Source organism: Scatophagus argus, chromosome 3 (genome assembly GCF_020382885.2).
Source record: "Scatophagus argus isolate fScaArg1 chromosome 3, fScaArg1.pri, whole genome shotgun sequence".
NCBI classification, from domain to species: domain Eukaryota; kingdom Metazoa; phylum Chordata; class Actinopteri; family Scatophagidae; genus Scatophagus; species Scatophagus argus.
Window position 1 is genome coordinate 18,263,751 of NC_058495.1, and position 112,301 is coordinate 18,376,051.

At 41.9% G+C, this 112,301-nt stretch overlaps 7 protein-coding genes across 15 annotated transcripts; 3 read left to right on the forward strand and 4 right to left on the reverse strand.

Annotated features, from left to right (window-relative positions):
• Window positions 1–4,715: 4,715 nt before the first annotated feature.
• On the reverse strand, window positions 4,716–7,556 carry myl2a (myosin, light chain 2a, regulatory, cardiac, slow). Of its 2 annotated transcripts, XM_046385326.1 has the most exons (8): window positions 7,448–7,556; window positions 6,837–6,929; window positions 6,092–6,167; window positions 5,838–5,942; window positions 5,640–5,718; window positions 5,376–5,424; window positions 4,997–5,111; window positions 4,716–4,904 (listed from the first exon to the last, which is right to left on the reverse strand). In XM_046385326.1, exons 1-7 carry the CDS (start codon window positions 7,448–7,450, stop codon window positions 5,007–5,009), a joined length of 510 nt encoding a protein of 169 aa, XP_046241282.1. In that variant the 5' UTR covers window positions 7,451–7,556; the 3' UTR covers window positions 4,716–4,904; window positions 4,997–5,006. The 2 variants fall into 2 exon arrangements, with proteins under 2 accessions (XP_046241282.1, XP_046241281.1); XM_046385325.1 differs by having other exon boundaries at window positions 4,716–5,111; window positions 7,448–7,550.
• Window positions 7,557–9,506: 1,950 nt separating this feature from the next.
• Window positions 9,507–44,865, reverse strand: cita (citron rho-interacting serine/threonine kinase a). 5 transcript variants are annotated; one of them, XM_046384381.1, is made up of 49 exons: window positions 44,731–44,865; window positions 44,335–44,457; window positions 44,085–44,226; window positions 43,449–43,624; window positions 42,551–42,652; window positions 40,441–40,583; window positions 39,946–40,039; window positions 39,654–39,860; window positions 39,307–39,460; window positions 37,804–37,993; window positions 33,295–33,400; window positions 32,738–32,881; window positions 32,450–32,569; window positions 30,997–31,167; window positions 30,095–30,148; window positions 29,948–30,001; window positions 29,606–29,746; window positions 29,329–29,454; window positions 28,838–28,933; window positions 28,397–28,513; window positions 27,665–27,774; window positions 26,565–26,739; window positions 24,663–24,860; window positions 24,373–24,426; window positions 23,680–23,877; window positions 23,185–23,378; window positions 22,926–23,061; window positions 22,685–22,789; window positions 22,240–22,380; window positions 21,924–22,031; window positions 21,607–21,799; window positions 21,007–21,168; window positions 19,643–19,780; window positions 18,892–19,072; window positions 18,712–18,803; window positions 18,418–18,522; window positions 18,067–18,236; window positions 17,634–17,678; window positions 16,631–16,711; window positions 16,281–16,416; window positions 15,241–15,380; window positions 15,048–15,140; window positions 14,798–14,906; window positions 14,492–14,620; window positions 14,197–14,277; window positions 14,019–14,097; window positions 13,632–13,814; window positions 12,314–12,701; window positions 9,507–11,539 (listed from the first exon to the last, which is right to left on the reverse strand). In XM_046384381.1, the coding sequence occupies exons 2-49, from the start codon at window positions 44,434–44,436 to the stop codon at window positions 11,516–11,518; spliced, it is 6,387 nt and encodes a 2,128-aa protein (XP_046240337.1). In that variant the 5' UTR covers window positions 44,437–44,457; window positions 44,731–44,865; the 3' UTR covers window positions 9,507–11,515. The 5 variants fall into 5 exon arrangements, with proteins under 5 accessions (XP_046240337.1, XP_046240336.1, XP_046240339.1 ...); XM_046384380.1 differs by having other exon boundaries at window positions 29,329–29,457; XM_046384383.1 differs by lacking the exon at window positions 17,634–17,678.
• Window positions 44,866–45,586: 721 nt separating this feature from the next.
• On the reverse strand, window positions 45,587–60,079 carry LOC124056690 (beta-crystallin B3-like). Of its 4 annotated transcripts, none has more exons than XM_046384386.1 (8): window positions 59,784–60,079; window positions 52,323–52,435; window positions 51,227–51,323; window positions 50,880–51,024; window positions 50,611–50,756; window positions 50,328–50,521; window positions 50,125–50,210; window positions 47,904–49,170 (listed from the first exon to the last, which is right to left on the reverse strand). In XM_046384386.1, the coding sequence occupies exons 1-7, from the start codon at window positions 59,832–59,834 to the stop codon at window positions 50,135–50,137; spliced, it is 822 nt and encodes a 273-aa protein (XP_046240342.1). In that variant the 5' UTR covers window positions 59,835–60,079; the 3' UTR covers window positions 47,904–49,170; window positions 50,125–50,134. The 4 variants fall into 4 exon arrangements, with proteins under 4 accessions (XP_046240343.1, XP_046240344.1, XP_046240342.1 ...); XM_046384385.1 differs by lacking the exon at window positions 59,784–60,079 and adding an exon at window positions 55,862–56,646; XM_046384387.1 differs by lacking the exons at window positions 50,125–50,210; window positions 50,328–50,521; window positions 50,611–50,756; ... (2 more) ...; window positions 52,323–52,435; window positions 59,784–60,079 and adding exons at window positions 45,587–46,018; window positions 46,143–46,285; window positions 46,362–46,494; ... (1 more) ...; window positions 46,816–46,897; window positions 49,296–50,104 and having other exon boundaries at window positions 47,264–49,170.
• A 775-nt stretch (window positions 60,080–60,854) lies between these two features.
• Window positions 60,855–67,110, reverse strand: LOC124057134 (histone-lysine N-methyltransferase, H3 lysine-79 specific-like). Its single transcript, XM_046385270.1, has 4 exons — window positions 66,907–67,110; window positions 63,809–64,813; window positions 62,469–63,240; window positions 60,855–61,301 (listed from the first exon to the last, which is right to left on the reverse strand). Exons 2-4 carry the CDS (start codon window positions 64,801–64,803, stop codon window positions 60,855–60,857), a joined length of 2,214 nt encoding a protein of 737 aa, XP_046241226.1. The 5' UTR covers window positions 64,804–64,813; window positions 66,907–67,110.
• Window positions 67,111–68,941: 1,831 nt separating this feature from the next.
• Window positions 68,942–73,416, forward strand: LOC124056692 (protein unc-119 homolog B-like). Its single transcript, XM_046384389.1, has 5 exons — window positions 68,942–69,508; window positions 70,157–70,270; window positions 70,502–70,601; window positions 70,770–70,942; window positions 72,076–73,416. The coding sequence occupies exons 1-5, from the start codon at window positions 69,277–69,279 to the stop codon at window positions 72,186–72,188; spliced, it is 732 nt and encodes a 243-aa protein (XP_046240345.1). The 5' UTR covers window positions 68,942–69,276; the 3' UTR covers window positions 72,189–73,416.
• A 6,671-nt stretch (window positions 73,417–80,087) lies between these two features.
• LOC124056693 (RNA-binding protein Musashi homolog 1-like) lies at window positions 80,088–102,436 on the forward strand. The gene is made up of 14 exons (XM_046384390.1): window positions 80,088–80,250; window positions 80,773–80,813; window positions 81,582–81,663; window positions 81,838–81,922; window positions 91,301–91,342; window positions 91,784–91,876; window positions 97,191–97,239; window positions 97,894–97,976; window positions 98,267–98,384; window positions 99,721–99,801; window positions 100,455–100,511; window positions 101,515–101,571; window positions 101,767–101,921; window positions 102,051–102,436. The coding sequence occupies exons 1-14, from the start codon at window positions 80,186–80,188 to the stop codon at window positions 102,090–102,092; spliced, it is 1,050 nt and encodes a 349-aa protein (XP_046240346.1). The 5' UTR covers window positions 80,088–80,185; the 3' UTR covers window positions 102,093–102,436.
• Window positions 102,437–106,211: 3,775 nt separating this feature from the next.
• On the forward strand, window positions 106,212–108,279 carry LOC124056695 (transmembrane protein 233). The gene is made up of 3 exons (XM_046384393.1): window positions 106,212–106,580; window positions 107,187–107,321; window positions 108,029–108,279. Exons 1-3 carry the CDS (start codon window positions 106,395–106,397, stop codon window positions 108,038–108,040), a joined length of 333 nt encoding a protein of 110 aa, XP_046240349.1. The 5' UTR covers window positions 106,212–106,394; the 3' UTR covers window positions 108,041–108,279.
• The last annotated feature ends 4,022 nt before the right edge of the window (window positions 108,280–112,301 follow it).

The following is a 112,301-nucleotide window of genomic DNA, read 5'->3' on the forward strand; positions in this document are numbered from 1 at the left end:
TCAACATACAAAAGCAAGTAGCCCTCCTGGAGCTGGGAGGAAAGGACTGAGGAGGCACAAGAGTACAAGCTTGGAAAATATCAGTTTCTCATGCTGGCAGGATGGAGGACCTGGAAACTCCCAGTGGGGTTCAACAAGGCAGTGATTTTGGAGAGCGTTGGGAATCCTGAGGGTCAGATGTCCAGCCTGCAAGGAACTGGTTGTGGACATCACCAGGCGGGCAGAGACAACATCCAAGTGGCTCTGGTTTAAGAGGAGTGAGCAACGGTTCAAACGGGTTGGCAGGCAAAGTAGAGGGCAGAGCTAAGTGGTGGGTAAACCTGAGGGACTGTGGGGGGTGATTCAAGACCTATGGCTCAAGTTCAAGGCCACAAGGTCTGAGCCTGATGGCAGGCATGAGCAACACACTGTATACGCTCTGTGAGTTGGTTTAAAAGAGCATATCAGGATGCTAACTGGACTTAAAGTGGCTGTCAAATGGAGCAGAGAGGGAGAATGGACTTTTGCTTCCCTCAGTGAACACACACTCAGTACAAATCAACACTTCTCACAGGAAACTCATCCATTATTTCTCAGTGGTAGATATAGACTTAATGTCACTTAAGAACTGTATTAAATCCCAATATGAACCTCTGTGAGAGAGCATTAATTGCAACCTCAGCACACTGTAAAATGCTTTCACGGATCAATGATTGCTGTAATATTCCTATAATAATCCTACAGGGATTTGTTGAGTGGTGCTCAGCAGTGAAATGGTGACTTTAGTGAAGACTTACATCGGTTTCAATGTATTTAGGCAATTACAACAAAATATCTATGGAAGCTGTCATTTTTTTTTATTTTATTTTATTATTTTTTTTGTGGTTTGCTTTTGAAGAGTTGCTTGAGCTTTCAGATTTATTAGGCCTGTAGAGTTTATTTTTGAAAAGGACATATTGTAGACACCGAGAACAGTGGAGCCCATGTTGATCATTCTGGATGCCCATTTGATTTATTGTATTCCAGCTTTCATTCTCCTAAATGGCCACTAGGGGGTGTTCGTGCATAACCTTACACAGGCTTTCTAGTTTTGCTGTTGTGATATATCTGTTATACTGTTTCACTCAGCTCTGTTGATGCGGTTCTTTTAAAATAATAGCTGAGTTTTTATTGGCTGTCCACTTTTATTTCAACTTGATTTTTTACTCTGGGATTTTAAGGTGTGATATCTAAACATATTACGTATAATATTGATATCATTACACATAGGATCCCAGCACTTCAACAGTAAATAAACCCAAAATCTTTGAGACTGTTTGAAACCAAGAAATGGTGCAGTCAGCAGTTTTAGTACTACAAAAATATTAAGATCAATCTAAGTCAGATTTCCTCCCATGTTAGATTTATTTAGAATTTTACTGCATATTTGGCAAGTGAGTCGTTATCTTCAGAAGTGTTCATGCCAGAGCTTTACATAGTTATTCGCTAAACTACTTATATGAGGAGTTGAGAGTAACCAAGAAATCACTAAGAAATCACCAAGAACAACACTAACACAACATGCACTGAAAGTTGTTTTGCTGATAGATCAAAATGGCAACCGGCATTTGAAAAGATAGGTACAACAATCTGCAGGGAGAAGATGATCGATATAAGCAGCTGGATTTGAATTCACCAATTGGTTTAGCATATGCCACATAAGTAGAAGTAATAGTAATAGTGTTATGTGCAGCAGACAAGGTAGTACTACGTGATGTACTAGTCTGTTCTATATAGACCAACAGACTGCTGTGCTTGCCATTTGATCAGGTACAGAATGGTCAGATATGTGCAGTAGCTGCCTTTAGCATTCAACCAAATCATTTAATGTCATTATTTCCTCAGTTAACAGCATGTTGGTTTGGAAAGGAAATTATGACGATGAAGTTAAAGAGGTTCATTTAACTTATGGAGGCTTGATGCTACAGCAGCCATGAAAGAAAATGTGTCACTTACCATCTGTATATTTACTGAATAAGTTGTAGGTATTGTGTCTCCTTTCCTGTGTTGCTCCAGATAAACCTGGCAGAGAGCAGGATTCAAGGCATGTTGGTTAGCCTCATAGCAAGAGGGTTCCAGGTTCGAATCCCGGTCTTCTATGTGGAGTTTGCATGTTCTCCCTGTGTCTGCGTGAGTTTTCTTTGGGTATCCGGCTTCCTCCTGCAATACCAAAAACATGCACAGTAGGTTATTTGGCTACTCTAAATTGCCCCTATGTGAGAGTGTGTGGTTGTCTGTCTTTGTGTGTTGGCCCTGTGATTCACTGGCGACCAGTCCAGGGTGTACCCCGCCTCTCGCCCGTAGTCAGCTGGGATAGGCTCCAGCTCCCCCGTGACCCTGACGGATGAACAGTATAGAAAATGGATGGATGGAATAATTCACCAAGCTGGAAAACATACTTATTTTCTCTCTTGCCGAGTGTTAGACAGGGAGACTGATACCACTCACATGTCTGACTGAAATGACACAAAGCTGCAACCAAGAGAGGATTTTTAGATCCCCACAGCATGAAGACTGAAAGCACAGGGAGTTATGTCTGTAGGTCACATGTTTATTCAGATCGAACAGAAAAGCATTTTGCTCAGTTCAAACACATCAACGAGCTGCACAACAGAAGCGACTTGTTGAAGACAGAGCTTCAAGAAGTCAGAGCTTAGAGTAAGGATAATTTGTATGCATGTGTTTGTTCAGAGCGAGAGCCAGCTTCATTATGTAGAGGTGAGCCTCACGTAATACAGTGTATACACCATTTCACAGTTTCGAACACACTGTAAATATTATAACTGCAATCCTGGTGTATTTTCTGTCGCAGGGTTTGATAATTATGAAGCTGAAGTTCATAATTACATGTAATCATGGTATAATGCTGGGTAGCTCACAAGCTGTTTCCTAGCAACACGTTTTCAGGTTCAAACCTTGTATCTCCATGATGTTATCTTTTGCTGAGCTAAAGAAGACATGTCTGCTTGCTCGATAAAAATGATTTTCAACATTATCCGATCAACATACAGGGGTTTCATGAGCACAGAGCAGCAGAGAATTTTCTCAAGCCGTTGATTCATCTAAAAATCTGCTAAGCATCAAATGTAAAGAAAACTGAAGCAACATTTGCGGATATACATCTACAGCTTGTTTATCGCTTTTTAATCATCACCTACAGATCAGATTGTGGTTTAGTCTGAGCCTACATCTCCGAGATGATCCTGACAGAATATACCAATGTATGAAGCCTGTGATCAAAAGAATCATTCATTCTGTCATTGTGTTACTTACGGATAGAATTGCAATGAAAACAAATTATTCCCCCCCTTTTTTTTGTTGGGGGGCAATGTGGGGTCCCTGGACCACCAAAATGAAAACCACCATGAGATATGAAAGTAACTCAGTCCCTTCATTTCCAACTTGGTCAGGCTTTGAAAACTCCCTTAATTGAAGCTGTGTGTGTGTTTATAGTTTATACAAAGATTAGATTTGTCAAAGTTGGAGAGGTATAGCAGTCTGGCTGACTCCCTGAAAAAGCAACTGGAGCAACTGAAGACTGTTGCCTTGTCAACGAGATAATGAACGAAGCTGCCGTTACCACCTCTGACAACTTTATACACTTCATTAGTAGGTGAAATAGAATCAATGTACAAGACCCAAAGGATCCAGCATCCCAATGCCAGTGACCACAAAATACCCCAAGAGGTCCTGTGTTCCTTCAGAGCTGTTTAGGCAGCACAAGTGGGACCTTCAAAACACCAAGCATGTGGTTTTAATGCTGCAGCTGTTCTGGTGTACATTTCTCACATTGAAACACCTTTGTCGTCCATCACCTTTTCTCTGCTCCCTTGAGGAGAGTATCAATAACCTGCTGATGCAGGCCAACAGTGTGGAGGATGAGTAGCTGGAATTGCCTCCTCAGAAACTGCTGTTGGCCACCTTTGACTTGCTGCCCGGTACCAAACACCTAACTTTTAATCCTGCAGAGAAACTGTATGACAAGTGGGAACATTTAAGGTCAAAGGGACAACTTTCTCCCAAAGTTCCCCTCCTTCAATGGCCACAGTCTGTTCTGTTAAAACAGGATGCATGATGTGAGCTCAAATGTCAAAGTTGATCCAAGCACTTATCCCTCACCATTCCCTGCGCGTCTTCTCTCCACAATGCAATACTTCAGTCTGGGTCTGACAAGCTGGATCCCCTCCCTTCCCTGCCCCAAAACCTCCTGCTGGAACAACCAGGGATTTTATCACCCTGCCAAGGTCTGGCAAGTGGGGAAGGTGAAGGCGGTAAGGATCACTTGGTGGCCTGTCACCCAAACTGCACAGTATAGCATTACCCTCTTCACATCATCGCAGCACTGAAATAACAACAGGGCTTTGTCTCACTAAAGTCCTCTGTTTCAGTAGCCAAACGCGTTAATACGTACACACAACACACACACATCCTGCTTACACGTTATACACACGTTTTGGATTTAATCTCTTGGGGATAAGGAGGACCACCAACTGCACATCTGCTATTGTCACGGTCTGTCAAGTGGAATTAGCCATTAAAAGATGAGCTGGTCAAGCCGTGTTTTCAGTCGGTGATTTGATGATGCTATAAACATATGAGCACCACTTACGAGAATCTAACCTCTTTTGTTTCATCTCTATACTGTCTTTCCTTGCCGTCCGGATGATATTTTTCTAACATCAGAAGGAGAGGCTGACTACTGTCTTTGAAAACTTTTATTAGATGAACATACGCAGACCTAAGTGGTTTTGAGTGTACAAAATGATAAGGAAAAATAATTTAATTAGTCTCAGATGAATGTGGGAAAATACTGTGGGGGGAAAAAGATGAAAGGCAGAAAGACAGCTCGATATGTTGATGCCGTTGATGCCGTCTGTTTGTGGGGCCTGGAAGAGAAAATTTTGCATTGTTCCTCTTGTGCTCGTGAGTGAGTACTGTATGGAGGCAATGCAGCTAACAAAAAGATGTGCACACACACCACAGTCCATTTACTCCTGATCCTTTTCCTCTCCATGGGTGATGATGTGAACCAGGTTCTTGTAGTCCAGGTTTCCTGCCACATCTGGGGGGAAGGCAGTGAACATCTGCTCCATCTAACAAACAAACAAACAAAAAAAAATCTTTTTTTTTTTTTTTATCAGAGTCACCACATAGTTCAGTGTGCATGAAAATATGTCATGATGATTCAGGAGGGTTTTTATGTTTTTGTATGAAAATGTTTCTGATGTGGATGAGGATGATCGTCATGATGACGTTCATCCTTCAGTCCTTTTTGGACTCACCCCCCCCCCACACACACACACAAAGGATGACAAAGCAATAACAATGATAATTAGTCTAACAGCACTGTGATGTACCTCTTCAGCGGAGAATCGGTCCGCTTGCGTTGTTAGCATCTGTGTCACACTGAAACAGGAAAGAGAGAAAGAATGACGTATGAGATGATGATGATGATGACTGCGGTCACACCAGGAGGAAGTGTGCTCATCATAATGGCTTTCGCTTATTGTGGAGTTGTACATGGATGTGCGATTGCACTCAGACTCAGAGAAAAACTGAGTCATAATTTTCATATTGCAAATTGACGTGCTGTGAGGTCTGGAGTGCGTTTAAGCACTTACTAGTCCTTCCTCAGCACACCTTTCCCCTCAGGGTCGAAGACTTTAAATGCGTTGAGGATCGTCTCCTCTGGATCAGCACCTGGATGCATTAAAACATTCAGTACAGTTCTTCACATACATTTAAACTGATGACTCTATTGCGTGACTGGGATTTAGTTTTCGTGATCAGACGTTCATCTTTAGCTCGTCTGTCTTTACCTTTCAGCTTCTCACCGAACATGGTGAGGAAGACGGTAAAGTTGATTGGGCCCGGAGCCTCTTTGAGCATGTCATCAATCTCTTCCTGTTTCACGTTGAGACGTCCTGTGATGGACATACGACACAAGCGGATTGAATCAGACCGAATTGCTGCACATCCACAAAAATATGGACCTTGAGTCACCATTATTACTCAAAGGCTGCAGCTGAATGCAGCTCATAACATCTTGCGAGGCTGAATGATGTCAACATACCAAGAGCAGCAAAAGTGTCCCTCAGATCATTCTTGTCGATGAAGCCATCTCTGTTCTGGTCCATGATGGTGAAGGCCTGCGGTCAGCACATACAGAACATTTATACATTTATTTGCACTATGAAATTAAAGGCTGATTCCCTTCGTGCTACATACACGGAACATGTTCACAGATAATTTAGAACAGGGTGGGATGAAGCAAAAAAATAAAAAGAAGTGATAGTTGCTAACTGATTTCAACCACATGCTGTCGACCTACGTCTCAGAAAGTTAAAACCCAACCACTGTCACACACTGCTTGGATTCCTTTTCTTTACTTCAGTATTTTGTGCCATCTTTGTAGGTGAACACTCTTAAGTATTTATATCCTGCAAGCCCCCGGGATTTAGCGTGGCATCCAGGGCATGCCCAGCAGTTTATCTGTAGCCTAATCACTGATGACACAGTCTGGATGTCTGGGCACCGTGCACTCTCATACCAGCATACCACAGGCCTCGCTGCTGCCAAGCAAGGGGCAGGAAAATAGACAGGTGGACATACTACAGAGATGAACAATGGAAATGAAAAGACAGAAGAGGACGCAGAGGCAAGAAGAAGCAGAGACTTCTGCATGTGTTGCCGTGCATGACAAGAAAGCACCTGGATCACAACACTCGACATGGTGAGCTAACATGCTAACATTCATAGACATTTCCTCAGCCAAATCAGAAAAATAATAATAATAAAAAAGGTTGAGCAGCTCTCACCTCCTTAAATTCCTGGATCTGAGCCTGCTCAAACATGGAGAACACGTTGGAGTTGGCTCCCTCTGCTGCCCTCTTCTTGGCTTTCTTGGGGGCCTTTTGGCACAGAGAAAGGAGATGAGGCAGACACTGTACGCTGCTTAAAGTAGAGCTAGATTTTATGGCTTAATAAAAGAAAAATGTTGGGCAAATGCTTTTTGAATATAATACTTCATTAAATGTTATGCTTAGAACACCAAAATCTGCAAAAATGAGCCGACTGTCTAAGCCAGTAACTATTTGACATTCATCACGTCAGTCTCCATTACCAAGTCAATAAATTGTGTTGTTGTTTTAGGATGAATTAAATGCAGCCTGTACATGACAATGCATTCAATGTCTGGGGAAAAGTAGGTAAGAATTAAACCTGTGCAACAGCAACCCACAGCCCAAAGATTTTTTTCAGAAATTTTTTATATGATTTTCTTCTTATGAAGCTCATGTTTCATCGCAGAAAATATTGAGAAATATTAGTTTTATTAGTGGCTTTAAATTATATTATTGGACTCATCTGTGCAAAATAAATTTAGCATCCTTAAAGAAAACAAAGGACACACACACACACACAGGCTTACCATGGCTGAGCAGCTGGGAGGTCAGTCCAACAATGATGCCAGTGAACAATGGGGAGACTGAGGGTAGCCTTTTGTAGCTCCAACCCTCAGCTCCACTGGACGATATTTATAAACTATGTCCTCTTTAGGAAGTGACAGGTAAATGATGCTTCCATACAGCACATACAGTATTGCATGCTGGCAAAAAATACACACACACACCCCTCTGTAGTAGCCGATCGCCCTGTGTTGTCATGACTGACATTGGACAAAGAGATTGGAATAACAGGTTTAGAATATCAAGAGCAGACTGAAGGTTAAAGCACTTAATCACTTTAAACTGTCCTCTATCCACAACCATGGTATCAACTCAAAGAAAGTGTTGTATTGTAAGACAGAAGACAGAAGAGAAAATAAAATGTTCTGATTGCTTTTAAAATGTGCAGAATCTCTTTTCATTTTTGTCTAAATGACCTGATTGTTATTGCCACCGCAGATGGAATAAAGTTTTTTATTTTTGACTCCATCCAAAAACTGGGTAAAGGTTGAAGCTGAAATTGTGCCTCTACCTAATGCATTAAATATAATAAATATCACAGACAATATAATAGACAATGTGATGGTAATGGGTGTCCATGTGTAAATTGAATTAATGTACAAATTTTGCAGAAATATAAATTATTGTACATACTGTACTTTGTAGGTAGTTCACAGGTAAAAGTATTTCACCTGTCCAACAGAGGACATGATCTGGATTCTGAGGTTTTAAAGATCTTTGACCCATAGAGGTTTTGAAATCCTGAGCTTTTAAAGCCTGCATCCAAGAGAGTGAAAATATCCACTTTCACCAACAACATCTCTACCATCTGCTTTTGATGTAATATTCTGGTCCGTGTATCAATCATTTCTTGTCCTCACTGGATACAAGACATGATGAGAGAGCGTGAAAATCAGCAGCTCATTAAGTGTAATTTATTGACCTGTCAGAACTGTGTTACCACCAACCTTAGTCACATTTCTCACGTGGTTCTTTAAACGATTGGCGCCGGCTTACCTTTCCCCGACACTGTCACAGTACAGCGAGGCAAAGCACGCAGAGTGCACGCTATTTAAAAGATCTCATTTATTCTTTAAAGGTAAATGTGCTGGCTGACATTCATGCCAACGAAATGTGTGACTGGAACATTCACCGACTTCATTGGCCTCTTGTCTACTGGAGTCTGTAGATGCCAAAAAAAAAAAAAAAAAAAAAAGACCACAGCTCAAATTGCTCATTCATGAAACAAATTAACATGGGGAAAAACACTGATGCTTTAAATTCATAATAAAAAGGGACCAAGGAAGAAGCTGCATTAAAAGGCTGTCTTGCATCTACTTTGCAGGCTCCTCTGGCGTTAGCTTTAAAGAGCTTGTGAAACTAAGCTTAATGTTGTCAACAGCAGAAGGTGTGACATACTCAAGTGCAACACTGCTGACACTGAACACGTCCTTACAATGCGCTACGTCTCTCTGCACCATTAACAAGTCATCCAGTATCACTTGTGGCGCCCAGGTCAAGAAAAGTGACAGTCCGTGAAAATGAGCTGAATGGGCCGGGGTTAGGAGGTGAGGCCATGAGTGGCTGATCTATATAAAGAGAGGCGCTGAAAGCCTCGCCGCGCTCGGTCCACTCACTGTCACATAAGATGCTGTTGATGAACTAACAGCAGATGTCAGTGGTGTCGTCTCACAGCTAGTGTGTACATGAAGGTCAGAATTAGAAGAGTTATTGTTAACCGATAGAGCAAATGCTATTGTTGAATCCTTTTCTCTTACGGCTCCTCTCAGTTTCTGATCCGAGCATCCAGTGCGGCTACCACGACTGGAATGGCGGTCCATCCAGTCTTTGGCTGAGCACAGGGATCAGAAACCTAAAAATAAACTACCCTCTCCTAAGACAATGGACACTGACAAATGGCCGTTTCACAGGCAGCCTCAAGGGTGAGCGGTGAGTAGAGAGCACAAAGGAAAAGTTCTTCAAATGGGACCTTTTTCTCTCCCGTGTTTGCAATATATGATAAAGAAACAACACTTGCTCAAGTAGAAGTGGAAGATGGTTATAATATTTAATATTCTGTGACAAAATCTCTACAGGGAACGCTAATAAAACATTTGTTAGCAGACATCAATATCATATCCAGCGTTATGGCATTATGATTCAGGATCATGTGAAACGAATCAAATGAGAAAGAATAGAAAAATAAAACAGGATGGGGAAACCCTTGTTGAATAGAGTCCTATAAAGACCTGTGCAATCAGTAGCATTGGGTGCTTTTTTTTTTTTTTTTCCAAAAACATTGTGACCAATGAATCGGTTCCATCTCCTGGGCATGAATACATTCAGGAAGATTTTTGCGTCTAAAAACACTCATAGTGGATTCAGGGTTGGAGAAACATCTTCCTATCGGGTGCCCTACTGTTAACAGGCACACTGGGCTGGTTAAAAGTGTGTATGTATTCTAAGAACATGACTAAAAACCACAAAAATATTCTACTTCCACAAATCAAATGATGATGTATAAATAAAATTAGTCAATCAGATTAGCCAAATGCAACTGCAATTGACAACGAACCAAAACATATGGACGAATTTCCGTATCCTTTAAGGTTGGACTGGCCTTGACAAAAAGAAAACGAAGAGATTTATAATCACATGAGTTAACTGTGCAAATAGGTGATTAGTTAAAAAAAAAAAAAAAAGGAGAATTCTATTCACGTGCTTCGTTGGAATAAAAATATAACCCAAATGAGGAAGAAGCAGAAGACAACACTCCGTTTCATTTCAGATATACATATCCATGCCATTTACGAATCAGAAACAGAACAAAGATTATTTTCATCTTCACCTTGAACTATTTTGGGTTATATACAATATAAGGGATAGTGTACAAAAGGAAATGCTCAAGTACGATGATGTAAGCTTCAAAGCTTCCCCCCCGCCCGTCACATAGTTCAGCACTGAGGTTTTGCTTTTGACAGATGGAAGTGCATACACAAGTCAGATCCAGATACAATCACTCACTTGATAAAGAATGTTTGGACATGTTATAAGAATACTCATTGGACATTCAAGAGGACGCATAATCACTTTTTTTTTTCTTTAACAAAAATAGACATGGCTTATCCAGCCTTGAAATTCCTTCTCAATATATATATAAAATTATGTCTTGTCTATTTACAGTCAGATAGCGTTCTGAAGGATTAGAAAGTCCTGCTGAGGATTGTGGGTAGTGCAGTTTTAGTGTCAACCTATCCAAGGGCAGACAATCATTCATGTGTGGTTCTGCGGGGCAGGGAGGGTTCTTTTAGTCAAATTTCATTTAAATTTGCGCCAGGTCACCTGCCACTGTAGCTAATCACAGTCTCAACAGAGGACTGAGGTTTGTAGGGAATGATTGTAATTAGCTGATAATGATTGTGTGTTGACACGTCAGCACAGGGCTGGAGCCAGAAATGATGTAGACTCTCCCGCCCTGATGTGTGGCTACTGTAGACAGAGCAGAGTGTGGAAAAAGGGCCGGATGTATTAATTCTGCTCTAAGTGAACCTCTGCCACTTTCACTAGAGACCAACTTTGTAAATATTTAGATAATGACTTGCAAGATAAAGTTGCTACGGCTGTGCTTATCTATCGCAGTCATCACTGTTAGCTGAAACAAGCAAAATCCACAGTCAAGTCTAACATTGAGATGTTTTTTTTTGAGGAAAAAAAACCTAATTGAATTACTAATCCCTTCTCAGAGTACAGAGCACATAGTCAAATATATCTCAAAAAACCCTGCTCAAAAATTTGGCATTTTGGTTGACCTTTATTGACTTGAGTCAGTTCATTGAGAAAAATAACCTGATTCTAATGACATCTATTTATTTCTCTCGTTCTCTCTCTGTTCTGACAGATACTCTCGTTTTCCTCTGTGGGTTTGTAAAAAAACTGATGTGTGGCAGTGTTTCATCATAAGTGGGTGACATTCTCACTGGTTCTGCTCCCTTCTTTCCCTTTTCCAAAGATGGATTTCTCTGCCCATGCTGGGTATGTAGCTCTGTTGACTCTCAAACAGATGACTGGTCCCATACCTGTAGGACAGAATTAAAAACATAAAGTTGGGTTAAATCAACTACATGCACAAACAAACGGGTAGATTGTCATAATAATCAGAAACTGAAAATCAGATCCTAATCATACAACAGTATAACAAGAAGACAAAGGGTCTACAGCGACATTACCGTGAGCTTAATGCTAACACATAGCTGTTCAGCAGGAAGTATTTATCAGGTTCGTTAGCTTAGTTTAGCCAGTTGGCATGCAAGTAGCACTAATGCAAAGTACATCTGAAGCTGATGAGACTGTCAGTAGTTCTACAAGTATGCAGACAAATTAAAATGTCATTTGATTGTGGTGCTAGATTAAAAAGTCAGAGTCACCGAGGTTATCAAAATTGATCCCCAAGGGGGATACTTGAATATCTGTAGCAAGTTTCACAGCAAATCAGTTCCTATAGTTAGTAAGTATAAGCAAGCCAGCAATGTCAGCCTGCAGCTGGTGTTACAGGAAGAGCAAAGCAACCACCAAAGTCATGCGGGTGACTCATCTAGGCACCACAAATATTCCATGACAATAACATCAAAACATGTCAGTAAAAGATAAAAAATATCAACCTAGTCAACTTTCCTGTAGTGCTAGAGGAAAAGTCAGGAGATCACCATCAAATAATTAGAAATGATCTCCTAGGGACCACAAAAGATTTTACATAATTTCATAGCTACAACCAATACTGGATAGTTCAGTATGGACTGACTGACTGACATTATCATCACTGTAGACTACAAACTACAACATGATCGACAGACCTTGTTAACAGGGTTTATGGGTGTGCGCCCAGAGCCAGTGTGAAGCCTTTGACGCTCTTCGAATCGGCCGGGGGACCTCTCCCTACGAACGTCCATCATCCGGCCGGGAGAGCGGTCCATTCGAGGGTCCGCCATGGCCCTGCCCGGAGAACGCTCTAACCGGGGGTCAGCCATGGCCCTGCCTGGAGACCCCACTATCCGGCTCTCCAGCATCCTGCCGGGAGACTTCTCTCTCTCCAATGGACGGCTGGGGGACTTGTCCCGTCGAAACTCTGTGCGGGCCTCTCTGTAGCGGTGAGGAGTGCCGGGATCTCCGTGAACGAGGGGATTGGCTGCCAGCCTTTTAGAGATGTGCTCATTGTAGGAAGGAGGCCCACGCTTGTTTGGGCTGTTAGGCATAAAGATGGGCAGGAAGCATTGGTCAAATGAAAGGGCATATTGTCTCTGGGGACATGGGCTTTGCTTGGCACCGTCAGGTCGGTCAGCAGATGTGGTGAAGATGGTGGTCTCACCATCAAGCTCAGTTGATAAGCTGTAGCACACGCTTTGACTGGCTTGCGTAACCAGTTTTCAAAATCAGCACAAGTAATACAATTGTAAGAGACCACTCTCAGGACATAAAAGCAGGAAGTCAGTCTTTATTCAGCAATCTCCTTTCTACATTTGGCAGGGGGCATTTTAAAAAGCCATTTTAGTCTAAACAGATATACCTCAGGATTTGTTACAGATAAAAAATGAACTCTTCCTCCTGTAAAGAGCAAAATGATGTTGTTATGCTTCTGTTTTATTACCAAATCAAACATTAAAGCCACAATTTAACCACCACCACCACCACCACCTCCACCTGCAGATGCCAACCGGTGCCCTTTGGTGCCAGCTAGTCCCACTGACCCTTCAACACCACCAGTGCACATGGGACAAAGGTTACTGTACAGTTTCTACATAATAGTGAAACCCCAAAGCCAAAAGATAAGTGAATCAAGAAGTAAAATTCTCAAGTAAACAAACAAAATGTATATCTTTGTCTTATTCTTTAACTGTCAACAATAAATTTCCATGTGTTTTATTTCCCTTCACTGCACAAATGAAGGAAATGCATAACTAACGGTATTTACCAATACGTAAACATATGTCCTAATGATGCCCTAAACTCCTTATTGGAATACTCTTCCTCCTTTTTAAAAATGTAGCTCTTTTTAACCCTGTTTTTTAATCAAACAAATAGAGTTTAACAAATGTTATTCTGAGCATTAGCTAAGTGTAATTTTGTGAATTAGAAGGAGAGTGAGTGAGTGAGTGGGTGTGACCTGCAGCTCACCTGCGTCCAGAGCCATTACGCTGCAGGTCTCCTATACCCTCTTGGCTTTGAACCAGGTTGCCCTTGCAGCAGATGACTCGCAGTTTGTTCTGGTAGGAAGAGGCCAGGTAGATGGCTCCAGAGGAGATGGCTGGGCCAAGGTAGCGTGGGTTTGGGATATCCAGGTGTGCATATGAGTGGGGCCTGGAAAGAAACAGTGACTGAAATGACAGATTCTTGTCCAGGTGGTCACTGAGCTTTGGCAGCAATGGGAAATTGACAGTTCAGTCTATAATATGCAGTTATGTGAAGTAAAGATCCATAATATGATGACTAGAGAAATAAACTAAATTGCCTAAACCATAATTGATGCACTGGTATTGACAAAGGATCAAAATGCAATCTCACCCCAGAGCAGCGTGCCCCACAATTTCAATAACATCCAGAGAGTTGAAGTAGGTCACAAACAGGTAAGGTTCTCTATAAGCTGCAATATCAAAAAATCCACTTAACATCATATCATAAATCATATATTCACCACTGAAGAAGGAAATAAAGCCATTTTGAAAGTCTACTTCACACTAACCGAATGACAGAGGAAGACGACTCCATTTGATATCATCAGTTCTGCTCCTGCGGCCGTATGAATCCACAAACACACCAAACTCTGCAAGGAAAATGACAGGCATCATACAAATCACCCTCTTTGTCAACACTCAGAATGAAGCTGTCAGAAACGTGATGCAGAAAACAATAATAATAATAATAATTATAATTAAAAAAACAAGCAATTAGAACAATTCTGTTAGAACAAAGGCAGATTTTCCCACACAAACAGACTGTACATGTGCAGCCACAGCAACAGTACATAAAAGTCTAACCATGGAAACAGAGCAGGTATTCGTCTTTCTGTGGAGCCGTGGTGACCTGGATGATGGAGATGGGGAAGCTGTGGGAGGATGCGGCGAAGACGGCCGAAGCTAGCGTCACATCGTTTTTATCCAGGAACTCTGTGGAGAGAAATCAGTATGAGTCAGCTCAGCTCGTTCAGGTGTAAAAGCTCAGACTTCACAGTGACAGAAATGCGATTGTGTAGACTTGCTTACAACACCATCTGTTTGACAGAAAACATCATATTTTACAAGTACGGGATTTGTGTGAATAAATCACGGAGGTGGATGACCTACCTTCCAGCACATACTGCTTCATCTCGATCTCATAGAACTTGTTGGTGCCAATAATGATACTGTAGCCAGTGAAGTGGATACAGCTGCAAGGCTCTGAGGTCTCAATCTCCTGCAAATACAAACAAAAGTTCGATACTTTTTTCCAAACCATTTACTCCCTGAAGCAAAACAAAACATCTACTTTGCTACAAAACACTGCCTTTAGTTCATGATGTTATCATTCATCCATCAGTTTTTAAGGCCCACACACCTTTCTGATGCAGAACTTGTTCAGGCTTTCGTTGTGTCGCAAAATGGTAATCTTATTGGGCATAGCAGCACAGATGCAGGTCCCGTTATCGATCTGTAAAGAAACACTGTAATCAGGACAGCAAGCTGCTACACCATCAGTGTCATGTTAAGACTAAATAACAGTCCAACCAGAAGGATTTAACTTAACAGACCTTTCCAGAGGAGAAGAGGTGGCATCCCTTGACTGTCTCAAAGATGAAGGGGTTGAGGTCAGGCTGAGCAGGGAGATGGGACTGCGACAACGATTGTTTCACCTTCTTTATCTCCACCAGACACAAGGCCCTATCCTCTCCTGGATGACATAACAAATACACCACATATAATCAGGAACACAAGCAATCTGCCGTTTACTTCGGTGTATTCACGCACATGATGAAGGGTCGAGGAAATTTATTTGCACAACAAAAGTCTGTAGACTCCTTCATGCTACTAACAGAACATATGATCAGCAGGCAATCAAATTTAAGAGCAGATAGGATAGAACAGCAGATAGGATAACAGAATATTAACAGAGAGCAATATATACAGTTATTTACACATATAAATGTAAACACCCAGGAAATAATTCTGTAGTGCATTTTTTTACAATGAGTGAAAACGGCACCAACAAGATGGTGTAATACGATCAGCATCTTCACATTGTCCATCAACCACGAAGGTGTCTGAGAACCAAAGATTACGATGCAAACACAGATGCATTCATCCAAAGAAAATCTACTGCTCCTAATCCAAACCCTGTGCCTCCTTTTCCAATGCCAGTCAGTCTATTTCCCCAATAGATAACACGTGTTTCAGCAATAAAGCTGAAAAGAAAATAATGAATGAAAAAAAAAGTAGTAAGTCCGAAGGAGCTACCAGCCGCTGCATCTGCAAGACTAAACCATAATACGATCCCATATGTTACAGAACATTTACATGCAAGGATTATCTGGTTTATGCGGACAGCAGAAAAAGCTGAATTTGCCCACTTAGATTCAATTTTCAAAATAACTTAAACACGTAACAATTCTTGGAGCCTGTTGTAGCAGCTGCAAATCTGCAAATTAGTCTACAAATTTCCCCTTTGCAGATCAGGAAAGGATTATCGTATCTTATCTTAAGCAATTGTTTCAGAGGCAAACACAACTAAGTGAACACTGACATGAGAGAACAAAATCACTAAATTGTAATATAATCCTCTACAGTGACTGACCAGTGATCATCAGCAGCTTATCGAGCTCCTTCAGGATCTGGATCTGGAAGACGGAGGTGAGCCCAGGGATGTGGGTCAAAGAGTTCTTAATGACGTTTAGCGCATACAAACCCTCCTCAGAGCCGACCAACACGATCTGAGGGAAAGGATAAGTTAGATCATAAGAGTTTAACGTGTGAAACATGAAGCTGAATGTTTTAGCTATCATAACGACTGACTAACTGGAGCACTCGTGGCTTACTAATTTTAAGTTACTGCAGAGGACGCAGCAAAAGTATGAAAAAAACAAACAAACAAACAAAAAAACTTCATTATGTTCCTGTTGATGGTACAGGGTTTCGTCCATATACCTGGTCGGTGAGTGGCAGAGTGCAGTTGATGTCCAAACGGTCATCACCCTCCAGTTTCAGCAGAGAATTTCCCAGAAGTTTCTATTGAGACAAGAAGCAGAACGAGAGAGAAACATGGAGCAGAAAGAGCAGGCAGGTTAGGCACATCTCCCACAAGTCAGCTGTTTTAGAGCAACAAAAGTTGACCCAGCAAAGATGACGGCCAGCCAACTCAACTCAAACAGGGATTTGTGTTACCTGAGCTCATTCTTCACTATTAATGAATCTCATTGATCTTATTTTATTACTTTGATTTTGTTTAGTATAAATACAATGTTCTAATTTTTTTTTTCATGTTTGAGCTGCTGCAAAAATACTCAAATATTCCTAAAAAGTCAGCATGTTTAAAGCTGTTTAACTGTTTTCTGGGTGGCCACAGAGACATCTGCTTCACAGCAACAAAAACAGTCATCGAATGTAATTCAATTCATAAAGTTCCAGTATTCAAAACTCGGCCTTGTTGGCCCTGCTGTAAGGCAAAAACACTATTCGCAAGGTCATTTATCATAGAATGTAAAAGGAACAGGAAAACAACTTATTCTAAAGCAACAAAACACACACACACCAAAAGCAGAAGCCTGCAGACTGAAGTTAAGCTCAGGTGGCTATCGGACTGTGGTTTGTGTCGCTCATGTTTCACGTGAAAGGGAGTACAACAGTGCATGGCTTTTGCAGAAGCATGCATGAAGTAGCATATGACACCAGGTCAGAGGTGCACAGCAGTGCCTATTCACATCCATGCACTATGTAAGCTTATAAGAGTCTGATAATTTTGAGACCACTGATTGCAGCTGTTTTTCAAAGGGTAGCTCCTTCCACGGGAACATATTCAGTAATTCAGCCTTAGACTGCGCTAACCTGCACTGAACAGCATCTGTGCTGTATGCGTAGATGTGTACAGCTACTGCATGCTCAGCCGATCGGTTGACTGAAGCCCAAGCATTCGTGCAGCTACTTACTGTACCTGAACCAGAGGGGATAGGTTCTTCTGTCTTTTAGCAACACCTGCCTATAATATGATCCACACAACCGAGTTGAATGGAGATACAAACGTACAGTATAACCACATCAACGAAGACGATGACAATACACAAACAGGAGACGTGGATGTAGAGAACATGCAGAGAGAGGGAAAGAAGAGGGAGGGGGAGAAAAAGAAGTGAAGGCACTGGTGGATGTTTAATGGAGGCACTCAATATATTTTACCTAATTTTCACACCAAACGAAATAGCCACCCCTGGATAAAGTTACTATTAGAAATGTGGATATAGGTGAGTATTGTCTTGGGCTGTCTTACTTAGATAGGGGAACACATTTTTTTTTAAACCAATCAGGCCTGATATAAGGAGAAGAGTACAATATATATATAAGCATAATTATACACCAACAATACTTACAGCATCCGCATCCACTTTGTCTCTAGATCCACGACTACCAGCCACCACAGACTCCAGTACAGCCACCCAGCGCTGCTTGTCAGGAAAGCTGGGAGCCATGAAGTAGAGGGACTGGCCTGGCCAGCAGGTGGTGTGAGGATGTGACTCCAGCTTCAGCACATATGGGATGTCTGCATAAACACAAACCTGAAACTGACTGGATGGCAATCTATTAATATTTTGCTGTATTTCTTATACTTTAAATTGTATTTTACATAGATGGGATGTGTGGATCTCATGTAAAGTTTGGGGAGAGTTTACACACTTATGATAAGCTGACGGCAGCAGGATTATTTAATATTGATCTAGTACCTGACTTGGCAGTGTTGATGAGCTCAGAGGCTCCAACAGCTCCATGAACGGTCACTTCACCATCAGGCAGGCAGAGCTCAAACTCCTCCTCAACTTTAACACAATCTAAAAGACAAACACTAGATCAGTATTTTTTTTTTATATTGCTATATTGATCTAAATGATCATATAAAGGGCTGGAATGATTACAAACTGTCTCACTAAGGTATGGATTAGCAATATTTGCTATCAAGTTTTAAAAGTATTTTTATAGCACCACTGAAAATGCAGCCTTTCAGAAAATGAAGCACTGACCTTCTCTGGGCTCAGTATCATAGATGGATACTTTGGTTCCATCGAGCACCACATATTTCCTCTCCCAGCCCTGCTGACCACGTTTGCCGTTTCTGTGTGAGCAAATACACAAAAGCATGTTAAAGCTGTGAAGAAATATATGGCACACGGTCAGTGTGGTAGAAAGTTAAAGATGGTTACCTAGGCTGCTTCATCCACCCCTCCAAGCGAACATGTCCACTGGCCTCTTTGACCTGCAGTGCAGGAGAGTTTGCCTTTTCTCGGCACAAAGCCTCTGAAAAGTGAGTGGCATACTCAGCTGGCAGACCGCAGGTGGCCGGAAGACATGGTGAGCATTTAGGGTGACACAGCGTGTGACACTCTGTAATGAAATTAAAGATTCTAATTATCAAAGTTGACATTAAGAAGGGAGCTGATAAATGTTATAAATCAAGGCCTGCTGCCTTATTTTATATTTTTTTTTCTGTTTTGTTTCGATCTTTCATTTTCATTTTCTTGGTCAGGAAAATTGCAAATTGCAATGTCTCTAAGTAAAAAGAATTTCCCCTCTGGGATAAATAAAGAAATTCTGATTCTGATATTGCTAATGTTAAAAGAGACTTGTGTTTGAAAGAATTTTAGGAGTTATGACAATAGAAATATAAATTCAGCTAACTGTGACCATAATAAGAGGAAGACGATTCTATTTTTTCACATTACCATGCTTTTACACTGCCTCTACACTGTTTTTGTGGGAATATAAAATTGCAAATTTTTCTTTTCTAGGACTCATAATTATAGCCAGAACAAGACACATCTGAAGTGACACTGTGGCAGAGCTTAATATGAAGGCCATTCTACAAGAACTATTTCTAGTGTGCTTGTTAAGGCTGGCCAATAAATGTGTCCCTCTGAAATATCTTCACATTCAGCCACAGTGCAGGATACAAACCCAGACAAGTGGCAGCCTGTCGTCCAAAATGCACAGTGTCCAGGCAGACGGCACACTTGGCAGCCCTCATGTTGAGGCCCACGGTGAAACGATGAGGGATGTTGTGGTGCATTCTCTCTTTCACACGGCGACCAAACTCTGCAACGCAAAAAGGAAAGAAGAGATGTAGGGAGCGCAGTTAGTAAAAGAGAGATAGGACACTCTAATATTTTATTACAGCACTTCACTAATCAGTAAGAGGGGTCCATGACTTTTTTCCAGCAGCATGGGCCAATAGGAGTAATGAATGGATTATTTTTAAGAGCATTTACTGGGCATATGCATATCAATGTTCAAGTATACTCATGTCATGTCAGTCAGAATCAGATTATGCATGCCAATGATCATGGGATGCATTAAAATGTTTCTGGATGAAAAGCTCCCTCTCCAACCACATGTTATCTAAATTATGAGTCCAGGATTGGCAATTTAGATAGCATATTACAACCACCTTGACATTCAAGAACAGAATCTTTGGTCAAGCTACAGTCAGCTCGACGACGAGACAATAAGACAGGTGTACAGTATGTTATGGGCATGTACGTGTACAGTATAACATGCATGTAGATGAGCTCATGCATGTGACAAGACACGCTGTTTTGACTACTAACTTACTTTCAAAGGTGACCCTCCTCTTTTCTGTGAGGAGCAAGAGGAAAGAAACAGAAGGGAAAGAGCGGTCTAACAATAGCTATGTGAAAGTAAAGGAACATGGACAGTAAGGAGCCTGGATCACAAAGCAAGTTACACTCAGTCAGGCTACCGTTATCCATACACGTGTCTCTGATAAAGCAGTGTGTTATTAGGAGATATTTACACATTTTGATATGATCCACCGAAAATATGCAGCAATGATACATGCAGCAAAGATTCAGTTTTCTTGGTGGGTCAACCAAATCAAACAGGGTGATTTAGTTTTCTGATAGCAGAAAGCCTAGATTAAAACCAATGTTACATGGCTAATGCACTATTCTTACTCTGTGAGACAGGCCCAAACAGGATTACAATGTTAGCTGGATAAATGCACAGTAAATAAAACCAGCCCGTGAGCTCCAGGTTTAACTTGTACTGAACACAGTTATCCAACTTCATTCAGCATCCTAATCCTGCTGTATGAGACAGGCCATAGAAAGAACACACACATAAACACACAACATAAACATAAGTGAACAGAGAGTCCATTTGTGCTGACATTGATAGCATAATGGCGAACAACTCCTGGTCTGCAGCTTTAAAACAGGAAATCCTCGGGTTTGAAATTCAGGCTGGTGGACTTACATGTTTGTTTGTTTGTTTGTTTATTAGTCTGTGTGTATGTGACTGACCTTCGGGTGTGGCGGTCTCCTTGCAGCGGGTGGAGGGGTTGAGCAGGCTGCTGGGGTTGGGTTGGTGTTCTGGTGATTTGACAATGGCTGACATGAGGATCTGATGTCGAGCCTGGGCCGGCGTGGACGGAGCCACGTGCTCCTGGGCTTTGAAATGAGCCGCTGAATCAACATAAAAACAAATAACCCAATATTAAATCAATAGCTATTTAACAGGAAATATCTGGCTCCATTACCCAAAAGCTAACAGAATCTGAAATGAATCTCATATCACCTGGACTGTGTAAACGTGTGGGAACAGATAAGAAAGCAGGAACAACACAGGACCTCCAGACCTGACTTAGGTTGTCTTTTCTCATTTCAGATGGCAGAACTGACTTTACAGTGTTTATGAGCTTTGATGACAAATATAATTACCAGAGTTTAAACAACACCTCTGACTCAGAGTCAACTACAATTTAAAAAATCAGTTTATTATGTAAGGTTTTGCCCCTCTGAGTATGAGTATCATCTCATCCTGGGATTCCCAGGAATGCCATAAAATATAAAATCACTCTCACATCTGGTGCAGTAACTGTGCTGCTTAACACTAGTACGTACCCTCTTCTCTGAGGGATCGTAGCTCTATTCTCATCTTTTGCAGAGCCTCTTCCAGCTCTGCACACCTTGAGCGCTCCTTCTCCAAAGCCAGTTTCATGTCACCATATTGCAGGGGAACTGTAGGCTGGGCCTGTGGAGCCAGCGCCCCATTAGTCGTGGTGCCTACGTCTTCCCGACGCCGTCCAAATATACCCTGTGAGGCAAAGCGAGCTGTTACTATTACTATGCAAGAACAATACAGAATGTTCTTTTTTTTTTTAGAAAGTATTTATCAATATCTGATTTGACTGAAAGCGGTCATAAAATGCTTCCCAGACCTTCTTTTTCTTCGTTGGCTGATCCATTTTGGCCTGCAGGAAGTCAATGAGCTTGGTTTGCTGAGAAATGGTCCCCTCCATCTTCACCTTCTCATGTGAGTATACGGCCTGCAGGGAAGAAAACAGATCTTCAGACAAGTAAATAATTCTGAATAGAAATAAAAGAATTCCCTTGGAGAACACCTGAATTAAAATTCATCCCGAGACACCTTGTTACTTGCCGACATCATTCATTCCATTTCAATCCAACTAGGAATTTCTTTTTCCCTAGAGATTGCTGTATGTCATCAAATTGCAAAAGCATTTTATTGAGCACCTGTATATTCTCCAGCTGGTACTCCAGATCGGTCCTCTCAGTCTTAAGCATGTCAGTCTGGTCTAGGGCATCCTGCAGGCCTTGGGTCAGGCGGAATATGTGGCTCTTTTGGAGGTCCATCTGCTGCTGCAGCTTCCCCTGCTGTGGGGACACCACCACATAGATATTTAAATTAGGAAATCAGATTTAAAATAAGCCACATTTCAGAACTATGGCAAATATAATTAACCCAGTTAAGAAGGGATGTGTCTAAACTGACCAAACAGATATCCCAAACAGAAAACCATTTTTAGCCAGCTGTTTACAGACATGCACTTTAAAGAAAAGTACATTTCTTTTAACAGTTGGCATTGTTTCATGTTTGTCCAAGGAGTGACTTATAGGATACAAGTGTGATGATGTGATAGATAGATGTGTGTTCACGCAGTCGCATTTCACTTTCTACCTCTTCCATCAGCCTCTGTTTCAGTTCTCTCTCCGTCTCCAGTTTCTGCTGTAAGCTGCGGGCGTTCATCTCCAGCATGGCATGTTTCTTCTCCAGATCATTGAGCTGTGACCACAGGTGAGCGCTTGTTTAAATCGTCATAACTTAAAGTTGCATGGATTTTCTCTCTCAGAATTAAAAAAAAAGTTATTTGACTTAAGTGGATTATAGTTAGATATAAGGAAGACAAAGTAACACTTACAGTATCAGACAGGCTTTCAGCCTTCAGTCTCTGCTCCTTCAAGGCCTGCTGTAAGGCCAGGATCTCAGCCTTGTGCTCTTTGACTGCCAGTTCCACTGCCTGGCGAGACTCAGTGCTGCGCTGGTCTGCACGCAGCCTGTGAACACCATAATAATAAGTCTTACATATTACTGTATATAGGAAGCAGCACAGAGCGGTCATTCTATAACAGCACAGTGTAAGTGTATTTATGAGAGCTGCTGATTATACCGTATGTTACCTGTTCTGTTTCTCATTGTCCAGCAGTCTCTGCAGGTCTCTGGTGCGTCTCTCTGCTTGGCTTTTTTCATCCTCCAGGGCACCTCTCCAAGCCTCCCACTGCCTCTCCTTCTCCAGCAACTCATCGTTCAGGGACTCCAGCTCCACCACCTGCTCCTCCAGCATGCTGCATGTGGTCTTCAGTGTCTCAATGTTCTGGGAGGATAAACGAAAGAACAGACTGAAGAGAACATCTTTCACAGCTTTTGGGCGAAACCATGTGATTGTTGCCTCACTCTCTCCATTTTCAGCACACAGACTCAGTATTATGAGGCTTTAATGTTCATAACAATCATTGGTCTTTTAAAAACAAGACATTACAGTCTGACATCTAGCTGAGACATAACACAGTGAAAAAATATTGCTGTCTACAACATCTTTAACTTTACACTATATCTAGATGAAGAACCGCAAGTAAATAGTTAATTAAGTACAGGAGCATGTGCATATGGATGACCTGTTTCTGGTTGTTGAGATGCATCTCGCGGTCAGCCACCTCCCTCCTCAACCTGTCCACTTCCTGGCTGAGCTGCAGCTGGTCCTCCCTCTCATCTGATGCTTCATCAAGCTGTTTGGACAGGTAGAAGTTCTGGCGGTTCAACTCTGCATTCTCCTGACTTAGCTGTGTTAGCTGCTCCTCCAGGTCAGTGATCACCTGAGACAACAGACGGGCGGGTAGAAACATTAGCCTGCTTGTGGAAGTGAACTGATACTTTTAGGCTATGGGCACAAAAGTTAGCAGAAGGGAATCATGGCAAGTAATAACACATCTGGACTAATGAAAATGTGCAGCTTTACAGTGAAACTTGTGTTTGTCACTTAGAAAGTAGAGAAGTTATATTTGAGTCAAATATCATGTTTTATTTGAAGGTTGAAGGGTGTGATTTGTTGAACATTGTGCATTAATGTTATCCCTGTCATGCATTAGGGTACAGTAAATGGACCTGTGCAAAAATGTACATGGACTTAAGGGTTTTAGGGCAAAGATGGAAAATTCATTTGAAAGAAAACTGTTCTTTGGTTAGTAGAACATATTGCTACACTCAGCGCTTTGGAGTTGAACATGAATGACTAAATATTTTCAAAGGTCTTGTGAAACATTTTTGAAAACAGTTCTTCTGTTTAAAGCAGAGATTGAGGCAGCACTTACTGAGCAGCTGTCTCTTAAGGCATCAAACTTGCGCTGAATTTCATCCCTGTGATTCTGTGAGAAACAAGTACAATCAACAAAAAAAAAAAACAAAATTCAAACACATCTGACTTCTACATTAAATGAAGAATGGTGTAAGGCTGACAGCATTATTTAAAATAGCTTTCTTTCAGACTGCAAGCACAATACAGAAGGCCAACATCTAAATATATGTGCTCTGAACGTATGTGCACCTGTATTTTAATGAGTGACTGACAGCTCATGTATGTGCTTGCATGTGTTTATCTAACCCTAAGGGCGGTGATCTCCTCCTCAGCCTCAGCGGTGGTCTCCTCCAGCTCAGTTTTTGCTTGCTGCAGCTGGCTCTCCAGGGCGAGACGAGCAGCCTGCAAGCTGCTAATCTGGGACTCGCGCTCCTGCAGGGACAGGGTCAACTCTGACACCTGTCGCTTGATCTCCAGCTTCTCTTCTTCGTGTTCTAGACCCATCTATGGAGAAGCAGGATTAGACTGATTGCTGTGTGTACATCACAGTTTAAGTCAGACCTGAAACAGATTGTATTTTCATTTCATTTTCAACATTTTCATGCTCAGAGTACCAGATGGCAGGCATTTTAGGACATCAGGATGATTCAGAAATTTGAAAAAGTGGTTAAAATCAACCGAGGACTGCTTGAAACCATTTGACCAACATCTCTCTGTTGTGCTAGCATTTTCTGATATGACAGACATGAATCTGAAACTTGACTATATAAACATATAGGCTACTTTCACTTTTATTATGTCAAAGGCAATTTCAAGACTTTTCAGAAACTTTTTTTAATGCCACCAAAAACTAAAGACCAAATAAAAGAACAATGTAAGGCTGAAAAAATAATGAAAATAATATGAGGTAATTTAGGCTGAATGAGCAACCATAAAAAAAGGCCAATAAGAGAATAATTGCCAGGGGACACAAGTTCAACCAGCACATACAGAAATACAGGTGAGAACTCTGCTACTAAGCACATAAAATGGACAGCACAGAGAAACCCAAATGCGCAAAAACAAGACTAGCAATAGGGTTTCACCTATTATTCTTGGTGAGAACTAATTGAGTAATTCAAGACATTTTCAAGCCTTCTAAAGGAACACATGTCCACTGTTCCTGCTGGTAGAGTCTTAGAACAAAGATAAATCACACAAGGTGCATTTAGCTTCTCCAAGGGTTCCGACTACCACAGAGATGGAACAGTAAATCTCATATGAAAGTAGACTATTGTGTGTGGGAGATGACCATGTGTGTGTGTGTGCATGTGTGCACACACAAAGGCCAGCAATTAGTGCCAATCTGCGTATCGAGTCTCAGTGGGGAAGACTGTGTGGAGGTAGAGATATGACATCCAGTCAGCAGGTTGTCCACCAGTAACATCGGCAGACACCACACCAGGGGGGTGAGAGTGCTCAAACAGGAGAGAGGGGTCACTGTGGTTGTGCCAAAACATCCTTTTTATGAAACTGGTTCACACTGGATGCACATGTAGCTAATGGATTTTGAGGTGTATTTCTCAGAGAAGTGGAGCAACATTAGGTAAATTAAAGGTGAGTGTCAAACATGTGAAACAGGCAAAAAACAGCAACAACTTTTCTTAACTTAAATGTATGAGAGTAATCTTGGGAGAACTTTTATATTTTTTATCAAGCTTTCTCAGGGAGGTCAAGCTGCAGATCAGAGCTGATAGAAAAATAACTTCTTGTTCATGCATACTTCTGTAGGGTGGATGCTTGACAACATGTGGGTTTTGACCGCAGCTTCTTCAGTTTAAGGATAAAGTACTAAAAAAATAAATAGTGCTGTCCATACAACTATGCCTTTCTTTATTTTCACATGGTTATATTATACATATTCTCAACTGTCATGCAATGTAACAACATTGTTCCACAGATAACAAATAGGGTCTGTCAGCTCCACTGGACCAACAGATGAAGCATGTGTACAAGCCCAATGGCAATTTCGTAGAGGTGCCATTACAGACCTACACTATTTAATTAGCTGTTTATCTGAAATGGATCTGAGCTCATCAGCTGATCAGCTGCCTTAATCCCTTTTGTGGATAGTATTAATGAAAGGCTACACTGTGTGCTCGTTAAAGTGAATTACTTAATCTCCAGTTAACAGATTCTGAACAGTGTCTCTGCTTCCTGTTGCCTCACCTCCCGCAGCCTACTCTCCAGCTCCAGCAGCCGGGTTCTCTTGGTCTGCTCCTGCTGACTCATTTTCTCCAGGTGCTCCTCCAGTTTGGCGTTCTGGGCCTCCAGCTTGCCTGCTTGAGACTCCAAATAGAACTTTTGCTGCCGTAGCTCTGAAATCATCTCCTCCTGGGCTTTCCTGACAAAAATACACACACACAAACAGACACATATTACATTGTCTGTATAGAAACAGGCTTCTTTAAACATTTTCACTGCATTTATTCAACTTTAACATTGCTGAATAAAGGCTATGAAAACTGCAGCAGTTTGTAGAATAGAAGTTTAAGAAGACCACAAATTAGTAATATGAGCAAACAAACAACCTGATGCACTCACAAAAACCTTGTAAATTCAAGTGACAATGTTTCCATTTTATTAACACAAAGTATGTTAAAATTGTTTTAAAAAGTACATTTGAACTTGCATTATAAGTATTTGTGCAATTTCAGATAAGGAGCAATATTATCATTCATTTGGAGTTGCATTTCAGGCCAGTATTCACTCTCTTTTAACTCTATTTTTGGTCTCTTACCGACTCCTGAGGGGAATATTTAAGCTAGTTAGCTTGTTGCTAACCATGTTTGCTTGCTGTTTGGTGCTGAAAAGGTAAAGTAGAGTGGGTTTTTAAAGCTTTTTTAGCTGAAAACAAATGTATCCTGCTTCTGGAAACCAAATCCTGAGAGCGGTGAGCATGAAATAAAGTTAATTTACAAGTCTGACAGCTGAAACTCAACATGAAACTCTGTGAAGCTGAGGGGAGCTGCAGGCTCAGGTGATAATTCTCTCTTGGTTCATCACTATGCATGATGGGTTCCACAATGTCATGCCATCTTCATATTATCATCTGATTTTGTTGTCATATCATTAATATTAATATTGATTGTAGCCACATTAACCTAAGGGATGGTACACTGTTTGCACACAAAGGAGACAGATCAGCCGCAGTACACAAAGATGTAAGTGTACACTAACGAAGCAATTGGAGGCTCGGGGAGTCAGAGTCAGCGTGGGTAGGGGCTCTCTTAAAAGCGCAGTGTGGGCAGAAGGTCTAGTTAACTCACATATTCTTCTGGGTGTAGATGCTGCTGTTAGCGGCCAGCTTGTTAGCCTCTGACAGCTCAGCGATGCGTTGCTCCAGGTTCTTCATCTTAGAGTCCATCGCATTAATAGTCTGTAGGAAAAGGGAGACAAAAGGACATGGTGGAAATCACATTCAAACAAATCGGCTGTAAGAAAATATTCCCCTGTGATTGATAGCTAAATCCTACAAATAATCATGGAGCACAGCAGCAACGGAATTTTGCGTTGCAGTGAAATCCTATTAGACACCATTAAGGTGTTTCCTGAATTTTCCACTGTCAATGTCAGATGACTGCCTCTAAAAGCTTCTTAAGTGCTTCAATTCTACCATATTAACCAGATTAGGACTTCAGCCCAAGCTTTATAATGCAACATGAAGTATAGTGCAATTTAATCCAGCTGTACATTCCCATACATTTGAACCACTTTGACATCTTGTGGTGTAAGAAACAAAACTGGAGTTTACAAACTTTAACTTACACAGTACACTGGACTTGCATAATATAATTACAGGGGAAATAATCTTAAAATCATACAGCTATATACACTGCTGCTTTTTCTAATGGTGCAAAATAATTCAGTAAAATAAACTATATTAGACAGCAACAATATGCAATACTTTGATTTGATTGAAATATATATATGCACACACACACACACACACACCCAGTGCCTGAGTGGATATAGTTTTTAAAAAGCCTGTGTTTCCTTACAGCTTTCTGTTCACTGATGAGTTTGCAGTTCTCCCTGGACTCCTCCTCCTGCTGGGCCCTTCTGGCCTCGAGGCTCTCCTTGTCAGCCAGGTCTGCCTTCATCTGGGCCTCGAGAACCTTGATCAGACCAAACCAGGAAATATTAGTCTTGCCAATGATGATGATTTGACAAATTCACATTTAGGCTGAAGTTAGCAATTTGTTATGGGAAAATCACATACTGACATGACTGTAAATGTAAAACCTGGTGTGGAAGCAGTAATTAGTGTGGTGTCAAAACATCACTGTAAAACATGTGACAGCTCTGACTTTTATGACACCAATTTAAAATGGCAGGACTGACAAGAAATTAACACACACACACACATAAATATATATATAAAAACATTCTCAGATTTATATATAGTTTTCTCTAGCCTGGACATTTTCAGACTGGCTCACCTTGATCTTGTCTTCATAAAGCCTCTCCTTTTGAACCAGTTGTGTTTCCATTCGCTGGGCTGTAGACTGGGCATCCCTCAGGTTCTCCTCCAGTTCCTGGAGGGAGTAACATTACAAATAGCACTGGAAACATCTAAAACTGTCATCATAAAACCTACATAAATATCAACTACATTAAAATCACAATAAATGAGGAAACTTGCAGTGAAAAGCTGGAAATCCACAAGACGGCTGTAGCGCTGCCTGCTCATGCTGACACTGGTAAAAACTGCAGATATGTTAAAATCTGTGTAAGGACACTGGTTGACCAGTAGCCATGTATGAGGGCGCAGCTAGCAAGGAGCTCTCCAAACAGAAGTGAGTGCAGTGCATATATGTGTGCTCTAAGATAACTGATGAGGATAGACTCAGAGAAGGCTGGGTGAATGGGAGTAGGGGGGCTGAAATTAGGGGTTCAGAGTATTAAAAAGCCTTATCCGAAGCTCTCTCACCAGGATCTTTTCAGCCATCTGCTGGATCTGCTGAGACTTGGTCTGAATGTCATCTTTCAGCTTATTCTCCCGCCGCTCAACCATCTCCAACCTTTTTACCTGGTTCTCCAGGGTCTTCCTGCCTTCCTGCTTACACAACAAAAATAATTACATAAGACTAACTGCACAGAAAAGAGTGACTTGTGTTGGGCTACATTGTAAAACTAACAAGTCAGCCTTTAACAAACAAACAAACAACATATGTGCATGATTTAGCACTGCAAGTTAACTCTGGTACCTCTGTCTCTCTCAGGCGGCGTTTTAAAGTGTCACTAGAGTCGGTTTTGCCTCGCAGGCGCTCCAGGTCTCGTTCCAGCCGCTCTTTGGCCTGCCGGACGTTCTGCAGCAGCTCAGTGGCTTCTGTGCTCGCTTTCACTGCCTGGGGAAGGTCAGGAGGGCAGAGGCTGTTAGTGGATCTCAAGACAAAACTCTTGATATGTCTAGGCAATTACTACCCAAACAGACATTATTAAAAATGTACTTTAGAGAATAAACAGAGAACTACAGCAGGCTACCGAAAACAGAAAAATGACACAAGGGCATACATTAAAAACAGTTTTTGAGACAAAAGTGAATTTACTTTGGACAGTTTGTCCTGGAGTTCCTGGATTTTCACCTGCTGCTCAGAATTGGTCTAAAAAACAAAGCACAGTGGATTCAGTCAAGAAACATCAGGGGAAACTCAGCTGTAAGCTTGTATATAAATTTGAAAAGCCTGATCTGTTACCTTCTCTAGTTTGGAGAGAAGCTCCTCCACCTCAGCTTTGCCCTGCTCTTTAGCCTGAAAAATAATTTGTATATAGCAGATCAATACACAACCTATCCTCTTTCAAGTGGCAGCAATAACAAAGGGACAGGCCTATCAGCCTGCCCAGCATCTGCTCTGGAGTGTCCTTTTAGTCACACGTGTCCAAAACACCTCCAAAAACAGGGAACTGAGGTGGCTTTCAAATCATGTGAGCCAACCATTTCAACTGAGGTTGTCTGGGCCTTTATTCGCACGACTATCAATTGCTAAACTCTTCACATGTAACTGAGAGTATGCTCTATTGTGAATGCAACTCACACTTGAATCAGGCTTAATAATGACTTCCAAGTGCATTGTTCTCACATATTTTAAGATTTTATTTGGACAACAATTACTTTTGAGTGTTGAGAATATAGAAGTCAGTGGCTTTAACTGATTGCACACAAAGACATATGCTATGGTTACCAAAAAAAGCATTTAAGTCCATTAAGTCTAGCATTAGTATTAGTGATTTTATATTCGATAACATTGCATTGATAGTATTTAGCCTTATCAGACACTACAAAACAAACCAAAGAGGAAAGGGTTGTTTCACGTGTATATAGGCTTTGCAGATTGTGTACTTATAAGCTAGAAAAGGGAAAGACTCAAAAGGGAGAGTGATGAAAAACACCAAGACAAATCAACTTCTCTGTGAGCCAACACACAAACGTGGCATGTACATAATTCCACCTAAGGTACTGCAGTATAAATATCCTTACATGCTATACTTCAGGCAACAGATTACTACTTCAGATAAAAAGTGAATCCACACACTTGGCACACACTTGTGCACATTTGCATGTATGTATGACCTCTGAGCGTCTCTGGTGCAAACATACCTTCTGGATTCTCTGCTGGTATTCTACAGCTTTCCTTTTGAGTTCCTCGCTTGTTTGCCTTGAGTCTCGAAGTTCAGCCTCATAGAGGTCGCTGCGGCGTCGGGCAGCTGACAGGTCCTCCTCCAGCTGTCTGATGGTCACCTGCATCTCCTCCAGCTGGGCATGGTACTCCTGAGTCCATACATAGCACATAGGGGTCATGATACAGAAAAATTAACCTGCTTTCTGAATATAAACACAGACTGTTTATATTCACAAACATACAATTAATAGTTAATTGCATATAATTAAGATTTTGAAACCTGCCCAAGGACTTCAGGCAGTAATAATGCACAGAGGACCAGCACATCAAAAAGAATGTATAAGGCAAATACTAATGGAAGACAGGAAACAATGAAAACATGAAAATAGTATTGTGTGTGTCCATGTTTTCATTGTAGAAGTAACAAGCTGTGACATTTTCAGATAATTCCAAAATTATTTAACTTCTTGGTGTTTTCTCAAACAAATCTCCTGTTTTATTTAGGCGTTTTTTTTGTTAAAAGTTTATTAAAAGTGGAGTTTATTTGGCACAGCCTGAACAGAGGAGAGGAGCTCTTAGTACGGGCAACAATTGCTGCCAATGCTATACATGCAAGTACATACTCCACAAATCTGCTGACACTGTCTCATTGTGCCGAGTTCTATAGAACTGCAGTGCACTGCAGCAATAACCATTTATCACCAAATGTGTCAAAATCAAACATAACAACTCAAGGATTACTACTTTAACGCTGTAGTTGGCAACTTAACACAACAGAGACTACAAGAGAGAGGAAAAACAACTGCTTACGTCTATAAAAATGTTTGCAGACACAACATGTTAGACCAATGTGGATAAAGTCTTTGATTCATCACTTCACATCCAGTGAGTCACACGAGGCTACTCGATATGGGTCTCAATGATTGAAGAAGATATGTCCGGCCTGACACGGCCCAGATTTCGTTCGTGTCATATTTCAAAGTTCAAATTTAATATGTGATTTGAATCATAACTGCTGATTAAAAAATTGTAAACACTTTGTTTCGAGCCCTTGGGAGGAGTTTGGGTAAATCTCTTGAGTAACGATCGAAGTCTCTTGCATTTTTGTACCATCCTGCAGGGATGCCATCTGCAGGAATGACCTTTATAAGAGTTGAGGACAAGGGAGTCCTCAGAGGGGAAGCCCTGGATGTGCCACAGGGACACACTGTGAAGAGTATAATCTCCCTGCTGCTTCAGTTATTACTTTATCAGCTATGATTGCATAAAAACGACACTGTGGAAAATAAATCTCTGCATTAAAAAACGACGGATTCATGGATGCAGTACGTAGGCGCTGTTTCCCTTTGACTTCACATTTTTTAGTATAAATGCCTTGAAGTGTTTATAAAAAAACAACAGTGGATGACTTGAATGAGAAATTTCACGTACTTGTTCTTTAATTTCCTGCAGCTTGTTGCTCTGTTCGCGGATGTCGTGCAGCAGCTGCATGGCCTTGTCATCCTCTCTGGAGACCTCCACACGTGCCTCCTCCAAGCTTCGCTTTAGGCTCTGCACACACATATGTCCACATAAACTCAAGGCTGCTGTTCGTTCAAATCAATACTGACTGAACAATACACCAATATTTGAATAATCGTAAACTTACCTAAGAGCATTATTATGTTGAAACATTTCTTTAAATTCTGCACACACACAGACACAGATGTTATGACTCACACTGCACTCAGTAATGTAGGTGGCAAGGTCTTGTTCCAGAATGCTCCTCTGCGTCTCAGATGCCTTCAGCTCCACATCCTTCTGGTGGAGTACTGACTCCAGGTCAGTCATTTTACGCTGGAACCTGGAGATCTCCTGCTCCATCTGGCTCCAACAGAGAAAACAGTAGTTTACTTCCATTGTAACTTCACTGAACCTGGACAACTTACAGCTTCGGTGAAGTGGTGTTTAGAGGTTACTTATCCATCAGTTACAGATTCTGATGATATCTGATTAATCTGACACTACCCCCACCCCTCCAACTGCTTAAAGAAATAAATGCAGCTGTAATGCTGTACACACAACAAGATTAACTGGGCTTCTTGCAAAAGCACCAGAAGCCTGCTTGATCAGTGATTAGCCAGCAAGCCAGAATAAACTCAGGACGTCTGGTAATAAAACCAATATTGGAATCATTTTTTGCTTAGAACAAAGTTCTACAATATGGAAATACACAGTCTTAGTCAACTCTGGCTTGCTTGCTGAGAATGACTCGGAATGACAAGGTACACTCTCACCTTGTGACATTTGTCTTGAGTTTCTTGTAGTTCTCTGCTTTTAAGGTGCAGTTTCTTTTCCATGGAGTTGGTCTTGGCAGGAGAGTTGAGGCCTGCAGACACTGACCTGTGAACAAAAACATTTATAGGGGTTTTCTTAAGTTCTATTTAAGCTTGACACACATACTGCATGTCTCATCTGCATAGCACTTAAAACATGCTAACCATCAAAATAAACATGGTGCACATATTGTTTATTAACATTGTGTATTCATACAAATTTCGATTATGTAAGCATGCATGAATTTGTTAAAATAGGTTTCTACTGTGTAAGGATGCAGAGAACATTCAAAATATTCTAAACCAAACTAAAAAGAGGATAAGTCAAAGTCTCATCATGACATAGAGCAACATCATGTAATGGCAAGCCTTCACAGTATTGTAGCTGTAATTAAGCCGGCTGAAATGCAGACACAACACCCACACATCACAAATGAGCAACAGATACTGAAAGCACTGACGACAGTTTCCTTTTAAAGAAAAGTATTCTGTAGAGTATCTAGTCTTAACAATAAACATACTGACAACAATTAGGATAACATCCAACAGAGCATTTTTGAAGTGAGGAAGAGGTGAGCATATTTTATTCATTGTAGTACATTCGGGACAAAGCATACAACATGAACAAAGCAACAGCATAGCCCTGGGAATATCTGCAGTTTTGCTGACAAAATAAGGTGACAGGAGAATTATGCTTTTGCTTGAGGTTGATCTGCACAGAGCTCTGTAGTGAGTCCGATGCACTCAATTGTGTTGTTTACGTAAGGTAATGTCCTACTTGGTTTGCATTCTTTGGGTTGAATTTAGAGCACAAAGTAAATTTTTACATTTTTCTTGACCAGAGAAAAGACCGAAGCAGAAGTCTCATAAATAAATGAATGGGTCTGTATGAATGAGCTCACAAATACTGCAGAGGGATCTTTAATAAAGTTGACTCAGACTGAGTCACAGTGTTAAAAATAATCACGAAAGCAAGCACTGCTCCCTTTGCCTCTCTGCATTGAGAAACATCCCCCTGAAACACACACGCACAGCGTACGTATATACTGTATGTAGAGTACACAGAACCAAACACACACACGTACACACACACACTTGGCTCATATCATTAACAAACAGCACCACCCCAACCACCTTTTCGCAGGAATCTAAATGAAGAGGCGTTCCAGTTAGCTGAATCTCTTGCCAATTAAAAATTGATGGGAGACATCAAAATTCATTAAGTCTTCCAATTCCTAGTTGAACAGTTTTGGGAAGCTACTGTACAAATAATATGACAGTTTGAATGTCCCCGACTGGGGTTTTAATGCTTTTAGTAGCATGGATTTTCCACTCATCTGCATCATTCTTAAGACTGTCAAAGGCAGTGTGAATTTGAAAACTGAGTATGGAGGATGGATGATTCTCTTCCTCAACTTTCACTATATGATTACTGATTGCTCTGGGGATTATTTTATATGATCAATCGATTCATTGTTAACTCTATAAAATGTAATAAAATAAATAAATAAAAAAATAAAAATTCTCATCACACTTCCAGAGCTCAAAGTGACATATTCAAATTGCTTCTTTAGTCCAACCAAAAGACTCTTCATTTGCTATCATAAATGGCAAATCAATGCAACAAATGCTTAGCTGGAACCAGCAAATGTTTGACATTTTGCTGTCAAAATGACTTGAACAACTGATCAATTATCAACATATGCAGCAACTAATTTTCTTTCAACCAACTAATCATAGCAGTTCCATTCTGAAGGATACATGGGTAATATTTTTACTTTGCAAAATAGAAATGTATTAACAAGAGAAAAAAATAGCAGGCCATTCTTCTCATAACTGAGGAATGTGGCAGCTGTCATGTCTTTGGACTGTGGAGGAAAAATAAATGAGTATCCACTGCAGGCTGCATTATTGAAAAGAATCAAAGAGAGGCTGGGGACTCAGAGAAAGGAGGCAAGTTAAAGGCTTTGCAGCACTCATCAGGCAAACAAAAATAATAGGACACATACACATTCACACAAGCACACACACTAAAGAAAATGTAAAACACATATAATCCTACAGACACAACAAACAAAGTGGGTTTGCAAAGCGAACCCTGTAGAAAGCAGAAAATCACCACTCACTGTAATTTCCAATCTTGTGCTTAAACCAAAGCCAGAGCAGGCAACCTGGCCAAAAAACTAATATCAGAATCTTTTTAACCATGATCACAACCTAAATTGCAACCTCTTTTTTTCCTCTGTAGACTATAGTCAGACTACAGTAATTTATTTTAAGATAACATAACATCAGACGTCATATTTATTTTTCCCTTTGCCAGTCGTACAGCAACGTGACACATTCCACTTGTTCTGAACATGGAGTTTACTTGCCGCAGCTAAGCGTTAATCTCGGGACAGTTTCACATTAAAAATGAGTGTTTCTTCAATGCTATTTGGCAGGCACAACACATCAAGAGGGGCTTTGAGCCATGGACAGGGACTGTGAAAAATAGCTCAGCTCGTTTATTTAATAACTTCAAATGTAAACATCCAACAACTAAAATTCCCCATCAAGTGAAAAGATACAGCAGAAGTTAAAAAGACCAAGTTGTGAAAAGTGAAGGTGATGTGACACCAACAGCTATAAAGTAGATGTTTGTTATCCAGCCACCTGGCTGACAGCTGACACTTATGCAAAACTACACTTGAAATAGCTTGAGAATTTTTCTATTTCCACCATTAAAAGACAACATTACATCCAAGAGGCAAAAGCTAGTCATCTGCTAGTATACTGATAGCTATAACTCATGTTGCAGTGTTTACAATACATCATCCAAGGAAGAGCCATGTGAAGTAATGCCACCAATTAGCATAGCCATCTAGCTGGCTTCATCACTCTATTGGTTTGTTCACACAGTGCAGATATGGGGACTATGAATGTTAATACTCAGCCCATCTAGCAGTATGCATTCATGGTCAGTACTATGTAAAGATATCCTGCTCTTGAGGAAAGTATTAGATTACTGACCAGACAGACTGAAAATCCAACACACAAAAACCAAAGATATGCTCACAATATGTAATTTTCCAAAACACATAAAAATTGACTTAAAATTAGACAAAAAAAGGACTAGATTCTTGAAGAAGCAAAAGTGCAGAAGTTTGCAAGATTAAATTGAAGCCACCTTGCAAAGATGATTTTCTGAGACAAGCTGTTAAGGGCATTTTGTTGTTGAGTTTTTGTAATGGGGGATTAGACAAGTTCACACAGAACAAAAAAAAGAGAATAGCTGGAACCCCCAAAACACATGATCAGCAATTCATTATGCCTGGCTCTGGGTTCATTCAGTTCTCTTTCCTTTTTGGGGTTGTAATGAAGAATGTGTACACGCATATGCATGCACCCACACACAGATCTGACACATTCTATGAGCTCTGAGCTCCTCTTAATAAAATGCAGCAAGGAAAATGACTGGCTTCAGTTAAAAACCACAAGCAGATGACTGACGGTGTAACAGCAAGGGACAGGGGGACAGAAGAGGGAGAAAAAAAAAAATAGGAGATGAGACGGGTAAAGATGGGGGTGGGGACTGGGAAAGAGAGAAAAAAAAATATCACGGTAGTAACCATAGAAATAGATTCTCTCCCCCAATCTGAGCTCTCATCCTTTTCCCTGTCTAATCTGCTAACGCTTTTTCTTCCCTTTCTGTTGCTGCTGCTGTCATGATCCGCAGTCTCCAGGACCATTAACCTGCAAGAGCAATGCCATGGGGCTACGGAAATTAAACCCATCCTCCTGCATTATTATCAGAGGTTAAAAAGCCAAACACCATTAGGAATAATTACAGTCCCAAAACCCATGCTGTAAAAGTCAGAAGCCCATTATGCAGCACAGTAATAGAGAAAGCACAATAACAGCAGCAAGGGTGGGAGTGTGTCTACGTCTGGGGTTCCACCTCTCAGCAAACCTCACTGACACACTCAGCCGCATACCAATCAGCGCCCATAGCAAGATAATGCCAGCTCACATACCCTGGACCATTCATTTGACCCATCTATGCACTGTATCAACTACATGTGACCCCATAGCACAAAATGGGGAATCAGAAGAAGAAGAGAGCACTAGAAAACAGGGAGATCCCTCTCCTCCCTCGTTCCTTGTCTGACACAGCATATGGCCAAACCCATTTTCGTCCTAACAGGCGCAACACTAATGACAGGGACATAACACCAGCTGCCCAGGGCACCACATTAGGTCACCAGAAACAAGGCTACCTGGAATTTGTCGCTGTGTTAAGGAGGAGTCTAACAGCAGAACATCAGCCAATGGTAGCAAGGGGTCTCTAACCACCAAGGTGTGTTAGAGAGGTGTAACACTGCATTACAGGAAAAAGAGGAGTCGTCTTTGAAAAAAAACCAAAAGAAAAACAAAAGAAAAACAAACAAAAAACAGCCAAACAATGCTTGGTAAACAGGTAGCACTTACTCAGTTTTGGCCAATGTTGTCAACGCTCTGCTGAAGAACCAGCCTAGAAAGGGCAGATCCTGGCCTTGAAAGCCCACTGGCAGAGCTCCTTGCTGGGCTGCTGAGGCTGGCCGGGGGGCTGCCTGCTCCGGCTCCTCAAAATTAGAGGTGTCATCTTCGGCGTGCAACGCAGGAACAAAAGGCGGGAGAACTGCAGGAGTAAGGACGAGAGGAGGAAGTAAGAGAGGGAAGGGGGGAAATAAAGGAAGCAGCCACAGACAAAGTAGTAAAAAAAAAAATAAAAATTTGGAAAAAATTAAAAAAAAAACAACAAGGAGAAAGGGGAGAGAAAGGAGGGGAGGAGGAACAGAGCAGAGTGGTGGGAGCCTAGAGTGCGGTAAGTCGCGCGTTGATGCACATGCTGCCTCTGTCCCTCCCTCCCTCCCTCTCTCTCTTTTGTACACACATGCTCACTCGCTCTCCCTCACTGCAGCAGAGGAAGCTAATCAGCTGGAGCCAAAGCTGAAGCATAAAGCTCTATTTATGTCCAATTATCAATAATCCAATTCTGTGTTTCTAATACAAACATTTACATATGTGATCCTCTTTTTTTTATATGGTATTTATTTATTTATTGTATTCGTATTTTATTACTTATAGACAATCAATTAATACAATTCAGAAAAAATAAAAACAATAAATCTTGTCTTCAACACACACAGGCACAAAAAGCTTCTGCATTTCAAATACTGTATCATAGTCTGCTGATAATCATGAGGATTTTGAATAAACAACTAGATTAATTCATATTCAGCGTTGACAGGAATATTGTAACTGGAAAACAGCTCAGAGGAATTGACCGGCATAGTAATGTGTGATAATGGTTTCTGAATCATAAAAAGGAGGGTTTATTCATGTGAGGACACAAGGTACTCTGTACAGAAAAACACTCATCACCCCTGCAGCTACACATTTTGAATTACAGAGCCACTGTGGAGCTGCAGTTCTTTAATGTGACCATGGTTCACCGGAAACGTCCATTAATGTGAATGTTGGTCAAGTGAAAATGTCAAACTCTTTGTCGTTCAGTCTCACATTTGATGGTAACAATGACGCTCAAAAACCATACTTGGATTTCCGCCACGGAGAGCGTGTCTGTCGTGTCGCTAGCATAAAAAATTTGTTCTGCGTCTGTTGAGGAGCAGATGAGTTGCAGATCTTTACTGTCTGCCTCCCTCCAATTCTCCTCCTCAGGAAAAAGCTGGCCTACTGCCAACAGCACACAGAATCTCATTATTTTACTACCAACATCACCACTGGCAATGCACTCGCCGTTTGTCATCTGTGTGCAACCACATGCACACAGTACACTTATGTATATTATAAACAACATTAATATTTGATAACTAGCCATATATCATCTGTCCACTAACGTGATTACAGTGACAGTGCAGCATTTCAAACCAAACAGAGCATCTTCACTGGAAAGGCAGAAAGAAAAGAGTCTCAGGGGAGAGGAATCACCTTGTCTTAAGTTGTTCCAGTCTACAGTGGAGAAGAATGAGTGACAGCGGAGTCCCTGGAAACCCAGTCGCTCTTTGGCTCCACACAACAATCTCTGCAGCAGGTCTACAAACTGCTTAGAGGCCCGTGGCTCCTCTGGAAACTTAAGGAAACGCTAGGGGCAAACAGCATGGAGAAAGATTCATTACATAACATAGACTGATCAGACATCTGTCTATTTGAGTATATTGGGAATGGTAGGCAGACTGATAGGCTGATTTCGTCATTCATCTGGAATCCTAAGTTACATACCATTAAAATCAAATATAACCGCTGACCAAAACCAGTAGAGACAAGAGTCATTATACCTGAAAGTTAAGGATGTTGTGGATTGTCTTGGTAGAAGTGCCCTCAGAAAAAGGCGATCTGGCATAGACCATCTCATAGGCTATGACCCCAAGGGACCACCAGTCACACTCAACCCCATAGGTGCTGTGAGAACCCCCATTCATGGCTGTCAGGACCTCAGGGGAGAGGAAGTCCTGGGTCCCAACAGGCACTGTGGGAGCTGCCACCTGGAAACGCATCAATAAAACGCAATGATGAGACAGTCAAGCATACTGCGCTTAATAAATAGAGCAAACTTTGTAATCTACTTACTGTTTTGTTAGCAGTCAGCCTGGCAGCCGATCCAAAGTCTGCAAGCTTAATGTGACCAGTCCGATCGATGAGAACATTCTCTGGTTTGACATCTCTGCAAGTGGATAGTTTAGAAGGGATTTGATACTGCTTTTACAGGGCTGTTTGTTGCCTAAGTACTGTAATATGTCTGCCGCTCTGATGATAATGGAATACATTTGTAAACGCCAACAATGTTTTTGTATTACATAACACATATACTAATCACACTCTGTGCTCTAGGTCACATTACAAAACATTTCTCATGTCCAGTTAATGCATTCCTGAATTAAATGTGTGATTTGGTCTTCAAGTGAAAACAAAAGGCAAACAAACAATGACATTTAAGTGAAGATGTAAGAGTATACGTAACAACACAGGAACTCTGCACTGACTTCTTTTACTATGTTATTCCTCAAAGTCTTGAGATTACAACCTCCATGTCTGAGAGGCTGGATTTAGTAGCTGGTGTCTTACCTGTGGACATAGCCCAGCTGGTGGACAGCATGAATGGCTTCTACCAGCTCAGCCAAATAGAACTGAGCCATGGACTCATCAAACTGATCCTCGTATCGGTTTAGCAGGGACATCAAGTCGCCACCTGGCAAGTACTCCATCGCCTGAAGACACATTTGCATGCAGTCAGAAACTGACAGTATAAATCCATGGCCAGGACTTGAAATTGGAATGAAAATTATTAAAATGAGCAGGTATCACATGCTGTTGAAACATTTATGATTTCCTATAAAAAGGCCTACATTTAGAAAGAAAAATAAAGCAACAAGTGCAGGAGCACAAGTGTTTGAGCTTACATCAAAGCTCAAGTCAGCTTAAGCTTATTGGGTGGTTTTCCTCATTATAGATTCAGTTATGCAACACAGGATACTATTGCAGATTTATCTGTGATACTGCAGTCAAAGGATTGGTCTTCAGTAGCTAAAAATAGACCAACAATAACTGGGATAGATTTGTTTGTCTGTGATCACAGGATATGGCAAGACATGTTTACAATCAAAGCAGCATGCCCCAACAACAACAAAAAATGCCTCAAGAAGCATCTTTAAAGTTTGGTAACATAAATTAACCGTGGTCATATTTGACTGAAATTCTATTTTCTGCTGTCTGCATCCTGAGATATAAGGCATTGGTCAGGCTGATTTGAGCTATATGGCGGCAGCCATACAGCCATAATAACAGGCAAGAGCCCCTGCTGCATGAATGGTCTGCAAGTCTGAATGAACGGGAGCTTTCTCCAGTGTTACCTAGCAACAGGGAGACTGGGTGCCTCTCAGACACACGGATAAAGATGGATGCTTTGTATTTTCCTCCATGCTCAGTTAGGGAGCAAGGGGAGACAGAGGGGGGTTAAAAGAGAGGAGGAGGAAGAATAGAGACATACATGCAGGGGGCATGGTGGAAGGTATAAGACAAGGGTGAGCGAAAGAAATCTAAGGTGTCGTAAACAGTATGCCATTTTCCACACCCTAAGGCAGTTTAACAGGTCATCAGAGAACATGAAGAAAGCCTTTCTTGTGATAACAACAGATGTTCTCTAGAGGACAATATTGATGCAGCGCTTCATGGCTGAAGATTCGACTATCAGAGGAACACCAACATTTTGGGAAAATAACTAGAGTCAAATGAGAGGATAATCGACTTAATTCTATATATTCTCATTAAGTACAGAAATCCAGAGGGCGTTTTACCTATAGGTGAAACACAGGGAGCGCAGGGAAAAAGTAGCTCAGCTCTGGATTGTTGTATTTTTCTCACTTTATTGCAGTGAATAATGTCATTATTCTAACAAAAGCCTGGTGACTCTTGGCTATAGTGGTGGATACCCTACAAGCTAATATGATAACACAATATAACTTAGAAGTTGCTGAAGGGGGATTTGACTAGTCAAAGCATTTTTTCTACATGCAAGTTGTTCCTTTCATTGCTCACTTCAGATCCCTTCCTGGAGTATCTCATGTACTATTCTGACTGATCCAACTGTTCTATTAGTCATGTTCTAGAAACCAGAGCTGAGAAAGAAAGAAAAAAAATACACCTATGAATACAGCAGCCTTGTCTACTGATTTAAATATATAAAAATTAGCTAAGTTGTACTCTAAGCAAAAACCGCATACACAAAGTCAAAACAAGACACTGTGGTTGTACAAGCAGGCAATTTACATTAAAGATTTTTTTCAACAATAATAGCTGGGCCCACTGACAACAGTTTTGGACTTGTTGAAAGGTGGACTTAGTTTTTGCATTCAACCACATCCTGTTTATCCTTCATTTATCATCTTTGCTTTTTATGGAAAGCAAGGATATTTCCTAAAATTCTGGGATAATACATTAAACATGTGTAGATTATGAAGGTAATATTAAGCATGACTGTAAATCAAGGAACTATGAGCCAATAAAAGGATAACATCAAATAACAATAAATAACAACAACAAAAGCTGACATTAGCAATGGTGAAATGCTTTTGGACAATTGTAAACATTCTTAAAACATATCTATGACAAGGAGAATTTTATATACAATAGCAATTTAAGTCCAACCTCAAGATCAGAAAAAAACTTGCAGCCTCACCAGGTAGACATTTTCTTTATCCTGAAACGCATAGAGAAGCTGTGGGATCCAGGGACTGCTGCTCAGAGCCAGGATCCTGCGCTCCTCTTCATGAAAAACCACCTGGAGAGGAATTGAAAAGGTATGCAATCAGTAAACATACATATTAAATAAATGCAAATTGTTACTATAAACCATATAAACTCATACCTCTAAAATAAACTGAGAAGCTACCATCTTTAGTGCTTCACTGGGGTTCAAATTTAAACTTTTAGTATTTTTTAGTATTTTTAAGGGTGTCATTTGGAATTGTGTGAAGTAGTCACAGGTGGAATGAACAAAACATTTCTTGTTCACACAAGTTGTTCATTGTATTGCTCCTTCAGACTCCTGTCACAGCGTACCAGCTATTTCAACTCAGTTCTGTTCTATTAGTTACATGCCACAGCGTACAGCTGTGAAAAATGTACCCAGTCTTTGTTTTGCTGTATTCAACCCTGCAGCACCCTCCAGTGGGTCTTTTTCAAATTGCAACTTAGGAGGCACCGAGGTTAATACATAAAACAAGGATTGCAAGGCCAAAAATGTAAAAGACAACTCTTTATGTCACAGTTAAATGAATAGCTGGATGCAAAAGACTTTAAAATGAGTCTTGCAACAACTGAGTTTACTTTGATAGATTAGTCTTGATACCAGTTGACTGCAGCTTTCTTCACTGCAGACATTTTGATTTTGCACAGCAGGGAAAGCATAGGTCTTGCTCAAATTAACAATGTGTCATATAATTAAAAATAAGTTACGGCAGTTGGACAGTGAGATGAACAAAAATGAAAATCATCTTTCTAAATTTTCTTCTCTATATTTTTCTGCTGTTTCATAAATTTGTCAACTAGTTAAAATTAAATCATACAAATCTTACATTTTCTTGAGTGCGTAAAACTGACTTCTTCATGACTTTCAGGGCACAAACATCCCCAGTGGCCTTCTCCCGGACTACTTGGACTTCTGCAAAGTGACCACGGCCCACTACTGCGCGCACTTCAAAGTCATGAAGGCAAGGCTGCAGGGTCCGCAGCTCTGAGACCACTTCAGAAACTGTACCACAAGACACACAGAAACACACCAAAGTTACAACCATTGTTTTCTCAAGATGAAGTGAAATAGCTTTTAAGATGTAAAATTCTATATATAATATAATACAAAGACAAGACCATTTTCTACTAGGTACACAGTTACAAGCACATACTACTATTGCTATGAAATTGATTATTCTAAAACACGGTGGTGTTAAAATAACATACCAATATTGTTTTTATAGCCTATATTTGCTAGGTGTAGATTCTGAATTTCAGTCACCTCTTTTAAGGATTATGTCACTTACATACTGTAAAAACTGCAAACTAGAAACAGAAAGCATCATAGTACACAACAACTCAAAAACGGTTAAATAGGTATGTCTTAAAAGCTGAACCAAAATAAAAATAATAGACTGGCCACACGACAACAACCAAATAAACAAGCAAATCAACCCTACATGTGTAACCTGTTTGCTTACACTTATTGACAAAGTTTGCCACATTATGTATTTTCATAAGCTCTGGGGAGGTGCACTCTTGGTACAGTAGCAGCAGGGCCTCCAGAAACTCTTCCCGACCTACAGTGCATCCACCCTGCTGCCCACATAGGCTGACTCGGCCCTGAGGACAATACATACACAGGAAGGAAAAGGAAGTCAGCTACTGGCAGTTACTGCGGCTTGTTTTAAACGGCACACTTTAAACGGGACACTTAAGATATCACCTTACCTGAAACACCTGATTGAGTCGCGAGCTGCGGCTCGTGACTGGGTCCGACGAGGAAGGCAATGTTTTCAGGTTTCCCTGACTCACGTATTTGAACTTCAACATGGCTTCTTAATAACAGATTACCTGAGAAAATGACACAGAGCAGGTCTAAGTGAAAGGAAGTATGTACTTAAATGTAGCGCGTTACATGAACAATTGCATCTACCATGATAGCATAAGAGAAGCATAGAAAGACCAAAGGAAAAAACTGTCAATAAATGTCAACAAGGCGTCCCGTATTAGCATGCTAAGTTAACGTTGGCTAGCGTTTGCCAACTTCGCAAGCAAACACGACAGCCACGAGTATCCTCCAGCTTTATTTACAGAGACAAAACAATACCGTATGATATTACTCACCAGACTGCCATGTAGGTAACTATACATTTATTTTTAATGCCAGCAGAAACATGGACGTATAGAGCACACTGTTTTCCTCCCAGTCAACGTTGTTTCCGGTCAACTTTCAAATTTTGCGCGTTCGCCACCCACCTCTCGAGCCTGCTGAATGAAGGTGGCGTTTAATTGGACCGCTGGAAGTTTCTGGGCGGGTACAGCTGTTGTTTTAAACCAATGGCTGACGTTTCTCCCGGTTGCTATTCACTAGGAGAGAAGGAGTCTCACGAACCCAGCAGATGGAAACAGTTTTCTGTTGTTGTACTGCCCCCACTCATGAAAAGACTAATTTAGTTAAAGAATATTTAATCTGACAGAGACAGCTGCTGATCTAAAATACAATCTCTGACCAGTTTTGTATTGAAGGTTACTGTAATTTTTATTTTTTTGGAGAGAAGGGTCTTTGAGAGAGGGCTGATATGAGGTAGTGGGTAAATTGCCAGTTTGTGCTGATTAAAATTTGTGTCTGACTGCCAAATGGAGTAACAGACTGACATATTGTTAGCATTGGAGAAAATATAAATAATACTGGGCACGATTTCACTTTTATTCAAATTAAATACAAGATTCTGTCCCTCTGCCTACCCCAGTAGCTGTCCCTAAACTGACCTTTATGTGTAAAATCAGTGGAGTGACCCTACCATAACTACCACTATCTTTGTAATACTGATTCCCAGTATAATTTATCACTATTGCTCCTTACTAGCCTCATGGGCATTCGTGCAATCATTGCAATACTCTCAATATGACACTTGACTACAATTGATGTTATGCATAGTAAATAACAGTCAATAATTTACATATAACCAAAATGAGGACCATAGCCTTTATTTCCAACAGATTTACATCTTTCATTTTTGTCAGTTCCAGTTTTCCAAAATTGCATGGTCAGATATTCTAGACTAACAGAGGGCGTAGTGAAGAGATTGGGCACTGGCCAGCTGTATTTAGGCTCCCCCAGGAGATGCTGAAGCTATGGTCTCAAGCTTGGGGCTGAGTTTGGGGTTTTGGGTCAGGAACAGGATCAGGATTGGGGTTGGGATTGGGAGGTGTAGGGGCAGGAGCAGGGGCGGGGGCGGGGGCAGGGGCAGGGGCAACATAGCACCCTCTCTTGTGCCACTGCATGTCGCGCACACGTCGGACGGACTGGATCTGAGGTGCAGTGGCTCCCCAATCATTCCAGTGTTTGAATTCTCCATGCTCAAACACATACTGGCGCCCCCTGTAGCCTGGATACGTGTATCCCACCCACCTTCAAAGGAAAGACAAAAAGTAGTGTTAAACATTTCTGGGACGAGATTACATAATAACAAGATGCCTAAACAATGACATCTCCTGTAAGGTAAAAACAAATCACTAGGAAAGTTGCAGCTTACGTTCCATTGATAGCTTTAGCGCTGGCCACACGGTCCTGGAAACCATGAGCCCACAGACTGGGGACATCGTCATCAACAATCTCCATCTTTCTGCCTTCAAAGCCTGCATTCTCAAACAGGTGCAGCTTATGATCTGCGCTGTCCTGGAGAGGAAAACAAGAGGTCTGAGTGTGTTTGAGAGGAAGTAACATCTGCTAATGTCACACTGATTATACTGACCACTTTCAGAGGTCTAAATGAGCTTAGGCTGCAGCTACTCTGGCAGTTGGTCCAAGTGCTCCATCGAGGATACTCTCCTTTCTCCAGCACAAACTGCTCTCCTGCAAAGCCTGGACGCTCAAACCCCACCCATCTGATGATACAAAGAAAATGCATTTCATATAAAAGCCTACTAGAAAACAATGCAGATGCAGTAAACACTGATGAGGAGAAACTGGATTACTCACGGCCCCGACTCCACAATGACTGAGCCAACTCTCTGTGTCTTCTCAAACGCATCTTTACATTCACCAGACATCTCTACCTTCTTTCCACGAAAATTCTCAAACTCAAAAACAGTCAGCTGCAAGACAGGTGCAGAGTTGGTTCATGTGCGATCTCCACCATCAGCAAAAGTCCCATTTCTGACTTGCTTGAAATGCAACACATACAAAATTTTTGTTCCTTTAGGTACCTTGTATGTGGCTCCAGCCCCTCCTTGGCCCTTCTCTGCTGGCAGCTGATCTGGGGTTCCCTGCTGTTCTGTCATTTTCCCTCTACCAAGCACAGAATTACATTGCTTAAAGCCATTTTTACTGCTTGCCTGGACATTATTAACCCCTAATACCTGGTCCAAAGTGGCTCTCCAAACAGTTGAGACAAAAATGTCTCCTTCTATTAGAACTGCTCAGTTCTAATTCCTTTGCTCAAAAATCTAACGTGTCAGCAAGACATATGCACACTTTTACATGTTTACTTCACTCAAATTCTAGTTGTGGCAGTTGTAAATGTAAGAACATTAATTAATAGTGCACAAAATGTTACTGAAGAGGCAAGCACATGGATGAACATAGCAGAAGGGACAGAGAGAAAGCAAAAGAGAAAGGCCTGTCGGAGAGAGGGATGATCTACGCTTTTTTTACCTGGATGGCTTGTGCTTCAGTGCACCACGTACAAGCCACGCTCTCCGTCTTTCCTCTTTCTTTTCTCACTCTTTTCTGTCTGTCTCAGTGTGAGGGTGTGTGTGGGTGTGGAGGTCTGGCGAGCGGTTGGTAGAGGCCACTGGGGGTATTTATGGTTTATTTCTGACCACAGCAGCAAAAAGCCTGTTGATGCAGCAAGTCTGTCGCACCCATTGTGTCCATCACACTGCTTCTCAATAGGCTTGCCCCTCTGTCCCTGGCACACTGGCAAATGCTGCCCAGCTCTGCCCATGCTGCCAGCCTGACCATGATCCTATAGTGGGCACTCACACTGACTGCCTGCCAAGAGAGTGAACAGAGATCAGTCTCACTCAGCAGTATTGACCCCACCCAGCTATCTTGCTCTCCAGCTTCCTGTCTTCTACCTGTTTCTTTACCTTTCTCTGCAAAAGCTGCATCCAACATGGTTCTTTAGGAAACATGAATGAGGCTATAATGTTCCAAATATTCCCAAGTTCTATCTTAAAAATGACTTCATTTGCATATATGCTTATGCATTGTCATTCTTCACTGTCTCCTCCTTTCTGCATTATGGAGTGCATGTTTCCCATTGAAAAAAATGACAACACGTGACTCGATAGCAATTTGTAGAAAAACCTTTAATAAAATTCCCTCAATTTCCTCTTATCATACAGTAGGTTGATCATAAATGATTATGGCATTGATGACATGTCATTATTAAACATTAAAAAGGCACTGAAAATAATCTAGAGCGGATGAATTAATTTTTCTGGGTTAATGATTTTACAAAACACCCTTCCTGATTCTGTTACAGGATGGCCGAAATTTCCCTTCCAAGTCACCTGATGTTCTGACCATTCTAACTGTGTTCTGGGCGTATTAATAAAAACAGGAGGTGTGTGCTGAAGTTTTGTGGAACATTACTTAAACGAAAAGACAGACAAAAAGAAACATATGTTACTACAAATAGGTCACTGATGATTCTATTGCTTGGACTTTTCTTTTTCTTAAAGTGCTTAAAGGTTTACTTGTGACTGGAAAGAGAATGTAAGGTACACAAGGTGCAGTCCATTAATTAAAGTCAGTATTTTCTGTACATGTGAGGGTTTCAGTTTGTGTGTGTGAAGGTAGATACTCTGTTGAAGGCCTAGTGTCATCAGGTCCTGTCAGTATCTGATGTACACACAATATGAGTTAAATACAGTGGGGGACCCCCTTCCCCCATTGAGTCTCTGTTCGACAGTAGATGGGAGCATGTACTTGCATGTACATATCATTCTTGACACTTATCCTTGGCAACACACACCAATCAGCCACAACATTAATACCACCTGTTTAATATTTTGCAGGTCCCATTTTGTGCTGCCAAAACAGCTCTGACCTGTCAGAGGAAGGAACACAGGACCTCTGGGAGTATTTTGTGGCTACCAGCATTGGAATGTTGGATCCTTTGGGTGCTGTGCACTGAGGACAGGACCCAAAGAGGCCCATCAGGTGGGGTCTCTCACATGATGGGAATCTGAATTCAGCTTATATTGGTACATCATACAGATTCTCCATCAGGTTGGGATCTGGCGATGTTTTTGGGCGGGTGGTGTGTGTCAAAGAACATCCACATCCATGATCGCCAGAATCCAATCCAATTCAATCCTTCCCCACAGAACATTAAGCTGTAAACGGATGATCATTGTTATTCACTTCGCCTGTCAGTGGTGTTAATGTTGTGGCTGATGGTTGTATTTCATTTACAAGATACAAAAGTTCCTGCATTTCTCACTAAATGTCCAAAATAAGGCACTCAAAGTGCAAAATGGAGCAATCCTGGCCAGGTGTTTGTCCACAGCAGCAGTTGAGATTGATTGAGTCTTGCTGAACAGCAGTGTCTCCTAGAGGGAAAAAAAAAAGACAGGAATGCATTAACAGTCTACAGGAGGCACTGACTTGATGCAACATATTCAATATTTATCATATCATTTGTTTCATGGGTTTATCTACAAGTACTTAACACTACCATGAGTTGATTCATTTTTAGCACAGGGTTGCCCAAGTGGCCCTCAAATACATAACGCTGTTTCATCAACATGTCCTTTTCACCTAGCTATGCATAAAGGTAAGAGCAAAAAACAGCTGCAGCTGCAAGAAGTAGTGCTGTGCTTTAAGTATAAGAACATAAAGCACAGCAAATGGCATTCAGGGAGCAATGATGATGTTTTTATGCTCAGGGCAGTTTTAATCATCTGAATCAGACATACTTTATTACATGATAAGAGAAAGCTTTAATGAGAGATACGGCCCACTTCCTGTTTTTGTCTTTGCTGTCAGTTCAGTCATCGTCTGCATTCAATAACACGAGTCTTCCTGACTGTCGCAAAGTTTAAGCCATTCGAATTCTGTTCTATCACAAACCTACTGAGCTGTCTTGCATCGTGACTTGCACGCAAATTACGCACTTGTCATCCCTCCTACATTAATTCAGGGTATGAGCCAAATGTCAAAAAGGGTAAAACCTTCACGCTCAGTGCTGATCCTCTTAAGTCTTATAATTCTCTGTGCATCACAAGCAATTCAAAGGTTATGAAAGCTCTTTTGTGCTTGTTATAAAATTACCTTAAATTTTGCTGATGAACAGAAAAATCATCCAAAAGCTCCATCCAAATCAAAATGCTTTTGTTTTCATATAAACTGAACATCGTCATGCCTCTCAGAAGGCAACAAAATAACTCCATAGCAAGAGAAATTCTGTATAGCAAAAAGATGTGATTTCAAGTCCGATAAAATGTATACTATTTGTGTAGAATATCTTTCAGCATTTTATTAATCACCCCATCCATGTAGCTCACCTGTCGCTGGCTAAGCCTCGCTGTCATACTGACTCAGACGCTTCTTATCCTTCAGTTCCTTCAGCCAAGCAGGGCAGGAGGCAGCACTGAATGACACACAGAATCACAGGAGCGTCATCAAATCAAATCTTTAATAATTATATTTAATAATTAATAATTATTTTTATACCCTTTTCCAGTGTGCTGTCATGCTTTGTTCTTACCCTCCGTCCGTGCCGCCTAAGGGTGGCAGCACTCGTGCAGCCCCCGCAAGACGAGCAGCAGGGCGGGGAGAACGGGACAGTTGCGAGGGAGATGGAGCTGCTTCTTCATTTTGACTTTCCTTCTCTTCTCTTCCCTCGTCTTTCTCTCTTTCCTCTCCTCCTCCTCCTCCACCTGTTCTCCTTTTTATCTGAGCCTTGGGAAACAAGTTAAGTACACTGTAGCTGATTCACACGCCACTCATTTGTGTCATGTTATACGTCAGAAAAACTCAAGAGAACTTACTATTAAGGCTGCAGGGCTCACTGGGCTCAAGCCAGGGAACACAGGGACTCTGTTAGAGGTGGGAGGAGGAAAACAGACTATTTTCTGTTTCGGCTGCTCCTCCTCAGAGTCTGACTCCCTTTGCTTTGAAGACGCCTCAGTTTCTTCTAAAATTATTAAAACAGGGCAGTCAGAACATGCGGCAAATCAACATTTCCAGACTGATTTTCTCCTGTAACGTATTTGAAGCAGACATGCACATTAGTTGACATTATGGACGCAGTCCTAACCTGAGGAGTCACGAGCCCTCCAGTCCAGGCTTTTCCTCTGAGACAAATCTGCACGAAGCGAGCGCGAAGGACGTGTTCGAATTCTTCTCTTACCCAAATCTGCCTTTGACCTCTGTGCGCTGGTGTCTAGGAGAGGAGTGGAGCTCTATGCACAGACACACAGAACTGATTACAACTGAATTAAGGACCATCATTTTTCTAGAAATATGCAGAAGTGAATTTTTTTTCCAGGTAGCTATGCGAACTAACAACCAATCTACATTGCATATTAATGTTTACAGTGAATGACAGAGATGTTAACTGTTAACATTCATGAAAGCTGGGGGACTAAAGAAAGAATTACTAACCTCAGGGAATGGGACCAACTCTGGCACTTGGTGAAAATCCAAGGTATCAACGCCTTCAGAGGTGACTTCAGGAGCACAGTCGACGACAGCATTTGGACTGAAGAGAAACAAAGCTGTTTAAAATCACATGTGAACACTAAGTTGAACAATGAGGAAAAAAAATGTGGTTCAGGGGAAAGTTTTGGTCCAACTTCACAAAGCTCCCCTCTTCTGACTTTGTGTGTTGAGCTCTAATAACCACAAGGGGGCACAGGGTGCTCAACTCTTTCAAATACTTCAAAGCACTTCATATCACATTTTGGTGTGCAGCTCCACTTGGTCATGCTGCAGGATTTATGTAAAAAAAAAAAAAAAAACCCACACAAACTGCAAGTTGAGTGTCTCATTAGGTTGAATAATTAAGTTTTGTCTCTCCAAGGTCCAACTCACACATTGCTTTAAAGTTAAATTAAAAACTGAGGAACAGAAAATAAATTTTGGTCACACTGAGTCATCACTGGTTACACTATGTGCTCCGCTGACACATACTAAGTGAGGACAAACTAAGCCTTCCAAACTGCACCTTCAGGCTACTTACTTTAAGACTTAAAGGGCAGATTGCTATGTGGCTTCTATTTGCTATGTGCTAAGTTTAAATCAAACCACTTCAACGTGAAGCCACACCTCCAGCACAAGGCACAAAGAATGACACTTAAACCTGTTTGGTCCTGTCCTGGAAATGAAGCCACGTAAAGGAACAACGCCGAAGTCAGTCCGTAGGTCGCAGTGTGTTTGTCACGGTGTTGAGTTTCAGTCTGCTCATGCATCAGTGATTTATCAAGTTTGGTTGTTTGTATTTGTTCAGATTCTGCTGTCATTTCAGATGCCGCCACTCCAGCCTTCCAATAGAAACACCTCACCTGCTCCCCACTCACCTGTTTGCTCATTAGCTCCCCAATATCGATCAATTTCCACTAGCATTGTGCCAGATTATCTTTGTGCTTCTTTCACTCCAGGGATTTGTGTATCTTTGGATTTTTAATAAGTGAAGACTAAGTGATGTTGTGCTCTTGGGTTCCTTTTGTCTTTGAGCTGTGTAGTGCAAAATCTTTCCTACCTGTCAATTTCAGATGTCTGTCCACAGGTCTCATTCTGTTGGTCTGGCTCATTGTCTATCAACGCATCGGTGTCTTTGTCTTCACCATTTGTGCAATAAGTGTTAACCTGGGCCTGAAAGTCACAAAGACAGACTTTACATTAAATATTGAAATTAACAAGAATATACAGGACACAACAGATATTATGTACTATGTATTTGATGACAATAAAACAAACATTTGTGTGACATATAGTCTAATTTGCTAGACTCAGCTATAGTTTCACATTAAGCCTGTGCAGATATCTGGCAGCGCTACTCTACCTATCTCTCTGGACTGAATCGACTGCTTGATCATAAAAAAAAAAAAAAAAAAATCAATTTGATGTAAGCGTTCTTTCATCTGTTAATCTGCACACTGGAACTTCAAACTGTGTAGCTGAGGCAGGGAGAAAATGGGCCGTGTGCTGAGCCAAGATCATCAACTACAGAGGGAGAGAGGACTAAGGACCAGCCAAGCGTGCATCTTTTAATGAGCCGGTCACAGAAGCTGGGCTGTCCTCGATAAACACCATGAGCATGTGCATGCACGCACACGCGCTGGATTACGCACCTATATGCCTACACACAGACACACCAAACACACTGATGCTGTCACGCCCACATGCTGGAATGCATGGCTGCACGCACACACACACACAAACACACACACACAGGTTCCAAACAAAAGCAGCTACTGTGGACTTCCCTCACAAACATTCCTTTAAGCTCAGTTCACTTTCTGTCAAGGGACACATCCAAATGCGTTCATCCAGTTGCGTTGTCCGATGTTGTCACCTGGATACAAAACAACACTCGAGTAAACACCCCTGCCCTCTGTATGATTTCACAAGCATCTCATCTCCTTCATAAGCCCATTTATTACTCAGCAGTCGCAGAGCAGACTCATTTGCACAGTGCCTGTTATCTGGCAACATCACAACATGAATAAATGGGCTTCTAGTGATTTTCCTACAGCCACAGACTGCATTGAGCTGCAGAGAAAAACAAATTTCCATCTAACCGAAACACAGCTGTAAAATTCCACCATCACGTATTTATCCTGCCCAGCCTTTATCACTGATGGAGCTATGCATGTTATCCACTTACATATTTTGATTATTATGAGACTTATGAGATTTTGTTAATTATTCCAAAAATTATTTGTGTATTTCAGTTTCATTTTCAGATTTGAAATGAAACAAGCGAAATCATTTTCTCAAGTCTACAGTTTAGAAATACAAAATGGCTCCCACCTTCAGTTCAAGCGCCCCAGCATGAAAATATTACGCCTTAAAGTGGGGAAAAATAGAAAAATTGTTGACCACTTGGCTAATTGTCATCTGGCATTTGGTGATGGACAAGTAGCAAACAGAGGGCAGATCAGAGAATGTTTGATAAAAGCATCTGTCTGGTGTGGCTGAAAACAAAGTTAATGAAGGTGAAACTCAGCTGTTCATAAAAGTTCATAAAACCAAAACAACAAGCTGAAAATTCCCTGTGGGTTGATCACATTGAAAAGACCTGTCACAATAAAATATATTGTCCCAAAAATAAATGTGATAGACAATAATATTGTCACTTTCTAACAACAATATAATAGAATAACAATGCAAGTGCAACCTTTCAAAGACCAACAAACTCAGAATTAGACCATAAATAAAATAACACACACAACCGATCCCACCAAGTCATACTGGCATCATGTTAGCTAAAATGCTGGTGAAATATTTATGTAAAGCAACCCGGATATTAACACAATGGGCAATATCAAGATCAGCAAACATGATCGAGTTCCTGTACACAAGTTAATAACATATGTATCATGAGTCGACAGCTGTCGTGACGTGCCTAACCATGAGTCGTGCCTTTCACATACCTATTTGAGCCGTTGTTAATATAGAAACATCTGTTTGTGCAGCTTTAATCTACACGTGTACACTACAGACATATTCAAGGGTACACACACACAAACTCTATCAAGACATGCTGTCTAATTCTTCAAGTGAGAAGTGAATATTTAAGACAAATGTAAAACTTTCAATTCAACAACAACCTCTATGAGTGTAGACATGAGAAACATGTATGTTAAAGAGCCCACCACAACAAAAACTACACCTCTGGACTGTAATAAACCTGCGTGTGTCAGTGCAGTATGCTGGGGAGGGTGGAGGACGTGCAAGTCAAGACACAGTCTGCTTTATTATAGTTTACCTCCATCACATTTTTGTCATGAGCAATGGAATGTGTAAGAGGGCTTGTTTATGGTGTAGCGGGGGGATTATACCCTAAAGATGCCTCAAAATCAAATAATCCAGAATCCAAAGACTCTAATCCACCATAGCAGATAAAGATGGTCAACAAAACATCCAGCTAAAAAGAGAAATGATGGATCAGCAAAGTCAAAGTGGAAACATCCTGCAGGTTATTTTGGCCTTTTGTGTCTGCTGTGCACGCACACCCGCACACCCATACACACACACACACACACACAGTTGTGTTTCCATCACCTTTGAGGACATTACATAGAATTATATTCATTTCCTGGAGGCTTAACCACCACCTAACCATAACAATAAACATTACTTGCCTGATCTTAACCCTAACCTCAACCTAACCTTAAAGCAAGTCTTCACCCTAAGGTTTAAAGGTTTATGTTGCATTTTGTCCCTATAAGTAAGGTGGATCCTCACAATGTGACTGTGTAAACAGATTTTTGTATATAGGAACACACGTGTTCACACATACACACACACACACATATAAATATCAAGTCAGACTTCATCTTGAATGTCTCAAAAACCACCTCCTTATTGCATTGGGCACCCAAAGATACATTTGTTCTAACTCCAAATCAGATGGCGATAACGTATACAGGAAAGGATTCACATAAACAACAATCAGATATATGCATCTGTTATCACATCGGCAGTTGGTTTCCGGTACAACAAAAGTCAGACAGATACAGAGCGCGCAGACGTTAGCAGCCACACTTAGATAAACCCTATCTAACACTGTCACTCTTTGTTATAGTCTTCAGCTTTATCTCTGACACATAACACACACACACACACACACACACACACACACACAGAGGGAAAGAGAATGCAAGTGCACTGATAAAACACTACATTTGGACAACTTCATCTGATAACTGCATCCTTCCTGAAACAAACTGCCAGCGCCTGCTGCACTCCCTTTTATTTTACATTTGCATGGTATCTGTTAGCACATGGATGTGGAAACATTAGATGAGGGACACATGGAGCTTTGGTGCAAACTGTAAAAATAAAAACTGATAATTAAATTGATGAACTTAGGCCCTAAAGGCTGCTTGGTTAATTTATCACTGATTGCACCTAATGTCAACTGAAATGAGCAATCCAAACCTTTAAAGGCCATTCATGCAAAATCTGACAAGTCATTAAACAATTCTATTCATTAGAACTGACTTGGATATAATAAGAGCAGAACAGAGAAGAATTCATTGACATCTACTGGGTTGTTATGTGAGCTCTTACAGAGCAGGTTTCACTGGTTCTCCTCTGCCGACTCCTCATGGAGAAGCGACGCAGGGATCTCCTGCTACGTCTGGCGAAGCTACGAAGTGGTGACATGGCTCTCTGAAACCTTCCTCCTTCATATCCACCTTCCTCATTTTCTTCTTCCCCCTCCTTGTCCTCCTCCTGCTTCTCCTCGGAGGTGCCCCACATCAGATCCAGAGCGCCTTGCAAGGAGCGTCGCACGCTGCCCACCCAGCCCGCCACCTGCAGCTGGGCGGCCGACAGTTTCCCACCCAAGTACTGCATGATTGAAAAGCTCACACAGCTGGACGTCCAGGCACCAGGCTCACCATGAGAACTGGGTCACCAGAGAAACTGAAGTTCTGCTTTATTTGAGATGAAGGGATTTTGTGGGACAGTCAGAAAGCTCAGTCTGTGATCTTGCTTCAGGAGGTAAAGAGAGCGCAACTTATCTTTAGTAAAAAAGGTTTCTGACATCGTACAGAACTAGATATGGTCCCTCTTTCATCTGAGCTGGATCCATTCACTCTCCATATTTTTATGGTTCAGCTCACAGAAATGTCCTGGAAAAGTCTATTATTTGCTGTCAGTAAAGAAGTAAATAGTCTGACCAGGCATGTGTTTGCACAGTGAGATCACTACTCAGTGTACAGTGTTCACTATGATGGATTTGACATCCAAAACAGCAGCGTCCCAAAGAAAACATTTTCCATCATCACACTGTCATTCATTTAAAAGCTAATGAATATATAAAAAAATGCTGGCCTCAAATTTGAAAGTAAAAAAAAAAACAAAAAAAAACCAAAAAACTGCAAAGGAGCTTTTCGTAATGCACACAACACTGTCAACGATTACCTCTTTTCATGTGTGCCCTCTGTCTCTCATCTGGCGAGACTTGTTCTGCTACAGTCAAGCCTGTTTGCATGCCCATTGCCCATTTTCCATTCAAAAAAAAAAAAAAAAGAAAAAGTAAAAGCAGCGTGGGAAATATGTGTCACTCCAAACATCCAAAGCCAGGTACGGAAAGGTGGGTCGCCTCTTTATCTCCTACAGACCAGAGTGATTTCAGAGAACGTCAAAACAAAGCAGAGGTCTGTGCTCGGATGTGGAAAATCCCGAGGGAAAGAAGGTGCGGCAGGCTGGGCCAAGGTGCTTTCTGTACCTCCCTCCCAATGCTCTCTTCCTGTACGTAAATGCAGGTAAATGAATGAACCAGGTCTTTGTGAGAGGAGAGGCGCAGAGGGAAAAGCAAAGAACAGGAAAACTATTGGGAGAGAAAGTCTGAGCAGCAGGGATCACTGAAAGAATGGACAGCGGACAACTTTCTTGTCCATGTTTAAGCCCATCCTCTTTTGTGTGTATATGCGTACCAAAATGTGTGTGGTTTCATGGGTTTGTGTGTGTGCGTGTGATGGGGGTGATGGGCTCTCTCAAAACGGGGTGGAGAGTTTGAGTAGAGAGAGACAGAGAAAGAGGGGCACCATGTATGGTCATTCTGACATGCTGCCCTGTTGACCAGACCCAAATGAGGACATGATGACCACACAGCACCTTGGCTCTTCTCTCTATTAAGATCTAAGGTCTCTCCATCCATCTGTTTGTCTGTCTTTGACTCAGTAACCTGAAAGAGGGTAGCACGGTTGGCTGCACAGTATGTGTTTGCCAAGTAAACATTTCCCTCATTCTACTGTGCCAAAATAAAAAGCTCTTCTCGGCAACACAATAGAGTCTCTGCTATGCAGGTTTTCTTGCAGCACAAGAAAGTTATGTTTATTAAGTAAACTATATAGCAAACTATACTTTTCAGTTTTATGCTGGTCATGTTAAAGCAGTGTGCCCTAGATTAGATAAACTTGCTGATTTCTGTAGTGCAGAATTAGGAAGTGGAATTTAGAAGAGAAGCAGCGCCTCTCTGTGGAGGAAACAGGGATGTACATCATGACTAATAAAGGTTCAATGGTTTTACAGCAGTGGTTGTGTACAATGCCGCACAGTAGCACACTGTTTCAGTGCGCTGGTTTGTTTGCTAAAGCATGCACACAGCAAACAGAAACACAATATCACAAAGCACACACACGTACACTCACAGAGTTCACGGCTCCGGAGTTCAGTGTTTTCATTAACGCTTCAAAAATGTTGCATGTTCAAACAGGTGGTGATCCGATGTGTCTCGACTGGCAGGGCCCCGTCAGCTCTTCCACCACTCTAATGTATTCTGTGAACTTATTCTTCATCTCTTTTCATAGCAAAGTGTCACCAGGTTCCCTTGTGGTCAGAGTTTTATTTTTCGTTTCTGTTGAAAGATGTTCATTTAAAAATGTAAAACGTGTTACCTCGCATTTAAAATTGTGTTGGGGATTTTGCCATGTGTGTTGTTAGGTTGTTAACTTCACTCTCAAACCGTCAAGGTAACTTAAATGTCCGAGCAACATTAGCTGAATACACTCTCAGATGATTAGGACCACTATATCAGGGAGCACAGTGGAGACTTTATCTGTGGGTCGACCCAGAGGTTTACTCAGATGTGGTTTGTGGGCTGCAGCTTTATCTTCAATGGCCCTTTGAATGTGAAAAACTGTTTTTCCTCTTTGTTTTCCATATGCAAAGCGGTACAAATAAAAAGTTAATACTTGTCAAGTTTGTAAAAAAAGTGGCCACAAACACATAAACAGTGTTCTCAAGCAGCACGCTGAAGTACGGGCTGCCAGGATTAGTGGATTGATCAGTTAATATATGTCAATGATACAGTATATTTTCATGAAAATTAACAGAAAAATTGCGTAGTAGGTGCAATAAAGACAGACACAAGGGTCTGCACCAGACATGGTCTGATTCAAAGGACCTAAATTAAACTTTACTGAAAAAACAAAAAATAAATAAAAATCATCAACACCTGCAAACCAAACGGGCAAGAACTCTGTTGTAACTGAGTAACTGAGACACTTACTGAGCCTAATGCCATAACTGCTCCATGTGGCAGTTTCCTTTTGACAAGGCTCCAAGCAGACCTGATGGCTTCTGCAATTATTGGCAAGCCTTCCAATAGCAATGAGACAGAAATCCCCAGAAGTGCCTTCTCACACTTTTCCCAGAATAAGATCCCATTTTAGCTTGTTTACTTATCGTTTTCATTTGTTTATTTTTATTCCAACCTGAATGTTGAGATTATTATGTTTACAGTAATATGTAAAAAATGACTGAGCTGACTGTTGGTGGCATCTTTTCTCTGTAGTTACTATGTATTGTGAGTTGTTGCAACTTCTACTTCACTGTGATAACCTGACGCTGTCACTCACAAGCACAAATCAAGGACAAAAAAATAATCAATGAAAAGAGTTAATTAAACATACGAAAAGAAGACTGAAATAACTCTGTGTTAATGTCTGAACACCTAATATGAAGCAGCAAACAGTTAGCATAGCTTAGAATAAAGACTGGAATTGTTGGGAAACAGCTCGGCTCTGTCTTCAATAGAACATAATGTGTTACAAATCAAAGTATAGCATCAATGCAAAAGTCATATAAAAATACAAAGCTTACACTTGATAAAGCCCCAAACCTTTAATCAAGCATTTTACCAAAACCCCTTTCAAATTATAATCATTTTTCATCTGTGGGAGCTTTGGCTCAAAACACGACTGCTGTGTTACAAACAGGCTTCCTGCGAAGTACTGAATACATTGTGATGTATTCAGTACTGTTTTAATGAGTTATATAACTGGCTGTCACCGTAGCTAACTATTCAAGTGTTAACCTATAGTGACAGGAGACACTAGCTTACTGCATTACAACATCAAAAATAAATCTAAAGCATACAATGTGACACCCTTGCAGGGCTGTGAATTGCTGAACTGGCTTTGCAACTCACTGCAAAACCACCATCACGAATTAGGTAACTTTTCTATCGGCAAAAGCTCACCCATAGCTGCTGGAGATAACCCATCCAAGATGCCCACGTGAAATAATCCATCCCTCTTTTATATCTCCGTGATTCTTTTAAACTGCCTCAGACTTTTAAAATAAATTTTAAGTTTTAAGTTACGTTTTCTCAACGCACAAATGAGACCAAAACAAAAGCGACAGACGGACAATTGTGGGACAGATGCACAGGATGTCGTAACCTCACTTCCTGTTAGATTTCTCACTGCCACAACCACACATCTAAATAGCAGTACACACACCACCAGACACGCATACAGTTTGATGTACTCTTGTTCTGAAGTTTCAGAAAATGTATAGCTTATTGTGTGTAACGCTGCTGTTGCACTGTCATTTCCCAGCATGGGATCAATAAAGTATATCTATCTATCTAAAATGTATTAGGAACTATTGTAGTAACAGACTCACTAAAAGTATCTGACTACACAAAACTAAAGGGCTTTTCACACAGGGCCAAGGGAGCTGTCATGTGACTGAAACATACCTTTTCTCATCCCTGACACATGATACTGAATGGCAGTAACTCAGAAACCACAAATTGAAAATCATGCCCATTCAAAGCTTTGCCTTTTATTGTCACACATCCTCAATCAATTCATCTTTCTCTCACACTCTGATTCTGAATATTGTGACATTTTTTTCATACTAAGAAATAATCCTACTCATGGCACGTGGCACGTAGAAGTAGCTTTAAGGCCTGCTTGTTTTATTATTGTTAATTTAAACTACACACAAACAGACGCATGCATGCACGCACGCACGCACACACACACACACACACACACACACACAAACTCAAGTTCTTAAGTTGTGACTGAATCAGGCTGAAGCAAGTATTACGAGATGTTTTGCCTTGTGCTACAGGACTGACAATGTGTTGTTGCAGGTGAGGTGTGTGTGTGTGTGTGTGTGTGTGTGTGTGCGTGGCTGCCAGGCTGATATGATTCAACTGCACACACTCCTGTCTGTTCCCAACCTCACCCTTCCTGACTAATTGAGCAATTAACCCTTTCGTTCACAGCGACAACATACATCAAGCACGGATACATTTTTAAGGTGTATTTACCTCATCGTCATCTTCTTCGACTTCCTCTTCCTTTGTCTCCACCTCGTCTTTCTTTCTCTCCATCTCCTTCTCCTCTTCCTCCACTTCAAAAGAAATGAGTTGCTTCTCTGCTTCCTTTCTTTCCTGCAATAAAGTAGGCTCAAGGCTATCTGGATTTTCTACCTGCTCTGGCACTTTATTCTCCAGAGGGCTGACATCCAGTTGCACCAGCACTTCCACTTCCTCTTTATCCTCGGGGTCAGCTGCCTCAATCTGGATGACTGGACTGGTTTCTGTTTTAGCCTGTGAGCCCCATCTCTTAGGTTTGACTGAAAAATCGTCAAAATTCACATCGATCAGAGGCTTTTTGACAGAGAAATCCTCGAAAACAACTTCCATTTGATTCTCTGTGGGCTTGTAGCGTTTTGCTAAAGGGGAATATGCTGGCTGTGACTTTGGAGGGACATCTTCAGAGTCGAAGCTGATTAAGTCTGACTCTGCTTCACCCGCCACACTCTCTCCTTCCCTGTTGGTCGACCCATCCCTTCCTTTCTCTTCCCCCACTCTTAGCTTTTCTTCCAGTTCTTGTGCTTGCTCCTCTTCTTTTTCTTGCTCCTCTTTCAGTCTTCTCTGCCTCTCTATTTCCTCTGCCTCCTCTCTTAATCTTTCTTTCTCTCTCTCTTTCTCTCTCTGCCACATCAACTCCAACTCTTTCTCTGCCTCCGTGTCTTTTTCTTCTCCAAACAACTCCCCGGTCTTGTTCACCCACTCTTTTTCCCAGTCCTCCTCTCTTTGTTTTTCTTTATTCATTTCCTCCTCTCTCAGTTTTCCCTCCAGTCTGTGTTCCTCATGTTCGTGAACTGATCTCTCCTCATCCTCTTCTCTCAACCTCTGACTTTCTCTCTCCTCCCTCAGTCTCTCCTCTTTCCTCTGCTCCTCATCTTGTTTAAGTTTCTCCTCTTTCTGTTTCGCCTGCTCTCTCTCCTCTTGTTTCTGTCTCTGCCACATCAGCTCCATCTGTCTTTCCCTCTCCATCTCCTCTTCTCTCAGCCTCTCGCTTTCTCTCTCCTCTTCCTTCAGCCTTTCTCTCTCCCATTCCTCCTTCATCTGCCTCTCCCTTTCCTCTTTCTTCAGTCTCTCTCCTTCCCTTTCCTCTGCCCTTAGCCTCTCTCTTTCCCTTTCCTCTGCCCTTAGCCTCTCTCTTTCCCTTTCCTCTTCCTTCAGTCTCTCTCTTTCCCTTTCCTCTGCCCTTAGCCTCTCTCTTTCCCTTTCCTCTGCCCTTAGCCTCTCTCTTTCCCTTTCCTCAGCCCTTAACCTCTCTCTTTCCCTTTCCTCAGCCCTTAACCTCTCTCTTTCCCTTTCCCTTTCCTCTTCCTTCAGTCTCTCTCTTTCCTTTTCCTCTTCCTTCAGTCTCTCTCTTTCCCTTTCCTCAGCCCTTAGCCTCTCTCTTTCCCTTTCCTCTGCCCTTAGCCTCTCTCTTTCCCTTTCCCTTTCCTCTTCCTTCAGCCTCTCTCTTTCCCTTTCCTCTTCCTTCAGTCTCTCTCTTTCCTTTTCCTCTTCTTTCAGCCTCTCCTTTTCCCTTTCCTCAGCCCTTAGCCTCTCTCTTTCCCTTTCCTCAGCCCTTAGCCTCTCCTTTTCCCTTTCCTCAGCCCTTAGCCTCTCTCTTTCCCTTTCCTCTTCCTTCAGTCTCTCTCTTTCCCTTTCCTCTTCCTTCAGCCTCTCTCTTTCCCTTTCCTCCTCCCTCTGCCTGGCCTTTTCTTTCTCCCTTTCTTCTTCTTCCGTTTGTTTCCGCTCCTCTTCTAACCTAACCCTGACCTTCTCCTCTGCTCGCCGTTTCATTTCAAACTCCAAATGTTTCAGTCGTTCTTCTTCCTGCCTTTGCACCTCATCATCTTTCTTCTGAAGAATTCCTACTCTTCTGTACACAGGCACTGAAACTTCCTCCTCGGCTTCATCCTCAGGCGCATCTCCTTCTTTGTCTTCTTCTTCACTGGACTCTGAGCCCAGAATCACTGTAGGCCCGCCATCATCTCTCTCCACAACACCAAAGCGAACTGAGCGGCGTTTAACATTGCCCCTCTTTGGAGCGTGCTGAGCGCTCTCACTCGCAGCTGCGTCTCCCTCATCAGTGGCAGAGTGGCTGCGAAGGCATAGCTGGACATTACCCTCTGTCGATTCATTCTGCATCAGCTCTCTTGATGCATCTCTTGGGCTTTCCGGTGACTCATGAGCATCTTGAGATGATTCCACCGGGATCTCTGTGGGTTGTTCAGCAGGTGAGACCTTAGGAGGAAGATCCGCCGCCTTACTGGACAATGTCTCGGGTGCAGGAGGTTCAGCAGGGGGCAATTTGGTTGTTTTCTCTGCTGGTGGAAAGGTGGCTGACTCAAAGCTGTGGAAGAGATAACAATGGTTCAAAGTAAAAAAAATGTAACGATCCTCCGAAATAAGAACTGTGCACACGAGCACCTCTAAAGATCATTGATTTTCATCATACATCTTTTTTGTTTGCTTGTTTGAAGTAATGAAACACAAAGGACAAGAAGACAGTGCTAGTTACACTCAAATGTTCCTGTCTCAACAGTTCTAAACTTGCACTCATTTGACCGTGATTGTTTCACAGAAATTGGCAGACACGATCGAAGAACCTCAAGGGAAACCAAATGAAAACAACACAATAAAAGCTATTTGACATGACTCAGGCACCTTTCACACAGAAGTTATGGTGACAGGTTAGCAAATGAAAAATGATCAAAATGTGCATTCTCTGAGTACACAACTCCCACAAAGGTTGAGTTGTTTTTAGACATCTGATTAATAACAGCCAACCATATGTGCCGTTAACCTTTGGAATAAACTGATGGGTTGATTGCACTTTAAAGAGAATTTTCTTTCAGTTTTATTCATGTCTTAGCACCTGACCACGCACAAACAACATGAGTGAACGAAGGCTCACTCACCTCTTAGTGCGAGTTCGGGGTACAACCTGAGGCTTCTTCTCAGTCTTTGGACCCTCTGAGCTCGTTTCCGTGGCCCAGTTTTTGATTCTTGCCTTTACACCTCCTGTAACATTTATGATTTCTGGCTCCTCTCTCTTTGCTGGGACGTCCGTCCTTGATGACGAGTCAAACAGAAGACTGATTCTGCGTTTTATACTGCCTCCTCCACTGTAATCCTCATTCTCTCCACCTTCATCGCTTGCTCTGTTTGATGGCTCTGATGTTGTTTGGCTCTGCTCTGGATCTGAAGACACCGGCTTGTTTGCATCATCTTTGGTGCTGGTCGTAGAGATGGTATTACTTGCCTGGGGGGGCAGAGGTAGGCCACCTGACTCAAATTTCGAAGTGAGCTCCACGGACAGACGCTTCCTTGTGCTGCTCAATCGATATGTCTGATCGGTTGCAGAGGAAACATCGTTATCTGATTCTTCAAGCTTTTGGACGACAGAGGTATCATCTTCTTTCTTTTTTCCGTCTTTGTGTTCTGAGTCAGTCACAACATGTGTGGATGCTTTGTGGTTTGTCTGAACAATGTCATCATTCTGAATCAGCACAGACTTGGGCATCTCTTTGGGTGGAGCAGTTTGCGGGGCTGGATCTGATTTTTTAGAATCAGTGGTATCCTCTCCATGTTGACTTGCGTCGATTTCGTTGGTAGTTTCGGGTTGATCTCTGGTAAGCACACTTACAGAGCTGGGTTTGGAGTTAGAAACGGTGGGTGGCTCAGCAGGGGTGGGCAAAGTTGGCTTGGGGAGTCCTGTGGCCTCAGATTTTCCACTCTGCTGTGTTGTTGTTGTCTTAGAGGTGGCAGTGACCGTCTTTGGGGCATGGATGGAGCGAATGGTGGTGTTCTTCTGCAGAGAGAAGGGTTTGGGAGCGAGCCGAGGTTTGGGGCCCAGGGATGGCTTGGGTTTTGATATGCCAGCAGTCTGAGAAGCCTCAGCAGAGCTCTCCATGGCCGAACTGCTGAAAGAGGAAAGGAGGCGTTTACATGGAGCAAGCTATATATTTACAATGAAAAAGCACTCAGCCAAGATAGAGCAAGTTAGTTGTGTTGTTACTAAGAAAACTGAAGGAGTCTGGTTGGTCTAGATTTTTGAAAGAACATTACCTCTTCGGGAGCAAAGAGAAACTAATCAGTCATACTGAACAAACACCAGAAACTATGAAAAGTATTCCTGCTGGGATTGTTTTTATTTTCACACTTAGTTCTCTTCTTCATTTTAGTTTTTAAATGATAAAAAAATATATTTAGACTGCCAGTAGATGTGTCATTATTTCAGCCTGGGTTCTAATTGTAATGTTGCGAGTGAGGGCTCATCTTTACATGAGGACGTCCAGAACTTAACTTAAAGTCAGTCTAAATAAACAGAGAGAAATCATACATAGAATGGGAAAATAAAACATATCTAAATACCTACAGTCCCTGTTTTGTCCAAATGGTCACAATAGTGAAAAACAAACTGTCAGATTTTATTATTTCAAATGAATATACCACTACTGGACCCTTTCAAGATTTTATCTATCAGAAATCTAATACAGGTGCACTTCAAGACACACCCAGCAAGCAAACAGCTGTGGTTGTGTGATTAGGTGACTCTAGTCTCTTTAAGGCAAGCTGATAACATGCATTAAGCATAAAACATACTTGTAAAGGATTTGAAAGTAAATTCATATCCTGAAAAGTAATACATTTTTGCTAAATGATAACATTTCCCGATGTGAAATAAGATATTAAACTGTTATTATATGTGATTTTCACAGAGGAAATGAAGTGGCCTGCCATACACATGAAACACTATTAAACAGGCAGGTTGGAGACTGACAGCCCTGGTGAGACATCACGCCTATCAACAGACATGACCACACCACCTTTACTTCTGAACCAAAACCACTGTATAAACACGCTTCGGGGTGAGTCCAATCACATGACCGCATAGACTGAAGGCCAAATTTACACACCGTGTGAAAAAGAAAACAGTAATATTCCTACTTTTGTTATACAAAATACCACAGGCATTGTATGCAGCGTGTCATCTGGTTTGACCTGTAAGACTTTTGCACAAACCGGTAACTCCACGCCTCAGAGTTTAATACTGCGCATGTTAGTGTGTCAGCAAAAATTCCCACTGTGTCACTGTCACATTATCCATCCACAGCTGGGTCTCATAAAATGTTTCGATTCCTCTGTCATGCACTTTTCTGCATGTGCTGTGTTTTGTAACACAACACAAATTGCAAAACAAACAGCACAACACCTCTGGGTGTGCATGGCATTGTGTAATGGGATCAGAGGGACTCCTAAAAGCAGTGTGCACCACCCAGAGAGGTTAAATGATGTGTCTTTTTCCTACAGCTGAATTCCTAAGAAAAAAAAACACCGTCTGGCAGATAGAGCCGCAGCTGATAGATGATTTCTGGTGCTTATTTAGGCCACGTTCATGAACTGCAGGACTCAGTGAAAATCACTCTACAGCAGCACTTTCCCTGTGGGATTTTTGGTTTCTTTATCTTTGTTTGCCTTTTGTTGCCCAGCCAAGGCTGACGTTACTGACTCGGTCTCTTTCGTTTTGATGTCCAACCCCCTTCCCCATATTATTGATTTACTTCTTAGAGGGATGCTGTGAGAAGCTAACCACTTTCTTTCGTTCCTCTCTTGCACCTCAGAGAGACCCAAACGTCGCACATTAAACGGCGAAGTGAACGTCACCTCATACGTCCATACGCCTCATTACGAGTTGTTAATAAGTTACTAATAAACTCGTCAACGCTGAACTCCCAGTCGTTGAACCAGCAGTGCGTCCTCTCCTACTGGACAAAGGAACACTGAGACTCTGGCTAAATGAATGTAACTTAACGTTTATTTTAAGCTAGGCTGTCAGTCCTGTGAGCGTGGAAAAACAAACGATACGGATGCTCACCACCAACTCCAAACACTTAACGCTACGTTACAAATCAGTAACAAAGACGGTGCACCTGCTCTTAACATCAGCTTTAAGAACTTTTCCCACCGGTTCAGATATTTACATTTCGTTAGGAGACATAAAGTTCGTTTTTACCTTTTGTTTTCAAGCAGACATACAGGTAGAAGAAGGAAGGAAGGAAGGAAGGAAGCGGGAAGAAGTTTCAAAAGAAAATTGTTGTTCAGTTTTCCGCGATCGTCTAGCCTGCTGAGCTGTTGTCACAGTGTTTTTCCCCCCCAAGTCATTCACATGAACGAGACGTCAGACTGCTCCTACACCCAGCAGACACTCCCTCTGCCCGCCTCAGGTTTGGCCACGCTGCTCCGCGGTCAAGTCGCTTATTGACAGACACAAAGATACAGGACGTGGGTGGGCTTACTTCAAAATAAAAGCGCAACAACTAGTATTCAGGAAATGTACATGTCCCGTAAGCAAGGCGTCACTAAGGTAAAGTTGAGAGAAATGCTTTGATTATTATAATTAAACAAGACAGTGTGTGCCACAGAGTCAGTACTGCATTACAAAGACAGCTGTGAAATAGAGGTGTTTGTGTTCATGGTGTAGCTGGCCTGATAAGTTGGCAACAAACAATCTCCAGTTAACGGGGACCCACTGATACACTACAGTGTTTTCTCCACTTGTGTTGCTTTTGTTTTGCACAGGGAAAGTGGCTGGGCAGATTTAAAAAAATGAAGAAAAATGAAAGAAGAAGAAGAAGGTTAAAATGAATGAAAGATGTATCACAAGTGAAAGGGTGAAAAGTTGTTCATTTTTGCAAGGGAAATAATGGATGTACTTTAAATGTTTTGCACGCTGGTGTCTTGAGTCATTCACTGTTTACCACATCTATCAAGCCATCATATTGTTAAGTTTCAGTATAACTGAACAACTACCAAATTGACTAAAAAAAATTAATTCTCTGGGGCCCAAGGACAATGAACAGAAATTAATCTAACGTGAGCAATCAATCCAGGCACTTCTACAACACTTACTAATAAAATCAGTGAGTGGACTGAAGTGAACCATAATTTTGGATTACAGCAGAATTTTAAGTATGGAAAGTTTTACGGTGCGCTCTATTATTTTGACATCTCACCGGAAATGCTTTGTAAATCTAATGCACCTTCACTGAAGTATGCCGTTCAATTGACTGGATTAACAGGTTCTGACTCGGGCGAAAGTCGCCTCGCACAAAGTGAACAGGAACAGGACCCACGCAGCTCTCACTGTTTGGAGATCACTGGGACTTTGTGAGGCACCTAACCAGCAGGACGTTTCCATCAGCTCTCACACAGCAAACACTCCTTTGCATAACACCTGGGACTCTACAGCGTAAATTTGCGTTGCATGTGCATCAGGGCAGGAAACACCACACACACACACACACACACACACACGCACACACACACACACACACAAAAGTGAAATGATCTTTCACATTCAGCCAACCTGAGACACAAATCTCAGTCCTGAGTTAGTGGTTTGCAAATGTCTTCCAAATCATCTAATATAGGAGCAGATCTACTAAACTATCTAAACTGCATATCTACAGTGAAATTTAACTAATCAGATTTACTTAAGTAGGCCCACTGTACACCACTGCAGATCTGAGGTAGGCCTGCTTGTACTTTAGTATTTTGTTTTGGTGCCACTTTCTCCTTCTACTCCTCTACATTTCAGAGGGAAATATTGCAGTTACTTTTCAGTTGCTTACTTCTCAGTTATTTTAGCCTACAAATTAACACCATTTTTCAAATAGCTGCATACCCAACAGTAGAAACAAGTACAGTAGTTTAACCAATTAGCAAACTGGCAGAAAAAATCAGCTTCACAACTATGACGATTTGCTGCTTTTCCTTTTAATTGGTTAAATAGATGAAAATAATTAAACTAGTTTCAGTCCTATGCAAAAGTATTTAAATATTAGCTCCACCTCAACCAACTGCAACTGTAAAATCCTTCTTGTGTATTAATGCATGAGTAATAATAATCTAATGATATATAATAGTATAATAGTCACAGGGGACATTTTTCTGCATTGAGTAAGCATACATATATGTATAAATACATACATATATATGCATAATTGTATACGAAATTATACTTCATTACAGTATTTTTACTTTGTGATATTTACATTTACATTGTTACTTAGACTGGTAGTAGTAGTTACAGTAACAGTAGTATTACAAGTTTGAATAAATTTGGTCCCATTTCAGCTTTTCGGGGTTGTCCACCGCCCCCTGCTGGACGTTTCGAGGAAGCACTTCACATCCTCCTCGGGCTCACAGGACGAGTTGTCATGGCAACTGTACAGCATGTGCTTACAAAAACAAGAGCTTGACCGTTCACCGACACTTCTGTCGACGTTCGACATCTACGACGCCATCTTCTTCTTCTAGCACTAAGCAGAGAGTTAAACCGACCATACTCGCTTAAACAGAGGGAGGCCGAGGAGAGTCAAGGATGAGCGGAGCCAAAGCCCGCAGCGACGCGCCTGTTGCTGAAAATGTCTCCGGCGGCGGGCACAGCACTGCGGCTCCTCCGCGGGATCGCAAGCCCGGCGGAGGAGTTCTGAAGAGGCTCAAGTCCCGGAGGAGCCAGGTGGACAGCAGGCCCGTCACGGAGGAAGACCTGCGGACACAGAATGGACACATCACGCCGGAGGATGTGTTGGGACTGCGGGTGGCTACGCGAGGTTTTAGTCTTTTTCCTATAATGTCTCATGTTTACGTGAACCTATGATGAATGTGCTGCCTTTGCTATATCTGAATGTAATGTAAGCGAGTCTCTACAACCTACAGAATACATTACTGAAAATCTACACATTACGTAGACCTGGAGTAAAAATAGAGCAAATGACGTCCAGTTATTGAGGAGGATTACAAGGCTGGAATCTGTTAGAATTACCTGAGGAGATACATGGCAGCACTTACAATTGTCAGACGTCATTAGTCAATACTTGACTCATGGAAAAACCGATGTTTGTATTTTAAGCAGCTGAACAGACGCTGGCGGTGTATTAATGGGAGGCTATTGTGACATAAAGGTTGTGTTGGTGCCACTTTAATTGATCTAAGATTCTACTATGACAACAAACATAAAAAAATGACCTCATGGAGCAGTAGTGTTACATCATGGGCAGGACTGACAAAGAAGACCCTGTGTTTGATCAATTCAATCACAACAAACAAAAAAAATGACAACATGGTATATTCTCGTCAGTGTTGAAGCCCTGCATTTACAGCTGCTGAGGGGAACATATGACATTTGAAAGGAAATTAAATTGTAAGTGTGGCTTGGAAATCATTTGAATGTTCCTGACTCCTGTCTGTCATTGTTGCAGGGTACCTCTGCAAACCTGAGGACAATATTTATAACATCGACTTTGTACGTTTTAAGATCAGAGACCTGGAGACCAACACCGTCCTGTTTGAGATTGCCAAACCCCCACATACAGGTACTGTGCACGAGCTCCCTCCTTGTTCTGTTTTATTTTAGCATTTGTTCTCTGATGCAAATGAAGCAGCTGGCTGTGAAGTGTCTGGCTTCTGAGCACTTAAAAATGAATGCGCTGACCCTGCCGGCAGCTTGTTCTCGTTATTATCTTCAAATGAATGTGAAATCAATGAAACATGGTCCTCAGTGTGAATTACTCCAATGTCTCTCGATCCTGTCTTGTGGGTCTCAGAGGACGATGAAGAGAACAGAGAGGCAGACGCCAGCACAGGCCGATTTGTACGCTACCAGTTCACCCCAGCCTTCCTGAGACTGAGGACCGTGGGAGCGACGTGAGTGACTCACACATCACCGACAGACGCATTCACCTCTTCCATATACAAACAGCGAGTGCAGTATTGCTTCCATCAACTACACAATCCTTGAACCAGTGCTTTATGACCTTAATAACATTTTCATTCAATAATTCCCCTCCCTCTGTGTTATCCTGTGTTAATAAGGGTGGAGTTCACAGTTGGAAACCGGCCTCTGAACAACTTCCGCATGATCGAGAGACACTACTTTCGCGATCACCTGCTGAAGAGCTTTGACTTTGACTTTGGCTTCTGTATCCCAAACAGCCGGAACACCTGTGAGCACATCTATGAGTTCCCTCAGCTATCTGAGAGCCTGGGTGAGTCATCGTTTCCATTATGAGTTAAATATGACTTTGTGAACAAAAATATTACATATGCGTGGGTTTCGTCCGGGTGCTCCGGTCTCCCCTACCATCAAAACATGTGCCTTAAGGTGGCTGCTCACTGTTCCTCAGTGGTGATTTAAACACAGAGAAGTTTCACTACGTTGTACACAGTATGATTGCATATAATGTATTCTTCTTGTTAATTAGTGTTACAGTTTCCAGATGTTGGCTAGCCATGTGACATTTTGAACTTTTGTCTTTTGTTTTAAGATTTCACCCAAAGTATTTCCCCATATCATGAAAGTTATGCCCCTCCCTGACACATGTGGCAGTATGCATTCATATCGGTGTCTGTTTATCTGACTTTGTGCAGACATTTTTGCGTATACAATAACCTTTTAACAATAAGTTTCAGCTCTGATTCGAATTTGGAGCACCTTGCTGCATCTGAAAGGATCTTCTCAGGTTGTGTACAGTACAATGACACTGTAAAACATGGAGAGCAAAATCCTTGTCCGGCGTGAAATGCATTGTAAAGCTCAGCTTACGTCACAATGAGGAGTCAGAGAGAGCCAAATCAAGGGAGTATTTTCTTCCTTGTTATCCGTTCAATTATATCTGCAATGAGCCCACCGCCAAGACGTGTCCCTCTGCTGCTGTTCAGCAAGGAAACACTGCAGCACAAGCTGAAACCTCATCCTAAAATATCTGACTTTGAAGCATACTGACTTCATTTGTTTTTTTGCGTAGAACAAAATTTGGTCCTCTGTGTTTGTTTCAAGGCCAAAACAGGATGAAACAGAGGGATGATTTCAACGACCAATAACCCTTTCAGTCAAAGCTACGTACTCCAGTGCATTGATAGCATATTCAGCAGCACTGGTTGTGTTGTGATCTCACTGTTATTACTGGAGGGGAAGTATCTGCAATGCTGCCCCCAAACCAAAGCTCTGCCCCCTGAGCAACAGAGCCACTTAAAGCCATTTCAATAGCTTTATCAAAAATACTGACCAAATAAGTTCATGTATTTTTAGCTTTCATGCCGTTAGTTCTAATTGCTTCAGTATTTTAAAAACAAAACTCTGCTTGAGTCGATGACGTGCGTGTGTTTTACTGTTTTTCAGTCCGTCAGATGGTGGAGTGTCCTTATGAGACCCGGTCAGACAGCTTCTATTTCGTCGACAACAGACTGGTCATGCACAACAAGGCAGACTATGCTTATAATGGAGGACAGTGATATCTGCCTGCTAGCATGCAAACTCGCACACAAACATGTGCATGCACACACGTACTCACATTTATAGATATACATATACACACATGCATGCACATGGCTGAACATACACATACACTTGGCTCACCCATACATGCACAAGCAGCTACAGACGATTGCCGCTTGTGTTTGCGAGGAGTTGTTATTCACTGGGGTCATCTTCTGAGGGTGCATTTGATATTGCAGGAGGTCAATACGAGTCCAGACAGGAAGCTTCTGTCTGAAAAAAAGCTCAATACAGGTTAATTTATCAGTTATTTGATAGGTCTTATGTCTCTCAGCAATTTTAAAAGTGTCCTACTACCCCCTCAACACACACACACACACACACACACACAATCCCCAAGTGACACACATAGTCTTTACGCAGTGTTTGTCAGAAGCAGCTGTTCTCAGAGCTGCCGCCTCTACAATCCACTTCAGACAATATCAGGGGAAAAAGAGAGAAACCATCCACAAAAACACTGTCAAACACACATGGTCACTCCTGAGATCCCCTCCCCATCTCGCCGTCCTCTCTTGCTCTCACACACACACACACACACACACACATACATACTCACAGACACATCGACTATAGTGCTGTTTAAGGTTTTGATCAAAGGTCTCTGAGATTATTGCTATATTTTTTGCCTACTTAACAGTTTTCTCTGGTTCATAGCAACGTGTAAATAAATCAGGTTATGGTTAACTGGGATATAACCGTAACCCTGGACTGCAAAAAAAATCAAAAGTCACTAACCTCATATTATGAACAGTCAAGAAGGGAATTTCAAGTTTTTTTTTATATATATAAAAAAATTCTGTGCAGAGAGTGGCAGAAATGATCTGATATTGTGAAACATGTGATGATATGAACCTTAAAAAAGTGAAAAGATTTGTAAGAAATTATGTGGTACTCAGTGTGGGGGAAAAAGTTAAATAAAAAAGTCCACTTGATCCACTGAAAAGGTTGGGCTTCCTTTATTAAAATCTTTTCCCCCACTGAGTTTAATTGCCTGTGGTTTTAATTCATTCCTTAATGACAGACGTCTTAAAACATAAACAAGTTGGAATATGAAACTGAGTGGTCTTTCTTCTAGCTAGATAGTGTACTTCCTATTTGTACTTTGTAAATTTCTGTGTTTGTAAATATATATATATATATAGTTTGTAAAAAGTGATCATATTGAATAAATGTACATTTTGAGATACAAAACGTGTGTTGTTAATTTCCTTTTCTGATGGAGGGGGAAGTTGAAGGAAGTTGAGCTGATTTTGGTAGAAAGACAAGTTCCAAAAGCGACCACTAGGAGGTGTTATATTATAAATGTGTTATAAATGAGTGCTATTGCTTTCAGTTAAGCTTCATGTTTGATTGTGGAAAAGATCACAGCAGTGGTTTTAATTATTATGCTAGGACATGTTGACATTTTGGTATTTGCTTAAAAGTGCAGATGAGGTCTTGATCTGATCCCTTTATATTCGTCTATGATATGCTGTGATGTCGCTGCAGAGGGGACGTAACGCTGATAATATCATTTTAATTCCACATATTTACTTTATCTACATGCCACATGTGATGAGCTGGCAGAGCAGGCAATACATTTTGAAATTTGTTCAGGATTGTTACACTTTGATCATCCGTTTATGCAGACTTGTGGGAGTTAAACCAAAATCTGAGCCTTTCTCTATTTATTCTTTCTCGGGCTTTTTCTTCCTGTCCCTACGTTCATCTCTTGCTGTCCCTCAGTTTCCAGCTCTCATGCCCGAAAGCTTGTGGCCTTTTCTCTCTCACCTCTCCTTTTCTGTTTTCTCTCTCCACACCTATGCAGTTTCTCCCTCCCTCGCTCTCCCACTCTGTGTTTTTCCCTTTTCTTTCCTCCTCTCTCACCTGGTAACCAGACCTCTGGAGAGGAGTGTTGAGTTTCCACTTTCCCAGAGAAGAGGACAATCTGAGCCACACAAAGACCCACAATGGACCCCCTCTGCTCTGCTCTCTCCTCCCTTTGCTCTGTCACTGCACAGCACACACATATGCAGAAATATATACCGAATCATATAAGAATACATAAACCCTCTGCTTGTTATTCCTGTTTACATTCAGTTTGTTTTACTTTTCTATGCATGACACTTCATGTCATCTTTTCTCCTTTCTATTTAACTCCTGCTTCCATTCTGCCTGTCTGTCTATATGTTTTGGAGTTTTCACTTCCTCTTTATCAACGAACCCCGATACACGATATGACCAGCCGGCGAGGTGACTCTTTAACTCTGCGCATACAACACAAACTGCATACATATCTTTCATATTTCGCATATTAATTTGGTCCATTGTTTACGTATAAATATTGATTGGGGCGGCTTTAATGGTAACATTAACAGCACTTATGAAGAGAAAAACTGCAAAGAGAAGTTAAATCAGATTAGTTTGCTACAATTGAGTGAAAGTTTAAATGTGTATGATACCTTAGACGTTTAGCATCAAAGCTAAAACACTAATACACTAATCTCATTGTTTAATCACCAAAAGCTTCAAACAGCCTGCAGACAACACAACCTTTTCCCCAAAAAGTGAAATATCCCTGTAAAATACACAAAAACTGATGGTGTGAAGATCTAATATGTCAGTTTCTGATTAGAGCACAATGCAGGCTACAATTTAACTGTGAGCTCATGAATCAATGACCACGGCCTTCCATCAGGCTGTAGGGCCTGCACACTGCAGCACGCCAGCCAAGCAGCTGCACTGAACCACATGTTGGTAGCCTATCACACAAACCTCAGTGCATCCAGCCTAAGTGTTCACAATGCACGTGCACAGACGCATCCACAGCAATAAATACACACACTTTCCAACTTTCCAGGGATGATTTGTGTGTTCCCAGGCCTTCGTGGAATACAGTCATGCATCGACAAGCTCGCACCGGAAACAACTGGACAGGTGGGATAAATCAGCCTCGTTCACCCCCTCCCACTGCACACTCACACACACACACCTATCTTTGTAACTGGCTTTCCCATATATCCTGTTCAGTGGATCACACCACATTGAGATTAGGAGTGAGAAGCACTGGTTTATTGAGGTTCCCCTGAAACGCACACACACACACACACACTCACAGATCTGCACTCAGGCAGGGGGACGGGGGGGGATAGTGGCCTCCTATAAATAGCAGCTTGGAATGGCGTTGATAGGTCCTGTGAAAAGAAATGGAGGGGGGAGTGGAAAAAGGATTAAAAGAGACACAGGGACGCAGTGCAACGCTGCTTGTTCATGTGTGTGTCTAAGATACTTTGAAGGGAGGTGACATGGATTTTTTTGCTACCAGCAAACACCACCCATCCACTCTCTCTGTATCGCTGTCATGCCTCCTCATCCTCTCTCTCTTTTTCTTTCTCTTTCTCAAACTCCAGTTCTTATCCCTTTTTCTTCCTTCCTTCCCGTCCTGCTGCGAGGCCCTGGTGTGAAATCCATCATGTGTCAACACCACATTACCCGCAAAGCATCTTCTAACAAAGAGATGATGAGTCATGGCGCAGCCCTCTCCTTTAGGTCGGCACGATGGTCTCAGAGATGGCCGTGACTCCAGCCGTATGTGTCATGATGTCATTTCCAGGAACTGCTTTGTGACATCACATCACCACCTGAAAAGAGGTCAGGACAGACGGGGAAGAAGGTGCATGCAAATATGAAGAAATATAAATTTAGCAAAGTAAAAAAAAAAAAGAAGAAGAAGAAGACAATTAAAAGCTCAACTCATAATATCAGCTCAGGAAAATGTGTTTGTCTCTTTTAAATGAACAGCTCATTTTGGATTGAATGTGATTTAATGTCACGTCACGCAAACATTTGTAGATGTGACAATATGAAACAGATAATTAGTTATCCGGTAGATAATAACGCACACATTCCCACACCAATTTCCATGATGGCAAGTGCAGTATTGACAATCTGTCTTTAAGTGTTAGGTCTCTGCTGATTTGTAACCAGAAGCCCTTGTGTGGCTTCTATGTGCGTGTGTGTGTATGTCTGTGTTTCCCTGTGTTTGTCCGCCCAGCCGTCTGTGTGGCACTACAGCGTAGATCTCCATCGCTGCTGCTGCTGCTGCTGCTGCTTATGCTCATACAGCCAACAGACAGAAATAGTGTGTCATCAGGATAAATAGGTTGTGGTCTGTTTGTCCTCGCAGGAAGCCCACAGCTGCCTTTGGAAGCCTCTCAGAGCCTTCCACCACCATCAGTCCAGTTTGTTTTGTGTGCGTACGATTAATAAAAGGTTAACTCAGCCCTCAGTCAACCTGTAAATCTCCCCCACAATCTCTTCCTTCCTCTCCCTTTCTCTCCTCCCTTTGTCTCTCTCCCTTTGCCACACCTTCCCCTGGGGAATGGAGGGATTGTGATCGGAGAACGGAGGTGGGGCTCCTGGCTCAACCACAGGTGTGCTTGTTTCCTCCCTTCTCCTCTCTCATGTAATGATTTCTTTGGCTCGCCACCTGCCAGGTGGAAAAAACACCCACAGAAAATGGAGTGCTTTAAAATGGCCTCCTCTGTTCCACTTTAAAAGACTTTTGCTTGTTCTGTCAGTCTTTAGCCATCATCAAACATTCCATTTGTATCCTTTTTCACCGTCTGCACTCAATTCACTGAGGTCCTCCGGGACTTCTTATAGCTCGTTTATGCTTTGCATCACATGCAAATGACGGTTTCTGCCTCTAAAAACTGCTGCAACAGCTGAAGCTTACAGCAAACAGAGCCACAGCTTTTCAGATGGCCAAGAGTTGCCCTCTTTTTTTTTTTTTTCAGCCTTTTCTCTCAACTCTTTCAAACTGCCTCGAGGGTGGTGGGGAGCAGGTCCCAGGCCCTGGCATGTCAAAGGTTGCTCACAGACAATGGGTTCCCACTCTAGGTCAGCTGTGGTCAAAGAAACAAAAGAAGTGAAGACTTGGACTGGACAGGCCATCGCAGTGTTTTCAGGTGGCAGAGTGACAACAAGACAGAGGGAGGGAGATGGGAGAGAGCAAAGGCAGGGATAAATAGTGCAATGTGAGCGTACTGAAAACCTCTCTCACACAAAGACCCACCCACTCAGTCACTCTCTCTCTCTCACACACACACACATTTGTACCAGTTTTTCTTTTATGAAGTTAACACGTAAGTAAAAATTTGAAAACACTGTTGCTCAAGTTTCTGAGACAGGTTAGTCAAGGTTGTTCAAAAGCTTGACATCTGCCTCTTTAATCCTTAGTCCTTCTCACTCTCCTCTACTACTTTAAATGAGTAATCACGTGGAAAAACTGCACTTGTGCATTATAATCATAAGGTAAAGCCAAGGGTTTTTGCTTAATTCTCCCTGTGTCTTTTCATATTGCTCTAAAACTTGTTCCATCCCTTCCCCCACGCCGCTGTCTTTCCCTTCTCTTTTTTATTCAGTACCCATTGATCATGCATGCAGAAATTCAGCACGCCCAACCATGGCTCCAGCCAGGATAGGTTAGCTAGTGCAAGGCCTTGTCCTACATACTGTTCTCTCGCTATGGTCCAGCAGGCCACAGTCACACCCTCCCCCTGATCTGCCTCCCCTCTCCCCTCTACCACACACACACACACACACACACACACACACACAAGCACCCTGCGGCCCATCTCAGAACCAGCACATGCACAGGTCATCATGTGGTGCTGGGAATGTTAACTCATCATCACTTAAACCGTTTAGTCAGGTGCAGAGGGAATGAGATTTCTTTTGGCTCATTTCTGTTTCTGATTCGGTCTCACATCCAGCTTGTGTTTCACACACACACACACAGTTGTTTAATTTGAAAGAATATTCTGTGCTATTGTAATCAGATTATAACATCTGAAATACAGTAAAACTATAAACCCCAGCTTGTTACATTCCATTTGGGCTTCCCAGAAAAAGAAATAGTTTTCGCACATGCAAAAAGATTTTGTATGCTGTGAGATTTCGGTTTTTCCCGTGTGTCAAGATCACAAGGTTTCAAGAGTGAAACAAGTGTATTTCACATAACTGTATGAGCAGAGGTTTCACTTTTGTTAGAACAGCTGAGGTATTTGATGAAACTGCTCAGTTGACCAGGTTTGCCCCGGCTGAGAGGGAGAGAGGGGGGGAGAGAGAGAGAGGGAGAGAGAGGGAGAGAGAGGCTGACTTAGAGGTAATGCTGCTAATCTTCCACTTAGCTGGCTAGGACGGCCTGTCACGTGGGGGTGAAACAGAGAGAGAGAGAGACTGAGAGGCTAAGATCATGTTTAGATGAGGGTTGAATTGTGACTGGGTAAGAAATGGATGAAGTATGTCGTGTGAGCTGTGGGTGTGGTAGCTGTTTTGGATGTGATGGATTAGGGATGAGAGATGGGCAGCGTGGAGAGGTGAGCCGAGGGTCGGACCGGACGAGGATGATCGATGGGTGGAGAGGGTTGCACAAGGCTTTAGGAGACTTAATATTGAGAGAATTAATGTTGAAGATGATGAAATGAATTCATGTAAATATGAATTAATATTGCAATTGGATCTGGCCCAGGTTGGACTGAGCGAACGTGAATGAATACCGCGACATAACATATCACATCATATGGGATCACATTACATCACGTATAATCGACGTCGTATCGCGTTACATTGTGCCATGTAAGGTCACATCACATTACGGCCATCCGACATATCATGTCAGATCACATATGAGATCACAACGCAGCACATCACCTCAGCCATCAGTGGTTCTCAAAGTGTGGCCTGCAGGCTGATGGCGGGCCTCAGAAACACTCTGTGCAGCATGTGACATGAAATGCACACATCATACACTAATCAATGCATCAATACTTTCACTTTCGATAGAACACTTGCTTTCTGCGTCAAACTGCACTCTCCTAACAAGCATCTGACAGGTCAGGAATGACAATGTGCTGGTTGCACGGTAACCAGTGGTATCTTATGAGTGTCACGGAAATCACGTTCCATCATCAATGCTTGTAGACTACTGGGAAGAAAAGTTGATCAGCTACTTTGTGTGACCTCGGGGGGAGACAGATAAAGTCATCTTCCTTATCTGAAAATAGCGGAATTCTGCGCTCAAGGAATTTTTAAAGTTAAACTCCGTTATGAAGCCAATCACAAATCCTACGACGTGTTCATGGATTTTCCTGTTGGGCCCTCAGTCATGTGCTGTCTCTCTCTAAATCAGCACTCAGTCATCAAAACTTTGAACATAAGGGCGCATAACATAACATAACATAACATAACATCCAACTAGCTGCTTTATGCTCTGGTTAAATGGACTGGGAGGCCTGTCCTGCTTCACCTAACATGCCACTACACAGTAAGTTATCATTTTCCATCAGCAACACTTCAAAACCAGTTATGAATTTAGCTGATGTGGCGCAGTCAGTAAAAATAAAAACCTGTCTTGTCCTGTTTTTTAATCTCAATCTTCTAATTTGTTTTAGTTCTGAAACGTTTCATTTCCTCTCTGTGTTTCTGTTATACTATTAAGTGAAGTGGGGTGAAATAAAAGGCGACTATAGATCTCCAAATATTCAAAACGCTTTAATGGGCCTTGCTGGTGTGATCAGCCAATGACAAGAACGGCGGGGAAACACTACAGAGAGAGCGCCACTGGCAGTATGAATAAAGGCAGGCAACGTGCAGCGGAGGGAGGGAGGGAGGGGAGGGGGGGGAGAGGGAGGGAGGTCCGAGGCTGGGGTAGGCAACGGGAAAACGAGGTAGAGGCGGAGCTTGTCTCTGAGCGCGTATGCATGCGTGTGTGTGTGTGTGTTTCCTCGCTCACCCCTCCTCCTTTTAACCACCCCACCCCCACCGCTCCTGCCCCCGCCCCCTCCTCCCTCCGCCCTCCCCTCCCTCAGCTGCCCGCCCCTGAGTCTGGAGCAGCAGCAGCAGCAACAGCAGTGGAGCCTCACTGCCTCTCCTCGCCTCGCAGTGCGGGAATATACCAGCGGAGAGCAGAATGGATACGGAAGGGAGCCAGAGCAGCCTGTCCTCCGGCACGGACAACTCCCCCCACGACCCCTGGTAACAGCCTCAGTCCGCCCGTCTGCATTTCGCTCGCCTCTCGGCCCGGTTTGAGTTCACCTTGGACTTTAGTTGAGTTCAGTGCGGGAGCGGAGCCGCGTCGAGACAAAAGACAAGCACGCTGTGTGTGTGTGTGTGTGTCTGTGTGTATATGTGTGTGTGTCTGTATGTGTGGGATGGATCCACTCAGCGGAGGAGACGCGCCGCTGCTTTCCGCCTGTTTTTCCCCCCCTCTGTCCTCTTGTTTGTTTATTTATCTCGGTTTTCCTCCAGAAGGCCACATCGCAACTTCTCCTCCATCATCTGGAAAATCCTCTCCTTTTCTCCTTCTCTAGGGGATTATAACGGCCCGACTGGGCGATTGGGTGACTTCGCAACATGGCCGATGCTCTCTCCTTACTTTATTGATGCTATATTACACATAATTCCCCACAGTTTCACCCCCTTTTAATGTGCCCGTGTTGTGCTGTGAAAGACGCGTGATATTCTCTGTGACTTACGGCTTGTATTTCTCTCATTCAGCAAAATGTTCATCGGGGGTCTGAGTTGGCAGACAACACAAGGTGAGCTGTCCCGCACGCTACTTTAATAAGTCTGAATGAAAGCCTCTTGTTTGCTCCTGTTTTTCTCCCCCTTGTACACAATCGGCTCAATAATATGTTCCACATTACCCGTGAGGCTTCCTGAAGTTAAGGAGAAACACTGTAAATAGTTAAACCAAAGCCTCCTATTCAGTAAGGATCAGCTCTTAGGATTTAGACTCGCAGAGGCGCATGGAGATTAACACGGGAAATGCGTGCACATTGAACGACTTTGTCTACCTTTTTTCCCCCCTCCTGCGCACTCATTACACTGTTAATAACACAGGAGGGCTGTTATAGCAAAGGTGCTCGATTATTGAGCGTTAAAGCAGAAAGTTAGGCTCACGTTGACGCCTTCGCTCGCGTGCTGTTTTCCTTATTGTTGCGTGAATCCATTCATTTATTTTAAGAGCCGCGAGCGCAGGCTGGTGCGTGAATACAGTTTATTCTCGCTGCGATGGCTCGTGTTATGTTATTATCCCGCCGCTGCCGTGTCAAAACAGCAACCGTCACCGAGTGTAGCTTTGTTTGTAGTCCGCAGGGCCTAATGGGCTATTATGCTGAATGGCCAGATAGTCCGTATACCATCTCTGGAGGACTGGAGGGACACAAACACAACGTGGTCCGCCCGACCCCATTGTCTCTCTCCAGCCACTGCCAGCACGTCACCTTATCGGGCCTGTATAGGGGGAGTCAGGTCTAAAACCTGGATGTATTTAACCACGTCCCCCTCCCTTGCTGTCTTTGCAGAGGGCTTGAAGGAGTACTTCTGTAAATTTGGCGAGGTGAAGGAGTGTATGGTGATGCGGGATCCCGTTACCAAGCGGTCGAGGTAAGAAGGAGGCGTGTGCGCTCCGCCGTCCTATCACTGGATGCCTCATGCCCTTCCATGCTTTTCCATGAGACTTGTTTTCAACGTGCTGTGAGTTTGCATTCTCTTTCTTAGGAGATGAATTGCTTTATTTTTTTTGTGTTTTGTCTTGTTTTTTTCCTTCCTCCTTTGCAGGGGTTTTGGGTTTGTGACGTACGCAGAACAAGCCGGCGTGGAAAAGGTTTTGGCGCAAAACAGACACGAGTTGGATTCCAAAACGGTGAGTTGTAGCTTACCTGGATGCTGCCAGTGAGCTGTCTTTGGGCAACTTTTCGGATTCTGTGTAGCATGGCCGCCACCCCCCACCGTATGGCTTGTAAAGTTGAGAAGTGCGTTTTGGAGCAGCCCCCTCTCCTCCTCCTCCTCCCCCCCTCCTCCTCCTCTCTGCTCATTTCCCCCTCCAAATCCCGGTTCAGGGCGCCAACATGAAAGCGTTCTTTCTTGGTCTTCATTGCCATGGTTACCTGGGGACCTGAATGGGGTAGGAGCCCCTGCAAAACCCTCAAAGGGTTTATGTAGAGAGCTCGCAAGTTTTTTTTTCTTCATAGAAAATAACAGCACCCGTTTTCTAGTGGCAGAGGAGGAGAAAAAAAGTTTGAGGGAAGGAAACAGTTGGCAGTGGTTCCCACACTGATGTCAGGGGGGGGGGAGTCTGTGAGGTCCAAATGAGTCTTAGTTGAATTTAATTTTTGTAGATGCTGAGGTTTGTTTGAACAACTACTGTGATCAAGGCAAACAGAGGGGGGGGGCTCTCTGTGATTTCCCCTCCTACACTACTGACACATGAAAATTCAGATGTGGGTAAATGGGACAAATCAGTCACCAAATAGAGGTTAAAGGCAGAGTAATGCTTGTTTTCAGCTGCGTAATGACCATACTGGGGAGAGCTGTGTGAAAACCCGTTTGAATCCCTGCTGCTTGTAAGTTGGGGTTAGTCAAAGCTGCTGAGTCAGATTTAAATATCTATGAAGGTGTGAATGTTGCTGTCTTGGTCATGTAGATCGGTTGTAGAGGTGTGTCCTCAGTTTGGGGCCTTACCTAACCACACACACACACACACACACACACACACACACGCACAGTAAGATCATTTGAGAGTGAAAATCAGTGGAACAGAAAGGCAGCAGAGCCCAGGGGTGGAGAAAGGTAGAGTTGGTTAGTTGTTGGAGCAAGCCTGTTGCCAGGGGTGATGTCGGCCACGGGAGACAGTGCTGTAACTGCACAGCCTGATGGGATTTATGTCCCCATAACAACTTCTCAGCTATTTTGCATTAACTTAAGACACTGGCTCGGTTGGGTAGCAGAGCCCTGACACACACACATATAATGTTATGTCCTGACAAACCTTTTAGAGTCTCTGTGTGTTTTTAGGTACACTTTTAACAGATTTGAACTGCGCAGTTGCTGTATTTTTATTGCAAAATCAGTGTTGCTGCTGGTAATCTTCCGATTTTTTTTTTTTTCAGTTAGCTTTAAAGTTCAAAGAAACTGTAAATGTTACTCAGTGAGTCATATTACCTATTAAAACTAGGTACAGCTTGAGTCTTTGAGAGCCAGACCGTGTGTGTGTGTGAACATTAGTTTGGAGGCAGAGGCTTTTGGAAGCTCAGCTTGGCAGGCCACTGGTGGGGTTAGGCGTTGCCCTATTATAAACCAAAATACAGCGCAGGGCTAAACAATAATAATGTGCCCCACTCAAACGCAGCTTTGGTTGCTCAGGTTGTTGTGGCAGCAGCGTGCGGGGGAAGCACACCGTGGTACCATTTATCCAACCAGGCGTTTTAAACAAGGGTATGGTTGCCATTTTGTTGTTCCATTTTGGAAATAAGAGCCCAGTGTTTTTTTTTTTGTTTTTTTTTTCTCTCTGTGTTTGCAAATCTCTCAGATTTGCGAGGACCGTATCGTTAAAGACAACAGTGACTTAGGTTGTGTTTTTTGTTGCTTACCGCCTAAATCTATGACAATACGCAAAATATCACTGATGCAAGATGAGGGAACGTTGTGCAGCACCCAAACGGCTCATTTCTAGCTCCAACCACTCTGTTAGGCAACACGGTCTTCTTCTTTTTTGGTTGTAAATAGGAGTGAATAAAGCCTTTCAAGAGATATGTATTTATATATATTTTTTGTTAAAACACACAGCAGCTGTGAGTCAAATTTTCGTGCTGACGGACTGAATATTTTTAATAACTAGCATAGCTCTGTGGCACCAACCTCTCTCTAACATTTCCAACACTTCCAATTATTTTATTTATTCCTATATATTTTTTCTCACACCTGGACTCTCTTTCAACAGTCAGAGGAGGATAGCTGTTGTTTGATCAGCACAAGGTTTGAGTTTCCTGGAATGAGGAATGAGGTTGAATATGCTGATTCCTTGTTTCCCTCTTAATGCCTTCGGTTTGTGAGAAAAAGACGCCACGAGGCCTGGAGCAGGACGACACGCAGGGTGAGAAGTAAACTGACTGGTGCAAGGTCCATACCACTTGGTTACATGTAATATTAAACATTTACAGTCCTGTCACATTCAGTATTGTTTTATCTGCCCCGTAGAAAGCAAAAGTCACAGGCCAAGTTCTGATTGGAAATTATAGTTACAGTCGCTACCTGTGAGGCTAAAAATGTAAATGCTACAAATGAGAGGTTGTCTGTTGTTTTTAGAGTAAGGTTTGTTGAGGTTGTTGTTTTGGTTGGAGGTTAGATTTCCTGTCGGGGCAGAGTCTGGCCTTAGGGCAGTGGCGTGCTGTTGTATTTCCCTGGACAGAGAAGAAGGGCACAAATGTTATTTGTTTTCTCTGGGAGATACTTTACTGAAACCAGTTACGGGAAGAAGAAAAGAAAAAGGAGGCCAGATAGTCTCTGACGTGCTACTCCTTCTCGTATGCTTGGACTGGTGCGGGGTGGTTTTAGATTTTGTTAGTTTTGAGAGTTTCAGATGAGATAAAGGGTCATTTATGGGATTTGTAATGACTGATTTCCCTACACAAGTTTGCCTCCCTGATTCAGACAAATTATCAATTGTTGTGATAAATAAACGTATATCCTTGGCCATATTTCATGGAGCAGTAGGCAGTGCTTAGCAGTTGTGTTGTACTGGGTTAAAACTTGCTATAATTTAAAGGGACGTGTCCCAAAATAAAAAAAGTGCTTAAAAGAGCTTAATCAAAAAGTGTTGCACTGAACTAACTGACATCACTTGAATATGAACAGGGAAGACAAAAACAAATGGAGTTTTCTTTGCATTTTGGCACCAGTTAAACAGGAATGCCCTCTTGGAAGTGTGTTACAGCAGGCAGTAATTGCACGACCACCTGCGAAGGCACAGTTGTAGTCATCAGCAGCTTTCGTCTATGTCCGTGCACTAACCACACATGTTAGCACCAGCCCCTGCGGACCACTGACGCCACAGCCCGCCGAGGCTGCTGGACTAACACCTGGTTGGAGAGTGGAGATGCTAGCAGTAGCTCCTCGCTCCTGACTGGAGATTAGCTGTTAATGCTGACATGGTCAAAACTGGAGAAGGGGGGGAGGTGGAGAAGGTGGAGGAGATGAGAGAGGGAGAGAGGCCCAGGCTCCCGTGCTGTAATTAGTATAGATCTGAAAAGCAACTAATCGGATTGAAGGAAACAAACTGGATTGGAGCTTCCGAGGTCCATGCGCGTCCTCAGATCCAGGGATAAAGCCTGGTCCTGCTCTGAAGGTGGCTCCAGGGTTCTCTCTACATGCTACACGTGCACAACCCCCTCACCCCACCACACACACACACACACTCGCCCTAGTGAGGTACCCTAGCAGGGTTACAGGGACAGGGGTGGGGTTTGGTTGGGGGGGGGGGGGGGCCCTCATTAGTGAGCTTCGTTAACTAATTACTGTGCCATTGTTCAGCTGTGCAGATTGACCTCGCTGGCCTGAGCCCAAACCAAGTCTCTCTCACTCACTCTGTGTGCATGCATTGACATGCCAACTCCTTTTGTCTGCTCTTCTGTTTATAGCTTTTTGTTTAGCTTATATTGATTATATTGCCATAATGGGGCAGCCTGTGGTGCCTTTCTATCAGTGTGGGTGTTTGCCATTTTGTCGCAAGAAAGTCTTGGCAGGCCGACCAGCGTGTCAGAACTGTAAAGTCTAGATGCATGATGAATATATTTGTCAGTAGTTTGGATGAGGTGGATGAGCATATTTGTGTATGTGTGTTTTTTTTCCATGCTTTCTCCCCCATACAATTAAATATACGTGTCACTTTACATACATGTGTTGCTGTTTCTGTTTGTGTGCTACATTATGATGCTGCTCGTGAGTCTATGTGTGCCTGTGGGGGTAGCACGGGAGCCCCAGTTCCTCTACGGGCCCATCTGTTTTGTACTCTTTGTCCTGTTAATTAATGAAATCAGAGGGGCTGCCTGCTGGGACGGCCCCGCTGCACCGCTACACTGGACAGGCCCACTTTCTCATGGGCTGACTCTGTTTTCTAAATGAATGCTTTCTCTTTCTCCCTGTGCTTTCTCATTTTCACACTCTTTTGCTTTCCCTCTCTTCCTCCCCACCCCCTGTCTTTCTCTCTAACAATATATTGATTTGACATTCTATTTTTTTATTTTTGTTTTCCAGTTTGTAACACTGGTGGACGCGCTGGGCCACGTGAGGTGACTATTGGTCGTAGATTAGTCTAGTTCTTAAAGCTAAACCACCTAAATCATATTGTAGGCTCTGCCGTCACTTTGCTGCCTAGACTGAGCGGAGGTTGGATGTCATGAAGCAGGATGTTAGTCAGACCATTTCATGAACACTCAGCCATAACTCTTCTCTGTCAGTTTGGGAAGGGCAACCTTTTTCCTCCTAGAAAGGTTTTTAACATTATTCTTGAGCGGTAACATTTTCACGACGGCTGATTGGGACTGTTACATCAATGTCAAGCCCCTGAAGAGATATTTCTGAGTGTTGCAAACTGTGACCTGGCTAAGTCATTTTATTTTTTGCTTTGTGGCACAATCTGTCTTCCTCGGGGCTAATCCTCCAGTCTAATAGATGTTTAGTTTTCATTTATTACAGCCTTCCTCTGACTACAGCCAGATATAGAAATTCCATCTTAGACATATTCTGTTATTTTGCTGAAGTGGAATGATTTTTTTTTAACAGCATGGCATGACTGTAGCCGTAGTAGCATTATTACAGATATTGCATTAGGCCTAACCTCGTCTAGTTGGTAACCTTCTGTTCTTTAGGCTGTTATTGAAAGAGCTCTTGATCATTTAAAAGCAATGAAATATTGTTGTTTTGACAACACATGAAATACGGGTGGGAAATATGTAGGGATGCATGATATGGCTTTTTTTCAGCCAACTGATACGATAAGTGATAATTACCTGCTTCTCATGGCTGTTATCGATACTCACTGATTTTACATTTTTGTATTTCAAAAAGAAGTTCACAACCTGCAGTTTATGCACACCTAAGGGTGTAAAAGGTGAAGTTATATTGAGTAAAGATGGTTGATTTAATATTCCATAGCTCTATTAAGATTAACTGTGTTAAAACTCATATGTTTTTTCTCTCCTCTCTGAACTCTTGGGGAACATGTACTACAAATTGCAAACATGCTGTCTTCCTCCAAAGAAAACATCCACACAGGCAACCAACTTTGTCTTCTTCTTCTTCTTCTTCTGCTTCTTCATCTTCTTCTTCTTCTCTGTGTTGTTCTGTTTTGTACTTGGGGGCTTGCAGACCAAGACCAAAGGTGCAAACCACCAACTACTGTACCGCCGTGTTTGAGTGCTTGTTAAATCAGTGAAAGTGATTTGGCTTCGTATTATCTAATTTTATTATAGTGGATAAATGGATAAATAATCAATAATGTAAATATATAAATACATTTTATCAGTCAGATATATATCATGCATCCCTACTATGGCATATACTAAGAGACATACACATTTGTCAACAGATTTGGGGGTGACACCCAGATTAGGTTGTCTGGTTAATTGCTGTTTAGTTGCTTAATTTACTGGAGAATCCAAAATAAACTAGTGAATAAAATGCTTTTCAATTGAGTTTCCTGAATATGTATCAGAATGAATAAGGATTTTGTCGTATAATCTAATATGTGTCTGTCACATAATCTTCTCAAGCCAGCGCCTGCTGCCCTGTGGTCTTGTTAAAACACTTAGAGGCAGGTGGGCTGACCTGAAGACGAGATGCTGTGCAGCTCTCAGCACTGTCACTTTGGAGGAAACACCGGGCATATTTCACAAAATTCATTGCCACTTTATAACAGGACTGTTGTTCAGTAAGGTCGTGTTATTCGAAAAATATATTTTTATTAGAGATGCACCAATTGACCGGCCAGGTACCGGAATAGGCCTGTTTCAGCGTTCTTGGCCCAGACTGGAGACTGGCATGTCAGTCTCCCATGTGTCCAATTCCAAGCCGGTTCATTTTGCGCATGTGCAGACGCAGAGTGACGCAGGCAATAGCATCACAGCTGCATGCTAACATGTCTTTAGGGTGGATGTTCTTCACAGACACAAAGCTAAAAATTCATACCACGGAAATGTTCAGAACAACAAACCTAATCAGACACTTAAAACACCATCATCCAGCTGAACACGCCCAATTTGAAAGCTAAAGCTGGCTGCAGCTCAGTGCCAGACACAAGCTAGCAGCATCTTCTGTCTTTCCTCGATACAAGCAGTGAAAAATCAAAGCAATTACGAGGAAAATTATGGTGTTAATGACGCTGGGTGATCAGCTTTTCTCCATAGTTGAGAATAGAGGCTTCAGAAATCTGATAAATTACTTCATCCCCGGTGAATTTAGAGGCACACTGTAAAATGATACAAGTAACTGCCGCTTGTTTTGTCACACACATCTGTTGCACCTGCTTTTGTTTGGTAAAGTAAAATATGTCAGATACAGTTGAGTGTACAGGCCATTTTCAGTTAATTGTTGTTTGTAGCTCTTTCCAGTTGCTTTATTTTGAGAGGAAGATGCAAAGTTTAGTAGTTTATTTTAATATGAAAGCAAAATTTTGAAGATAAATTGATTTTTGTTTGTATATGCTGTCAATTATAGTTCTTACAATGAAAATCGGAGTCAGCACAAAACAGCACTGGCAGGCCACCCTTAAAAAAATAAATAGAAATCGGAATCAGCCAAGAAAATTGCAATTGGAGCACCTCTACTATTTATATGTAAACAGTTCACTGTACAGGACTCCATCGTGACTATGTACATTATTACCTGTTGTTGTAGTCGTCTAGTGTGATACTGTCATTGTGTTATGCTTTAGAGGTCACTGCAGCTTGTAGTTTTTGCACAAAATACACGGGTAGCCTAAAATCAGGAGGTATTGCAAGATATAGATCTACAGAAATGGCTATATGTACACTTGCCATTCATTTGTATTTCTTTGTGCTCATCCAAGATGAAAAGCAGCTGGTACATAAGTCACCATGTAGGCAATCCCACAGTGTAAAGCCACACATTTACAATGTAACATTTGGACTAATTTGGGCTAAGTACAGCTACTGTTAAGAAATGCTGTGTTGTCATTGTTTTTTGAGCGCGCTCTGTTGGTGCACTGTTGTCGCTGATAGCTGCCGGTGGCTTTGTGTGTCCTTGTCACCTTTGTCTTTGTGCTCAGACCAGCTGGAGGTGACATGACTCTCCTCGTCTTTGTGTCCCACTTCAAGGTGCAAAGTCCTTCTGCAGTGCCTTCCAAGGACGCTGCAGCTGCATCTTAGTTACACAGCGCTATGCTCTCGAAACAGTGTTAAATCGGAGGTTCTTAAAGGTCCTTGTGGGATATTTTCGTCTGTAGATTTGTCATCACAAGCAGGGCATTATCACAGGAAAGAGATGAAAGGATTTCTTGAATATTGAATGAACACCCTCCCTTGTATTGTGTGTATTATTCACACGATAAGTGCTTATTTCTGGCCATTTGATAGGGTCCTTTTAGTTGCCAATATCAATTCAATACCTCTGATAGCGGCTGTGCGAGACACAAGGGGTTTTGCTTTGCACATCCAATTATTAGAACAAAGATGGAACTCTAAGACCATAATACACTACAAGGTCCCGTGACCTAAAATCATCTCTCTCGTTGGCTTGAGTGAGAATAACATGAGATTCCTCACAAATTTAAAATGCCAGGCCAGGCTTTGCATATTTAGCATTATTAAAGGCCAGCTCATTCAAAACTCATTTGCTTCTAATTTTATCTGTAACCTTGACCACTGCTCAGACATTCCACTTGGGAGAAATATGGATGCAGTCAAATCTGGCTAATCCAAAATGGAGGCTCTCTGGATATGTGAGATTTAAAAAAAAAAAAAAATACATATCCATCTGAAATGTATTCAGAATATTAAATGCTCACTTTGGACTGCAGCTTGCACTGCTCTGTCTAGTTTTGTGGCTAAGATGCATTTAGTTGTGTCAGTTTGTAAATGTACATATTCACGTCTCACTGTGTATTCTGTTCTGTACGCCTGTTTGTTTGGGTGGTGAGCTTTTGGAGTTTTGGGGGCTTGCATAAACAAGGGTCTACTATACATACTCCCAGATTAGCATATGTTCTATTTTTGGACGTGCAGCCTTCAGATGGGTTCAGACTTAGAGGCTCTGTGTTGTAACTAATTCTAGTTAGTTAACACTGTGATAATTCACTGGTGCCCAGAGTGAGATTCAGTTTACACAAGCACAGGACCAGCTACTGAAGAACATATCCAGAGCAGGTAAAGATTTAGTGTCTTTGCCCAGAGAAACCTAAGCTGGAGGGGTTTATTTTACTGGCGGGTATTCTGAGTAACAAGAGGCCTCAGAAGAGACAGGAACATGTTTGTTTTGTGTTTAACCCTTTTTTTTTTAAATTTAATGTCAGTATTTGCTTGAGGTCCTGCGAACACTGAATCCTCTTTAAAGGCTCAAAAACATGTTCACAGTTGTTTTTAACTTAATGACTTTTTCTGATTTCATAAGAATTTATTCTGAACATGATTTTGAACTGATCACATGTTTAAAAAAAAAATGAATTACTTCTGTTTGGGGACTCAGAGATCCCAGCTGTAAAACATGGTTATGTGTGTGATGGATTTCTATCTGCTCCCTATCGATGATTAGTGAAAGAATCAAAGAAATATATATTTATTCATATATAGCCATGTAACACCAAAAATATGAAACATTTCTTTAATTGGTTTAATAATATTTCTGCCTCTATGTTTTGGCATCTTCATGAAAGCTCAGTCTGTGGCAAAGGGAAAAGGTTACCACATTAATATTTTCCCACATGTTGGGTTTTAATAAAGCTAGAAGAAAATAACATTTTTTATTATTATTTCTTATTATTTTTACACTTGCAGCAGTGGGGTCTGTGCGTCTCTAAACAACGAGAAAGTAAAAGGAATGTCAAAAATAGCACACCTGTAATAGAATTATTTGAATATTTGGAATAAAGTCGTGCCGGCTTATCACAATTGTCACAGTTCATCAAAGCTGCAATCAAATCCACAGTAGGATGTCTTGAAATGTCTGCATCATTTCAAGAACAGTCGTGTTTGTCCTTTAAAACTCATCTGAACTCATCTCTCCTCCACAGATCGACCCAAAGGTGGCGTTTCCTCGCCGGGCTCAGCCTAAGGTGAGTGCACCCTGAAGGGGTTAACCACAAGGAGGAGTAATGATGATGTCATCTGTCACTCCTCATCACTCAGCCCTGGTTGGTTGGGATTAGAGTCAGGCAGCGACCTAAGAGGAGCGGCAATCCACTTGTCCATCCTGACATCGTGACCCTGCACCCTGACCCCACCCAACCCCCAGCCAACATGTTACACACTTGCACTCAGATTTTTGCCCTGGCACACACATCAGTGAGCAGTCACCTGCAGTCACCTGCCCACATGCACACACCCCTGAGCCCTCAGTGTAACAGACCTTAAACTGAAGGGAAATAGATTTAGCTTTCAGAAACCTCTGAGATAAGATAAACACCAACAAACACAAGTCTCTTTATCACAAGCATCAGCCCCCTGCCTAATGTGATTAGGGTAAACGATGCCTTCTTCTTCTTCTGTGTTGCTAGCTGGTGACCAGGACAAAGAAGATCTTTGTTGGAGGACTGTCAGTCAATACCACCATAGAAGATGTGAAGCATTACTTCGACCAGTTTGGAAAGGTAAACTCTACACAAATCTGGCTTATATTTGTAGCCTTCACACTTTGTGGTAAACTTTTGTGTCAGTCTGGTCAGATGAACTTAAGCATCCCTTCACCACCATAACACCACCCCCTCCTTCAGCATCATGTTGCAAAAAAAAGGAGATTATTTAACTGATTATGACATAAAAGAGGAGATAATAGTGCATGTTGCAATATTTTTATTTTTAGTGTGGCAGAAGTGGGATGTTGCAACCATTTATCTTACTTTTAGCTTTCTGTTTCTCTCTTTCAATTGTTTTTTTTTTAATGCTGCCATTACCAACTTTAATCATTTGTCTATTTAACTAACTATTTTGACTGACTTGACTTTGTTCATCATTTTTAGCTTAGTATTTCAACAGTTAGCCCATTCATTTTATCTAGCAGTCACTATTTCAACCATCCAGGCTATTCGCTACCTTTCAGCGAACTATTTCAGCCAGTTACCTCTTAGCCATTTCAGCCATTAACTCCCAAGCTTATTATTAGAAGTCTGTGTCCTTTACTATTAGCTATTTCAGTCACTTACCCATTTTCCAAATATTTCACAGTGTATAACTTACATTTGAGCTGTGTGATTCACTGTGTTTCTCTGCACACTTTTTTAACCGATTTTCACACACTAAGTCACAACCTGTGCTGTTCAAGTGTTACACCCAAAAATACAAGATATTTTTTTTTTAATCAAACCAACAAGATTTCTGTTCGATCAAATTACTCGAGCTTCTACGCAATCTTTCCACGTAGTCTAGCCTAACCCCCCCGCCCCCCCCGTAAATGCAGAATTACCCCCTGGGGCGCAAGTACTCCTGGTTGGGAATCACTGCTCTAATGGACTCTAATGCACCTTTGATAGATTATATCAATCTTTTCTTTTCTCATCTTTCAGCTTCAGCTTGTTTTTCTCCTCTTGTTTTACTCGTGTTCCCCTTTTCATTCAATGTACTTTTTTTGCGTGAAGAAGTAGAGAGAAATGTGGCAGACGTTTAAGGGGAAAGAAGCAGGGCCTGAAGAGAGAAAGAAGTAGAAGAAAGATGCTGTGTGGTCATTAGTGGTCTGCTCTGCCAGCCACAGCATTAGTTAGTTAGTTTATCCCCCTTTGTTTGCTATTTTTTTCCTTTCCGATCACATCTTAGTGTTTTTCACTTCTAGATCTGCCCTGCTCAGCTCCTTTGAATGAAATTTGGTGAAAGGCAAACACATGCTGTGGAGACAGATGAGTGGCCGGGGAGAGGGAGGAAGGAAAAAAAAAGCAGCGAGAGGAGGGGAAGACAAGAGGGAGATGGCGGGGGACTGAAAGGGAAGAAGCAACCCCCCATGGAGAGAGAGGGAGGGGAACTCGGAGGGGTTGAAGGGCAGAGAAAGGGAGGAATGTTGAGATAGTGAGGAGGAAAAGTGACTGTGAAGGGGGGAAAAAACAGCAATCTGATGGACCGTAAATGCATCAAAGTATCAATCACGCATGAAATGTTTTTGGACTTTTTAGCGAACTACTACTTTCAGGGGTTTGGGGGTGTGTTTGAGTTAAGTTCAGGCTCCTCAGTATTAACTAATCAAATGCAACAGCTGCTCCTGTAAAAGACCCCCCTCCCCAACACCTTACCCAAAATCAGTACCTCACACACAAACTCCCCTCCGCCTCACATACACACACTCTGCTCCAGTCCCTCTCAGCTTGTTGCCGTGGTGACCTGCTTTCGCCCATTGTCCCGCTGTAATCCAGTGGGGTTTTTTTTGTTGTTGTTTCCTTTAAATAAAATGTGTAAGTGGTGTGTATTTGCATGAATGGAACGAGGGGTGTGTGTGTGTGCATGAAAGTGTGACAGTGCCTTCACTGTGGAGGGAGGCGAGCTTGCATACATTTGTGCAGACTGTAAAACTCTCAGGCAGTGATCCAGTTGTCGCAAACATTAAAGAGTTTGGCTGTTGGTGATCAGGAAGGAGTCTCAAAATGAACATCGCTTCAGGATGTAGGCCTAATGGTTTGGAAGAAATTAACAGCACGGACTTCCTTCTGCCTTGTGTCTGGCTGTGTTCTCTCTCAGTTGGCCTCTGACTCATGTTAGGAGTATCACCATATTTCAGGTGCTAGCGCATATTAACAAAAAAAATGTCTTCTAATTCTGGGTCATGGATCCCGGTCGACGCACAGTTTTAACTCATTGTGGGAGGTAAGGGTTGTGACATGTGTCACGCTCCCGTACTGTGTTTTCTAAAATGGCAGCTCTGTGCCGAATCAGTTCTCCCTGGTGATCACAGACTCTCATATCCAAGACAGCACTCCCTTCGCAGGATGAGGGAATATTTGGACTGTTTGGACACGTGAGACCAAAGCTGTATCAAGGATAGCGCCAATCCCACAGTGCATTCCTGCTGAGCAGGAGGTATTTCTTGTTTATTATCCGAGCCTGGTTACAAGGTGCAGGTTAGGATGGAGGAGGACTCGGTGTCCTGTTTATTTTCATACTGTGGCACCGCCTCGCAAAAGGAAAACACAGAATGCACTATGCACTTTCTGCTACTCTTTGATACATGCCGTTGTTTATTTTTTGTGGAGTATACTTCTGAAAGCACACCTACACAAACTTCATTAGGCTGGACACCGAAATGGCTGCTCAGCTGACATGTCAGGTGTTTTGGACCAAACCAAGGAGTCAGTGGCACATGCTAATGTGTGGTTTCTTAACTTTACAAATCTGGGCTACGTCTTCGTTTGAGAAAAAAAGTCTCAATCCTGAGGTGAAGGTCTCCTAATCCAGCCCAACCTGGTGGAGGCTTGTCAACACCTACCTTCTTTCTGGCCAGAGAAATATGTGAGGTAACTTGATAATTAGCATTTCACTTCAGAGTCATACACTCAATTATATTTAATCCACAGGAAATCCCTGTTTTAACGCTTTTTATGGCCGCTCTGCACCGCATTCCTGAAAGTACCTTACAACTACCATTAACCAACCCTTGAAAAAAAAAATCCTCTGAGAGAATATGCCAGAGCAGCAAGCAAAGGAAGGAGCGGATAAGATGAAAAATGCAGCATGGACAGGGCAGACGGGAAAAGTTGGGACTCCACTCACCCATGTGAGCTGGCGATTAGGAGGCTTGACTGAACACTTTGTCTGCTGGCCTGTTTAGAGAGGGATGGCCAGAGAGAGGGAGAGAGAGAGAATGAGAGAGGGAGATGTGAGGAGACAGAAGGGAAAAAAATGTGAATGCCACCTTTCATAATCTCGCAAATAGTGTAATGGACTTGTCAGCAAGCGCTTGTTCTTCAGACAATAGCTGCACGCTTCACTAAAAACTGGATATTTTGAACGCTGCGCTCCGAAAAGCTGCACATGATCACCGTCAGCCCTGGTTTCCGTACATCTGAGAACATCAGAACTTCACGAGAGTGTGACCTTAACTTTTCTTCACTCTCTGCACACATGCTGACTAGTTAGCGACTGAGCCGCTGCTAAGCCAATCTCAGACCCCCACAGCTATCCAATCAGATTGTCTTACAGCACCCTGGGCAGTGGACATCGGAGAGCGTCTTCTTATTGGTTTTGGCAGGGGCAAGGGGCTGGTGTGTGACCACAGCATAAGGTCACCCACGTGACAGAATACTTCTTAAGGCGGCACACCATTGTATTCCAACAGACTACAGTTTAGATGAACTACATTAGCATGACTGCATATTATCACTTTGCTGCCTTCAGATCTGACTCCAGAGCAGCACAGCACAAAAGCTGCCATGGCTGCTAATGCTAACCGTTGGTCATCTCTTTCCAGAATAGATGTTTCTAATGCTAACAGGAGGACTAGCTGTGCGTGTAACTCTACTCTTATGATAACATGTTGGCTTGCAGCTGTCTACTTACTGACCTGTTCCCTGGCTCTCTGCTGTGTCATTGAGTTTGGACGACCGGAAGGAATGAGGAGAGAAGGGGGGGGCGGGTAAAAACTGAATGAAGGACAGGAGTGTGTGTGTGTGTGTGTGTGTGTGTGTGTGTGTGTGTGTGTGTGTGTGTGTGTGTGTCCAAGCTATATGTTGACAAGGATGAGAGTTGAAAGGGTCAGGGAGGTTGCAAAAGCAACCTTGATCCTCTCCCATATTCATCATTTGGGAGGGAAAGTCTAAAAATACTTTAATAGTCGACACAGACGTGATCTCAATCAGACCAGAAGACGTGGGTGTGTTTTTCATCTGATGTAAAGGTTAGAAATCGGATGGCCTAGTCATCCAGAGGCCTCTGCCACTCGTGTTACACTGGTTTGAGTTTCAGTGCTTGCTGTCAAATGAAAATAGCCTTGTAGTCACACCCCACATGTATCTCCATGTGATGTAGGAAGGCCGTGTTGCAGATTTCTGCGAATGTTGTTGCCATCGTTTTTTTTTTTCCATCCTCACGCAAACGACAGAAAACACACTCGAGCAGAAGCTGCAAACTTTCCTGCCAGTGAAGGACAAGTGAGGGAGGGAGGGAGGGAGGACAGAGGGTGAAAATGGGGAGGAGGAGGAGGAGGAGGAATATGAATAGGGCAGTGGAGTGAGTGCAAAAAGGAAAGTGGAGGGAGAAGGAGAATAAAAGGAGGGCACATTGACAAAGACCCCAGTTCACTTTGTTCTAAACTTTCCGATCCAAAAAGTCAGTTGACAGATTTTCTATCTTCCATCAAAACATTTTGTTTTTCTATCACCCCTGTTATTGGTCACTGTTTCTTTGTTTCTCCTTTTCTGTCACATGCTCACTCTCACTCTTTCTCCTGTTCCTCTGTTCTATTCATTGAAATTAGTTTGGAGGGTGAGGGGGGGGTGCAAATTCTTCTAATTGAAATTCTTTACAGGGTCTCCATGGGAATAGTAAACTTTGTGGAGAGGGAAAGAAAGACGGCGAGGGTGAACAAATGAGAGGAAAGAGAGAGGAGTTTGTGAGAACTCAGGAGAAAGACAGAGCGAAGAATGGGAAAGAATTCTCCTCCAGCGCCTCGTGAACGGGAAGCGTTCACTTCTTTTTCACCTTGATAGATTGTATTTCATTTTATTTTTATACAGCGTCCCCCCCTCCCTTCCTCGCTCATTTCCCCATCACTCCTTTCCTTTCTCTCCCTCTCATTCTTTATTTTTCTTTTCTCCTTCGTCACCTGTCACCCCTCCCTCGCTCCCCTCCACCCTCTCCATCTGTTTTCCCCTCTTACTCCAATGCTAAAGAGGCACAATGGCACCCCATGCTGTGTAATGATGTGTGTGTGTGCGTGCGTGTTAATGTTAATATGTTGAAGCTCATCCATTCTTTGCTTTGTTCTCACAGGTCGATGATGCCATGCTTATGTTCGACAAAACAACCAACAGACACAGAGGTACGTACGCAGAGTTACGATCATCATCAAGGCGAGTGGGGACACCAACAAACATGTCCACATAAACGAAAGGGGAAACATCCCGTTCTTTTGCGTTGCCTCCGCTCTTTCGTCTCCCCTCGTTTCATGTACCTCTCCATCCTCTCAGCGAGGTAAAAGCGCTGAGGATCATGATGATTGCGGGCCGGGATGTAAATAATTGAGACAAGTGAGGAAAAAAAAGGGAGAAGGAAGAAAAGTAGGGTGGAGTGGGAGAGATCGGGTGTGATAATTGGTAGATACAGTAAGTCTTGGCGCAGCTTTTGGTGAACCACACCCCAAAGCTGCTCCTCCGTGATGCCAACAGCTGATTGACAGGCAAACCACGCGAGGCTCGTTCTGGTGTTAGAAATGACTGGTTGAAATGGCTCGAATTATATCCAGTCTCCAGGTTACCTCTTTGTAAAAGTTTCTGGAATATCAAATCTGGTAAAACATTTGTGAAAATACACCCTTTGTCAAGAACATATCTCAAATGAAAAATTATGCTTTTTTTTTTTATCAGTATAACTGCTGAGAGCTGAGGTTGGGAGGTAACAGACCACAGTGTATAGCAAACATGAACCATCAGTGAGGTCAAGTGTTGGAATAAGAGTCTATTTCTGTGTCTTCCAGGCTTTGGCTTTGTTACCTTTGAGAATGAAGACGTGGTGGAAAAAGTGTGTGAGATCCACTTCCATGAGATCAACAACAAAATGGTATGCATCTCAGCAGTAACACATTTCAGCTTTTCATCTGAGAACTAAAAGTAGTTTAATGAACAAATGCACAGTTTATGTCGCAAAGTGTTGTAGTTTAAACTGTCAAAAAAAAAAAACAAAACACTTTCAGTATTATTTACTCAGTGATTGAAGGACTTGTTGAGCTGCGTTTAGTTTCCTGCCAGGTTGTGTTGCAAGTCTGTGAATCGTGTTGTATTTGTTGTGTCTTTATCTCAGTATTTCTTACTGAACTTGTTGTTAATGAGCTCCGGTTTCCTGTACTTTAGGTTGAGTGTAAGAAAGCCCAACCCAAGGAGGTGATGACACCGACGGGCTCAGCCAGAGGCCGCTCCAGAGTTATGCCCTACGGGATGGACGCCTTCATGCTGGGAATCGGCATGCTGGGTAAGATCCAAAATCAAATATTCCAGAAGCAAATACACTGAACCAAAAGTCCAGTTAAATACAGAGAATGTACACATAGCAAATCGATCGCTGACAAGTCTCCTTTAAGGTTTACTTCAGAGGCACTTGGTGTTGTGGTTTAAAGCAGAAGCTTAACACAACTCAAACGCTGACATTTAAAGTTCTAATTTTATCAAACATATCTCAAGTAAAGCATTTGAAGGGACATCTTCACATATTTATAATTGAAAAGTTTGAGATATTGCTAGAAAAAACAACATAACAGCATATATCATAACAGTGATATTTTTTTTCCAATATCAGAATGGTCTAATGGCCATTTGAATGTGGATTAGTAAGAACACATTTCTTATGGTCAGTATCTTACTGAAGACCTGCCACCAGTTCCACCGTTAAGTTTCACATAACCCTTCTATTCCAGGCCAGTTTAGTGCTGTTTCTGTTGCAGTATAAAAATTAGACCAATATCAGAATGTCTTCCATGGTATCCTTACTTTCGATATTTCTTGACTTCATTCCTGAATTGTGGCGGGAAAAACAAACCCAGCTGGCATTTTAAACTGGTTGATATTATTCTCATTCTCACATGCACACCTTCGGCGAATACAATTATTATTTATGCGAAATTTAGAGGTCACGGACTGAAGGGCGATGGAGCTCAACACACGGGAGTAAAATCTCATGTGAAAGCCTTTTCATTGAAAAAAATGGAGATCTGTGTGTCTGATTTGTGGTTGTTTGGCTCCATCTACTGGACATTTGATGCACTGTACTGTAGTGCCACTTAAAATTACTCATTAGCTCTGGTTTGTTTGTATTTCCTCTTGAATGACCTTGATTCTTAAAGAAATACAAAAATTGTATTTTGATGTTATGATAATGGAGATGTTTAAACAATCAAATGTCCCCAGCGGGTGTGCTGATCCGCTGATCTAAATATGCAGCAGATGATTAAAATAAACCCCCGAAAGAGAAAAGGTGGACATTTACACCTAAATGTCATACGTAATGTTGGCTATGCTTGGTAGTTTTTGATCAAGAAGTTGGTCAGATTTATAACCAATACAATGAGGGTCATGTGACATCGCATACTTGGGATACTTTGCATACTTGGAGCAGAGCTGATAGACGACTGGTCGGCTAACAACCTTTTCCAGCAGGTGAACATCTTTTCTTTCTGGGTTACACATTTTTCATGTAATCAGCACATCAATCGTTCCAAAGCCCACACAAAAGTTTGTGTGTTTAGTGTTTGTTTGTGAGTCTTCATTCAGCCAAGTTAAGTAAACTGAGGATCATTTTCTGTGTCTAACAGGCTACCCGGGCTTCCAGACTACCACTTACACCAGCCGCAGTTACTCTGGAATTGCTCCTGGTTACACTTACCAGTTCCCAGGTGGGTCCATGTTAGGGTTGTTAAAACCAGAGTTTTAAACTTCGATGCAACACAAGTGAAAGAAAATGATACTCGATATGACGGAAATAAGATCCAAAAAATATCCCATGCATAAAATTATTTAATTCTCCTCTCTTTTTTTTTGTTACCAACCAACACACAGTACACACAGTGCTGATGCAGAAAAAGTCACTGAACATGTCTTAATGTCTTTGCTGCCTTGGGTTGAAAATTGGACCGAAAGGGTCATGAAATTTGTACAAACTCTCACTCACACACTTAATGCCATCTTAATTTCAGCAGAGCGGCTGCTTGTAGATTTAAGAGTGTGATTTTTAAACTGTATTTCCAAACCCTCCTCCTTGTTTAAAATATCTTCTTGTGTCTTGTCTATTATTTGTCCCGTTTTCCCCTCATATTCTTTTGTGTTTATTTTATCTGCTTATGTAACCCCCTTTCATTTGGCTGTGCCGCCCCTCCTTTTCCTTTGCTCCGGCCTTCCTGCCTGTCCTCACGGTAGATTTCAAACTTTCTGCGTCCACGTTGGCGTGTTTGCTGTGGCTAAATGTCTCTGTGTATGTGGCTTTGTAGTCTCGTCGGTGGATGGTGACTGTACTTACAAAGCGCTCTCTCTTGACCTTCTCTGTTTCTAGAATTCCATTTAGAGAGGACCCCCCTCCTGACATCATCCCACCCCCCTGAGCTGGCAGGTCAGTAGCTCCTCAACCAAGACAAGATAAAAGCTATTCAGCAGCAGAGAGTCAAATGAAGCTGCTGGAAAGAAAGCAAATGAGTATATGCCCCCAAATGTTGAGCTGTTCCTTGAAGTTTCATGCAAACGGACTATTCCTTTGATGAGAATAGTCAGGTAGTTTACTAGAACAAAGAACCATTTTATTCTGGTGACAAAATGGGCAAAAATTACAGCAAGCTTCTGTGGCTTCCTGCGGTTATTCCAATTGTGAAAACGCATGGTTAGAGAAGCATACAGGCAGGCTTCTTTCTGTGAATCCTGTTGGCCGTATTAACAAAGTGCTTAATCTGACTGCTAGAGTCCTCCTAAATGGCTCTAAAAGTCCCCAGCGAAGATTCCTTCTTAAAGCCGTTCACAAAGCTGCAGGGAGCAATTTGTGCTGGGAGAACTTCTACGCCATTAGAGGAAATGGAGTAATGATGATATGAAATGATATGAAAACTGAAATTAAATCACAAGTTAAACCAGCAGCATTTGGCTAATCGTGAGAAAGTGTGTTCCGTCGCATGAGTTCTGCCACTAACTTCACTCTGATTTTGAAATTACTGTTAGCATTAGCAATTGCTTTGTGAATTACTCTTGGACCAGCAGTGCAGGAGTCCTGAACTTAGTTTTTTTCCTAACTCGGCCATTTAGGAGCTACTCTAAGGCTTGCGATGTTTTGTGAATACGGCCCCTGTATCTACAAGCAGCTCCCGCACCTCTTTCTTACACTGCCACCTAGTGGCTCTGAGTTGTATTTCAGTTGTATGTACAGATCTTATTTCATCTTATATCTCTGGTGCAGTTATCTATTTATTTGTTTTGGGTTTTGCATCTTCCAGCAGCTGGATTTAACTCAGATGACAGGTGTTTCAGCAGGCTTCAAGTCAGCCACCACTGAGCTGTAGATTGTTGTTCATAATCTGAAATGAGAGCGAACCGCATTGACACTCATTTGGTCTGTTTGTGACCCTCAGCCATTCCCCTGACTGCATATGGACCAATGGCAGCAGCCGCAGCAGCAGTAGTTAGAGGTATGTGTGTGTGTGTGTGTGTGACACAAAAGAATGTGTGTATTTGTGCATGTACTTGCATGCTTGCCTGAGGTTGAATGTGTGTACAATGTCCTGCTTGAACAAATAAAGGAATATTTTTAGACGTGTGTATGCTTGTGTTTGTGCGAAGCCCTCTGGTGCAGACGCATGACTCGTCTCCTCTGTCTCTCTCAGGCTCCACCCCTTCACGTACAGCTGGTTTCCTGGGAACCAGCAGCCCTGGACCAATGGCTGACCTGTACGCTGCAGCCAATCAGGACTCAGGAGTCAGCAGTTACATCAGCGCTGCTAGCCCCGCCCCCAGCACAGGGTTCGGCCACGGTCTAGGGGTAGGTCACACCCACCCCAGCAACCCACACACGCGCACGCACACACACACGTTTGAATACATGCATGGATGCACATATCATTCACAAAGCTAATAGAAAGTCTGTCCTCTGTTGTGTGTGCATCCTCAGGGTCCTCTGATTGCTACTGCGTTCACTAATGGCTACCACTGAGAAGACTCAGGTCACTGAAGACGGGAGGGCTTATCCTCCGCTGATGAGCCAATCAACATGCTGACTGCCCACTGATGGCACGACCTGATTGGCCAGCCACAGGCACTACAGGGCTCTCCTGGCTCCCTGTGGCTCCACCCACCGACTGAATATCTTTTTAAATCCTGAACTCTGTTTTGCTGTACTAATCTCACTTCAACATAACATCCCCGTCTCTCCTCTTTTGTCCTCATGTAGTCTAATAACTAGGTCCCCGTCTCCAGTATCCATTATTTTCTTTTGAAGCTGAGAAAAGAAAACTGCAACAAAAAAAAAAGAAAAAAAAAAAGAAAAAAATCTCTGAGGAAACATTTGTCATCTTTGACAAAGACACAGAGGACTATTTTGAGTTTTTTTATTATTATTATTTTATTTCAATGTGATATGTCATTTCATCATGAAATCCTTCAAAGCTGTTACTGATGTGAACAGAGAGAGGAAAAACCCATGCGAGTTGGGTGTTTGTCTGAAAACCATTTTTAACGAAGCAAGAACAAATCCAACAGTCCTTTTTTTAAACACTCAAGCATCACGGAAACATGAAAAAAAAAACAAACAAACAAACTAAAGTGTATATTTTGGTAGTCTTTAAAAACAAAATCTTTGTAATATTGTTATTAATATTGACACAATAATGATAATCTGTAAGGTATTTTATTCTGTAATTGGTTTTAAAGCAATGTTTTTATGTCTTCCTGTAAGATATTGTACATAAACATTGGGTTGTAGGGGGGTGGGGTGGGTGGGTGGAGGGGTTACTGAACCGGCTGGCATGTCATTGGTTGGTTTGGAAAGGGTTAACAGCAGTTTGACTGGATGTCATCTTCTACTATGTGTGGTCATCTCACTACTTTTATCAGTATGCATATGGTTTATGTGTACGTTGTTGGCCAGTCGGCTCCAGCAGCGCCGCTTCAGCACGGCGGCGCCGTCGTCGATGTCGAGAGACAAAACTTCCAGGAGTTTGTCTGGCATTTTCGTTCAGTTAAAACAAGTTTCGTTACAAAGTCATCACTTTGTTCGCTTTGCTTCTTGAAAAGGCAACTTTGACTCTATAATTTTAACACCACGATGAACCAGATTTCTTGCATCTTCATGAAAACTACTTCAGATTTAAGACAATGGACTACGGAAGAATCACAACCTTAAACAGGAGAAATCAGGGGTTCACGGGGTCGGGGCTTGACTTGACTTCCTCTTTTTTGAAAATATATATATTTTTTTGCGCAGTTCATTTCTTAATGTTTTTGTTTATTGTTTTCTTTTTTTTAAAAATTTCTTTTATGTGGTGTTCTCCACCGTGAAAACAAAATGAAGGACATTCTCAGAGAAGCAATTGTAGAAAACATCACAATCATGTTCTGTCCTCTTATCACTATTGAAGGTGCATGTGATTGCGTCTGAGTGTGTGTGAGTGAGTGTTTGTGCGCATACATCAAGGTGTAATATGGAACTACTTTTGGCAACGAAGGAGCATTTCGATTGCCTTTTTTTTGGTACTGAAAAAAAAAGATCACCCTGTTCTATTTTGGCTCATCTGCTCTTCTCCCCTGCCTCCCTCCCATTTCATATTCAGTTTGAATAAATTTGTGCTCCTCTGGAACCGACATATTATTGTTTATATACAGTTGCTGCTCCATGTAGTGGTGAACAGAGAGAGGGTGGGGGGGGACTGGGGCAGGAAGCCAGAAATGGAACAGGGTCTCGCTCCCAGTCGGCTCTGATACAGGACCTCGGTCCGGACGACACTGGCTAGCAGGAAAAGTCAAAAAGCAGGAACAGATTCAACGTTTGCAAAAACAAGAAGCCTGTTTGTTCAGCCTTCTTGCTGCAGCCTGTTTGATGTTCAGCACAGCAGAAAAACTTCCTGATCCAGCCAGCAGTTCCTCTGTCAGGTCGCCTGGGACACGACTCAAAACTACTGCTGGACACCAACACTGTAACTTTTTAACTTACAATAAAGCAATAAGTTATTTTTTACCTTACAAATGAAAATAGTACTATTATTGGTAATAGCAGATGACGTGTGGATAATTCTGCGGCATTAAGACTTATTTTCAGAAAAAAAGAAACTATATTTTTCTGTTTTGAGATCTTGTTCCCCTTGTTTGTTGATTTTGATGATGTCTTGTGTTGATGTAAGGAAAAGGGCCAATGCTTTGGATGGAACTTGCAGCTCTTCATGAGCTCAGTTAAAGTTAAAGATTTGGGCTGTCCCCCGCCAAGCTTTACAGCAATGCTTTTCTTTTTTCCTTGTTTAATTTTCTGATAATTTTAAAATCCTAATAAATTATTCTAAAGCATTTGATTGTGATTGTTGTTTGTTGTTGTTTTTTTTAATTACACAGTTGACAGTATGTGCAAACACACTGATCCAGCTGACCAGAAACAGCATGCAACATCATGCATTAATCTAAATGCAAGATTTGGACATGTCTGAATCTGCAACCTCAGACTGAAGTATCAAGAAAGACATCCCTCCCCAAGCAGATTTCAGCTGGGGATACAGGGCTTTCACACCAAAGGTCATTCTTTTCAGTGAACTAGCACGCAGCACCCGCCACAGTTGTTGGCAAAATTGTAATTATATTTAACTTTGACCTTTACTATTCTGACCTCAACAATTTGCGTGCAATGAGTGGATTTTCATGTAAAAGTTAATCCTGTGCATCTGTTCATTCTCAGAGTTAAAAATCTGCTACATCGGAAAATATCGGGATGGGGATGATGCTTCCACGTTAAGAAAATATATATTTTGCTAAGTGTGTTTGGTGTGAAGCCACCGACACAAATCGTTGGTTAAAAAAAAACAAAACAAATTACAGCAGTTCTGCCCAGGATTATTTTTCTGCAAACAAAACGCTGGCATCAGAGTAATTTGAAAAATATAATAATAAATCAATCAGCCACAACATTAACACCACTGACAGGTGAAGTCAGTGGTGTCTGTCCTGTCTACCTCTTCTCCCCTCCGTTCACCCGGCCGACTATCAACAGGATAGTTCTCCCTTGCAAGCCGGGTCCTGCTCAAGGTTTCTTCCTGTTAAAAGGGAGTTTTTCCTTGCCACTGTCTGCTTGCTTGGGGGTTCAGGATCTGGGTCTCTGTAAAGCACCTAGAGACAATTTTGATTGTACGGTGCTATATAAATAAATTGAAATGAAATGAAATGAAATGAAAACACCACCCACCTAAACACTGCAGACCAAATACACCCCCCTCGTGGCAACGGCTCTTCCCACCCTCCCACCTGCAGGCCCCATCCTCCCCTGGCAGGTCAGAGCTGCTTTGGCAGCACAAAATGGGACCTACAAAATATTTAGCAGACCTTATTAATGCTGTGGCTGATCTGTGTGTCTTCAAACACTGTTCTGTTCACCCTGTCCCAAACCTGATGGTCTACTTGCCCCTGATGCATCTGTTTTAAAAACAAGGCACTCATTATTTATTTTTACCTTTGCCTTGAAATTGTCCATGTCTCTGGAATATATATATGGCAAAATCAGGGACAGTGAATCTCAAAGATCTACTGTCCCATCAGGGATCTCTCCCAGAAAACATTTCAGAGAGGTAATGTGCAAATCAAATGTTAAACCTCATAGGATTGTTTTTACTACAATATGATGCCATTTATGTGTCATGTGAAAAGCTACCCAAAGGACATAAATGTCAACTTTAATGAGTAAAAAGTTGAATTGACAATGAAGATTCATTGAATGTGGAAGTTGGACCTGTTTCCCATGTGTTGCACGATGCCTTCAACAGTGTTTTCATCTGTCTAACTAACCCAGGGCAGTTCCAGACAAACAAAAAAAGAGAGGCACACCATGCAGCAGAGTCTCTGACCCTCAGACACTGTAAATACTGTGTAGACAACATTCACACATGTTATCTGGTGGTGAACTGTTGATGAGGATCATTTCCATGTTGTTCCATCAGCATGTTTTGTGTCTCTGTGAGGTGCCAGCGGTGGTAAACAGAGTCTGATTGCTCACACTTCATCTCAGGGCAGCGTCCTGGGTGGAGGCCAGCAGGGTTAGTGATCCTCTCCCACGTCTTTCCTGCTCCCCCTCTCCACACAAACTTTTATTTTTTCCAGATTTGAGAGAGGACTAGAACCAGCAAGCAACATATCAAGACACACCAACCATTGACCTTTGAACTTCTATGTTTTAATTAAAATTTCTGTTGTTTCTGTAACTTATTCACCCTTTCTTATTTGGATGTTTTTTTACCACCCGACTGCTTCATTGCTGTGAAGTACAATGGCTCTTGGAGTGCTTAATTCGCAAGTGAAAAGTTCCCTGAGTGGGAGCGCATTTTTGGACCGCAGTTCTATAGAGGAGCAAGAACCTCCACCTCCGCTCCGTAGCTACCTTTGTTTGACTATTTTCACCTGCTTTTGTCCTGCATACCCCGTCAACATTGTGGCCCTGGTCTTCTCTATCATGGTGAGCATGGACTGAAAAGGGACTATATATATATGTATATGTATATAATTTGCTATGGTGTGAAGATGTACCGCTGTGTATCAGTAAGGAAAAAACGTGTCAGGGAGAATCAAAATTTGCTCTCTTTTCAGGGCATTTAATATGTTTCAGTTATGCAGCGTTCTCACATGTTGTGTTGAGTCACAGTGTTGGACACTCTCACACACACACACACACACACACACCTGTTCTGCCCATCAAACAAACACACTTGATCTTCCATTTTGCAAAATGAAACAAAATGTCCATGTTGAAAAGCAGACTGTAAACACTGTACTCTTTTACCAGACTGGTAGTCTGTCTGCAGGCCCGTCAAGTGTAATTTTGTCACTGTCATTATAATTGCTAAACCATGCAACTAGGATTAAAGCTTTTTAAGTAATTAAAAAGTAATTTAAAACTGAATTTTCTACCAATCTTAGTAAGTAAGTCTTAGTAAGTAGTGTTGGCTTATTCATTTCTGGGACGCAGCAAACACTCGGGGTTTGCTATTTTTATTATCATTAAAGCAAACTCCTCCAGTGTATCGATGAGATTTCATGTTTAACGGCGGTTTCTCACTCTCAGTCTAGAAACAGCTATTATCGCGGCGACTATGACGGGTCGAGACGGCTTGGAAGGAACGCTCTCTACGTTGCTGTTGCCTCCATCGTCATCGGCCTTCTCATCATCGCCATCACCTGCATTGTTCATCTCACCACTGTAAGACCGTGATCACTACCATATCATTATTTTTTATCTATACGTTTCTATAAGTGGATCTATACACCTACACACTCCAAATTTACGGTGTATTTACGGCATTTGTAAACATCATAATGTCACTGTCAGCTTGATTGGATATTGCTGTATATTTATTGTAAAAACGAGACCATGATTCAAAGTATTAGTTGCTTGCTTCAAGTGCTCTTGTCTGTTTAATTATCAAGAGAATAATTTCCCTTTTTGGTGAATTTTTATGGAAACTGAAAATATCCAAATGTGTGATATAACAAAAAAAAATTACTAAAACTCATCATGCATCTTATTTCATCAATTGTTTTCACAATAACAGAGTTCATTGAGGAGTGTTTATTAATTTCATTAAGGTAATATTTCGTTTTTTATTGTGTTAATGAAACTTAAGGAAATTATTAAAATAAGATGATCCTTTATTAGTCCTGCAGTAGGGAAATTCATAGATTCTTTTATTTCAAAATGGCAATTTTTACGACACTAACTAACGTTAGCGGTTGCTGTTAAAAGTGAATCTTAACTTATACGCTGAGTAATAAACCAAACTCATTGACTGTGTAAATAAAAGTAAATTGTACATTTTACAATCTGAATCTGGCAGATTTGTCTCCCGTGGTTATCAATCACCACATGTAATTTAAAAGATGTACCTTATGTGTGTGTGTGTGTTCCAGATGGATTTTTAGTGCGACAGACGTGGAGAGAGAGGGAGACAAGAAAATAAGAGACTTAAACAGAAAACTGGACAATGGTGAGGATGATGATGATGTCTGAATAGCCTCGGGACAGTTTGTTCAGACCATCTGCCAACGAAAGGACTCTGACTTGACTTGTGTTTACTTCCTCTCAGGTTTGCTGTTCTTCATATGGACAATCTGTTAAATCTGCTGAATGTATTTGGTGATTAATGTTAACAATCCTAAAACAAAACCCTTTTATTTCTGCTAATACTCTATACTGATGTTCTGAACATGTATATTCGTTATATTCACTTTGGTATGTTTGGTATGTTTTGGTACAGTCTTCTGTGGATCTGAGGTGAGATGATGAAACCTTCAGCCTTTAGCAAACTTTGGTTAAGTTGGTTCATTTCACTGACTTTGTTACTCTTCTGTACATGAATTACTGTTCCTTAATTATCACTTTGGGGGTGCAGTGGCTGTTGCCCAGCAAAAATGCAAAAATACAGCAAAGAAAAGAGAGAAAAAAGTAAACAGAAAATAAATTTGGCTATTTGGCTCGAGACTCACAGTTGGGATTCGAAGTCAGAATATCTTGGCCTTTGCTGCCTTAGTTTTTTTTGTATGAGCAACCTGACTAAATAGCTGAAATAACTCTTTAACAGCCTGTTAATCTACTAATCCTGTTAATCACAGAATTGGGCTATATCAGCTGTCATGTTATTTAAGTGATGCCACTTATCCTAACATGTCTCCAAACTGTAGCAGAATTTGTCATCAAAGCTACTGAATCCTATAAGAGTAAACGCAAACCAGGTGATAATGGGTGGATGCCGATTGCCTGGTAGTTTCCTGTTAAGTGGACGGTACAGGGTCAGTAAGGTACCTAACTATAGGGAGCAAAAAAAAGCTCAGTTCAACACTGAATAGTTCAACACAGGATTACCCATCAGTCATGGTGCTCAAAAGCTCAAAAGGTGTTTACACATTCATATAGAACAGTGTTCTGTAAGTTTATCTGAGTTTCTAAATGTCTGTGCTGTTGTTGTAATTATCATTAGTGATGTGAGCCCAGGTCTGGGTGCTTCTGTGTAGAGTCTGCATGTTCTCCCTGTGCCTGCATGGATTTTCTCTGGGTACTCCGGCTTCCTCCCACAATCCCAAAAACATGCACATTAGGGTGATTGCCTGCTCTACATTGCTCTCAGGTGTGAGTGTGTGATTGCCTGTCTTTGTGTGTCAGCCCTGCAATTGACTGGCAACCAGTCCAGGGTGAACCCTGCCTCTCGCCCGTAGTCAGCTCGGATAGGATGACGGATAAGGCGGCACGGAAAATGGATGAATGGATGGATTGTTGATGTGACTGTCTAAGTGGTTAAATTGAAAGATATACAAATGAAATACTCTGACATCTCATGAGGGAGATGTCATATCTTTGAGATTTTCTACACCTGTTGCCTATGAGATCCTCACACCCCACCCATCCTTTCCATTTTTTCTTTTAGTTCTGTTTAACCCAAGGTTTCAAGGCACAACTATTAGAATTATTTACAGAAAAAGGCCTATGTAAAATAATTCTTTTTCACTTTAGTTCATTCACATAGAAACATCCTGAACCTTGAACCACAAGCTGCCTTGCTTGGACATTTTCATGTAGTTTGATATGTCACAGCATATCCCCACCTAAAAATAAATCTCCCCTGTGCGCTGCAGGTTGCCCGGCATGTCATGCGGTCAAGCAGAACTGACCCTGTTGCGAGGTAACTGAAACATATGAAAAGTGTCATAAAATGTGGGAGGAAATAAAGTGATGATTCAGAGGGGTTCAAGCAGGACGGTCCTGATCCTGGGCACCCATTTTAATTTCATCTCAGTTTTTCATCGTCGCTACAACACTTTCAGGCTTTATTTTCACAGCTCTCCACAGGGCAATAAAGACCTTTATGCACCCTTATGATACAAATCATACATGCCATACACAAAACAAAATGTGCCATTTTCATTTCCATCAAAGGAATCTTGTGTGTGCAGGTGCCTCTGATGTAACAGGACTGCTGCCAAGTTTCAGCAGTTATTCTATTGCACTTGGACAAATTAGTCTTGGCAGTAATCTTGTACTATTATCTCCCATTACTTGAAAGAAACATGCAACGTGTTTGTGGTGCCACCTCTTTGATGCCGCACCAAAGCAAAACTCGAGAGAACAAGATGAAAAATGAAATGAGTGCGGGGATTAGGCAACTTGAAAGCACTTAGTGTGATTATCTAGGGATCTTTGTGACAGGAAATGTATTACCTTACCATATAATGAAGCTCCTTTGTATTGGAGATTCACACAAACAAAATTCATTAATAGAGTTTTCATTTAGTTTTTTAAACATTAAAAATAGATGCTGATTTACAGCTTTGTGTGGCAGCTGCTTTGTTTTCCTCTGTACCGGAATAATGAACACTTTTCCATCTCACATTTGCAGCATCAAGTCACCTCAAGTTGTGCTGTTGTGTTGCTAGCTGCACCACAGCCGGTACATTTGGAGAGCACTCCATGACTCACACAGAGTGCCAGTAAATAGGCCACTCAAACCAGCTGCTTCCATTAGCACCAGATAGAGCCACCATACCTACATATCCCATGACACATTCCGCCCAGGAAGCAGCAGTACGATCCAGTTTGAGTAAATGAAAGAGGATAACTGTGGGAATGTCGCAGAGCAGGCAGGCAGGCACACATAAACATGCGTTCAGGTACCCAAAACCTGTGACACGTTCGACTATTCATGTTGTGGTGTTTTTTTTTTTTTTATGTTATTTTATTTTGCAGGGTTTACTTTTGCAAATACCAAATTTATTTATTTATTTTTTTAAGGCTGCATTATGTTTACATGTTATCACCTTATAGAATTGTTAATTCAAATACACTCATGTCTCCACCATGTCATTAGATAAAAATCTGCCAACAGCTAAATTCTCCACTATGTCCACCAGTTAACTGCTAAGTTTGTCTGCTTCTGGTAGCTGTTACACAAGCTGAGTGGAACCCAGATGACAGAGACGAAACGCAATATGATTAATGGCACTAACAGAAAACCACAGAAGAAGGCACTCAGAGCAGATGACTTGATAAGAACTGAACCCAAAATGGCCTAAAATGCAAACTAAGCCACCAAGGCTACGAAGTGCAGGTGAAGAGACAGACAGAGACACACAGGTGAGGTGAAGAAATAAGAGGAGTTGATAGGCTGAGGAAAACACTGGGATAAGAACAGAACTAATGAGGCTGATGCAGGACAGGTGTGCAGTAAGAACAGGTGCAGGAGAGGTAAAGACGGAGACCACACCCACAGAGAGAAACACAGTTAAGGAAACACAGGGGGAAAAGGAATCACAGGAAAACACAAACGTGATCATGACAGGTAGTACACAGTGGATTTTTTTTAGATCTTTTTCACTGCGTGCATCTGGAAACGCCACTCATCAGAGCTGAGAGAATAAACCACAAGTGTAAAGTGATGTGCGTGGAAACCAGCAGCTGAGCTGAAACACACTGTAGAGATGAGAGGAATCGCAGGGCAGGGTAATAATTACATGTTTGTTCATCACTGCAATTCACTTAGTTATGCTCTAGTTTATTGTGCTGGCCTCATCATGGTCATTACAGTCATACTGTGCTGTGACATATCTGATTAATTAGACCGTTTGTTGTTGTTGACGCTGCTGGTCAGTCAATATCTTCATCATTGTCATCATGCATTTGCAGCTCTCTGCTGTTGAGACGCTTTTCTCTCCGTTCATAAACGTGTTAACACAGTATTTTGACATACACGTCTACACTGATATCGCTTACGTCAACACATATCTTTGTCCACTTGAAGTGGTGCCCACTACTGATTGTTATAGACACCCAGCAGCGTAACTTGATGGTTATCAAAATAAATCTGTCTGTTATGTTACATTATGCAAACAAATAAAGTCTTTGTCCTTGTCATATGACTTTATGAACTCACATCAAACATTATTATTGATATTTACACCTAAACAATGGGATATTATCCTGAAGGAGTGAAGCACAGGCAGCATGAGAAGTCAACTGAGAAATATAAATGCATTTAAGTAAGAAGCTTAATGCACTGCATAAAGTGCATATTGTTTCTATGAGCTTTTCTTAAAAGTTTTACTTTGTCTCGTTTTTACCTTAAATAACATATTATAATAGTCTATATTTAGAAATTATTTTATCACAAAGAGTAACGTGTAAGAAATGTCATTT

Coding starts and splice junctions, on each gene's coding strand:
- myl2a (XM_046385326.1), bottom strand. Junction 6,168..6,836: donor AGATCCAGGAATTTAAGGAG/GTGAGAGCTGCT, acceptor TGCTGACCGCAG/GCCTTCACCATCATGGACCA. Junction 5,112..5,375: donor ACCGATTCTCCGCTGAAGAG/GTACATCACAGT, acceptor TTTGTTTGTTAG/ATGGAGCAGATGTTCACTGC.
- cita (XM_046384380.1), bottom strand. CDS start 44,436: ATGTTGAAGTTCAAATACGTGAGTCAGGGAAACCTGAAAACATTGCCT. Junction 43,625..44,084: donor GGCAAACTTTGTCAATAAGT/GTAAGCAAACAG, acceptor CTTGTGGTACAG/TTTCTGAAGTGGTCTCAGAG. Junction 15,381..16,280: donor TAAGCTGCTGATGATCACTG/GTCAGTCACTGT, acceptor TATGTCATCCAG/GAGAGGATAGGGCCTTGTGT.
- LOC124056690 (XM_046384385.1), bottom strand. CDS start 56,149: ATGCAGTACTTGGGTGGGAAACTGTCGGCCGCCCAGCTGCAGGTGGCG. Junction 51,324..52,322: donor CAGACATCTGAAATTGACAG/GTAGGAAAGATT, acceptor GTTTCTCTTCAG/TCCAAATGCTGTCGTCGACT. Junction 51,025..51,226: donor AGTTGGTCCCATTCCCTGAG/GTTAGTAATTCT, acceptor GTCTGTGCATAG/AGCTCCACTCCTCTCCTAGA.
- LOC124057134 (XM_046385270.1), bottom strand. CDS start 64,803: ATGGAGAGCTCTGCTGAGGCTTCTCAGACTGCTGGCATATCAAAACCC. Junction 63,241..63,808: donor CCCCGAACTCGCACTAAGAG/GTGAGTGAGCCT, acceptor TCTCTTCCACAG/CTTTGAGTCAGCCACCTTTC. Junction 61,302..62,468: donor GGGAAAAGGAGAGGCTAAGG/GCTGAGGAAAGG, acceptor GTCCCTCCAAAG/TCACAGCCAGCATATTCCCC.
- LOC124056692 (XM_046384389.1), top strand. CDS start 69,277: ATGAGCGGAGCCAAAGCCCGCAGCGACGCGCCTGTTGCTGAAAATGTC. Junction 69,509..70,156: donor ACTGCGGGTGGCTACGCGAG/GTTTTAGTCTTT, acceptor TCATTGTTGCAG/GGTACCTCTGCAAACCTGAG. Junction 70,271..70,501: donor TGCCAAACCCCCACATACAG/GTACTGTGCACG, acceptor TGTGGGTCTCAG/AGGACGATGAAGAGAACAGA.
- LOC124056693 (XM_046384390.1), top strand. CDS start 80,186: ATGGATACGGAAGGGAGCCAGAGCAGCCTGTCCTCCGGCACGGACAAC. Junction 98,385..99,720: donor GCTGGGAATCGGCATGCTGG/GTAAGATCCAAA, acceptor TGTGTCTAACAG/GCTACCCGGGCTTCCAGACT. Junction 99,802..100,454: donor TTACACTTACCAGTTCCCAG/GTGGGTCCATGT, acceptor CTCTGTTTCTAG/AATTCCATTTAGAGAGGACC.
- LOC124056695 (XM_046384393.1), top strand. CDS start 106,395: ATGGCTCTTGGAGTGCTTAATTCGCAAGTGAAAAGTTCCCTGAGTGGG. Junction 106,581..107,186: donor CCCTGGTCTTCTCTATCATG/GTGAGCATGGAC, acceptor TCTCACTCTCAG/TCTAGAAACAGCTATTATCG.